This window comes from Chiloscyllium punctatum, unplaced genomic scaffold (assembly GCF_047496795.1).
Source record: "Chiloscyllium punctatum isolate Juve2018m unplaced genomic scaffold, sChiPun1.3 scaffold_465, whole genome shotgun sequence".
Taxonomy (NCBI): Eukaryota; Metazoa; Chordata; class Chondrichthyes; order Orectolobiformes; family Hemiscylliidae; genus Chiloscyllium; species Chiloscyllium punctatum.
The window spans coordinates 1-136,966 of record NW_027310199.1 but is presented as its reverse complement, the minus strand read 5'-3'; the positions used below and the strand labels follow the sequence as shown (position 1 = coordinate 136,966).

Below are 136,966 nucleotides of genomic sequence, written 5' to 3'. Positions count from 1 at the left end.
ATCGCTTCTCGGCCTTTTGGCTCGGAATATGTGTAGTTTCTGTTCTTATCAGTTTAATCGCTGATACCTCCCGAAGGTGGGAGTGTTTGTATTAAATGGATTTTTGGAGCAGGGAGATGGCTGAAGGGCTTGCTCTGTCCTCTCCGTGTATCAGCCTGGTATTGCAGTGTTTCCAGGAACGGTGCAGCCTACCAGCCAAGTTCAAAAGCAGGTGAATGGAATGTGAATCTCTTGCCTTTGCTAGTTTGCCGTGTCGATCGCAGCGATCGTTCCATCGATTGTCTTTTCAGTTGCATGAAACTATCATCTTTTGTTGCCAGTTTTCCGTCTTGTGATCCTGCTCTGCAGTTACCCGATGAAGGCGCGGCACGCTGAAAGCCAGGACAGGGTAACCCCGCCCCGGTATCCGCGGCCCAAACGTGCTACAGGGAACATTCTGGAACCAGGGGGCTGCCAGGAAGGTAACTTTGCAATTTAAATGAATGGGTTTGCCCCTATCCGCCGTTTCGGGCTTCTGCGGTCGGTCTTGGAACGTATCCCACCGATGGTACGGAGGTGGGGCGGGGGGGTGACTGCTGTACTTCCAAATAACCCCGTTGGGCTGTAACCTGGTGTTGTGGGATTTTTCACACTGTCAAATCAGGTTGTGGGATCCCATAACTCAGCCAATGTCAAATGGCTATCAGATCAGCCCCCACAACCCCTTCCCCACCCATCCCCCATCCCACCCCCCCCCCCCACACCGACGCATCAAATTTATCCGAATATTTTCTTGAACAAGAAAGAAGTGTCTTTGGTCTGTTTCCTGAATAGAGTGAAACCCCCCAGCTCTGTTTGTTTCTTCGCAAACTACTGTACGGAAGCAACCTGCTTTAGCGGCTACGTCTGTACGTAAAGATTATTCACACAGACCATCGCCCGAGGCTGGAACTCACTTCAGCTCCCTGGGGCCACGAGGCAGCCGTACTGAACGATGAGCCACTGTGCCACCCGTACGATTTGGAATGGTTTGTAATCATTTGCGGTGCAAGTAGCAAAATAGTCGTCAGTTTGTCAACTGGATCGGCTTAAAATGTTCTCAGCGATCTGCGGTAACGTGAACGGAGATGTCAAATCGAGCTGCTTGTGGCGATGAGGTGCGCTTGCAGCGTGACGTGTTTACGTCGGGAGATCAGCTCCCTCCCCATTCTACACAGAGAGTCGGATACAAGTGGAGAGGAGATTGAAAGTGGACGATAAAGAAAGGGTGCACGGACGTAATTCACTTTTCACGACGTTTCAGATTGATGTGGAATGCCAAGGAGCGAATCCTGTACGTGTGGGAAACAATGATTCGCGTTGATGGGCAAGCTACACGAACGCAAGGGGAGGAAATGAATAGGATCTTTCTGTCAAGGCCAACATTTCTTCTTGCCCATCCCGAGATCACCTTGGCGGTGAGCTGCTCTCTCGAACCGCTGCAGTCCACGTGCTGTCGGTAGCCCCGCGATGCTGTTTGGGCGGGGATTCCAGATTTTGACCCAGTGACACCGGAGGAACAACGATATATTTGCAATTCAGGACAGCGCGTGCCTCGGGGGAGAACTTGCGAACGGTGGTGTTCCCGTGGATCTGCTGCCGTCATCCTTCAAGGCTGTGTCGGCCATGAGTTTGGAAGGTGCTGCCTGTGGAATTCTGGTCAACCTTGTAGACGCCGGGGGAACCACCCTGCCGCTGTCCCCGATCGCCGGGAGAAACCTCTCTGCAGTCGACCTGACGTGCGCTCCCATGGCGGCTCCGGCCCGTGCCATCCGATTGGTCGTCAGCGCCATCTACGCGGCTACGTAACAGATGGACGGAAAACCACGGGGAAAGCACAGCGACGGCTGCAAAGCGATCTTCCGATCTGGTTGGAAATCTCGGAAGGTACGCGGTAAGGGAATAAACGAACTTTGAATATCGTCAAACTGACGGAAAGGATAGTCGGCAAAGGTGACCCCCACCGTTAGAGTATCGATGTGCTATCGCTTCTCGGCCTTTTGGCTCGGAATATGTGTAGTTTCTGTTCTTATCAGTTTAATCGCTGATACCTCCCGAAGGTGGGAGTGTTTGTATTAAATGGATTTTTGGAGCAGGGAGATGGCTGAAGGGCTTGCTCTGTCCTCTCCGTGTATCAGCCTGGTATTGCAGTGTTTCCAGGAACGGTGCAGCCTACCAGCCAAGTTCAAAAGCAGGTGAATGGAATGTGAATCTCTTGCCTTTGCTAGTTTGCCGTGTCGATCGCAGCGATCGTTCCATCGATTGTCTTTTCAGTTGCATGAAACTATCATCTTTTGTTGCCAGTTTTCCGTCTTGTGATCCTGCTCTGCAGTTACCCGATGAAGGCGCGGCACGCTGAAAGCCAGGACAGGGTAACCCCGCCCCGGTATCCGCGGCCCAAACGTGCTACAGGGAACATTCTGGAACCAGGGGGCTGCCAGGAAGGTAACTTTGCAATTTAAATGAATGGGTTTGCCCCTATCCGCCGTTTCGGGCTTCTGCGGTCGGTCTTGGAACGTATCCCACCGATGGTACGGAGGTGGGGCGGGGGGGTGACTGCTGTACTTCCAAATAACCCCGTTGGGCTGTAACCTGGTGTTGTGGGATTTTTCACACTGTCAAATCAGGTTGTGGGATCCCATAACTCAGCCAATGTCAAATGGCTATCAGATCAGCCCCCACAACCCCTTCCCCACCCATCCCCCATCCCACCCCCCCCCCCCACACCGACGCATCAAATTTATCCGAATATTTTCTTGAACAAGAAAGAAGTGTCTTTGGTCTGTTTCCTGAATAGAGTGAAACCCCCCAGCTCTGTTTGTTTCTTCGCAAACTACTGTACGGAAGCAACCTGCTTTAGCGGCTACGTCTGTACGTAAAGATTATTCACACAGACCATCGCCCGAGGCTGGAACTCACTTCAGCTCCCTGGGGCCACGAGGCAGCCGTACTGAACGATGAGCCACTGTGCCACCCGTACGATTTGGAATGGTTTGTAATCATTTGCGGTGCAAGTAGCAAAATAGTCGTCAGTTTGTCAACTGGATCGGCTTAAAATGTTCTCAGCGATCTGCGGTAACGTGAACGGAGATGTCAAATCGAGCTGCTTGTGGCGATGAGGTGCGCTTGCAGCGTGACGTGTTTACGTCGGGAGATCAGCTCCCTCCCCATTCTACACGGAGAGTCGGATACAAGTGGAGAGGAGATTGAAAGTGGACGATAAAGAAAGGGTGCACGGACGTAATTCACTTTTCACGACGTTTCAGATTGATGTGGAATGCCAAGGAGCGAATCCTGTACGTGTGGGAAACAATGATTCGCGTTGATGGGCAAGCTACACGAACGCAAGGGGAGGAAATGAATAGGATCTTTCTGTCAAGGCCAACATTTCTTCTTGCCCATCCCGAGATCACCTTGGCGGTGAGCTGCTCTCTCGAACCGCTGCAGTCCACGTGCTGTCGGTAGCCCCGCGATGCTGTTTGGGCGGGGATTCCAGATTTTGACCCAGTGACACCGGAGGAACAACGATATATTTGCAATTCAGGACAGCGCGTGCCTCGGGGGAGAACTTGCGAACGGTGGTGTTCCCGTGGATCTGCTGCCGTCATCCTTCAAGGCTGTGTCGGCCATGAGTTTGGAAGGTGCTGCCTGTGGAATTCTGGTCAACCTTGTAGACGCCGGGGGAACCACCCTGCCGCTGTCCCCGATCGCCGGGAGAAACCTCTCTGCAGTCGACCTGACGTGCGCTCCCATGGCGGCTCCGGCCCGTGCCATCCGATTGGTCGTCAGCGCCATCTACGCGGCTACGTAACAGATGGACGGAAAACCACGGGGAAAGCACAGCGACGGCTGCAAAGCGATCTTCCGATCTGGTTGGAAATCTCGGAAGGTACGCGGTAAGGGAATAAACGAACTTTGAATATCGTCAAACTGACGGAAAGGATAGTCGGCAAAGGTGACCCCCACCGTTAGAGTATCGATGTGCTATCGCTTCTCGGCCTTTTGGCTCGGAATATGTGTAGTTTCTGTTCTTATCAGTTTAATCGCTGATACCTCCCGAAGGTGGGAGTGTTTGTATTAAATGGATTTTTGGAGCAGGGAGATGGCTGAAGGGCTTGCTCTGTCCTCTCCGTGTATCAGCCTGGTATTGCAGTGTTTCCAGGAACGGTGCAGCCTACCAGCCAAGTTCAAAAGCAGGTGAATGGAATGTGAATCTCTTGCCTTTGCTAGTTTGCCGTGTCGATCGCAGCGATCGTTCCATCGATTGTCTTTTCAGTTGCATGAAACTATCATCTTTTGTTGCCAGTTTTCCGTCTTGTGATCCTGCTCTGCAGTTACCCGATGAAGGCGCGGCACGCTGAAAGCCAGGACAGGGTAACCCCGCCCCGGTATCCGCGGCCCAAACGTGCTACAGGGAACATTCTGGAACCAGGGGGCTGCCAGGAAGGTAACTTTGCAATTTAAATGAATGGGTTTGCCCCTATCCGCCGTTTCGGGCTTCTGCGGTCGGTCTTGGAACGTATCCCACCGATGGTACGGAGGTGGGGCGGGGGGGGTGACTGCTGTACTTCCAAATAACCCCGTTGGGCTGTAACCTGGTGTTGTGGGATTTTTCACACTGTCAAATCAGGTTGTGGGATCCCATAACTCAGCCAATGTCAAATGGCTATCAGATCAGCCCCCACAACCCCTTCCCCACCCATCCCCCATCCCCCCCCCACCCCCACACCGACGCATCAAATTTATCCGAATATTTTCTTGAACAAGAAAGAAGTGTCTTTGGTCTGTTTCCTGAATAGAGTGAAACCCCCCAGCTCTGTTTGTTTCTTCGCAAACTACTGTACGGAAGCAACCTGCTTTAGCGGCTACGTCTGTACGTAAAGATTATTCACACAGACCATCGCCCGAGGCAGGAACTCACTTCAGCTCCCTGGGGCCACGAGGCAGCCGTACTGAATGATGAGCCACTGTGCCACCCGTACGATTTGGAATGGTTTGTAATCATTTGCGGTGCAAGTAGCAAAATAGTCGTCAGTTTGTCAACTGGATCGGCTTAAAATGTTCTCAGCGATCTGCGGTAACGTGAACGGAGATGTCAAATCGAGCTGCTTGTGGCGATGAGGTGCGCTTGCAGCGTGACGTGTTTACGTCGGGAGATCAGCTCCCTCCCCATTCTACACAGAGAGTCGGATACAAGTGGAGAGGAGATTGAAAGTGGACGATAAAGAAAGGGTGCACGGACGTAATTCACTTTTCACGACGTTTCAGATTGATGTGGAATGCCAAGGAGCGAATCCTGTACGTGTGGGAAACAATGATTCGCGTTGATGGGCAAGCTACACGAACGCAAGGGGAGGAAATGAATAGGATCTTTCTGTCAAGGCCAACATTTCTTCTTGCCCATCCCGAGATCACCTTGGCGGTGAGCTGCTCTCTCGAACCGCTGCAGTCCACGTGCTGTCGGTAGCCCCGCGATGCTGTTTGGGCGGGGATTCCAGATTTTGACCCAGTGACACCGGAGGAACAACGATATATTTGCAATTCAGGACAGCGCGTGCCTCGGGGAAGAACTTGCGAACGGTGGTGTTCCCGTGGATCTGCTGCCGTCATCCTTCAAGGCTGTGTCGGCCATGAGTTTGGAAGGTGCTGCCTGTGGAATTCTGGTCAACCTTGTAGACGCCGGGGGAACCACCCTGCCGCTGTCCCCGATCGCCGGGAGAAACCTCTCTGCAGTCGACCTGACGTGCGCTCCCATGGCGGCTCCGGCCCGTGCCATCCGATTGGTCGTCAGCGCCATCTACGCGGCTACGTAACAGATGGACGGAAAACCACGGGGAAAGCACAGCGACGGCTGCAAAGCGATCTTCCGATCTGGTTGGAAATCTCGGAAGGTACGCGGTAAGGGAATAAACGAACTTTGAATATCGTCAAACTGACGGAAAGGATAGTCGGCAAAGGTGACCCCCACCGTTAGAGTATCAATGTGCTATCGCTTCTCGGCCTTTTGGCTCGGAAGCTACACGACGTCTTCAGCGCCCCTGCAGACGGAGCGCAGCGTAGATACACCTGGTCACGGGCAGACGGGTCTATCCGCTCAAGGATAGATTACCTGTTTGTGTCCCGAACGCTCTCGGTCAGATCCACCGACGTCAAGCCGGTGTTCTTCTCTGACCACTGCCTCCTGCTGGCCGACTGTCACCTACAGGACGAACAGCGGGCGGGCAAGGGAACGTGGAAACTGAACACTAAGCTGTTGACCCCGGGAAACATCGAAGAGCTCAAGAGGGATTACGCAGGTTGGAGAACCGTGAAGCCCCTCTTTGAGTCTCCAGCGGACTGGTGGGAAACGGTAAAAGGGAACATCAAGAGGTTCTTTATCCTCAAAGGTGTCCAGGAGGCGAGAGAGAGGCGGGGAAAACTGTCCCAGCTCCAGGAAAGTATGCAGAACCTGCTCCTGCTGCAGACGATGGGTGTGGATGTCACGGAGGACCTCAAGGAGGTGAAGGGCCAGCAAGCCTCGCTCTTTGCCTCGGAGGCCTCCAGGATAATCTTCCGGTCCAGGGTCCGCTCGGTGGAGCAGGACGAGACGTGCTCACGTTTCTTCTTCCAGAAGGTGCACAAAGAGAGCTCCGTGCTCAGCAGCCTGAAGAAAGAAGATGGCTCGGTAACGTCATCTCAGGCTGACGTCATGAGGATCAGCAAATCCTTCTACGCCAGCCTGTATGACTCGAAGCCGACCGACAGCGCGGCCTCCCAGTCGTTCCTGTCCTCTATCACGGAGGTCCTAGATGACGGAACACGAGAGAGGCTGGACCAGCCGCTATCTCTGGATGAACTGACCAAGGCCCTCGAGTCCTTCGAAAAGAATAAAACTCCCGGAAGCGACGGCTTACCGGTCGAGGTTTATTCCGCTCTTTGGGACTTGATCGGCCAGGACCTGCTGGAGGTGTATGTCAGTATGCTCCGGGCAGGTACCATGAGTGAATCCATGAGGAAAGGCATCATCACCCTCGTCTACAAGCGGAAGGGGGAGAGGGAGGAAATTAGAAATTGGAGACCGATCTCACTGTTAAATGCAGACTACAAAATCCTGTCAAAGGTCATCGCCAACCGGGTCAGGTCTGCTCTGGGATCGGTGATCCACCCGGACCAAACCTGTGCTGTACCGGGCAGGAAGATCTCTGAGAGTCTCGCACTCCTCAGGGATACGATCGCCTACGTGCAGGACAGGGGGGTGGACACCTGCCTCATCAGCCTGGACCAGGAGAAAGCCTTTGACAGGATATCGCATACATATATGAGGGATGTCCTCTCCAAAATGGGCTTTGGGGAGGGAATCGGAAATTGGATCAGACTGCTCTACACCAACATTGTCAGTGCAGTCTCAATCAATGGGTGGGAATCAGATAGCTTCCCTGTAAGATCTGGAGTCAGGCAGGGATGCCCCCTCTCACCCGCCTTGTTTGTGTGTTGCATAGAGCCATTTGCCGAATCCATCAGGAAGGATGCGAGCCTGAGAGGGGTGACTATTCCTGGCAGCGGGGGCCTGCAGGTTAAGGCCTCCCTGTACATGGATGACGTCGCTGTTTTCTGCTCGGATCCGCTGTCCGTGCACAGACTCGTGTGCATCTGCGACCAGTTCGAACGGGCCTCGGGGGCCAAGGTAAACCGAGGCAAGAGCGAGGCCATGCTCTTCGGGAACTGGGCCGACCAATCCTCTATCCCCTTCACCGTCAGGACTGACCACCTGAAGGTGCTGGGTATTTGGTTCGGGGGGGCTGGGGCGTGCGCCAAGACCTGGGAGGAGCGGATCAGAAAGATGAGACAGAAACTAGGCAGATGGGGGCAACGGTCGCTCTCCATCGCGGGAAAAAACCTGGTCATCAGGTGTGAGGTCCTCTCAGTATTGCTATATGTGGCACAGGTCTGGCCTATCCCCAGGACCTGTGCCGCCGCAGTCACCCGGGCCATCTTCCAATTCATTTGGAGATCAAAGATGGACCGGGTCCGAAGAGACTCAATGTACAAAGACCGGTGCAATGGGGGAAAAAACACGCCCAATGCCACCCTCACCCTGATGGCCACCTTTGTGTGTGGCTGCATCAAGCTGTGCGTGGATCCCCGGTACGCAAACACCAAGTGTCACTACGTACTGAGGTTCTACCTGTCCCCGGTGTTGCGAAGGATGGGCCTGGCCTCGCTGCCGCGGAACGCTCCGAGTAGTTGGACCGTTCCGTATCACCTGTCCTTCGTGGAGAAATTTATGAGGAAAAACACCTTTGACCACAAGTCCATCAGGAAGTGGTCAGCACGTAGCGTCCTTGAGACCCTTCGGGAAAAGGAGAGGGCGGATCCTGTCGAGCGGTTCCCTGAGCAGACTGTCAAAGCCATTTGGCAGAATGCCTCATCGCCAGAACTTTCCAACAAGCACCAAGACGTGGCTTGGCTGGTGGTGAGAAGGGCTCTGCCTGTGAGATCCTTTATGCACGCCCGGACTCTCTGCCGCACCGCACGCTGCCCTCGAAGTGGCTGCGGGGGGGACGAGACTGTCACACACCTCCTTCTGGAATGTGCCTATGCAGAGGAAGTCTGGAGAGGAATGCAGTGGTGCTTGTCGAGGTTCGTCCCGAGCAGCGCCGTGACGCGGGACTCCGTGCTCTACGGCCTGTTCCCCGGGACTCACACCGAGACGAACATTAACTGCGCCTGGAGGATCATCAACTCGGTGAAGGACGCTCTCTGGGCGGTCCGAAACCTGTTGATCTTCCAGCTGAAGGAGTTGACCCCGACCGAGTGTTGCAGACTGGCACATTCCAAGGTCCAAGACTACGTGTTGAGGGACGCGCTGAAGCTTGGGGCAGCTGCCGCCAAGGCGCGGTGGGGAAAGACCACCGTGTAAGATCGGCCTGCCGAAAGAAGAACAGGGGGCCCATACAGACGTTTTTTTTTTTTTGGGCTCTGCTGATGCCTCAGCCAAATATATGTATATATACAAGATTGAAAAAATGCACAGGATTGTAAAGGACAAGAATAAAGTCGAATCTGTGTTTGTAAATATGGACATATGTATGGCATGATCCAATGTACAGACCATCAAATCATTTATGAATAAAGTATATTTTTGAAATAAAAAAAAAAAATTCTGTTCTTATCGGTTTAATCGCTGATACCTCCCGAAGGTGGGAGTGTTTGTATTAAATGGATTTTTGGAGCAGGGAGATGGCTGAAGGGCTTGCTCTGTCCTCTCCGTGTATCAGCCTGGTATTGCAGTGTTTCCAGGAACGGTGCAGCCTACCAGCCAAGTTCAAAAGCAGGTGAATGGAATGTGAATCTCTTGCCTTTGCTAGTTTGCCGTGTCGATCGCAGCGATCGTTCCATCGATTGTCTTTTCAGTTGCATGAAACTATCATCTTTTGTTGCCAGTTTTCCGTCTTGTGATCCTGCTCTGCAGTTACCCGATGAAGGCGCGGCACGCTGAAAGCCAGGACAGGGTAACCCCGCCCCGGTATCCGCGGCCCAAACGTGCTACAGGGAACATTCTGGAACCAGGGGGCTGCCAGGAAGGTAACTTTGCAATTTAAATGAATGGGTTTGCCCCTATCCGCCGTTTCGGGCTTCTGCGGTCGGTCTTGGAACGTATCCCACCGATGGTACGGAGGTGGGGCGGGGGGGGTGACTGCTGTACTTCCAAATAACCCCGTTGGGCTGTAACCTGGTGTTGTGGGATTTTTCACACTGTCAAATCAGGTTGTGGGATCCCATAACTCAGCCAATGTCAAATGGCTATCAGATCAGCCCCCACAACCCCTTCCCCACCCATCCCCCATCCCCCCCCCACCCCCACACCGACGCATCAAATTTATCCGAATATTTTCTTGAACAAGAAAGAAGTGTCTTTGGTCTGTTTCCTGAATAGAGTGAAACCCCCCAGCTCTGTTTGTTTCTTCGCAAACTACTGTACGGAAGCAACCTGCTTTAGCGGCTACGTCTGTACGTAAAGATTATTCACACAGACCATCGCCCGAGGCTGGAACTCACTTCAGCTCCCTGGGGCCACGAGGCAGCCGTACTGAACGATGAGCCACTGTGCCACCCGTACGATTTGGAATGGTTTGTAATCATTTGCGGTGCAAGTAGCAAAATAGTCGTCAGTTTGTCAACTGGATCGGCTTAAAATGTTCTCAGCGATCTGCGGTAACGTGAACGGAGATGTCAAATCGAGCTGCTTGTGGCGATGAGGTGCGCTTGCAGCGTGACGTGTTTACGTCGGGAGATCAGCTCCCTCCCCATTCTACACAGAGAGTCGGATACAAGTGGAGAGGAGATTGAAAGTGGACGATAAAGAAAGGGTGCACGGACGTAATTCACTTTTCACGACGTTTCAGATTGATGTGGAATGCCAAGGAGCGAATCCTGTACGTGTGGGAAACAATGATTCGCGTTTATGGGCAAGCTACACGAACGCAAGGGGAGGAAATGAATAGGATCTTTCTGTCAAGGCCAACATTTCTTCTTGCCCATCCCGAGATCACCTTGGCGGTGAGCTGCTCTCTCGAACCGCTGCAGTCCACGTGCTGTCGGTAGCCCCGCGATGCTGTTTGGGCGGGGATTCCAGATTTTGACCCAGTGACACCGGAGGAACAACGATATATTTGCAATTCAGGACAGCGCGTGCCTCGGGGGAGAACTTGCGAACGGTGGTGTTCCCGTGGATCTGCTGCCGTCATCCTTCAAGGCTGTGTCGGCCATGAGTTTGGAAGGTGCTGCCTGTGGAATTCTGGTCAACCTTGTAGACGCCGGGGGAACCACCCTGCCGCTGTCCCCGATCGCCGGGAGAAACCTCTCTGCAGTCGACCTGACGTGCGCTCCCATGGCGGCTCCGGCCCGTGCCATCCGATTGGTCGTCAGCGCCATCTACGCGGCTACGTAACAGATGGACGGAAAACCACGGGGAAAGCACAGCGACGGCTGCAAAGCGATCTTCCGATCTGGTTGGAAATCTCGGAAGGTACGCGGTAAGGGAATAAACGAACTTTGAATATCGTCAAACTGACGGAAAGGATAGTCGGCAAAGGTGACCCCCACCGTTAGAGTATCAATGTGCTATCGCTTCTCGGCCTTTTGGCTCGGAATATGTGTAGTTTCTGTTCTTATCGGTTTAATCGCTGATACCTCCCGAAGGTGGGAGTGTTTGTATTAAATGGATTTTTGGAGCAGGGAGATGGCTGAAGGGCTTGCTCTGTCCTCTCCGTGTATCAGCCTGGTATTGCAGTGTTTCCAGGAACGGTGCAGCCTACCAGCCAAGTTCAAAAGCAGGTGAATGGAATGTGAATCTCTTGCCTTTGCTAGTTTGCCGTGTCGATCGCAGCGATCGTTCCATCGATTGTCTTTTCAGTTGCATGAAACTATCATCTTTTGTTGCCAGTTTTCCGTCTTGTGATCCTGCTCTGCAGTTACCCGATGAAGGCGCGGCACGCTGAAAGCCAGGACAGGGTAACCCCGCCCCGGTATCCGCGGCCCAAACGTGCTACAGGGAACATTCTGGAACCAGGGGGCTGCCAGGAAGGTAACTTTGCAATTTAAATGAATGGGTTTGCCCCTATCCGCCGTTTCGGGCTTCTGCGGTCGGTCTTGGAACGTATCCCACCGATGGTACGGAGGTGGGGCGGGGGGGGTGACTGCTGTACTTCCAAATAACCCCGTTGGGCTGTAACCTGGTGTTGTGGGATTTTTCACACTGTCAAATCAGGTTGTGGGATCCCATAACTCAGCCAATGTCAAATGGCTATCAGATCAGCCCCCACAACCCCTTCCCCACCCATCCCCCATCCCCCCCCCACCCCCACACCGACGCATCAAATTTATCCGAATATTTTCTTGAACAAGAAAGAAGTGTCTTTGGTCTGTTTCCTGAATAGAGTGAAACCCCCCAGCTCTGTTTGTTTCTTCGCAAACTACTGTACGGAAGCAACCTGCTTTAGCGGCTACGTCTGTACGTAAAGATTATTCACACAGACCATCGCCCGAGGCTGGAACTCACTTCAGCTCCCTGGGGCCACGAGGCAGCCGTACTGAACGATGAGCCACTGTGCCACCCGTACGATTTGGAATGGTTTGTAATCATTTGCGGTGCAAGTAGCAAAATAGTCGTCAGTTTGTCAACTGGATCGGCTTAAAATGTTCTCAGCGATCTGCGGTAACGTGAACGGAGATGTCAAATCGAGCTGCTTGTGGCGATGAGGTGCGCTTGCAGCGTGACGTGTTTACGTCGGGAGATCAGCTCCCTCCCCATTCTACACAGAGAGTCGGATACAAGTGGAGAGGAGATTGAAAGTGGACGATAAAGAAAGGGTGCACGGACGTAATTCACTTTTCACGACGTTTCAGATTGATGTGGAATGCCAAGGAGCGAATCCTGTACGTGTGGGAAACAATGATTCGCGTTGATGGGCAAGCTACACGAACGCAAGGGGAGGAAATGAATAGGATCTTTCTGTCAAGGCCAACATTTCTTCTTGCCCATCCCGAGATCACCTTGGCGGTGAGCTGCTCTCTCGAACCGCTGCAGTCCACGTGCTGTCGGTAGCCCCGCGATGCTGTTTGGGCGGGGATTCCAGATTTTGACCCAGTGACACCGGAGGAACAACGATATATTTGCAATTCAGGACAGCGCGTGCCTCGGGGAAGAACTTGCGAACGGTGGTGTTCCCGTGGATCTGCTGCCGTCATCCTTCAAGGCTGTGTCGGCCATGAGTTTGGAAGGTGCTGCCTGTGGAATTCTGGTCAACCTTGTAGACGCCGGGGGAACCACCCTGCCGCTGTCCCCGATCGCCGGGAGAAACCTCTCTGCAGTCGACCTGACGTGCGCTCCCATGGCGGCTCCGGCCCGTGCCATCCGATTGGTCGTCAGCGCCATCTACGCGGCTACGTAACAGATGGACGGAAAACCACGGGGAAAGCACAGCGACGGCTGCAAAGCGATCTTCCGATCTGGTTGGAAATCTCGGAAGGTACGCGGTAAGGGAATAAACGAACTTTGAATATCGTCAAACTGACGGAAAGGATAGTCGGCAAAGGTGACCCCCACCGTTAGAGTATCAATGTGCTATCGCTTCTCGGCCTTTTGGCTCGGAATATGTGTTGTTCCTGAGGACCAGAGGAAGAGATTCTGCTCGAGTGTTGGAGGTTCGACGCAGCAGAAGCGTGCTGGCGGTGGAAGTACTGCGGGGGTCGTGTTGCGAGTCGTCGTAGCTGCTGGAGACCATCGCTGGATCGTGATTGGCCGTTGGAGGATCGTTTGGTTGTGCTGACCTGCTCTTGGTGGATCTTCATGCTGGCTTCGGCCTAACGCCAATTCAGGGACCAGCCAACCTCAGAGCTATGGCCTCAGCAGCCACTCGCCGCCCAGGCCAGGGCATTCGGAACACAGTCAGGGTGACTGTGAAGAAGGTGGAGGAGCACACACCGGTGGATCGGACGGTGTTTGTGAAGAAAGTTTTGCTGGAGTGTTGCGGCCTTGCAGCCGCAGACGTGTACTGCCTGCAGGATTTCCCTGGGGCAGGCTACTTCGATGTGACCTTCAGGAGCGTGAAGCAGTGCGAACAGCTCCTGAAGGTCTTCAAGGAGAAGGAAGGGGAGCCGCTGTTTTCCATCTTGTCGGCGACCCCATTGTGTGTGCTTCCTGCACAGAGGAACCGGGTTGTTACAATCCATATGTACAACCCCTACGTTCCAGCGGCTGATGTCCTGACCTTCCTGGGAAGGTACGTCCAAGTCGAGGGAGAAGCCACTGATGTGATCGACCCCTTTGGGATCTGGACCAGTAAGAGGCAGGTCAGGGTAACTCTGAGGGCCGATGACAGTGGGAACATCCTCCACCCACCCTCGAGCTTCGCAATCGGAGGGAGCAGAGGCTACCTGACATATGCAGGGCAGCCCAAAGTGTGCCGAACCTGCGGGAAGTCGGGACACGTGGCGGTGGATTGCAAAGTGACCATCTGCAGGAACTGCAAACAGGAGGGTCACTTGACAAAGGACTGTCGGGAGGAAAAGAGCTGCAACCTGTGCGGGGAGGCGGGCCACATGTACAAGGCCTGCCCAAGACGAGGAGCCGCCACCTACGCACAGATGGCCGGAGGTGGCAACACGAGCCGCGGACCGACAAAGTCCAACGAGGTACCGCGAATCAGCAAAGGAATGGTGCCTGGAGGCACCCAGAAGGAAGGGAAGGTTGTAGAGGAGCATGGGGCCGACAGCGGGGAGATGCAGCAGCCGACCCAAGCTCCTGCAGGACAGACGGAGGAAATGGAAGAGGAGGGATCAAAGGAGGCAGAGCAGTGGATTATCGTTAAAAACAGGAAAAGGAAACCTCTCGAGGGCCCCAAAGCCACCAAGCGAAGGGGGAAGAGACACCTCCAAGAGGAGGATACAGGCAGCTCCTCTGAGGGTGAGGACGGGCGCAAGAAGGGTCGCCTCCGGAGGAAGAGGCAGAGCGCCGTGGGGAGAAAGGAGGGCAACACCGCCCAAGAAAGGAAAGACGATCCCTCTGAGGGGGTGGGTGAAGGCCTCCCCCTACCCGGTGAGAACCAAGGGGTACCCACCGGCCCACAGCTCCAGGGAACTGGGAGCAGCGTCCCAGTGACAGCCCTGCTGTCAGATGGAGAACGGGGCGATGCGGACCCTGGGTCTGACATGATGACACCAGAGCGGGGAAATGACTCCAGCGTGGAGCCGGACAACTACCTCAGCCCCGGGAAGGTCCAGCAGTTTGCTGTCACCACGGGGATGCACGCAGCTACCCCACTGGAGCAAGACCAGAAGAAAATGGACACTGGTAACCCCGTAAACTGTTAAAATGGGGTTTAAAATTGCCAGCATAAATGTGCGTAGCATTAAAGCGGCTACGCGATGTGTTTCAACGCTGGCCTTCCTGGCCAACGTCAAAGCCGATATCCTGTTTCTGCAGGAGTGTGGGATACCGCACCTCAGCAGTTACAGGAGATGGTCGAGCTTGTGGGCCCACGGGCCGTCAGTGTGGTCGGGGGGCAACGATAGCCGCGCCTCCGGCCTGGGTATCCTGTTGCGGGGAGGCAACTTCACCATCTCCGAGGTTAAGGAGGTGGTGGGCGGGCGCCTCCTCGTCGCGGATGTTAAATACAGAAACGCTCCCGTGAGACTAATCAACGTGTACGCCCCAGTGGGTAAGAGTGAACGGTTGGCCGTCCTGCAACAGCTTCCACTGCTGCTGGCTACGTCCAGGCCGGTCATTCTGGCCGGAGACTTCAACTGCATCATTGATGCTGATGGACGATCCGGCGGGGGGGACAGTAAACCGGACGCTACGTCCAGGGCCCTGATGGAAACGGTCAAAGACGCCAAGCTACACGACGTCTTCAGCGCCCCTGCAGACGGAGCGCAGCGTAGATACACCTGGTCACGGGCAGACGGGTCTATCCGCTCAAGGATAGATTACCTGTTTGTGTCCCGAACGCTCTCGGTCAGATCCACCGACGTCAAGCCGGTGTTCTTCTCTGACCACTGCCTCCTGCTGGCCGACTGTCACCTACAGGACGAACAGCGGGCGGGCAAGGGAACGTGGAAACTGAACACTAAGCTGTTGACCCCGGGAAACATCGAAGAGCTCAAGAGGGATTACGCAGGTTGGAGAACCGTGAAGCCCCTCTTTGAGTCTCCAGCGGACTGGTGGGAAACGGTAAAAGGGAACATCAAGAGGTTCTTTATCCTCAAAGGTGTCCAGGAGGCGAGAGAGAGGCGGGGAAAACTGTCCCAGCTCCAGGAAAGTATGCAGAACCTGCTCCTGCTGCAGACGATGGGGGTGGATGTCACGGAGGACCTCAAGGAGGTGAAGGGCCAGCAAGCCTCGCTCTTTGCCTCGGAGGCCTCCAGGATAATCTTCCGGTCCAGGGTCCGCTCGGTGGAGCAGGACGAGACGTGCTCACGTTTCTTCTTCCAGAAGGTGCACAAAGAGAGCTCCGTGCTCAGCAGCCTGAAGAAAGAAGATGGCTCGGTAACGTCATCTCAGGCTGACGTCATGAGGATCAGCAAATCCTTCTACGCCAGCCTGTATGACTCGAAGCCGACCGACAGCGCGGCCTCCCAGTCGTTCCTGTCCTCTATCACGGAGGTCCTAGATGACGGAACACGAGAGAGGCTGGACCAGCCGCTATCTCTGGATGAACTGACCAAGGCCCTCGAGTCCTTCGAAAAGAATAAAACTCCCGGAAGCGACGGCTTACCGGTCGAGGTTTATTCCGCTCTTTGGGACTTGATCGGCCAGGACCTGCTGGAGGTGTATGTCAGTATGCTCCGGGCAGGTACCATGAGTGAATCCATGAGGAAAGGCATCATCACCCTCGTCTACAAGCGGAAGGGGGAGAGGGAGGAAATTAGAAATTGGAGACCGATCTCACTGTTAAATGCAGACTACAAAATCCTGTCAAAGGTCATCGCCAACCGGGTCAGGTCTGCTCTGGGATCGGTGATCCACCCGGACCAAACCTGTGCTGTACCGGGCAGGAAGATCTCTGAGAGTCTCGCACTCCTCAGGGATACGATCGCCTACGTGCAGGACAGGGGGGTGGACACCTGCCTCATCAGCCTGGACCAGGAGAAAGCCTTTGACAGGATATCGCATACATATATGAGGGATGTCCTCTCCAAAATGGGCTTTGGGGAGGGAATCGGAAATTGGATCAGACTGCTCTACACCAACATTGTCAGTGCAGTCTCAATCAATGGGTGGGAATCAGATAGCTTCCCTGTAAGATCTGGAGTCAGGCAGGGATGCCCCCTCTCACCCGCCTTGTTTGTGTGTTGCATAGAGCCATTTGCCGAATCCATCAGGAAGGATGCGAGCCTGAGAGGGGTGACTATTCCTGGCAGCGGGGGCCTGCAGGTTAAGGCCTCCCTGTACATGGATGACGTCGCTGTTTTCTGCTCGGATCCGCTGTCCGTGCACAGACTCGTGTGCATCTGCGACCAGTTCGAACGGGCCTCGGGGGCCAAGGTAAACCGAGGCAAGAGCGAGGCCATGCTCTTCGGGAACTGGGCCGACCAATCCTCTATCCCCTTCACCGTCAGGACTGACCACCTGAAGGTGCTGGGTATTTGGTTCGGGGGGGCTGGGGCGTGCGCCAAGACCTGGGAGGAGCGGATCAGAAAGATGAGACAGAAACTAGGCAGATGGGGGCAACGGTCGCTCTCCATCGCGGGAAAAAACCTGGTCATCAGGTGTGAGGTCCTCTCAGTATTGCTATATGTGGCACAGGTCTGGCCTATCCCCAGGACCTGTGCCGCCGCAGTCACCCGGGCCATCTTCCAATTCATTTGGAGATCAAAGATGGACCGGGTCCGAAGAGACTCAATGTACAAAGACCGGTGCAATGGGGGAAAAAACACGCCCAATGCCACCCTCACCCTGATGGCCACCTTTGTGTGTGGCTGCATCAAGCTGTGCGTGGATCCCCGGTACGCAAACACCAAGTGTCACTACGTACTGAGGTTCTACCTGTCCCCGGTGTTGCGAAGGATGGGCCTGGCCTCGCTGCCGCGGAACGCTCCGAGTAGTTGGACCGTTCCGTATCACCTGTCCTTCGTGGAGAAATTTATGAGGAAAAACACCTTTGACCACAAGTCCATCAGGAAGTGGTCAGCACGTAGCGTCCTTGAGACCCTTCGGGAAAAGGAGAGGGCGGATCCTGTCGAGCGGTTCCCTGAGCAGACTGTCAAAGCCATTTGGCAGAATGCCTCATCGCCAGAACTTTCCAACAAGCACCAAGACGTGGCTTGGCTGGTGATGAGAAGGGCTCTGCCTGTGAGATCCTTTATGCACGCCCGGACTCTCTGCCGCACCGCACGCTGCCCTCGAAGTGGCTGCGGGGGGGACGAGACTGTCACACACCTCCTTCTGGAATGTGCCTATGCAGAGGAAGTCTGGAGAGGAATGCAGTGGTGCTTGTCGAGGTTCGTCCCGAGCAGCGCCGTGACGCGGGACTCCGTGCTCTACGGCCTGTTCCCCGGGACTCACACCGAGACGAACATTAACTGCGCCTGGAGGATCATCAACTCGGTGAAGGACGCTCTCTGGGCGGTCCGAAACCTGTTGATCTTCCAGCTGAAGGAGTTGACCCCGACCGAGTGTTGCAGACTGGCACATTCCAAGGTCCAAGACTACGTGTTGAGGGACGCGCTGAAGCTTGGGGCAGCTGCCGCCAAGGCGCGGTGGGGAAAGACCACCGTGTAAGATCGGCCTGCCGAAAGAAGAACAGGGGGCCCATACAGACGTTTTTTTTTTTTTGGGCTCTGCTGATGCCTCAGCCAAATATATGTATATATACAAGATTGAAAAAATGCACAGGATTGTAAAGGACAAGAATAAAGTCGAATCTGTGTTTGTAAATATGGACATATGTATGGCATGATCCAATGTACAGACCATCAAATCATTTATGAATAAAGTATATTTTTGAAATAAAAAAAAAAAATTCTGTTCTTATCGGTTTAATCGCTGATACCTCCCGAAGGTGGGAGTGTTTGTATTAAATGGATTTTTGGAGCAGGGAGATGGCTGAAGGGCTTGCTCTGTCCTCTCCGTGTATCAGCCTGGTATTGCAGTGTTTCCAGGAACGGTGCAGCCTACCAGCCAAGTTCAAAAGCAGGTGAATGGAATGTGAATCTCTTGCCTTTGCTAGTTTGCCGTGTCGATCGCAGCGATCGTTCCATCGATTGTCTTTTCAGTTGCATGAAACTATCATCTTTTGTTGCCAGTTTTCCGTCTTGTGATCCTGCTCTGCAGTTACCCGATGAAGGCGCGGCACGCTGAAAGCCAGGACAGGGTAACCCCGCCCCGGTATCCGCGGCCCAAACGTGCTACAGGGAACATTCTGGAACCAGGGGGCTGCCAGGAAGGTAACTTTGCAATTTAAATGAATGGGTTTGCCCCTATCCGCCGTTTCGGGCTTCTGCGGTCGGTCTTGGAACGTATCCCACCGATGGTACGGAGGTGGGGCGGGGGGGGTGACTGCTGTACTTCCAAATAACCCCGTTGGGCTGTAACCTGGTGTTGTGGGATTTTTCACACTGTCAAATCAGGTTGTGGGATCCCATAACTCAGCCAATGTCAAATGGCTATCAGATCAGCCCCCACAACCCCTTCCCCACCCATCCCCCATCCCCCCCCCACCCCCACACCGACGCATCAAATTTATCCGAATATTTTCTTGAACAAGAAAGAAGTGTCTTTGGTCTGTTTCCTGAATAGAGTGAAACCCCCCAGCTCTGTTTGTTTCTTCGCAAACTACTGTACGGAAGCAACCTGCTTTAGCGGCTACGTCTGTACGTAAAGATTATTCACACAGACCATCGCCCGAGGCTGGAACTCACTTCAGCTCCCTGGGGCCACGAGGCAGCCGTACTGAACGATGAGCCACTGTGCCACCCGTACGATTTGGAATGGTTTGTAATCATTTGCGGTGCAAGTAGCAAAATAGTCGTCAGTTTGTCAACTGGATCGGCTTAAAATGTTCTCAGCGATCTGCGGTAACGTGAACGGAGATGTCAAATCGAGCTGCTTGTGGCGATGAGGTGCGCTTGCAGCGTGACGTGTTTACGTCGGGAGATCAGCTCCCTCCCCATTCTACACAGAGAGTCGGATACAAGTGGAGAGGAGATTGAAAGTGGACGATAAAGAAAGGGTGCACGGACGTAATTCACTTTTCACGACGTTTCAGATTGATGTGGAATGCCAAGGAGCGAATCCTGTACGTGTGGGAAACAATGATTCGCGTTGATGGGCAAGCTACACGAACGCAAGGGGAGGAAATGAATAGGATCTTTCTGTCAAGGCCAACATTTCTTCTTGCCCATCCCGAGATCACCTTGGCGGTGAGCTGCTCTCTCGAACCGCTGCAGTCCACGTGCTGTCGGTAGCCCCGCGATGCTGTTTGGGCGGGGATTCCAGATTTTGACCCAGTGACACCGGAGGAACAACGATATATTTGCAATTCAGGACAGCGCGTGCCTCGGGGGAGAACTTGCGAACGGTGGTGTTCCCGTGGATCTGCTGCCGTCATCCTTCAAGGCTGTGTCGGCCATGAGTTTGGAAGGTGCTGCCTGTGGAATTCTGGTCAACCTTGTAGACGCCGGGGGAACCACCCTGCCGCTGTCCCCGATCGCCGGGAGAAACCTCTCTGCAGTCGACCTGACGTGCGCTCCCATGGCGGCTCCGGCCCGTGCCATCCGATTGGTCGTCAGCGCCATCTACGCGGCTACGTAACAGATGGACGGAAAACCACGGGGAAAGCACAGCGACGGCTGCAAAGCGATCTTCCGATCTGGTTGGAAATCTCGGAAGGTACGCGGTAAGGGAATAAACGAACTTTGAATATCGTCAAACTGACGGAAAGGATAGTCGGCAAAGGTGACCCCCACCGTTAGAGTATCGATGTGCTATCGCTTCTCGGCCTTTTGGCTCGGAATATGTGTCGTTCCTGAGGACCAGAGGAAGAGATTCTGCTCGAGTGTTGGAGGTTCGACGCAGCAGAAGCGTGCTGGCGGTGGAAGTCCTGCGGGGGTCGTGTTGCGAGTCGTCGTAGCTGCTGGAGACCATCGCTGGATCGTGATTTGCCGTTGGAGGATCGTTTGGTTGTGCTGACCTGCTCTTGGTGGATCTTCATGCTGGCTTCGGCCTAACGCCAATTCAGGGACCAGCCAACCTCTGAGCTATGGCCTCAGCAGCCACTCGCCGCCCGGGCCAGGGCATTCGGAACACAGTCAGGGTGACTGTGAAGAAGGTGGAGGAGCACACACCGGTGGATCGGACGGTGTTTGTGAAGAAAGTTCTGCTGGAGTGTTGCGGCCTTGCAGCCGCAGACGTGTACTGCCTGCAGGATTTCCCTGGGGCAGGCTACTTCGATGTGACCTTCAGGAGCGTGAAGCAGTGCGAACAGCTCCTGAAGGTCTTCAAGGAGAAGGAAGGGGAGCCGCTGTTCTCCATCTTGTCGGCGACCCCATTGTGTGTGCTTCCTGCACAGAGGAACCGGGTTGTTACAATCCATATGTACAACCCCTACGTTCCAGCGGCTGATGTCCTGACCTTCCTGGGAAGGTACGTCCAAGTCGAGGGAGAAGCCACCGATGTGATCGACCCCTTTGGGATCTGGACCAGTAAGAGGCAGGTCAAGGTAACTCTGAGGGCCGATGACAGTGGGAACATCCTCCACCCACCCTCGAGCTTCGCAATCGGAGGGAGCAGAGGCTACCTGACATATGCAGGGCAGCCCAAAGTGTGCCGAACCTGCGGGAAGTCGGGACACGTGGCGGTGGATTGCAAAGTGACCATCTGCAGGAACTGCAAACAGGAGGGTCACTTGACAAAGGACTGTCGGGAGGAAAAGAGCTGCAACCTGTGCGGGGAGGCGGGCCACATGTACAAGGCCTGCCCAAGACGAGGAGCCGCCACCTACGCACAGATGGCCGGAGGTGGCAACACGAGCCGCGGACCGACAAAGTCGAACGAGGTACCGCGAATCAGCAAAGGAACGGTACCTGGAGGCACCCAGAAGGAAGGGAAAGTTGTAGAGGAGCAGGCAGCAGACGGCGGGGAGATGCAGCAGCCGACCCAAGCTCCTGCAAGACAGACGGAGGAAATGGAAGAGGAGGGATCAAAGGAGGCAGAGCAGTGGATTATCGTTAAAAACAGGAAAAGGAAACCTCTCGAGGGCCCCAAAGCCACCAAGCGAAGGGGGAAGAGACACCTCCAAGAGGAGGATACAGGCAGCTCCTCCGAGGGTGAGGACGGGCGCAAGAAGGGTCGCCTCCGGAGGAAGAGGCAGAGCGCCGTGGGGAGAAAGGAGGGCAACACCGCCCAAGGAGGAAAAGACGATCCCTCTGAGGGGATGGGTGAAGGCCTCCCCCTACCCGGTGAGAACCAAGGGGTACCCACCGGCCCACAGCTCCAGGGAACTGGGAGCAGCGTCCCAGTGACAGCCCTGCTGTCAGATGGAGAACGGGGCGATGAGGACCCTGGGTCCGACACGATGACACCAGAGCGGGGAAATGACTCCAGCGTGGAGCCGGACAACTACCTCAGCCCTGGGAAGGTCCAGCAGTTTGCTGTCACCACGGGGATGCACGCAGCTACCCCACTGGAGCAAGACCAGAAGAAAATGGACACTGGTAACCCCGCAAACTGTTAAAATGGGGTTTAAAATTGCCAGCGTAAATGTACGTAGCATTAAAGCGGCTACGCGATGTGTTTCAACGCTGGCCTTCCTGGCCAACGTCAAAGCCGATGTCCTGTTTCTGCAGGAGTGTGGGATACCGCACCTCAGCAGTTACAGGAGATGGTCGAGCTTGTGGGCCCACGGGCCGTCAGTGTGGTCGGGGGGCAACGATAGCCGCGCCTCCGGCCTGGGTATCCTGTTGCGGGGAGGCAACTTCACCATCTCCGAGGTTAAGGAGGTGGTGGGCGGGCGCCTCCTCGTCGCGGATGTTAAATACAGAAACGCTCCCGTGAGACTAATCAACGTGTACGCCCCAGTGGGTAAGAGTGAACGGTTGGCCGTCCTGCAACAGCTTCCACTGCTGCTGGCTACGTCCAGGCCGGTCATTCTGGCCGGAGACTTCAACTGCATCATTGATGCTGATGGACGATCCGGCGGGGGGGACAGTAAACCGGACGCTACGTCCAGGGCCCTGATGGAAACGGTCAAAGACGCCAAGCTGCACGACGTCTTCAGCGCCCCTGCAGACGGAGCGCAGCGTAGATACACCTGGTCACGGGCAGACGGGTCTATCCGCTCAAGGATAGATTACCTGTTTGTGTCCCGAACGCTCTCGGTCAGATCCACCGACGTCAAGCCGGTGTTCTTCTCTGACCACTGCCTCCTGCTGGCCGACTGTCACCTACAGGACGAACAGCGGGCGGGCAAGGGAACGTGGAAACTGAACACTAAGCTGTTGACCCCGGGAAACATCGAAGAGCTCAAGAGGGATTACGCAGGTTGGAGAACCGTGAAGCCCCTCTTTGAGTCTCCAGCGGACTGGTGGGAAACGGTAAAAGGGAACATCAAGAGGTTCTTTATCCTCAAAGGTGTCCAGGAGGCGAGAGAGAGGCGGGGAAAACTGTCCCAGCTCCAGGAAAGTATGCAGAACCTGCTCCTGCTGCAGACGATGGGGGTGGATGTCACGGAGGACCTCAAGGAGGTGAAGGGCCAGCAAGCCTCGCTCTTTGCCTCGGAGGCCTCCAGGATAATCTTCCGGTCCAGGGTCCGCTCGGTGGAGCAGGACGAGACGTGCTCACGTTTCTTCTTCCAGAAGGTGCACAAAGAGAGCTCCGTGCTCAGCAGCCTGAAGAAAGAAGATGGCTCGGTAACGTCATCTCAGGCTGACGTCATGAGGATCAGCAAATCCTTCTACGCCAGCCTGTATGACTCGAAGCCGACCGACAGCGCGGCCTCCCAGTCGTTCCTGTCCTCTATCACGGAGGTCCTAGATGACGGAACACGAGAGAGGCTGGACCAGCCGCTATCTCTGGATGAACTGACCAAGGCCCTCGAGTCCTTCGAAAAGAATAAAACTCCCGGAAGCGACGGCTTACCGGTCGAGGTTTATTCCGCTCTTTGGGACTTGATCGGCCAGGACCTGCTGGAGGTGTATGTCAGTATGCTCCGGGCAGGTACCATGAGTGAATCCATGAGGAAAGGCATCATCACCCTCGTCTACAAGCGGAAGGGGGAGAGGGAGGAAATTAGAAATTGGAGACCGATCTCACTGTTAAATGCAGACTACAAAATCCTGTCAAAGGTCATCGCCAACCGGGTCAGGTCTGCTCTGGGATCGGTGATCCACCCGGACCAAACCTGTGCTGTACCGGGCAGGAAGATCTCTGAGAGTCTCGCACTCCTCAGGGATACGATCGCCTACGTGCAGGACAGGGGGGTGGACACCTGCCTCATCAGCCTGGACCAGGAGAAAGCCTTTGACAGGATATCGCATACATATATGAGGGATGTCCTCTCCAAAATGGGCTTTGGGGAGGGAATCGGAAATTGGATCAGACTGCTCTACACCAACATTGTCAGTGCAGTCTCAATCAATGGGTGGGAATCAGATAGCTTCCCTGTAAGATCTGGAGTCAGGCAGGGATGCCCCCTCTCACCCGCCTTGTTTGTGTGTTGCATAGAGCCATTTGCCGAATCCATCAGGAAGGATGCGAGCCTGAGAGGGGTGACTATTCCTGGCAGCGGGGGCCTGCAGGTTAAGGCCTCCCTGTACATGGATGACGTCGCTGTTTTCTGCTCGGATCCGCTGTCCGTGCACAGACTCGTGTGCATCTGCGACCAGTTCGAACGGGCCTCGGGGGCCAAGGTAAACCGAGGCAAGAGCGAGGCCATGCTCTTCGGGAACTGGGCCGACCAATCCTCTATCCCCTTCACCGTCAGGACTGACCACCTGAAGGTGCTGGGTATTTGGTTCGGGGGGGCTGGGGCGTGCGCCAAGACCTGGGAGGAGCGGATCAGAAAGATGAGACAGAAACTAGGCAGATGGGGGCAACGGTCGCTCTCCATCGCGGGAAAAAACCTGGTCATCAGGTGTGAGGTCCTCTCAGTATTGCTATATGTGGCACAGGTCTGGCCTATCCCCAGGACCTGTGCCGCCGCAGTCACCCGGGCCATCTTCCAATTCATTTGGAGATCAAAGATGGACCGGGTCCGAAGAGACTCAATGTACAAAGACCGGTGCAATGGGGGAAAAAACACGCCCAATGCCACCCTCACCCTGATGGCCACCTTTGTGTGTGGCTGCATCAAGCTGTGCGTGGATCCCCGGTACGCAAACACCAAGTGTCACTACGTACTGAGGTTCTACCTGTCCCCGGTGTTGCGAAGGATGGGCCTGGCCTCGCTGCCGCGGAACGCTCCGAGTAGTTGGACCGTTCCGTATCACCTGTCCTTCGTGGAGAAATTTATGAGGAAAAACACCTTTGACCACAAGTCCATCAGGAAGTGGTCAGCACGTAGCGTCCTTGAGACCCTTCGGGAAAAGGAGAGGGCGGATCCTGTCGAGCGGTTCCCTGAGCAGACTGTCAAAGCCATTTGGCAGAATGCCTCATCGCCAGAACTTTCCAACAAGCACCAAGACGTGGCTTGGCTGGTGGTGAGAAGGGCTCTGCCTGTGAGATCCTTTATGCACGCCCGGACTCTCTGCCGCACCGCACGCTGCCCTCGAAGTGGCTGCGGGGGGGACGAGACTGTCACACACCTCCTTCTGGAATGTGCCTATGCAGAGGAAGTCTGGAGAGGAATGCAGTGGTGCTTGTCGAGGTTCGTCCCGAGCAGCGCCGTGACGCGGGACTCCGTGCTCTACGGCCTGTTCCCCGGGACTCACACCGAGACGAACATTAACTGCGCCTGGAGGATCATCAACTCGGTGAAGGACGCTCTCTGGGCGGTCCGAAACCTGTTGATCTTCCAGCTGAAGGAGTTGACCCCGACCGAGTGTTGCAGACTGGCACATTCCAAGGTCCAAGACTACGTGTTGAGGGACGCGCTGAAGCTTGGGGCAGCTGCCGCCAAGGCGCGGTGGGGAAAGACCACCGTGTAAGATCGGCCTGCCGAAAGAAGAACAGGGGGCCCATACAGACGTTTTTTTTTTTTTTGGGGCTCTGCTGATGCCTCAGCAAATATATGTATATATACAAGATTGAAAAAATGCACAGGATTGTAAAGGACAAGAATAAAGTCGAATCTGTGTTTGTAAATATGGACATATGTATGGCATGATCCAATGTACAGACCATCAAATCATTTATGAATAAAGTATATTTTTGAAATAAAAAAAAAATTCTGTTCTTATCGGTTTAATCGCTGATACCTCCCGAAGGTGGGAGTGTTTGTATTAAATGGATTTTTGGAGCAGGGAGATGGCTGAAGGGCTTGCTCTGTCCTCTCCGTGTATCAGCCTGGTATTGCAGTGTTTCCAGGAACGGTGCAGCCTACCAGCCAAGTTCAAAAGCAGGTGAATGGAATGTGAATCTCTTGCCTTTGCTAGTTTGCCGTGTCGATCGCAGCGATCGTTCCATCGATTGTCTTTTCAGTTGCATGAAACTATCATCTTTTGTTGCAGTTTTTCCGTCTTGTGATCCTGCTCTGCAGTTACCCGATGAAGGCGCGGCACGCTGAAAGCCAGGACAGGGTAACCCCGCCCCGGTATCCGCGGCCCAAACGTGCTACAGGGAACATTCTGGAACCAGGGGGCTGCCAGGAAGGTAACTTTGCAATTTAAATGAATGGGTTTGCCCCTATCCGCCGTTTCGGGCTTCTGCGGTCGGTCTTGGAACGTATCCCACCGATGGTACGGAGGTGGGAGGGGGTGGGGGGGGGGGGGGGGGGGGGTGGGGCGGGGCGGGGCGGGGCGGGGGGGGTGACTGCTGTACTTCCAAATAACCCCGTTGGGCTGTAACCTGGTGTTGTGGGATTTTTCACACTGTCAAATCAGGTTGTGGGATCCCATAACTCAGCCAATGTCAAATGGCTATCAGATCAGCCCCCACAACCCCTTCCCCACCCATCCCCCATCCCACCCCCCCCCCCCCCCCCCCCCCCCCCACACCGACGCATCAAATTTATCCGAATATTTTCTTGAACAAGAAAGAAGTGTCTTTGGTCTGTTTCCTGAATAGAGTGAAACCCCCCAGCTCTGTTTGTTTCTTCGCAAACTACTGTACGGAAGCAACCTGCTTTAGCGGCTACGTCTGTACGTAAAGATTATTCACACAGACCATCGCCCGAGGCTGGAACTCACTTCAGCTCCCTGGGGCCACGAGGCGGCCGTACTGAACGATGAGCCACTGTGCCACCCGTACGATTTGGAATGGTTTGTCATCATTTGCGGTGCAAGTAGCAAAATAGTTGTCAGTTTGTCAACTGGATCGGCTTAAAATGTTCTCAGCGATCTGCGGTAACGTGAACGGAGATGTCAAATCGAGCTGCTTGTGGGCGATGAGGTGCGCTTGCAGCGTGACGTGTTTACGTCGGGAGATCAGCTCCCTCCCCATTCTACACGGAGAGTCGGATACAAGTGGAGAGGAGATTGAAAGTGGACGATAAAGAAAGGGTGCACGGACGTAATTCACTTTTCACGACGTTTCAGATTGATGTGGAATGCCAAGGAGCGAATCCTGTACGTGTGGGAAACAATGATTCGCGTTTATGGGCAAGCTACACGAACACAAGGGGAGGAAATGAATAGGATCTTTCTGTCAAGGCCAACATTTCTTCTTGCCCATCCCGAGATCACCTTGGCGGTGAGCTGCTCTCTCGAACCGCTGCAGTCCACGTGCTGTCGGTAGCCCCGCGATGCTGTTTGGGCGGGGATTCCAGATTTTGACCCAGTGACACCGGAGGAACAACGATATATTTGCAATTCAGGACAGCGCGTGCCTCGGGGAAGAACTTGCGAACGGTGGTGTTCCCGTGGATCTGCTGCCTTCAAGGCTGTGTCGGCCATGAGTTTGGAAGGTGCTGCCTGCGGAATTCTGGTCAACCTTGTAGACGCCGGGGGAACCACCCTGCCGCTGTCCCCGATCGCCGGGAGAAACCTCTCTGCAGTCGACCTGACGTGCGCTCCCACGGCGGCTCCGGCCCGTGCCATCCGATTGGTCGTCAGCGCGATCTACGCGGCTACGTAACAGATGGACGGAAAACCACGGGGAAAGCACAGCGACGGCTGCAAAGCGATCTTCCGATCTGGTTGGGAATCTCGGAAGGTACGCGGTAAGGGAATAAACGAACTTTGAATATCGTCAAACTGACGGAAAGGATAGTCGGCAAAGGTGACCCCCACCGTTAGAGTATCAATGTGCTATCGCTTCTCGGCCTTTTGGCTCGGAATATGTGTAGTTTCTGTTCTTATCAGTTTAATCGCTGATACCTCCCGAAGGTGGGAGTGTTTGTATTAAATGGATTTTTGGAGCAGGGAGATGGCTGAAGGGCTTGCTCTGTCCTCTCCGTGTATCAGCCTGGTATTGCAGTGTTTCCAGGAACGGTGCAGCCTACCAGCCAAGTTCAAAAGCAGGTGAATGGAATGTGAATCTCTTGCCTTTGCTAGTTTGCCGTGTCGATCGCAGCGATCGTTCCATCGATTGTCTTTTCAGTTGCATGAAACTATCATCTTTTGTTGCCAGTTTTCCGTCTTGTGATCCTGCTCTGCAGTTACCCGATGAAGGCGCGGCACGCTGAAAGCCAGGACAGGGTAACCCCGCCCCGGTATCCGCGGCCCAAACGTGCTACAGGGAACATTCTGGAACCAGGGGGCTGCCAGGAAGGTAACTTTGCAATTTAAATGAATGGGTTTGCCCCTATCCGCCGTTTCGGGCTTCTGCGGTCGGTCTTGGAACGTATCCCACCGATGGTACGGCGGTGGGGGGTCGGTGGGGGGTGGGGGGGGGGGGGGGGGGGGGGGGGTGTGGGTGTGGGGCGGGGCGGGGCGGGGCGGGGGGGTGACTGCTGTACTTCCAAATAACCCCGTTGGGCTGTAACCTGGTGTTGTGGGATTTTTCACACTGTCAAATCAGGTTGTGGGATCCCACAGCCAATGTCAAATGGCTATCAGATCAGCCCCCACAACCCCTTCCCCACCCATCCCCCATCCCCTCCCCCCCCCACACCGACGCATCAAATTTATCCGAATATTTTCTTGAACAAGAAAGAAGTGTCTTTGGTCTGTTTCCTGAATAGAGTGAAACCCCCCAGCTCTGTTTGTTTCTTCGCAAACTACTGTACGGAAGCAACCTGCTTTAGCGGCTACGTCTGTACGTAAAGATTATTCACACAGACCATCGCCCGAGGCTGGAACTCACTTCAGCTCCCTGGGGCCACAAGGCGGCCGTACTGAACGATGAGCCACTGTGCCACCCGTACGATTTGGAATGGTTTGTCATCATTTGCGGTGCAAGTAGCAAAATAGTTGTCAGTTTGTCAACTGGATCGGCTTAAAATGTTCTCAGCGATCTGCGGTAACGTGAACGGAGATGTCAAATCGAGCTGCTTGTGGGCGATGAGGTGCGCTTGCAGCGTGACGTGTTTACGTCGGGAGATCAGCTCCCTCCCCATTCTACACGGAGAGTCGGATACAAGTGGAGAGGAGATTGAAAGTGGACGATAAAGAAAGGGTGCACGGACGTAATTCACTTTTCACGACGTTTCAGATTGATGTGGAATGCCAAGGAGCGAATCCTGTACGTGTGGGAAACAATGATTCGCGTTTATGGGCAAGCTACACGAACACAAGGGGAGGAAATGAATAGGATCTTTCTGTCAAGGCCAACATTTCTTCTTGCCCATCCCGAGATCACCTTGGCGGTGAGCTGCTCTCTCGAACCGCTGCAGTCCACGTGCTGTCGGTAGCCCCGCGATGCTGTTTGGGCGGGGATTCCAGATTTTGACCCAGTGACACCGGAGGAACAACGATATATTTGCAATTCAGGACAGCGCGTGCCTCGGGGAAGAACTTGCGAACGGTGGTGTTCCGTGGATCTGCTGCCTTCAAGGCTGTGTCGGCCATGAGTTTGGAAGGTGCTGCCTGCGGAATTCTGGTCAACCTTGTAGACGCCGGGGGAACCACCCTGCCGCTGTCCCCGATCGCCGGGAGAAACCTCTCTGCAGTCGACCTGACGTGCGCTCCCACGGCGGCTCCGGCCCGTGCCATCCGATTGGTCGTCAGCGCGATCTACGCGGCTACGTAACAGATGGACGGAAAACCACGGGGAAAGCACAGCGACGGCTGCAAAGCGATCTTCCGATCTGGTTGGGAATCTCGGAAGGTACGCGGTAAGGGAATAAACGAACTTTGAATATCGTCAAACTGACGGAAAGGATAGTCGGCAAAGGTGACCCCCACCGTTAGAGTATCAATGTGCTATCGCTTCTCGGCCTTTTGGCTCGGAATATGTGTAGTTTCTGTTCTTATCAGTTTAATCGCTGATACCTCCCGAAGGTGGGAGTGTTTGTATTAAATGGATTTTTGGAGCAGGGAGATGGCTGAAGGGCTTGCTCTGTCCTCTCCGTGTATCAGCCTGGTATTGCAGTGTTTCCAGGAACGGTGCAGCCTACCAGCCAAGTTCAAAAGCAGGTGAATGGAATGTGAATCTCTTGCCTTTGCTAGTTTGCCGTGTCGATCGCAGCGATCGTTCCATCGATTGTCTTTTCAGTTGCATGAAACTATCATCTTTTGTTGCCAGTTTTCCGTCTTGTGATCCTGCTCTGCAGTTACCCGATGAAGGCGCGGCACGCTGAAAGCCAGGACAGGGTAACCCCGCCCCGGTATCCGCGGCCCAAACGTGCTACAGGGAACATTCTGGAACCAGGGGGCTGCCAGGAAGGTAACTTTGCAATTTAAATGAATGGGTTTGCCCCTATCCGCCGTTTCGGGCTTCTGCGGTCGGTCTTGGAACGTATCCCACCGATGGTACGGCGGTGGGGGGTCGGTGGGGGGTGGGGGGGGGGGGGGGGGGGGTGTGGGGTGGGGCGGGGCGGGGCGGGGCGGGGGGGTGACTGCTGTACTTCCAAATAACCCCGTTGGGCTGTAACCTGGTGTTGTGGGATTTTTCACACTGTCAAATCAGGTTGTGGGATCCCATAACTCAGCCAATGTCAAATGGCTATCAGATCAGCCCCCACAACCCCTTCCCCACCCATCCCCCATCCCCTCCCCCCCCCACACCGACGCATCAAATTTATCCGAATATTTTCTTGAACAAGAAAGAAGTGTCTTTGGTCTGTTTCCTGAATAGAGTGAAACCCCCCAGCTCTGTTTGTTTCTTCGCAAACTACTGTACGGAAGCAACCTGCTTTAGCGGCTACGTCTGTACGTAAAGATTATTCACACAGACCATCGCCCGAGGCTGGAACTCACTTCAGCTCCCTGGGGCCACGAGGCGGCCGTACTGAACGATGAGCCACTGTGCCACCCGTACGATTTGGAATGGTTTGTCATCATTTGCGGTGCAAGTAGCAAAATAGTTGTCAGTTTGTCAACTGGATCGGCTTAAAATGTTCTCAGCGATCTGCGGTAACGTGAACGGAGATGTCAAATCGAGCTGCTTGTGGGCGATGAGGTGCGCTTGCAGCGTGACGTGTTTACGTCGGGAGATCAGCTCCCTCCCCATTCTACACGGAGAGTCGGATACAAGTGGAGAGGAGATTGAAAGTGGACGATAAAGAAAGGGTGCACGGACGTAATTCACTTTTCACGACGTTTCAGATTGATGTGGAATGCCAAGGAGCGAATCCTGTACGTGTGGGAAACAATGATTCGCGTTTATGGGCAAGCTACACGAACACAAGGGGAGGAAATGAATAGGATCTTTCTGTCAAGGCCAACATTTCTTCTTGCCCATCCCGAGATCACCTTGGCGGTGAGCTGCTCTCTCGAACCGCTGCAGTCCACGTGCTGTCGGTAGCCCCGCGATGCTGTTTGGGCGGGGATTCCAGATTTTGACCCAGTGACACCGGAGGAACAACGATATATTTGCAATTCAGGACAGCGCGTGCCTCGGGGAAGAACTTGCGAACGGTGGTGTTCCCGTGGATCTGCTGCCTTCAAGGCTGTGTCGGCCATGAGTTTGGAAGGTGCTGCCTGCGGAATTCTGGTCAACCTTGTAGACGCCGGGGGAACCACCCTGCCGCTGTCCCCGATCGCCGGGAGAAACCTCTCTGCAGTCGACCTGACGTGCGCTCCCACGGCGGCTCCGGCCGTGCCATCCGATTGGTCGTCAGCGCGATCTACGCGGCTACGTAACAGATGGACGGAAAACCACGGGGAAAGCACAGCGACGGCTGCAAAGCGATCTTCCGATCTGGTTGGGAATCTCGGAAGGTACGCGGTAAGGGAATAAACGAACTTTGAATATCGTCAAACTGACGGAAAGGATAGTCGGCAAAGGTGACCCCCACCGTTAGAGTATCAATGTGCTATCGCTTCTCGGCCTTTTGGCTCGGAATATGTGTAGTTTCTGTTCTTATCAGTTTAATCGCTGATACCTCCCGAAGGTGGGAGTGTTTGTATTAAATGGATTTTTGGAGCAGGGAGATGGCTGAAGGGCTTGCTCTGTCCTCTCCGTGTATCAGCCTGGTATTGCAGTGTTTCCAGGAACGGTGCAGCCTACCAGCCAAGTTCAAAAGCAGGTGAATGGAATGTGAATCTCTTGCCTTTGCTAGTTTGCCGTGTCGATCGCAGCGATCGTTCCATCGATTGTCTTTTCAGTTGCATGAAACTATCATCTTTTGTTGCCAGTTTTCCGTCTTGTGATCCTGCTCTGCAGTTACCCGATGAAGGCGCGGCACGCTGAAAGCCAGGACAGGGTAACCCCGCCCCGGTATCCGCGGCCCAAACGTGCTACAGGGAACATTCTGGAACCAGGGGGCTGCCAGGAAGGTAACTTTGCAATTTAAATGAATGGGTTTGCCCCTATCCGCCGTTTCGGGCTTCTGCGGTCGGTCTTGGAACGTATCCCACCGATGGTACGGAGGTGGGAGGGGGTGGGGGGGGGGGTGGGGCGGGGCGGGGCGGGGGCGGGGGGGGTGACTGCTGTACTTCCAAATAACCCCGTTGGGCTGTAACCTGGTGTTGTGGGATTTTTCACACTGTCAAATCAGGTTGTGGGATCCCATAACTCAGCCAATGTCAAATGGCTATCAGATCAGCCCCCACAACCCCTTCCCCACCCATCCCCCATCCCACCCCCCCCCACACCGACGCATCAAATTTATCCGAATATTTTCTTGAACAAGAAAGAAGTGTCTTTGGTCTGTTTCCTGAATAGAGTGAAACCCCCCAGCTCTGTTTGTTTCTTCGCAAACTACTGTACGGAAGCAACCTGCTTTAGCGGCTACGTCTGTACGTAAAGATTATTCACACAGACCATTGCCCGAGGCTGGAACTCACTTCAGCTCCCTGGGGCCACGAGGCAGCCGTACTGAACGATGAGCCACTGTGCCACCCGTACGATTTGGAATGGTTTGTCATCATTTGCGGTGCAAGTAGCAAAATAGTCGTCAGTTTGTCAACTGGATCGGCTTAAAATGTTCTCAGCGATCTGCGGTAACGTGAACGGAGATGTCAAATCGAGCTGCTTGTGGCGATGAGGTGCGCTTGCAGCGTGACGTGTTTACGTCGGGAGATCAGCTCCCTCCCCATTCTACACAGAGAGTCGGATACAAGTGGAGAGGAGATTGAAAGTGGACGATAAAGAAAGGGTGCACGGACGTAATTCACTTTTCACGACGTTTCAGATTGATGTGGAATGCCAAGGAGCGAATCCTGTACGTGTGGGAAACAATGATTCGCGTTTATGGGCAAGCTACACGAACGCAAGGGGAGGAAATGAATAGGATCTTTCTGTCAAGGCCAACATTTCTTCTTGCCCATCCCGAGATCACCTTGGCGGTGAGCTGCTCTCTCGAACCGCTGCAGTCCACGTGCTGTCGGTAGCCCCGCGATGCTGTTTGGGCGGGGATTCCAGATTTTGACCCAGTGACACCGGAGGAACAACGATATATTTGCAATTCAGGACAGCGCGTGCCTCGGGGAAGAACTTGCGAACGGTGGTGTTCCCGTGGATCTGCTGCCGTCATCCTTCAAGGCTGTGTCGGCCATGAGTTTGGAAGGTGCTGCCTGTGGAATTCTGGTCAACCTTGTAGACGCCGGGGGAACCACCCTGCCGCTGTCCCCGGTCACCGGGAGAAACCTCTCTGCAGTCGACCTGACGTGCGCTCCCACGGCGGCTCCGGCCCGTGCCATCCGATTGGTCGTCAGCGCGATCTACGCGGCTACGTAACAGATGGACGGAAAACCACGGGGAAAGCACAGCGACGGCTGCAAAGCGATCTTCCGATCTGGTTGGGAATCTCGGAAGGTACGCGGTAAGGGAATAAACGAACTTTGAATATCGTCAAACTGACGGAAAGGATAGTCGGCAAAGGTGACCCCCACCGTTAGAGTATCAATGTGCTATCGCTTCTCGGCCTTTTGGCTCGGAATATGTGTAGTTTCTGTTCTTATCAGTTTAATCGCTGATACCTCCCGAAGGTGGGAGTGTTTGTATTAAATGGATTTTTGGAGCAGGGAGATGGCTGAAGGGCTTGCTCTGTCCTCTCCGTGTATCAGCCTGGTATTGCAGTGTTTCCAGGAACGGTGCAGCCTACCAGCCAAGTTCAAAAGCAGGTGAATGGAATGTGAATCTCTTGCCTTTGCTAGTTTGCCGTGTCGATCGCAGCGATCGTTCCATCGATTGTCTTTTCAGTTGCATGAAACTATCATCTTTTGTTGCCAGTTTTCCGTCTTGTGATCCTGCTCTGCAGTTACCCGATGAAGGCGCGGCACGCTGAAAGCCAGGACAGGGTAACCCCGCCCCGGTATCCGCGGCCCAAACGTGCTACAGGGAACATTCTGGAACCAGGGGGCTGCCAGGAAGGTAACTTTGCAATTTAAATGAATGGGTTTGCCCCTATCCGCCGTTTCGGGCTTCTGCGGTCGGTCTTGGAACGTATCCCACCGATGGTACGGAGGTGGGGCGGGGGGGTGACTGCTGTACTTCCAAATAACCCCGTTGGGCTGTAACCTGGTGTTGTGGGATTTTTCACACTGTCAAATCAGGTTGTGGGATCCCATAACTCAGCCAATGTCAAATGGCTATCAGATCAGCCCCCACAACCCCTTCCCCACCCATCCCCCTTCCCCACCCATCCCCCATCCCACCCCCCCCCACCGACGCATCAAATTTATCCGAATATTTTCTTGAACAAGAAAGAAGTGTCTTTGGTCTGTTTCCTGAATAGAGTGAAACCCCCCAGCTCTGTTTGTTTCTTCGCAAACTACTGTACGGAAGCAACCTGCTTTAGCGGCTACGTCTGTACGTAAAGATTATTCACACAGACCATCGCCCGAGGCAGGAACTCACTTCAGCTCCCTGGGGCCACGAGGCAGCCGTACTGAACGATGAGCCACTGTGCCACCCGTACGATTTGGAATGGTTTGTAATCATTTGCGGTGCAAGTAGCAAAATAGTCGTCAGTTTGTCAACTGGATCGGCTTAAAATGTTCTCAGCGATCTGCGGTAACGTGAACGGAGATGTCAAATCGAGCTGCTTGTGGCGATGAGGTGCGCTTGCAGCGTGACGTGTTTACGTCGGGAGATCAGCTCCCTCCCCATTCTACACAGAGAGTCGGATACAAGTGGAGAGGAGATTGAAAGTGGACGATAAAGAAAGGGTGCACGGACGTAATTCACTTTTCACGACGTTTCAGATTGATGTGGAATGCCAAGGAGCGAATCCTGTACGTGTGGGAAACAATGATTCGCGTTGATGGGCAAGCTACACGAACGCAAGGGGAGGAAATGAATAGGATCTTTCTGTCAAGGCCAACATTTCTTCTTGCCCATCCCGAGATCACCTTGGCGGTGAGCTGCTCTCTCGAACCGCTGCAGTCCACGTGCTGTCGGTAGCCCCGCGATGCTGTTTGGGCGGGGATTCCAGATTTTGACCCAGTGACACCGGAGGAACAACGATATATTTGCAATTCAGGACAGCGCGTGCCTCGGGGGAGAACTTGCGAACGGTGGTGTTCCCGTGGATCTGCTGCCGTCATCCTTCAAGGCTGTGTCGGCCATGAGTTTGGAAGGTGCTGCCTGTGGAATTCTGGTCAACCTTGTAGACGCCGGGGGAACCACCCTGCCGCTGTCCCCGATCGCCGGGAGAAACCTCTCTGCAGTCGACCTGACGTGCGCTCCCATGGCGGCTCCGGCCCGTGCCATCCGATTGGTCGTCAGCGCCATCTACGCGGCTACGTAACAGATGGACGGAAAACCACGGGGAAAGCACAGCGACGGCTGCAAAGCGATCTTCCGATCTGGTTGGAAATCTCGGAAGGTACGCGGTAAGGGAATAAACGAACTTTGAATATCGTCAAACTGACGGAAAGGATAGTCGGCAAAGGTGACCCCCACCGTTAGAGTATCGATGTGCTATCGCTTCTCGGCCTTTTGGCTCGGAATATGTGTCGTTCCTGAGGACCAGAGGAAGAGATTCTGCTCGAGTGTTGGAGGTTCGACGCAGCAGAAGCGTGCTGGCGGTGGAAGTCCTGCGGGGGTCGTGTTGCGAGTCGTCGTAGCTGCTGGAGACCATCGCTGGATCGTGATTTGCCGTTGGAGGATCGTTTGGTTGTGCTGACCTGCTCTTGGTGGATCTTCATGCTGGCTTCGGCCTAACGCCAATTCAGGGACCAGCCAACCTCTGAGCTATGGCCTCAGCAGCCACTCGCCGCCCGGGCCAGGGCATTCGGAACACAGTCAGGGTGACTGTGAAGAAGGTGGAGGAGCACACACCGGTGGATCGGACGGTGTTTGTGAAGAAAGTTCTGCTGGAGTGTTGCGGCCTTGCAGCCGCAGACGTGTACTGCCTGCAGGATTTCCCTGGGGCAGGCTACTTCGATGTGACCTTCAGGAGCGTGAAGCAGTGCGAACAGCTCCTGAAGGTCTTCAAGGAGAAGGAAGGGGAGCCGCTGTTCTCCATCTTGTCGGCGACCCCATTGTGTGTGCTTCCTGCACAGAGGAACCGGGTTGTTACAATCCATATGTACAACCCCTACGTTCCAGCGGCTGATGTCCTGACCTTCCTGGGAAGGTACGTCCAAGTCGAGGGAGAAGCCACCGATGTGATCGACCCCTTTGGGATCTGGACCAGTAAGAGGCAGGTCAAGGTAACTCTGAGGGCCGATGACAGTGGGAACATCCTCCACCCACCCTCGAGCTTCGCAATCGGAGGGAGCAGAGGCTACCTGACATATGCAGGGCAGCCCAAAGTGTGCCGAACCTGCGGGAAGTCGGGACACGTGGCGGTGGATTGCAAAGTGACCATCTGCAGGAACTGCAAACAGGAGGGTCACTTGACAAAGGACTGTCGGGAGGAAAAGAGCTGCAACCTGTGCGGGGAGGCGGGCCACATGTACAAGGCCTGCCCAAGACGAGGAGCCGCCACCTACGCACAGATGGCCGGAGGTGGCAACACGAGCCGCGGACCGACAAAGTCGAACGAGGTACCGCGAATCAGCAAAGGAACGGTACCTGGAGGCACCCAGAAGGAAGGGAAAGTTGTAGAGGAGCAGGCAGCAGACGGCGGGGAGATGCAGCAGCCGACCCAAGCTCCTGCAAGACAGACGGAGGAAATGGAAGAGGAGGGATCAAAGGAGGCAGAGCAGTGGATTATCGTTAAAAACAGGAAAAGGAAACCTCTCGAGGGCCCCAAAGCCACCAAGCGAAGGGGGAAGAGACACCTCCAAGAGGAGGATACAGGCAGCTCCTCCGAGGGTGAGGACGGGCGCAAGAAGGGTCGCCTCCGGAGGAAGAGGCAGAGCGCCGTGGGGAGAAAGGAGGGCAACACCGCCCAAGGAGGAAAAGACGATCCCTCTGAGGGGATGGGTGAAGGCCTCCCCCTACCCGGTGAGAACCAAGGGGTACCCACCGGCCCACAGCTCCAGGGAACTGGGAGCAGCGTCCCAGTGACAGCCCTGCTGTCAGATGGAGAACGGGGCGATGAGGACCCTGGGTCCGACACGATGACACCAGAGCGGGGAAATGACTCCAGCGTGGAGCCGGACAACTACCTCAGCCCTGGGAAGGTCCAGCAGTTTGCTGTCACCACGGGGATGCACGCAGCTACCCCACTGGAGCAAGACCAGAAGAAAATGGACACTGGTAACCCCGCAAACTGTTAAAATGGGGTTTAAAATTGCCAGCGTAAATGTACGTAGCATTAAAGCGGCTACGCGATGTGTTTCAACGCTGGCCTTCCTGGCCAACGTCAAAGCCGATGTCCTGTTTCTGCAGGAGTGTGGGATACCGCACCTCAGCAGTTACAGGAGATGGTCGAGCTTGTGGGCCCACGGGCCGTCAGTGTGGTCGGGGGGCAACGATAGCCGCGCCTCCGGCCTGGGTATCCTGTTGCGGGGAGGCAACTTCACCATCTCCGAGGTTAAGGAGGTGGTGGGCGGGCGCCTCCTCGTCGCGGATGTTAAATACAGAAACGCTCCCGTGAGACTAATCAACGTGTACGCCCCAGTGGGTAAGAGTGAACGGTTGGCCGTCCTGCAACAGCTTCCACTGCTGCTGGCTACGTCCAGGCCGGTCATTCTGGCCGGAGACTTCAACTGCATCATTGATGCTGATGGACGATCCGGCGGGGGGGACAGTAAACCGGACGCTACGTCCAGGGCCCTGATGGAAACGGTCAAAGACGCCAAGCTACACGACGTCTTCAGCGCCCCTGCAGACGGAGCGCAGCGTAGATACACCTGGTCACGGGCAGACGGGTCTATCCGCTCAAGGATAGATTACCTGTTTGTGTCCCGAACGCTCTCGGTCAGATCCACCGACGTCAAGCCGGTGTTCTTCTCTGACCACTGCCTCCTGCTGGCCGACTGTCACCTACAGGACGAACAGCGGGCGGGCAAGGGAACGTGGAAACTGAACACTAAGCTGTTGACCCCGGGAAACATCGAAGAGCTCAAGAGGGATTACGCAGGTTGGAGAACCGTGAAGCCCCTCTTTGAGTCTCCAGCGGACTGGTGGGAAACGGTAAAAGGGAACATCAAGAGGTTCTTTATCCTCAAAGGTGTCCAGGAGGCGAGAGAGAGGCGGGGAAAACTGTCCCAGCTCCAGGAAAGTATGCAGAACCTGCTCCTGCTGCAGACGATGGGGGTGGATGTCACGGAGGACCTCAAGGAGGTGAAGGGCCAGCAAGCCTCGCTCTTTGCCTCGGAGGCCTCCAGGATAATCTTCCGGTCCAGGGTCCGCTCGGTGGAGCAGGACGAGACGTGCTCACGTTTCTTCTTCCAGAAGGTGCACAAAGAGAGCTCCGTGCTCAGCAGCCTGAAGAAAGAAGATGGCTCAGTAACGTCATCTCAGGCTGACGTCATGAGGATCAGCAAATCCTTCTACGCCAGCCTGTATGACTCGAAGCCGACCGACAGCGCGGCCTCCCAGTCGTTCCTGTCCTCTATCACGGAGGTCCTAGATGACGGAACACGAGAGAGGCTGGACCAGCCGCTATCTCTGGATGAACTGACCAAGGCCCTCGAGTCCTTCGAAAAGAATAAAACTCCCGGAAGCGACGGCTTACCGGTCGAGGTTTATTCCGCTCTTTGGGACTTGATCGGCCAGGACCTGCTGGAGGTGTATGTCAGTATGCTCCGGGCAGGTACCATGAGTGAATCCATGAGGAAAGGCATCATCACCCTCGTCTACAAGCGGAAGGGGGAGAGGGAGGAAATTAGAAATTGGAGACCGATCTCACTGTTAAATGCAGACTACAAAATCCTGTCAAAGGTCATCGCCAACCGGGTCAGGTCTGCTCTGGGATCGGTGATCCACCCGGACCAAACCTGTGCTGTACCGGGCAGGAAGATCTCTGAGAGTCTCGCACTCCTCAGGGATACGATCGCCTACGTGCAGGACAGGGGGGTGGACACCTGCCTCATCAGCCTGGACCAGGAGAAAGCCTTTGACAGGATATCGCATACATATATGAGGGATGTCCTCTCCAAAATGGGCTTTGGGGAGGGAATCGGAAATTGGATCAGACTGCTCTACACCAACATTGTCAGTGCAGTCTCAATCAATGGGTGGGAATCAGATAGCTTCCCTGTAAGATCTGGAGTCAGGCAGGGATGCCCCCTCTCACCCGCCTTGTTTGTGTGTTGCATAGAGCCATTTGCCGAATCCATCAGGAAGGATGCGAGCCTGAGAGGGGTGACTATTCCTGGCAGCGGGGGCCTGCAGGTTAAGGCCTCCCTGTACATGGATGACGTCGCTGTTTTCTGCTCGGATCCGCTGTCCGTGCACAGACTCGTGTGCATCTGCGACCAGTTCGAACGGGCCTCGGGGGCCAAGGTAAACCGAGGCAAGAGCGAGGCCATGCTCTTCGGGAACTGGGCCGACCAATCCTCTATCCCCTTCACCGTCAGGACTGACCACCTGAAGGTGCTGGGTATTTGGTTCGGGGGGGCTGGGGCGTGCGCCAAGACCTGGGAGGAGCGGATCAGAAAGATGAGACAGAAACTAGGCAGATGGGGGCAACGGTCGCTCTCCATCGCGGGAAAAAACCTGGTCATCAGGTGTGAGGTCCTCTCAGTATTGCTATATGTGGCACAGGTCTGGCCTATCCCCAGGACCTGTGCCGCCGCAGTCACCCGGGCCATCTTCCAATTCATTTGGAGATCAAAGATGGACCGGGTCCGAAGAGACTCAATGTACAAAGACCGGTGCAATGGGGGAAAAAACACGCCCAATGCCACCCTCACCCTGATGGCCACCTTTGTGTGTGGCTGCATCAAGCTGTGCGTGGATCCCCGGTACGCAAACACCAAGTGTCACTACGTACTGAGGTTCTACCTGTCCCCGGTGTTGCGAAGGATGGGCCTGGCCTCGCTGCCGCGGAACGCTCCGAGTAGTTGGACCGTTCCGTATCACCTGTCCTTCGTGGAGAAATTTATGAGGAAAAACACCTTTGACCACAAGTCCATCAGGAAGTGGTCAGCACGTAGCGTCCTTGAGACCCTTCGGGAAAAGGAGAGGGCGGATCCTGTCGAGCGGTTCCCTGAGCAGACTGTCAAAGCCATTTGGCAGAATGCCTCATCGCCAGAACTTTCCAACAAGCACCAAGACGTGGCTTGGCTGGTGGTGAGAAGGGCTCTGCCCGTGAGATCCTTTATGCACGCCCGGACTCTCTGCCGCACCGCACGCTGCCCTCGAAGTGGCTGCGGGGGGGACGAGACTGTCACACACCTCCTTCTGGAATGTGCCTATGCAGAGGAAGTCTGGAGAGGAATGCAGTGGTGCTTGTCGAGGTTCGTCCCGAGCAGCGCCGTGACGCGGGACTCCGTGCTCTACGGCCTGTTCCCCGGGACTCACACCGAGACGAACATTAACTGCGCCTGGAGGATCATCAACTCGGTGAAGGACGCTCTCTGGGCGGTCCGAAACCTGTTGATCTTCCAGCTGAAGGAGTTGACCCCGACCGAGTGTTGCAGACTGGCACATTCCAAGGTCCAAGACTACGTGTTGAGGGACGCGCTGAAGCTTGGGGCAGCTGCCGCCAAGGCGCGGTGGGGAAAGACCACCGTGTAAGATCGGCCTGCCGAAAGAAGAACAGGGGGCCCAGACAGACGTTTTTTTTTGGGCTCTGCTGATGCCTCAGCCAAATATATGTATATATACAAGATTGGAAAAATGCACAGGATTGTAAAGGACAAGAATAAAGTCGAATCTGTGTTTGTAAATATGGACATATGTATGGCATGATCCAATGTACAGACCATCAAATCATTTATGAATAAAGTATATTTTTGAAATAAAAAAAAAATTCTGTTCTTATCGGTTTAATCGCTGATACCTCCCGAAGGTGGGAGTGTTTGTATTAAATGGATTTTTGGAGCAGGGAGATGGCTGAAGGGCTTGCTCTGTCCTCTCCGTGTATCAGCCTGGTATTGCAGTGTTTCCAGGAACGGTGCAGCCTACCAGCCAAGTTCAAAAGCAGGTGAATGGAATGTGAATCTCTTGCCTTTGCTAGTTTGCCGTGTCGATCGCAGCGATCGTTCCATCGATTGTCTTTTCAGTTGCATGAAACTATCATCTTTTGTTGCCAGTTTTCCGTCTTGTGATCCTGCTCTGCAGTTACCCGATGAAGGCGCGGCACGCTGAAAGCCAGGACAGGGTAACCCCGCCCCGGTATCCGCGGCCCAAACGTGCTACAGGGAACATTCTGGAACCAGGGGGCTGCCAGGAAGGTAACTTTGCAATTTAAATGAATGGGTTTGCCCCTATCCGCCGTTTCGGGCTTCTGCGGTCGGTCTTGGAACGTATCCCACCGATGGTACGGAGGTGGGGCGGGGGGGTGACTGCTGTACTTCCAAATAACCCCGTTGGGCTGTAACCTGGTGTTGTGGGATTTTTCACACTGTCAAATCAGGTTGTGGGATCCCATAACTCAGCCAATGTCAAATGGCTATCAGATCAGCCCCCACAACCCCTTCCCCACCCATCCCCCTTCCCCACCCATCCCCCATCCCACCCCCCCCCACCGACGCATCAAATTTATCCGAATATTTTCTTGAACAAGAAAGAAGTGTCTTTGGTCTGTTTCCTGAATAGAGTGAAACCCCCCAGCTCTGTTTGTTTCTTCGCAAACTACTGTACGGAAGCAACCTGCTTTAGCGGCTACGTCTGTACGTAAAGATTATTCACACAGACCATCGCCCGAGGCAGGAACTCACTTCAGCTCCCTGGGGCCACGAGGCAGCCGTACTGAACGATGAGCCACTGTGCCACCCGTACGATTTGGAATGGTTTGTAATCATTTGCGGTGCAAGTAGCAAAATAGTCGTCAGTTTGTCAACTGGATCGGCTTAAAATGTTCTCAGCGATCTGCGGTAACGTGAACGGAGATGTCAAATCGAGCTGCTTGTGGCGATGAGGTGCGCTTGCAGCGTGACGTGTTTACGTCGGGAGATCAGCTCCCTCCCCATTCTACACAGAGAGTCGGATACAAGTGGAGAGGAGATTGAAAGTGGACGATAAAGAAAGGGTGCACGGACGTAATTCACTTTTCACGACGTTTCAGATTGATGTGGAATGCCAAGGAGCGAATCCTGTACGTGTGGGAAACAATGATTCGCGTTGATGGGCAAGCTACACGAACGCAAGGGGAGGAAATGAATAGGATCTTTCTGTCAAGGCCAACATTTCTTCTTGCCCATCCCGAGATCACCTTGGCGGTGAGCTGCTCTCTCGAACCGCTGCAGTCCACGTGCTGTCGGTAGCCCCGCGATGCTGTTTGGGCGGGGATTCCAGATTTTGACCCAGTGACACCGGAGGAACAACGATATATTTGCAATTCAGGACAGCGCGTGCCTCGGGGGAGAACTTGCGAACGGTGGTGTTCCCGTGGATCTGCTGCCGTCATCCTTCAAGGCTGTGTCGGCCATGAGTTTGGAAGGTGCTGCCTGTGGAATTCTGGTCAACCTTGTAGACGCCGGGGGAACCACCCTGCCGCTGTCCCCGATCGCCGGGAGAAACCTCTCTGCAGTCGACCTGACGTGCGCTCCCATGGCGGCTCCGGCCCGTGCCATCCGATTGGTCGTCAGCGCCATCTACGCGGCTACGTAACAGATGGACGGAAAACCACGGGGAAAGCACAGCGACGGCTGCAAAGCGATCTTCCGATCTGGTTGGAAATCTCGGAAGGTACGCGGTAAGGGAATAAACGAACTTTGAATATCGTCAAACTGACGGAAAGGATAGTCGGCAAAGGTGACCCCCACCGTTAGAGTATCGATGTGCTATCGCTTCTCGGCCTTTTGGCTCGGAATATGTGTCGTTCCTGAGGACCAGAGGAAGAGATTCTGCTCGAGTGTTGGAGGTTCGACGCAGCAGAAGCGTGCTGGCGGTGGAAGTCCTGCGGGGGTCGTGTTGCGAGTCGTCGTAGCTGCTGGAGACCATCGCTGGATCGTGATTTGCCGTTGGAGGATCGTTTGGTTGTGCTGACCTGCTCTTGGTGGATCTTCATGCTGGCTTCGGCCTAACGCCAATTCAGGGACCAGCCAACCTCTGAGCTATGGCCTCAGCAGCCACTCGCCGCCCGGGCCAGGGCATTCGGAACACAGTCAGGGTGACTGTGAAGAAGGTGGAGGAGCACACACCGGTGGATCGGACGGTGTTTGTGAAGAAAGTTCTGCTGGAGTGTTGCGGCCTTGCAGCCGCAGACGTGTACTGCCTGCAGGATTTCCCTGGGGCAGGCTACTTCGATGTGACCTTCAGGAGCGTGAAGCAGTGCGAACAGCTCCTGAAGGTCTTCAAGGAGAAGGAAGGGGAGCCGCTGTTCTCCATCTTGTCGGCGACCCCATTGTGTGTGCTTCCTGCACAGAGGAACCGGGTTGTTACAATCCATATGTACAACCCCTACGTTCCAGCGGCTGATGTCCTGACCTTCCTGGGAAGGTACGTCCAAGTCGAGGGAGAAGCCACCGATGTGATCGACCCCTTTGGGATCTGGACCAGTAAGAGGCAGGTCAAGGTAACTCTGAGGGCCGATGACAGTGGGAACATCCTCCACCCACCCTCGAGCTTCGCAATCGGAGGGAGCAGAGGCTACCTGACATATGCAGGGCAGCCCAAAGTGTGCCGAACCTGCGGGAAGTCGGGACACGTGGCGGTGGATTGCAAAGTGACCATCTGCAGGAACTGCAAACAGGAGGGTCACTTGACAAAGGACTGTCGGGAGGAAAAGAGCTGCAACCTGTGCGGGGAGGCGGGCCACATGTACAAGGCCTGCCCAAGACGAGGAGCCGCCACCTACGCACAGATGGCCGGAGGTGGCAACACGAGCCGCGGACCGACAAAGTCGAACGAGGTACCGCGAATCAGCAAAGGAACGGTACCTGGAGGCACCCAGAAGGAAGGGAAAGTTGTAGAGGAGCAGGCAGCAGACGGCGGGGAGATGCAGCAGCCGACCCAAGCTCCTGCAAGACAGACGGAGGAAATGGAAGAGGAGGGATCAAAGGAGGCAGAGCAGTGGATTATCGTTAAAAACAGGAAAAGGAAACCTCTCGAGGGCCCCAAAGCCACCAAGCGAAGGGGGAAGAGACACCTCCAAGAGGAGGATACAGGCAGCTCCTCCGAGGGTGAGGACGGGCGCAAGAAGGGTCGCCTCCGGAGGAAGAGGCAGAGCGCCGTGGGGAGAAAGGAGGGCAACACCGCCCAAGGAGGAAAAGACGATCCCTCTGAGGGGATGGGTGAAGGCCTCCCCCTACCCGGTGAGAACCAAGGGGTACCCACCGGCCCACAGCTCCAGGGAACTGGGAGCAGCGTCCCAGTGACAGCCCTGCTGTCAGATGGAGAACGGGGCGATGAGGACCCTGGGTCCGACACGATGACACCAGAGCGGGGAAATGACTCCAGCGTGGAGCCGGACAACTACCTCAGCCCTGGGAAGGTCCAGCAGTTTGCTGTCACCACGGGGATGCACGCAGCTACCCCACTGGAGCAAGACCAGAAGAAAATGGACACTGGTAACCCCGCAAACTGTTAAAATGGGGTTTAAAATTGCCAGCGTAAATGTACGTAGCATTAAAGCGGCTACGCGATGTGTTTCAACGCTGGCCTTCCTGGCCAACGTCAAAGCCGATGTCCTGTTTCTGCAGGAGTGTGGGATACCGCACCTCAGCAGTTACAGGAGATGGTCGAGCTTGTGGGCCCACGGGCCGTCAGTGTGGTCGGGGGGCAACGATAGCCGCGCCTCCGGCCTGGGTATCCTGTTGCGGGGAGGCAACTTCACCATCTCCGAGGTTAAGGAGGTGGTGGGCGGGCGCCTCCTCGTCGCGGATGTTAAATACAGAAACGCTCCCGTGAGACTAATCAACGTGTACGCCCCAGTGGGTAAGAGTGAACGGTTGGCCGTCCTGCAACAGCTTCCACTGCTGCTGGCTACGTCCAGGCCGGTCATTCTGGCCGGAGACTTCAACTGCATCATTGATGCTGATGGACGATCCGGCGGGGGGGACAGTAAACCGGACGCTACGTCCAGGGCCCTGATGGAAACGGTCAAAGACGCCAAGCTACACGACGTCTTCAGCGCCCCTGCAGACGGAGCGCAGCGTAGATACACCTGGTCACGGGCAGACGGGTCTATCCGCTCAAGGATAGATTACCTGTTTGTGTCCCGAACGCTCTCGGTCAGATCCACCGACGTCAAGCCGGTGTTCTTCTCTGACCACTGCCTCCTGCTGGCCGACTGTCACCTACAGGACGAACAGCGGGCGGGCAAGGGAACGTGGAAACTGAACACTAAGCTGTTGACCCCGGGAAACATCGAAGAGCTCAAGAGGGATTACGCAGGTTGGAGAACCGTGAAGCCCCTCTTTGAGTCTCCAGCGGACTGGTGGGAAACGGTAAAAGGGAACATCAAGAGGTTCTTTATCCTCAAAGGTGTCCAGGAGGCGAGAGAGAGGCGGGGAAAACTGTCCCAGCTCCAGGAAAGTATGCAGAACCTGCTCCTGCTGCAGACGATGGGGGTGGATGTCACGGAGGACCTCAAGGAGGTGAAGGGCCAGCAAGCCTCGCTCTTTGCCTCGGAGGCCTCCAGGATAATCTTCCGGTCCAGGGTCCGCTCGGTGGAGCAGGACGAGACGTGCTCACGTTTCTTCTTCCAGAAGGTGCACAAAGAGAGCTCCGTGCTCAGCAGCCTGAAGAAAGAAGATGGCTCAGTAACGTCATCTCAGGCTGACGTCATGAGGATCAGCAAATCCTTCTACGCCAGCCTGTATGACTCGAAGCCGACCGACAGCGCGGCCTCCCAGTCGTTCCTGTCCTCTATCACGGAGGTCCTAGATGACGGAACACGAGAGAGGCTGGACCAGCCGCTATCTCTGGATGAACTGACCAAGGCCCTCGAGTCCTTCGAAAAGAATAAAACTCCCGGAAGCGACGGCTTACCGGTCGAGGTTTATTCCGCTCTTTGGGACTTGATCGGCCAGGACCTGCTGGAGGTGTATGTCAGTATGCTCCGGGCAGGTACCATGAGTGAATCCATGAGGAAAGGCATCATCACCCTCGTCTACAAGCGGAAGGGGGAGAGGGAGGAAATTAGAAATTGGAGACCGATCTCACTGTTAAATGCAGACTACAAAATCCTGTCAAAGGTCATCGCCAACCGGGTCAGGTCTGCTCTGGGATCGGTGATCCACCCGGACCAAACCTGTGCTGTACCGGGCAGGAAGATCTCTGAGAGTCTCGCACTCCTCAGGGATACGATCGCCTACGTGCAGGACAGGGGGGTGGACACCTGCCTCATCAGCCTGGACCAGGAGAAAGCCTTTGACAGGATATCGCATACATATATGAGGGATGTCCTCTCCAAAATGGGCTTTGGGGAGGGAATCGGAAATTGGATCAGACTGCTCTACACCAACATTGTCAGTGCAGTCTCAATCAATGGGTGGGAATCAGATAGCTTCCCTGTAAGATCTGGAGTCAGGCAGGGATGCCCCCTCTCACCCGCCTTGTTTGTGTGTTGCATAGAGCCATTTGCCGAATCCATCAGGAAGGATGCGAGCCTGAGAGGGGTGACTATTCCTGGCAGCGGGGGCCTGCAGGTTAAGGCCTCCCTGTACATGGATGACGTCGCTGTTTTCTGCTCGGATCCGCTGTCCGTGCACAGACTCGTGTGCATCTGCGACCAGTTCGAACGGGCCTCGGGGGCCAAGGTAAACCGAGGCAAGAGCGAGGCCATGCTCTTCGGGAACTGGGCCGACCAATCCTCTATCCCCTTCACCGTCAGGACTGACCACCTGAAGGTGCTGGGTATTTGGTTCGGGGGGGGCTGGGGCGTGCGCCAAGACCTGGGAGGAGCGGATCAGAAAGATGAGACAGAAACTAGGCAGATGGGGGCAACGGTCGCTCTCCATCGCGGGAAAAAACCTGGTCATCAGGTGTGAGGTCCTCTCAGTATTGCTATATGTGGCACAGGTCTGGCCTATCCCCAGGACCTGTGCCGCCGCAGTCACCCGGGCCATCTTCCAATTCATTTGGAGATCAAAGATGGACCGGGTCCGAAGAGACTCAATGTACAAAGACCGGTGCAATGGGGGAAAAAACACGCCCAATGCCACCCTCACCCTGATGGCCACCTTTGTGTGTGGCTGCATCAAGCTGTGCGTGGATCCCCGGTACGCAAACACCAAGTGTCACTACGTACTGAGGTTCTACCTGTCCCCGGTGTTGCGAAGGATGGGCCTGGCCTCGCTGCCGCGGAACGCTCCGAGTAGTTGGACCGTTCCGTATCACCTGTCCTTCGTGGAGAAATTTATGAGGAAAAACACCTTTGACCACAAGTCCATCAGGAAGTGGTCAGCACGTAGCGTCCTTGAGACCCTTCGGGAAAAGGAGAGGGCGGATCCTGTCGAGCGGTTCCCTGAGCAGACTGTCAAAGCCATTTGGCAGAATGCCTCATCGCCAGAACTTTCCAACAAGCACCAAGACGTGGCTTGGCTGGTGGTGAGAAGGGCTCTGCCCGTGAGATCCTTTATGCACGCCCGGACTCTCTGCCGCACCGCACGCTGCCCTCGAAGTGGCTGCGGGGGGGACGAGACTGTCACACACCTCCTTCTGGAATGTGCCTATGCAGAGGAAGTCTGGAGAGGAATGCAGTGGTGCTTGTCGAGGTTCGTCCCGAGCAGCGCCGTGACGCGGGACTCCGTGCTCTACGGCCTGTTCCCCGGGACTCACACCGAGACGAACATTAACTGCGCCTGGAGGATCATCAACTCGGTGAAGGACGCTCTCTGGGCGGTCCGAAACCTGTTGATCTTCCAGCTGAAGGAGTTGACCCCGACCGAGTGTTGCAGACTGGCACATTCCAAGGTCCAAGACTACGTGTTGAGGGACGCGCTGAAGCTTGGGGCAGCTGCCGCCAAGGCGCGGTGGGGAAAGACCACCGTGTAAGATCGGCCTGCCGAAAGAAGAACAGGGGGCCCAGACAGACGTTTTTTTTTGGGCTCTGCTGATGCCTCAGCCAAATATATGTATATATACAAGATTGGAAAAATGCACAGGATTGTAAAGGACAAGAATAAAGTCGAATCTGTGTTTGTAAATATGGACATATGTATGGCATGATCCAATGTACAGACCATCAAATCATTTATGAATAAAGTATATTTTTGAAATAAAAAAAAAATTCTGTTCTTATCGGTTTAATCGCTGATACCTCCCGAAGGTGGGAGTGTTTGTATTAAATGGATTTTTGGAGCAGGGAGATGGCTGAAGGGCTTGCTCTGTCCTCTCCGTGTATCAGCCTGGTATTGCAGTGTTTCCAGGAACGGTGCAGCCTACCAGCCAAGTTCAAAAGCAGGTGAATGGAATGTGAATCTCTTGCCTTTGCTAGTTTGCCGTGTCGATCGCAGCGATCGTTCCATCGATTGTCTTTTCAGTTGCATGAAACTATCATCTTTTGTTGCCAGTTTTCCGTCTTGTGATCCTGCTCTGCAGTTACCCGATGAAGGCGCGGCACGCTGAAAGCCAGGACAGGGTAACCCCGCCCCGGTATCCGCGGCCCAAACGTGCTACAGGGAACATTCTGGAACCAGGGGGCTGCCAGGAAGGTAACTTTGCAATTTAAATGAATGGGTTTGCCCCTATCCGCCGTTTCGGGCTTCTGCGGTCGGTCTTGGAACGTATCCCACCGATGGTACGGAGGTGGGAGGGGGTGGGGGGGGGGGGGTGGGGCGGGGCGGGGCGGGGCGGGGGGGGGTGACTGCTGTACTTCCAAATAACCCCGTTGGGCTGTAACCTGGTGTTGTGGGATCCCATAACTCAGCCAATGTCAAATGGCTATCAGATCAGCCCCCACAACCCCTTCCCCACCCATCCCCCATCCCACCCCCCCCCCCCCCCCCCCCCCCCCCCACACCGACGCATCAAATTTATCCGAATATTTTCTTGAACAAGAAAGAAGTGTCTTTGGTCTGTTTCCTGAATAGAGTGAAACCCCCCAGCTCTGTTTGTTTCTTCGCAAACTACTGTACGGAAGCAACCTGCTTTAGCGGCTACGTCTGTACGTAAAGATTATTCACACAGACCATTGCCCGAGGCTGGAACTCACTTCAGCTCCCTGGGGCCACGAGGCAGCCGTACTGAACGATGAGCCACTGTGCCACCCGTACGATTTGGAATGGTTTGTCATCATTTGCGGTGCAAGTAGCAAAATAGTCGTCAGTTTGTCAACTGGATCGGCTTAAAATGTTCTCAGCGATCTGCGGTAACGTGAACGGAGATGTCAAATCGAGCTGCTTGTGGCGATGAGGTGCGCTTGCAGCGTGACGTGTTTACGTCGGGAGATCAGCTCCCTCCCCATTCTACACAGAGAGTCGGATACAAGTGGAGAGGAGATTGAAAGTGGACGATAAAGAAAGGGTGCACGGACGTAATTCACTTTTCACGACGTTTCAGATTGATGTGGAATGCCAAGGAGCGAATCCTGTACGTGTGGGAAACAATGATTCGCGTTTATGGGCAAGCTACACGAACGCAAGGGGAGGAAATGAATAGGATCTTTCTGTCAAGGCCAACATTTCTTCTTGCCCATCCCGAGATCACCTTGGCGGTGAGCTGCTCTCTCGAACCGCTGCAGTCCACGTGCTGTCGGTAGCCCCGCGATGCTGTTTGGGCGGGGATTCCAGATTTTGACCCAGTGACACCGGAGGAACAACGATATATTTGCAATTCAGGACAGCGCGTGCCTCGGGGGAGAACTTGCGAACGGTGGTGTTCCCGTGGATCTGCTGCCGTCATCCTTCAAGGCTGTGTCGGCCATGAGTTTGGAAGGTGCTGCCTGTGGAATTCTGGTCAACCTTGTAGACGCCGGGGGAACCACCCTGCCGCTGTCCCCGATCGCCGGGAGAAACCTCTCTGCAGTCGACCTGACGTGCGCTCCCACGGCGGCTCCGGCCCGTGCCATCCGATTGGTCGTCAGCGCCATCTACGCGGCTACGTAACAGATGGACGGAAAACCACGGGGAAAGCACAGCGACGGCTGCAAAGCGATCTTCCGATCTGGTTGGAAATCTCGGAAGGTACGCGGTAAGGGAATAAACGAACTTTGAATATCGTCAAACTGACGGAAAGGATAGTCGGCAAAGGTGACCCCCACCGTTAGAGTATCAATGTGCTATCGCTTCTCGGCCTTTTGGCTCGGAATATGTGTAGTTTCTGTTCTTATCAGTTTAATCGCTGATACCTCCCGAAGGTGGGAGTGTTTGTATTAAATGGATTTTTGGAGCAGGGAGATGGCTGAAGGGCTTGCTCTGTCCTCTCCGTGTATCAGCCTGGTATTGCAGTGTTTCCAGGAACGGTGCAGCCTACCAGCCAAGTTCAAAAGCAGGTGAATGGAATGTGAATCTCTTGCCTTTGCTAGTTTGCCGTGTCGATCGCAGCGATCGTTCCATCGATTGTCTTTTCAGTTGCATGAAACTATCATCTTTTGTTGCCAGTTTTCCGTCTTGTGATCCTGCTCTGCAGTTACCCGATGAAGGCGCGGCACGCTGAAAGCCAGGACAGGGTAACCCCGCCCCGGTATCCGCGGCCCAAACGTGCTACAGGGAACATTCTGGAACCAGGGGGCTGCCAGGAAGGTAACTTTGCAATTTAAATGAATGGGTTTGCCCCTATCCGCCGTTTCGGGCTTCTGCGGTCGGTCTTGGAACGTATCCCACCGATGGTACGGCGGTGGGGGGTCGGTGGGGGGTGGGGGGGGGGGGGGGGGGGGTGTGGGGTGGGGCGGGGCGGGGCGGGGCGGGGGGGTGACTGCTGTACTTCCAAATAACCCCGTTGGGCTGTAACCTGGTGTTGTGGGATTTTTCACACTGTCAAATCAGGTTGTGGGATCCCATAACTCAGCCAATGTCAAATGGCTATCAGATCAGCCCCCACAACCCCTTCCCCACCCATCCCCCATCCCCTCCCCCCCCCACACCGACGCATCAAATTTATCCGAATATTTTCTTGAACAAGAAAGAAGTGTCTTTGGTCTGTTTCCTGAATAGAGTGAAACCCCCCAGCTCTGTTTGTTTCTTCGCAAACTACTGTACGGAAGCAACCTGCTTTAGCGGCTACGTCTGTACGTAAAGATTATTCACACAGACCATCGCCCGAGGCTGGAACTCACTTCAGCTCCCTGGGGCCACGAGGCGGCCGTACTGAACGATGAGCCACTGTGCCACCCGTACGATTTGGAATGGTTTGTCATCATTTGCGGTGCAAGTAGCAAAATAGTTGTCAGTTTGTCAACTGGATCGGCTTAAAATGTTCTCAGCGATCTGCGGTAACGTGAACGGAGATGTCAAATCGAGCTGCTTGTGGGCGATGAGGTGCGCTTGCAGCGTGACGTGTTTACGTCGGGAGATCAGCTCCCTCCCCATTCTACACGGAGAGTCGGATACAAGTGGAGAGGAGATTGAAAGTGGACGATAAAGAAAGGGTGCACGGACGTAATTCACTTTTCACGACGTTTCAGATTGATGTGGAATGCCAAGGAGCGAATCCTGTACGTGTGGGAAACAATGATTCGCGTTTATGGGCAAGCTACACGAACACAAGGGGAGGAAATGAATAGGATCTTTCTGTCAAGGCCAACATTTCTTCTTGCCCATCCCGAGATCACCTTGGCGGTGAGCTGCTCTCTCGAACCGCTGCAGTCCACGTGCTGTCGGTAGCCCCGCGATGCTGTTTGGGCGGGGATTCCAGATTTTGACCCAGTGACACCGGAGGAACAACGATATATTTGCAATTCAGGACAGCGCGTGCCTCGGGGAAGAACTTGCGAACGGTGGTGTTCCCGTGGATCTGCTGCCTTCAAGGCTGTGTCGGCCATGAGTTTGGAAGGTGCTGCCTGCGGAATTCTGGTCAACCTTGTAGACGCCGGGGGAACCACCCTGCCGCTGTCCCCGATCGCCGGGAGAAACCTCTCTGCAGTCGACCTGACGTGCGCTCCCACGGCGGCTCCGGCCCGTGCCATCCGATTGGTCGTCAGCGCGATCTACGCGGCTACGTAACAGATGGACGGAAAACCACGGGGAAAGCACAGCGACGGCTGCAAAGCGATCTTCCGATCTGGTTGGGAATCTCGGAAGGTACGCGGTAAGGGAATAAACGAACTTTGAATATCGTCAAACTGACGGAAAGGATAGTCGGCAAAGGTGACCCCCACCGTTAGAGTATCAATGTGCTATCGCTTCTCGGCCTTTTGGCTCGGAATATGTGTAGTTTCTGTTCTTATCAGTTTAATCGCTGATACCTCCCGAAGGTGGGAGTGTTTGTATTAAATGGATTTTTGGAGCAGGGAGATGGCTGAAGGGCTTGCTCTGTCCTCTCCGTGTATCAGCCTGGTATTGCAGTGTTTCCAGGAACGGTGCAGCCTACCAGCCAAGTTCAAAAGCAGGTGAATGGAATGTGAATCTCTTGCCTTTGCTAGTTTGCCGTGTCGATCGCAGCGATCGTTCCATCGATTGTCTTTTCAGTTGCATGAAACTATCATCTTTTGTTGCCAGTTTTCCGTCTTGTGATCCTGCTCTGCAGTTACCCGATGAAGGCGCGGCACGCTGAAAGCCAGGACAGGGTAACCCCGCCCCGGTATCCGCGGCCCAAACGTGCTACAGGGAACATTCTGGAACCAGGGGGCTGCCAGGAAGGTAACTTTGCAATTTAAATGAATGGGTTTGCCCCTATCCGCCGTTTCGGGCTTCTGCGGTCGGTCTTGGAACGTATCCCACCGATGGTACGGAGGTGGGGCGGGGGGGTGACTGCTGTACTTCCAAATAACCCCGTTGGGCTGTAACCTGGTGTTGTGGGATTTTTCACACTGTCAAATCAGGTTGTGGGATCCCATAACTCAGCCAATGTCAAATGGCTATCAGATCAGCCCCCACAACCCCTTCCCCACCCATCCCCCTTCCCCACCCATCCCCCATCCCCCATCCCACCCCCCCCCACCGACGCATCAAATTTATCCGAATATTTTCTTGAACAAGAAAGAAGTGTCTTTGGTCTGTTTCCTGAATAGAGTGAAACCCCCCAGCTCTGTTTGTTTCTTCGCAAACTACTGTACGGAAGCAACCTGCTTTAGCGGCTACGTCTGTACGTAAAGATTATTCACACAGACCATCGCCCGAGGCAGGAACTCACTTCAGCTCCCTGGGGCCACGAGGCAGCCGTACTGAACGATGAGCCACTGTGCCACCCGTACGATTTGGAATGGTTTGTAATCATTTGCGGTGCAAGTAGCAAAATAGTCGTCAGTTTGTCAACTGGATCGGCTTAAAATGTTCTCAGCGATCTGCGGTAACGTGAACGGAGATGTCAAATCGAGCTGCTTGTGGCGATGAGGTGCGCTTGCAGCGTGACGTGTTTACGTCGGGAGATCAGCTCCCTCCCCATTCTACACAGAGAGTCGGATACAAGTGGAGAGGAGATTGAAAGTGGACGATAAAGAAAGGGTGCACGGACGTAATTCACTTTTCACGACGTTTCAGATTGATGTGGAATGCCAAGGAGCGAATCCTGTACGTGTGGGAAACAATGATTCGCGTTGATGGGCAAGCTACACGAACGCAAGGGGAGGAAATGAATAGGATCTTTCTGTCAAGGCCAACATTTCTTCTTGCCCATCCCGAGATCACCTTGGCGGTGAGCTGCTCTCTCGAACCGCTGCAGTCCACGTGCTGTCGGTAGCCCCGCGATGCTGTTTGGGCGGGGATTCCAGATTTTGACCCAGTGACACCGGAGGAACAACGATATATTTGCAATTCAGGACAGCGCGTGCCTCGGGGGAGAACTTGCGAACGGTGGTGTTCCCGTGGATCTGCTGCCGTCATCCTTCAAGGCTGTGTCGGCCATGAGTTTGGAAGGTGCTGCCTGTGGAATTCTGGTCAACCTTGTAGACGCCGGGGGAACCACCCTGCCGCTGTCCCCGATCGCCGGGAGAAACCTCTCTGCAGTCGACCTGACGTGCGCTCCCATGGCGGCTCCGGCCCGTGCCATCCGATTGGTCGTCAGCGCCATCTACGCGGCTACGTAACAGATGGACGGAAAACCACGGGGAAAGCACAGCGACGGCTGCAAAGCGATCTTCCGATCTGGTTGGAAATCTCGGAAGGTACGCGGTAAGGGAATAAACGAACTTTGAATATCGTCAAACTGACGGAAAGGATAGTCGGCAAAGGTGACCCCCACCGTTAGAGTATCGATGTGCTATCGCTTCTCGGCCTTTTGGCTCGGAATATGTGTCGTTCCTGAGGACCAGAGGAAGAGATTCTGCTCGAGTGTTGGAGGTTCGACGCAGCAGAAGCGTGCTGGCGGTGGAAGTCCTGCGGGGGTCGTGTTGCGAGTCGTCGTAGCTGCTGGAGACCATCGCTGGATCGTGATTTGCCGTTGGAGGATCGTTTGGTTGTGCTGACCTGCTCTTGGTGGATCTTCATGCTGGCTTCGGCCTAACGCCAATTCAGGGACCAGCCAACCTCTGAGCTATGGCCTCAGCAGCCACTCGCCGCCCGGGCCAGGGCATTCGGAACACAGTCAGGGTGACTGTGAAGAAGGTGGAGGAGCACACACCGGTGGATCGGACGGTGTTTGTGAAGAAAGTTCTGCTGGAGTGTTGCGGCCTTGCAGCCGCAGACGTGTACTGCCTGCAGGATTTCCCTGGGGCAGGCTACTTCGATGTGACCTTCAGGAGCGTGAAGCAGTGCGAACAGCTCCTGAAGGTCTTCAAGGAGAAGGAAGGGGAGCCGCTGTTCTCCATCTTGTCGGCGACCCCATTGTGTGTGCTTCCTGCACAGAGGAACCGGGTTGTTACAATCCATATGTACAACCCCTACGTTCCAGCGGCTGATGTCCTGACCTTCCTGGGAAGGTACGTCCAAGTCGAGGGAGAAGCCACCGATGTGATCGACCCCTTTGGGATCTGGACCAGTAAGAGGCAGGTCAAGGTAACTCTGAGGGCCGATGACAGTGGGAACATCCTCCACCCACCCTCGAGCTTCGCAATCGGAGGGAGCAGAGGCTACCTGACATATGCAGGGCAGCCCAAAGTGTGCCGAACCTGCGGGAAGTCGGGACACGTGGCGGTGGATTGCAAAGTGACCATCTGCAGGAACTGCAAACAGGAGGGTCACTTGACAAAGGACTGTCGGGAGGAAAAGAGCTGCAACCTGTGCGGGGAGGCGGGCCACATGTACAAGGCCTGCCCAAGACGAGGAGCCGCCACCTACGCACAGATGGCCGGAGGTGGCAACACGAGCCGCGGACCGACAAAGTCGAACGAGGTACCGCGAATCAGCAAAGGAACGGTACCTGGAGGCACCCAGAAGGAAGGGAAAGTTGTAGAGGAGCAGGCAGCAGACGGCGGGGAGATGCAGCAGCCGACCCAAGCTCCTGCAAGACAGACGGAGGAAATGGAAGAGGAGGGATCAAAGGAGGCAGAGCAGTGGATTATCGTTAAAAACAGGAAAAGGAAACCTCTCGAGGGCCCCAAAGCCACCAAGCGAAGGGGGAAGAGACACCTCCAAGAGGAGGATACAGGCAGCTCCTCCGAGGGTGAGGACGGGCGCAAGAAGGGTCGCCTCCGGAGGAAGAGGCAGAGCGCCGTGGGGAGAAAGGAGGGCAACACCGCCCAAGGAGGAAAAGACGATCCCTCTGAGGGGATGGGTGAAGGCCTCCCCCTACCCGGTGAGAACCAAGGGGTACCCACCGGCCCACAGCTCCAGGGAACTGGGAGCAGCGTCCCAGTGACAGCCCTGCTGTCAGATGGAGAACGGGGCGATGAGGACCCTGGGTCCGACACGATGACACCAGAGCGGGGAAATGACTCCAGCGTGGAGCCGGACAACTACCTCAGCCCTGGGAAGGTCCAGCAGTTTGCTGTCACCACGGGGATGCACGCAGCTACCCCACTGGAGCAAGACCAGAAGAAAATGGACACTGGTAACCCCGCAAACTGTTAAAATGGGGTTTAAAATTGCCAGCGTAAATGTACGTAGCATTAAAGCGGCTACGCGATGTGTTTCAACGCTGGCCTTCCTGGCCAACGTCAAAGCCGATGTCCTGTTTCTGCAGGAGTGTGGGATACCGCACCTCAGCAGTTACAGGAGATGGTCGAGCTTGTGGGCCCACGGGCCGTCAGTGTGGTCGGGGGGCAACGATAGCCGCGCCTCCGGCCTGGGTATCCTGTTGCGGGGAGGCAACTTCACCATCTCCGAGGTTAAGGAGGTGGTGGGCGGGCGCCTCCTCGTCGCGGATGTTAAATACAGAAACGCTCCCGTGAGACTAATCAACGTGTACGCCCCAGTGGGTAAGAGTGAACGGTTGGCCGTCCTGCAACAGCTTCCACTGCTGCTGGCTACGTCCAGGCCGGTCATTCTGGCCGGAGACTTCAACTGCATCATTGATGCTGATGGACGATCCGGCGGGGGGGACAGTAAACCGGACGCTACGTCCAGGGCCCTGATGGAAACGGTCAAAGACGCCAAGCTACACGACGTCTTCAGCGCCCCTGCAGACGGAGCGCAGCGTAGATACACCTGGTCACGGGCAGACGGGTCTATCCGCTCAAGGATAGATTACCTGTTTGTGTCCCGAACGCTCTCGGTCAGATCCACCGACGTCAAGCCGGTGTTCTTCTCTGACCACTGCCTCCTGCTGGCCGACTGTCACCTACAGGACGAACAGCGGGCGGGCAAGGGAACGTGGAAACTGAACACTAAGCTGTTGACCCCGGGAAACATCGAAGAGCTCAAGAGGGATTACGCAGGTTGGAGAACCGTGAAGCCCCTCTTTGAGTCTCCAGCGGACTGGTGGGAAACGGTAAAAGGGAACATCAAGAGGTTCTTTATCCTCAAAGGTGTCCAGGAGGCGAGAGAGAGGCGGGGAAAACTGTCCCAGCTCCAGGAAAGTATGCAGAACCTGCTCCTGCTGCAGACGATGGGGGTGGATGTCACGGAGGACCTCAAGGAGGTGAAGGGCCAGCAAGCCTCGCTCTTTGCCTCGGAGGCCTCCAGGATAATCTTCCGGTCCAGGGTCCGCTCGGTGGAGCAGGACGAGACGTGCTCACGTTTCTTCTTCCAGAAGGTGCACAAAGAGAGCTCCGTGCTCAGCAGCCTGAAGAAAGAAGATGGCTCAGTAACGTCATCTCAGGCTGACGTCATGAGGATCAGCAAATCCTTCTACGCCAGCCTGTATGACTCGAAGCCGACCGACAGCGCGGCCTCCCAGTCGTTCCTGTCCTCTATCACGGAGGTCCTAGATGACGGAACACGAGAGAGGCTGGACCAGCCGCTATCTCTGGATGAACTGACCAAGGCCCTCGAGTCCTTCGAAAAGAATAAAACTCCCGGAAGCGACGGCTTACCGGTCGAGGTTTATTCCGCTCTTTGGGACTTGATCGGCCAGGACCTGCTGGAGGTGTATGTCAGTATGCTCCGGGCAGGTACCATGAGTGAATCCATGAGGAAAGGCATCATCACCCTCGTCTACAAGCGGAAGGGGGAGAGGGAGGAAATTAGAAATTGGAGACCGATCTCACTGTTAAATGCAGACTACAAAATCCTGTCAAAGGTCATCGCCAACCGGGTCAGGTCTGCTCTGGGATCGGTGATCCACCCGGACCAAACCTGTGCTGTACCGGGCAGGAAGATCTCTGAGAGTCTCGCACTCCTCAGGGATACGATCGCCTACGTGCAGGACAGGGGGGTGGACACCTGCCTCATCAGCCTGGACCAGGAGAAAGCCTTTGACAGGATATCGCATACATATATGAGGGATGTCCTCTCCAAAATGGGCTTTGGGGAGGGAATCGGAAATTGGATCAGACTGCTCTACACCAACATTGTCAGTGCAGTCTCAATCAATGGGTGGGAATCAGATAGCTTCCCTGTAAGATCTGGAGTCAGGCAGGGATGCCCCCTCTCACCCGCCTTGTTTGTGTGTTGCATAGAGCCATTTGCCGAATCCATCAGGAAGGATGCGAGCCTGAGAGGGGTGACTATTCCTGGCAGCGGGGGCCTGCAGGTTAAGGCCTCCCTGTACATGGATGACGTCGCTGTTTTCTGCTCGGATCCGCTGTCCGTGCACAGACTCGTGTGCATCTGCGACCAGTTCGAACGGGCCTCGGGGGCCAAGGTAAACCGAGGCAAGAGCGAGGCCATGCTCTTCGGGAACTGGGCCGACCAATCCTCTATCCCCTTCACCGTCAGGACTGACCACCTGAAGGTGCTGGGTATTTGGTTCGGGGGGGCTGGGGCGTGCGCCAAGACCTGGGAGGAGCGGATCAGAAAGATGAGACAGAAACTAGGCAGATGGGGGCAACGGTCGCTCTCCATCGCGGGAAAAAACCTGGTCATCAGGTGTGAGGTCCTCTCAGTATTGCTATATGTGGCACAGGTCTGGCCTATCCCCAGGACCTGTGCCGCCGCAGTCACCCGGGCCATCTTCCAATTCATTTGGAGATCAAAGATGGACCGGGTCCGAAGAGACTCAATGTACAAAGACCGGTGCAATGGGGGAAAAAACACGCCCAATGCCACCCTCACCCTGATGGCCACCTTTGTGTGTGGCTGCATCAAGCTGTGCGTGGATCCCCGGTACGCAAACACCAAGTGTCACTACGTACTGAGGTTCTACCTGTCCCCGGTGTTGCGAAGGATGGGCCTGGCCTCGCTGCCGCGGAACGCTCCGAGTAGTTGGACCGTTCCGTATCACCTGTCCTTCGTGGAGAAATTTATGAGGAAAAACACCTTTGACCACAAGTCCATCAGGAAGTGGTCAGCACGTAGCGTCCTTGAGACCCTTCGGGAAAAGGAGAGGGCGGATCCTGTCGAGCGGTTCCCTGAGCAGACTGTCAAAGCCATTTGGCAGAATGCCTCATCGCCAGAACTTTCCAACAAGCACCAAGACGTGGCTTGGCTGGTGGTGAGAAGGGCTCTGCCCGTGAGATCCTTTATGCACGCCCGGACTCTCTGCCGCACCGCACGCTGCCCTCGAAGTGGCTGCGGGGGGGACGAGACTGTCACACACCTCCTTCTGGAATGTGCCTATGCAGAGGAAGTCTGGAGAGGAATGCAGTGGTGCTTGTCGAGGTTCGTCCCGAGCAGCGCCGTGACGCGGGACTCCGTGCTCTACGGCCTGTTCCCCGGGACTCACACCGAGACGAACATTAACTGCGCCTGGAGGATCATCAACTCGGTGAAGGACGCTCTCTGGGCGGTCCGAAACCTGTTGATCTTCCAGCTGAAGGAGTTGACCCCGACCGAGTGTTGCAGACTGGCACATTCCAAGGTCCAAGACTACGTGTTGAGGGACGCGCTGAAGCTTGGGGCAGCTGCCGCCAAGGCGCGGTGGGGAAAGACCACCGTGTAAGATCGGCCTGCCGAAAGAAGAACAGGGGGCCCATACAGACGTTTTTTTTTTTTTTGGGCTCTGCTGATGCCTCAGCCAAATATATGTATATATACAAGATTGAAAAAATGCACAGGATTGTAAAGGACAAGAATAAAGTCGAATCTGTGTTTGTAAATATGGACATATGTATGGCATGATCCAATGTACAGACCATCAAATCATTTATGAATAAAGTATATTTTTGAAATAAAAAAAAAATTCTGTTCTTATCGGTTTAATCGCTGATACCTCCCGAAGGTGGGAGTGTTTGTATTAAATGGATTTTTGGAGCAGGGAGATGGCTGAAGGGCTTGCTCTGTCCTCTCCGTGTATCAGCCTGGTATTGCAGTGTTTCCAGGAACGGTGCAGCCTACCAGCCAAGTTCAAAAGCAGGTGAATGGAATGTGAATCTCTTGCCTTTGCTAGTTTGCCGTGTCGATCGCAGCGATCGTTCCATCGATTGTCTTTTCAGTTGCATGAAACTATCATCTTTTGTTGCCAGTTTTCCGTCTTGTGATCCTGCTCTGCAGTTACCCGATGAAGGCGCGGCACGCTGAAAGCCAGGACAGGGTAACCCCGCCCCGGTATCCGCGGCCCAAACGTGCTACAGGGAACATTCTGGAACCAGGGGGCTGCCAGGAAGGTAACTTTGCAATTTAAATGAATGGGTTTGCCCCTATCCGCCGTTTCGGGCTTCTGCGGTCGGTCTTGGAACGTATCCCACCGATGGTACGGAGGTGGGGCGGGGGGGGTGACTGCTGTACTTCCAAATAACCCCGTTGGGCTGTAACCTGGTGTTGTGGGATTTTTCACACTGTCAAATCAGGTTGTGGGATCCCATAACTCAGCCAATGTCAAATGGCTATCAGATCAGCCCCCACAACCCCTTCCCCACCCATCCCCCATCCCACCCCCCCCCCCCCCCCCACACCGACGCATCAAATTTATCCGAATATTTTCTTGAACAAGAAAGAAGTGTCTTTGGTCTGTTTCCTGAATAGAGTGAAACCCCCCAGCTCTGTTTGTTTCTTCGCAAACTACTGTACGGAAGCAACCTGCTTTAGCGGCTACGTCTGTACGTAAAGATTATTCACACAGACCATCGCCCGAGGCTGGAACTCACTTCAGCTCCCTGGGGCCACGAGGCAGCCGTACTGAACGATGAGCCACTGTGCCACCCGTACGATTTGGAATGGTTTGTAATCATTTGCGGTGCAAGTAGCAAAATAGTCGTCAGTTTGTCAACTGGATCGGCTTAAAATGTTCTCAGCGATCTGCGGTAACGTGAACGGAGATGTCAAATCGAGCTGCTTGTGGCGATGAGGTGCGCTTGCAGCGTGACGTGTTTACGTCGGGAGATCAGCTCCCTCCCCATTCTACACAGAGAGTCGGATACAAGTGGAGAGGAGATTGAAAGTGGACGATAAAGAAAGGGTGCACGGACGTAATTCACTTTTCACGACGTTTCAGATTGATGTGGAATGCCAAGGAGCGAATCCTGTACGTGTGGGAAACAATGATTCGCGTTGATGGGCAAGCTACACGAACGCAAGGGGAGGAAATGAATAGGATCTTTCTGTCAAGGCCAACATTTCTTCTTGCCCATCCCGAGATCACCTTGGCGGTGAGCTGCTCTCTCGAACCGCTGCAGTCCACGTGCTGTCGGTAGCCCCGCGATGCTGTTTGGGCGGGGATTCCAGATTTTGACCCAGTGACACCGGAGGAACAACGATATATTTGCAATTCAGGACAGCGCGTGCCTCGGGGGAGAACTTGCGAACGGTGGTGTTCCCGTGGATCTGCTGCCGTCATCCTTCAAGGCTGTGTCGGCCATGAGTTTGGAAGGTGCTGCCTGTGGAATTCTGGTCAACCTTGTAGACGCCGGGGGAACCACCCTGCCGCTGTCCCCGATCGCCGGGAGAAACCTCTCTGCAGTCGACCTGACGTGCGCTCCCATGGCGGCTCCGGCCCGTGCCATCCGATTGGTCGTCAGCGCCATCTACGCGGCTACGTAACAGATGGACGGAAAACCACGGGGAAAGCACAGCGACGGCTGCAAAGCGATCTTCCGATCTGGTTGGAAATCTCGGAAGGTACGCGGTAAGGGAATAAACGAACTTTGAATATCGTCAAACTGACGGAAAGGATAGTCGGCAAAGGTGACCCCCACCGTTAGAGTATCAATGTGCTATCGCTTCTCGGCCTTTTGGCTCGGAATATGTGTAGTTTCTGTTCTTATCAGTTTAATCGCTGATACCTCCCGAAGGTGGGAGTGTTTGTATTAAATGGATTTTTGGAGCAGGGAGATGGCTGAAGGGCTTGCTCTGTCCTCTCCGTGTATCAGCCTGGTATTGCAGTGTTTCCAGGAACGGTGCAGCCTACCAGCCAAGTTCAAAAGCAGGTGAATGGAATGTGAATCTCTTGCCTTTGCTAGTTTGCCGTGTCGATCGCAGCGATCGTTCCATCGATTGTCTTTTCAGTTGCATGAAACTATCATCTTTTGTTGCCAGTTTTCCGTCTTGTGATCCTGCTCTGCAGTTACCCGATGAAGGCGCGGCACGCTGAAAGCCAGGACAGGGTAACCCCGCCCCGGTATCCGCGGCCCAAACGTGCTACAGGGAACATTCTGGAACCAGGGGGCTGCCAGGAAGGTAACTTTGCAATTTAAATGAATGGGTTTGCCCCTATCCGCCGTTTCGGGCTTCTGCGGTCGGTCTTGGAACGTATCCCACCGATGGTACGGAGGTGGGGCGGGGGGGTGACTGCTGTACTTCCAAATAACCCCGTTGGGCTGTAACCTGGTGTTGTGGGATTTTTCACACTGTCAAATCAGGTTGTGGGATCCCATAACTCAGCCAATGTCAAATGGCTATCAGATCAGCCCCCACAACCCCTTCCCCACCCATCCCCTCCCCCCCACCGACGCATCAAATTTATCCGAATATTTTCTTGAACAAGAAAGAAGTGTCTTTGGTCTGTTTCCTGAATAGAGTGAAACCCCCCAGCTCTGTTTGTTTCTTCGCAAACTACTGTACGGAAGCAACCTGCTTTAGCGGCTACGTCTGTACGTAAAGATTATTCACACAGACCATCGCCCGAGGCTGGAACTCACTTCAGCTCCCTGGGGCCACGAGGCAGCCGTACTGAACGATGAGCCACTGTGCCACCCGTACGATTTGGAATGGTTTGTCATCATTTGCGGTGCAAGTAGCAAAATAGTCGTCAGTTTGTCAACTGGATCGGCTTAAAATGTTCTCAGCGATCTGCGGTAACGTGAACGGAGATGTCAAATCGAGCTGCTTGTGGCGATGAGGTGCGCTTGCAGCGTGACGTGTTTACGTCGGGAGATCAGCTCCCTCCCCATTCTACACAGAGAGTCGGATACAAGTGGAGAGGAGATTGAAAGTGGACGATAAAGAAAGGGTGCACGGACGTAATTCACTTTTCACAACGTTTCAGATTGATGTGGAATGCCAAGGAGCGAATCCTGTACGTGTGGGAAACAATGATTCGCGTTTATGGGCAAGCTACACGAACGCAAGGGGAGGAAATGAATAGGATCTTTCTGTCAAGGCCAACATTTCTTCTTGCCCATCCCGAGATCACCTTGGCGGTGAGCTGCTCTCTCGAACCGCTGCAGTCCACGTGCTGTCGGTAGCCCCGCGATGCTGTTTGGGCGGGGATTCCAGATTTTGACCCAGTGACACCGGAGGAACAACGATATATTTGCAATTCAGGACAGCGCGTGCCTCGGGGGAGAACTTGCGAACGGTGGTGTTCCCGTGGATCTGCTGCCGTCATCCTTCAAGGCTGTGTCGGCCATGAGTTTGGAAGGTGCTGCCTGTGGAATTCTGGTCAACCTTGTAGACGCCGGGGGAACCACCCTGCCGCTGTCCCCGATCGCCGGGAGAAACCTCTCTGCAGTCGACCTGACGTGCGCTCCCACGGCGGCTCCGGCCCGTGCCATCCGATTGGTCGTCAGCGCCATCTACGCGGCTACGTAACAGATGGACGGAAAACCACGGGGAAAGCACAGCGACGGCTGCAAAGCGATCTTCCGATCTGGTTGGGAATCTCGGAAGGTACGCGGTAAGGGAATAAACGAACTTTGAATATCGTCAAACTGACGGAAAGGATAGTCGGCAAAGGTGACCCCCACCGTTAGAGTATCGATGTGCTATCGCTTCTCGGCCTTTTGGCTCGGAATATGTGTAGTTTCTGTTCTTATCAGTTTAATCGCTGATACCTCCCGAAGGTGGGAGTGTTTGTATTAAATGGATTTTTGGAGCAGGGAGATGGCTGAAGGGCTTGCTCTGTCCTCTCTGTGTATCAGCCTGGTATTGCAGTGTTTCCAGGAACGGTGCAGCCTACCAGCCAAGTTCAAAAGCAGGTGAATGGAATGTGAATCTCTTGCCTTTGCTAGTTTGCCGTGTCGATCGCAGCGATCGTTCCATCGATTGTCTTTTCAGTTGCATGAAACTATCATCTTTTGTTGCCAGTTTTCCGTCTTGTGATCCTGCTCTGCAGTTACCCGATGAAGGCGCGGCACGCTGAAAGCCAGGACAGGGTAACCCCGCCCCGGTATCCGCGGCCCAAACGTGCTACAGGGAACATTCTGGAACCAGGGGGCTGCCAGGAAGGTAACTTTGCAATTTAAATGAATGGGTTTGCCCCTATCCGCCGTTTCGGGCTTCTGCGGTCGGTCTTGGAACGTATCCCACCGATGGTACGGAGGTGGGGCGGGGGGGTGACTGCTGTACTTCCAAATAACCCCGTTGGGCTGTAACCTGGTGTTGTGGGATTTTTCACACTGTCAAATCAGGTTGTGGGATCCCATAACTCAGCCAATGTCAAATGGCTATCAGATCAGCCCCCACAACCCCTTCCCCACCCATCCCCTCCCCCCCACCGACGCATCAAATTTATCCGAATATTTTCTTGAACAAGAAAGAAGTGTCTTTGGTCTGTTTCCTGAATAGAGTGAAACCCCCCAGCTCTGTTTGTTTCTTCGCAAACTACTGTACGGAAGCAACCTGCTTTAGCGGCTACGTCTGTACGTAAAGATTATTCACACAGACCATCGCCCGAGGCTGGAACTCACTTCAGCTCCCTGGGGCCACGAGGCAGCCGTACTGAACGATGAGCCACTGTGCCACCCGTACGATTTGGAATGGTTTGTCATCATTTGCGGTGCAAGTAGCAAAATAGTCGTCAGTTTGTCAACTGGATCGGCTTAAAATGTTCTCAGCGATCTGCGGTAACGTGAACGGAGATGTCAAATCGAGCTGCTTGTGGCGATGAGGTGCGCTTGCAGCGTGACGTGTTTACGTCGGGAGATCAGCTCCCTCCCCATTCTACACAGAGAGTCGGATACAAGTGGAGAGGAGATTGAAAGTGGACGATAAAGAAAGGGTGCACGGACGTAATTCACTTTTCACGACGTTTCAGATTGATGTGGAATGCCAAGGAGCGAATCCTGTACGTGTGGGAAACAATGATTCGCGTTGATGGGCAAGCTACACGAACGCAAGGGGAGGAAATGAATAGGATCTTTCTGTCAAGGCCAACATTTCTTCTTGCCCATCCCGAGATCACCTTGGCGGTGAGCTGCTCTCTCGAACCGCTGCAGTCCACGTGCTGTCGGTAGCCCCGCGATGCTGTTTGGGCGGGGATTCCAGATTTTGACCCAGTGACACCGGAGGAACAACGATATATTTGCAATTCAGGACAGCGCGTGCCTCGGGGAAGAACTTGCGAACGGTGGTGTTCCCGTGGATCTGCTGCCGTCATCCTTCAAGGCTGTGTCGGCCATGAGTTTGGAAGGTGCTGCCTGTGGAATTCTGGTCAACCTTGTAGACGCCGGGGGAACCACCCTGCCGCTGTCCCCGATCGCCGGGAGAAACCTCTCTGCAGTCGACCTGACGTGCGCTCCCATGGCGGCTCCGGCCCGTGCCATCCGATTGGTCGTCAGCGCCATCTACGCGGCTACGTAACAGATGGACGGAAAACCACGGGGAAAGCACAGCGACGGCTGCAAAGCGATCTTCCGATCTGGTTGGAAATCTCGGAAGGTACGCGGTAAGGGAATAAACGAACTTTGAATATCGTCAAACTGACGGAAAGGATAGTCGGCAAAGGTGACCCCCACCGTTAGAGTATCAATGTGCTATCGCTTCTCGGCCTTTTGGCTCGGAATATGTGTAGTTTCTGTTCTTATCAGTTTAATCGCTGATACCTCCCGAAGGTGGGAGTGTTTGTATTAAATGGATTTTTGGAGCAGGGAGATGGCTGAAGGGCTTGCTCTGTCCTCTCCGTGTATCAGCCTGGTATTGCAGTGTTTCCAGGAACGGTGCAGCCTACCAGCCAAGTTCAAAAGCAGGTGAATGGAATGTGAATCTCTTGCCTTTGCTAGTTTGCCGTGTCGATCGCAGCGATCGTTCCATCGATTGTCTTTTCAGTTGCATGAAACTATCATCTTTTGTTGCCAGTTTTCCGTCTTGTGATCCTGCTCTGCAGTTACCCGATGAAGGCGCGGCACGCTGAAAGCCAGGACAGGGTAACCCCGCCCCGGTATCCGCGGCCCAAACGTGCTACAGGGAACATTCTGGAACCAGGGGGCTGCCAGGAAGGTAACTTTGCAATTTAAATGAATGGGTTTGCCCCTATCCGCCGTTTCGGGCTTCTGCGGTCGGTCTTGGAACGTATCCCACCGATGGTACGGAGGTGGGGCGGGGGGGGGTGACTGCTGTACTTCCAAATAACCCCGTTGGGCTGTAACCTGGTGTTGTGGGATTTTTCACACTGTCAAATCAGGTTGTGGGATCCCATAACTCAGCCAATGTCAAATGGCTATCAGATCAGCCCCCACAACCCCTTCCCCACCCATCCCCCATCCCCCCCCCACCCCCACACCGACGCATCAAATTTATCCGAATATTTTCTTGAACAAGAAAGAAGTGTCTTTGGTCTGTTTCCTGAATAGAGTGAAACCCCCCAGCTCTGTTTGTTTCTTCGCAAACTACTGTACGGAAGCAACCTGCTTTAGCGGCTACGTCTGTACGTAAAGATTATTCACACAGACCATCGCCCGAGGCAGGAACTCACTTCAGCTCCCTGGGGCCACGAGGCAGCCGTACTGAACGATGAGCCACTGTGCCACCCGTACGATTTGGAATGGTTTGTAATCATTTGCGGTGCAAGTAGCAAAATAGTCGTCAGTTTGTCAACTGGATCGGCTTAAAATGTTCTCAGCGATCTGCGGTAACGTGAACGGAGATGTCAAATCGAGCTGCTTGTGGCGATGAGGTGCGCTTGCAGCGTGACGTGTTTACGTCGGGAGATCAGCTCCCTCCCCATTCTACACAGAGAGTCGGATACAAGTGGAGAGGAGATTGAAAGTGGACGATAAAGAAAGGGTGCACGGACGTAATTCACTTTTCACGACGTTTCAGATTGATGTGGAATGCCAAGGAGCGAATCCTGTACGTGTGGGAAACAATGATTCGCGTTGATGGGCAAGCTACACGAACGCAAGGGGAGGAAATGAATAGGATCTTTCTGTCAAGGCCAACATTTCTTCTTGCCCATCCCGAGATCACCTTGGCGGTGAGCTGCTCTCTCGAACCGCTGCAGTCCACGTGCTGTCGGTAGCCCCGCGATGCTGTTTGGGCGGGGATTCCAGATTTTGACCCAGTGACACCGGAGGAACAACGATATATTTGCAATTCAGGACAGCGCGTGCCTCGGGGGAGAACTTGCGAACGGTGGTGTTCCCGTGGATCTGCTGCCGTCATCCTTCAAGGCTGTGTCGGCCATGAGTTTGGAAGGTGCTGCCTGTGGAATTCTGGTCAACCTTGTAGACGCCGGGGGAACCACCCTGCCGCTGTCCCCGATCGCCGGGAGAAACCTCTCTGCAGTCGACCTGACGTGCGCTCCCATGGCGGCTCCGGCCCGTGCCATCCGATTGGTCGTCAGCGCCATCTACGCGGCTACGTAACAGATGGACGGAAAACCACGGGGAAAGCACAGCGACGGCTGCAAAGCGATCTTCCGATCTGGTTGGAAATCTCGGAAGGTACGCGGTAAGGGAATAAACGAACTTTGAATATCGTCAAACTGACGGAAAGGATAGTCGGCAAAGGTGACCCCCACCGTTAGAGTATCAATGTGCTATCGCTTCTCGGCCTTTTGGCTCGGAATATGTGTAGTTTCTGTTCTTATCAGTTTAATCGCTGATACCTCCCGAAGGTGGGAGTGTTTGTATTAAATGGATTTTTGGAGCAGGGAGATGGCTGAAGGGCTTGCTCTGTCCTCTCCGTGTATCAGCCTGGTATTGCAGTGTTTCCAGGAACGGTGCAGCCTACCAGCCAAGTTCAAAAGCAGGTGAATGGAATGTGAATCTCTTGCCTTTGCTAGTTTGCCGTGTCGATCGCAGCGATCGTTCCATCGATTGTCTTTTCAGTTGCATGAAACTATCATCTTTTGTTGCCAGTTTTCCGTCTTGTGATCCTGCTCTGCAGTTACCCGATGAAGGCGCGGCACGCTGAAAGCCAGGACAGGGTAACCCCGCCCCGGTATCCGCGGCCCAAACGTGCTACAGGGAACATTCTGGAACCAGGGGGCTGCCAGGAAGGTAACTTTGCAATTTAAATGAATGGGTTTGCCCCTATCCGCCGTTTCGGGCTTCTGCGGTCGGTCTTGGAACGTATCCCACCGATGGTACGGAGGTGGGGCGGGGGGGGTGACTGCTGTACTTCCAAATAACCCCGTTGGGCTGTAACCTGGTGTTGTGGGATTTTTCACACTGTCAAATCAGGTTGTGGGATCCCATAACTCAGCCAATGTCAAATGGCTATCAGATCAGCCCCCACAACCCCTTCCCCACCCATCCCCCATCCCACCCCCCCCCCCCACACCGACGCATCAAATTTATCCGAATATTTTCTTGAACAAGAAAGAAGTGTCTTTGGTCTGTTTCCTGAATAGAGTGAAACCCCCCAGCTCTGTTTGTTTCTTCGCAAACTACTGTACGGAAGCAACCTGCTTTAGCGGCTACGTCTGTACGTAAAGATTATTCACACAGACCATCGCCCGAGGCTGGAACTCACTTCAGCTCCCTGGGGCCACGAGGCAGCCGTACTGAACGATGAGCCACTGTGCCACCCGTACGATTTGGAATGGTTTGTAATCATTTGCGGTGCAAGTAGCAAAATAGTCGTCAGTTTGTCAACTGGATCGGCTTAAAATGTTCTCAGCGATCTGCGGTAACGTGAACGGAGATGTCAAATCGAGCTGCTTGTGGCGATGAGGTGCGCTTGCAGCGTGACGTGTTTACGTCGGGAGATCAGCTCCCTCCCCATTCTACACAGAGAGTCGGATACAAGTGGAGAGGAGATTGAAAGTGGACGATAAAGAAAGGGTGCACGGACGTAATTCACTTTTCACGACGTTTCAGATTGATGTGGAATGCCAAGGAGCGAATCCTGTACGTGTGGGAAACAATGATTCGCGTTGATGGGCAAGCTACACGAACGCAAGGGGAGGAAATGAATAGGATCTTTCTGTCAAGGCCAACATTTCTTCTTGCCCATCCCGAGATCACCTTGGCGGTGAGCTGCTCTCTCGAACCGCTGCAGTCCACGTGCTGTCGGTAGCCCCGCGATGCTGTTTGGGCGGGGATTCCAGATTTTGACCCAGTGACACCGGAGGAACAACGATATATTTGCAATTCAGGACAGCGCGTGCCTCGGGGAAGAACTTGCGAACGGTGGTGTTCCCGTGGATCTGCTGCCGTCATCCTTCAAGGCTGTGTCGGCCATGAGTTTGGAAGGTGCTGCCTGTGGAATTCTGGTCAACCTTGTAGACGCCGGGGGAACCACCCTGCCGCTGTCCCCGATCGCCGGGAGAAACCTCTCTGCAGTCGACCTGACGTGCGCTCCCATGGCGGCTCCGGCCCGTGCCATCCGATTGGTCGTCAGCGCCATCTACGCGGCTACGTAACAGATGGACGGAAAACCACGGGGAAAGCACAGCGACGGCTGCAAAGCGATCTTCCGATCTGGTTGGAAATCTCGGAAGGTACGCGGTAAGGGAATAAACGAACTTTGAATATCGTCAAACTGACGGAAAGGATAGTCGGCAAAGGTGACCCCCACCGTTAGAGTATCAATGTGCTATCGCTTCTCGGCCTTTTGGCTCGGAATATGTGTAGTTTCTGTTCTTATCAGTTTAATCGCTGATACCTCCCGAAGGTGGGAGTGTTTGTATTAAATGGATTTTTGGAGCAGGGAGATGGCTGAAGGGCTTGCTCTGTCCTCTCCGTGTATCAGCCTGGTATTGCAGTGTTTCCAGGAACGGTGCAGCCTACCAGCCAAGTTCAAAAGCAGGTGAATGGAATGTGAATCTCTTGCCTTTGCTAGTTTGCCGTGTCGATCGCAGCGATCGTTCCATCGATTGTCTTTTCAGTTGCATGAAACTATCATCTTTTGTTGCCAGTTTTCCGTCTTGTGATCCTGCTCTGCAGTTACCCGATGAAGGCGCGGCACGCTGAAAGCCAGGACAGGGTAACCCCGCCCCGGTATCCGCGGCCCAAACGTGCTACAGGGAACATTCTGGAACCAGGGGGCTGCCAGGAAGGTAACTTTGCAATTTAAATGAATGGGTTTGCCCCTATCCGCCGTTTCGGGCTTCTGCGGTCGGTCTTGGAACGTATCCCACCGATGGTACGGAGGTGGGGCGGGGGGGGTGACTGCTGTACTTCCAAATAACCCCGTTGGGCTGTAACCTGGTGTTGTGGGATTTTTCACACTGTCAAATCAGGTTGTGGGATCCCATAACTCAGCCAATGTCAAATGGCTATCAGATCAGCCCCCACAACCCCTTCCCCACCCATCCCCCATCCCACCCCCCCCCCCCACACCGACGCATCAAATTTATCCGAATATTTTCTTGAACAAGAAAGAAGTGTCTTTGGTCTGTTTCCTGAATAGAGTGAAACCCCCCAGCTCTGTTTGTTTCTTCGCAAACTACTGTACGGAAGCAACCTGCTTTAGCGGCTACGTCTGTACGTAAAGATTATTCACACAGACCATCGCCCGAGGCTGGAACTCACTTCAGCTCCCTGGGGCCACGAGGCAGCCGTACTGAACGATGAGCCACTGTGCCACCCGTACGATTTGGAATGGTTTGTAATCATTTGCGGTGCAAGTAGCAAAATAGTCGTCAGTTTGTCAACTGGATCGGCTTAAAATGTTCTCAGCGATCTGCGGTAACGTGAACGGAGATGTCAAATCGAGCTGCTTGTGGCGATGAGGTGCGCTTGCAGCGTGACGTGTTTACGTCGGGAGATCAGCTCCCTCCCCATTCTACACAGAGAGTCGGATACAAGTGGAGAGGAGATTGAAAGTGGACGATAAAGAAAGGGTGCACGGACGTAATTCACTTTTCACGACGTTTCAGATTGATGTGGAATGCCAAGGAGCGAATCCTGTACGTGTGGGAAACAATGATTCGCGTTGATGGGCAAGCTACACGAACGCAAGGGGAGGAAATGAATAGGATCTTTCTGTCAAGGCCAACATTTCTTCTTGCCCATCCCGAGATCACCTTGGCGGTGAGCTGCTCTCTCGAACCGCTGCAGTCCACGTGCTGTCGGTAGCCCCGCGATGCTGTTTGGGCGGGGATTCCAGATTTTGACCCAGTGACACCGGAGGAACAACGATATATTTGCAATTCAGGACAGCGCGTGCCTCGGGGAAGAACTTGCGAACGGTGGTGTTCCCGTGGATCTGCTGCCGTCATCCTTCAAGGCTGTGTCGGCCATGAGTTTGGAAGGTGCTGCCTGTGGAATTCTGGTCAACCTTGTAGACGCCGGGGGAACCACCCTGCCGCTGTCCCCGATCGCCGGGAGAAACCTCTCTGCAGTCGACCTGACGTGCGCTCCCATGGCGGCTCCGGCCCGTGCCATCCGATTGGTCGTCAGCGCCATCTACGCGGCTACGTAACAGATGGACGGAAAACCACGGGGAAAGCACAGCGACGGCTGCAAAGCGATCTTCCGATCTGGTTGGAAATCTCGGAAGGTACGCGGTAAGGGAATAAACGAACTTTGAATATCGTCAAACTGACGGAAAGGATAGTCGGCAAAGGTGACCCCCACCGTTAGAGTATCAATGTGCTATCGCTTCTCGGCCTTTTGGCTCGGAATATGTGTAGTTTCTGTTCTTATCAGTTTAATCGCTGATACCTCCCGAAGGTGGGAGTGTTTGTATTAAATGGATTTTTGGAGCAGGGAGATGGCTGAAGGGCTTGCTCTGTCCTCTCCGTGTATCAGCCTGGTATTGCAGTGTTTCCAGGAACGGTGCAGCCTACCAGCCAAGTTCAAAAGCAGGTGAATGGAATGTGAATCTCTTGCCTTTGCTAGTTTGCCGTGTCGATCGCAGCGATCGTTCCATCGATTGTCTTTTCAGTTGCATGAAACTATCATCTTTTGTTGCCAGTTTTCCGTCTTGTGATCCTGCTCTGCAGTTACCCGATGAAGGCGCGGCACGCTGAAAGCCAGGACAGGGTAACCCCGCCCCGGTATCCGCGGCCCAAACGTGCTACAGGGAACATTCTGGAACCAGGGGGCTGCCAGGAAGGTAACTTTGCAATTTAAATGAATGGGTTTGCCCCTATCCGCCGTTTCGGGCTTCTGCGGTCGGTCTTGGAACGTATCCCACCGATGGTACGGAGGTGGGGCGGGGGGGGTGACTGCTGTACTTCCAAATAACCCCGTTGGGCTGTAACCTGGTGTTGTGGGATTTTTCACACTGTCAAATCAGGTTGTGGGATCCCATAACTCAGCCAATGTCAAATGGCTATCAGATCAGCCCCCACAACCCCTTCCCCACCCATCCCCCATCCCACCCCCCCCCCCCACACCGACGCATCAAATTTATCCGAATATTTTCTTGAACAAGAAAGAAGTGTCTTTGGTCTGTTTCCTGAATAGAGTGAAACCCCCCAGCTCTGTTTGTTTCTTCGCAAACTACTGTACGGAAGCAACCTGCTTTAGCGGCTACGTCTGTACGTAAAGATTATTCACACAGACCATCGCCCGAGGCTGGAACTCACTTCAGCTCCCTGGGGCCACGAGGCAGCCGTACTGAACGATGAGCCACTGTGCCACCCGTACGATTTGGAATGGTTTGTAATCATTTGCGGTGCAAGTAGCAAAATAGTCGTCAGTTTGTCAACTGGATCGGCTTAAAATGTTCTCAGCGATCTGCGGTAACGTGAACGGAGATGTCAAATCGAGCTGCTTGTGGCGATGAGGTGCGCTTGCAGCGTGACGTGTTTACGTCGGGAGATCAGCTCCCTCCCCATTCTACACAGAGAGTCGGATACAAGTGGAGAGGAGATTGAAAGTGGACGATAAAGAAAGGGTGCACGGACGTAATTCACTTTTCACGACGTTTCAGATTGATGTGGAATGCCAAGGAGCGAATCCTGTACGTGTGGGAAACAATGATTCGCGTTGATGGGCAAGCTACACGAACGCAAGGGGAGGAAATGAATAGGATCTTTCTGTCAAGGCCAACATTTCTTCTTGCCCATCCCGAGATCACCTTGGCGGTGAGCTGCTCTCTCGAACCGCTGCAGTCCACGTGCTGTCGGTAGCCCCGCGATGCTGTTTGGGCGGGGATTCCAGATTTTGACCCAGTGACACCGGAGGAACAACGATATATTTGCAATTCAGGACAGCGCGTGCCTCGGGGAAGAACTTGCGAACGGTGGTGTTCCCGTGGATCTGCTGCCGTCATCCTTCAAGGCTGTGTCGGCCATGAGTTTGGAAGGTGCTGCCTGTGGAATTCTGGTCAACCTTGTAGACGCCGGGGGAACCACCCTGCCGCTGTCCCCGATCGCCGGGAGAAACCTCTCTGCAGTCGACCTGACGTGCGCTCCCATGGCGGCTCCGGCCCGTGCCATCCGATTGGTCGTCAGCGCCATCTACGCGGCTACGTAACAGATGGACGGAAAACCACGGGGAAAGCACAGCGACGGCTGCAAAGCGATCTTCCGATCTGGTTGGAAATCTCGGAAGGTACGCGGTAAGGGAATAAACGAACTTTGAATATCGTCAAACTGACGGAAAGGATAGTCGGCAAAGGTGACCCCCACCGTTAGAGTATCAATGTGCTATCGCTTCTCGGCCTTTTGGCTCGGAATATGTGTAGTTTCTGTTCTTATCAGTTTAATCGCTGATACCTCCCGAAGGTGGGAGTGTTTGTATTAAATGGATTTTTGGAGCAGGGAGATGGCTGAAGGGCTTGCTCTGTCCTCTCCGTGTATCAGCCTGGTATTGCAGTGTTTCCAGGAACGGTGCAGCCTACCAGCCAAGTTCAAAAGCAGGTGAATGGAATGTGAATCTCTTGCCTTTGCTAGTTTGCCGTGTCGATCGCAGCGATCGTTCCATCGATTGTCTTTTCAGTTGCATGAAACTATCATCTTTTGTTGCCAGTTTTCCGTCTTGTGATCCTGCTCTGCAGTTACCCGATGAAGGCGCGGCACGCTGAAAGCCAGGACAGGGTAACCCCGCCCCGGTATCCGCGGCCCAAACGTGCTACAGGGAACATTCTGGAACCAGGGGGCTGCCAGGAAGGTAACTTTGCAATTTAAATGAATGGGTTTGCCCCTATCCGCCGTTTCGGGCTTCTGCGGTCGGTCTTGGAACGTATCCCACCGATGGTACGGAGGTGGGGCGGGGGGGGTGACTGCTGTACTTCCAAATAACCCCGTTGGGCTGTAACCTGGTGTTGTGGGATTTTTCACACTGTCAAATCAGGTTGTGGGATCCCATAACTCAGCCAATGTCAAATGGCTATCAGATCAGCCCCCACAACCCCTTCCCCACCCATCCCCCATCCCCCCCCCACCCCCACACCGACGCATCAAATTTATCCGAATATTTTCTTGAACAAGAAAGAAGTGTCTTTGGTCTGTTTCCTGAATAGAGTGAAACCCCCCAGCTCTGTTTGTTTCTTCGCAAACTACTGTACGGAAGCAACCTGCTTTAGCGGCTACGTCTGTACGTAAAGATTATTCACACAGACCATCGCCCGAGGCAGGAACTCACTTCAGCTCCCTGGGGCCACGAGGCAGCCGTACTGAATGATGAGCCACTGTGCCACCCGTACGATTTGGAATGGTTTGTAATCATTTGCGGTGCAAGTAGCAAAATAGTCGTCAGTTTGTCAACTGGATCGGCTTAAAATGTTCTCAGCGATCTGCGGTAACGTGAACGGAGATGTCAAATCGAGCTGCTTGTGGCGATGAGGTGCGCTTGCAGCGTGACGTGTTTACGTCGGGAGATCAGCTCCCTCCCCATTCTACACAGAGAGTCGGATACAAGTGGAGAGGAGATTGAAAGTGGACGATAAAGAAAGGGTGCACGGACGTAATTCACTTTTCACGACGTTTCAGATTGATGTGGAATGCCAAGGAGCGAATCCTGTACGTGTGGGAAACAATGATTCGCGTTGATGGGCAAGCTACACGAACGCAAGGGGAGGAAATGAATAGGATCTTTCTGTCAAGGCCAACATTTCTTCTTGCCCATCCCGAGATCACCTTGGCGGTGAGCTGCTCTCTCGAACCGCTGCAGTCCACGTGCTGTCGGTAGCCCCGCGATGCTGTTTGGGCGGGGATTCCAGATTTTGACCCAGTGACACCGGAGGAACAACGATATATTTGCAATTCAGGACAGCGCGTGCCTCGGGGAAGAACTTGCGAACGGTGGTGTTCCCGTGGATCTGCTGCCGTCATCCTTCAAGGCTGTGTCGGCCATGAGTTTGGAAGGTGCTGCCTGTGGAATTCTGGTCAACCTTGTAGACGCCGGGGGAACCACCCTGCCGCTGTCCCCGATCGCCGGGAGAAACCTCTCTGCAGTCGACCTGACGTGCGCTCCCATGGCGGCTCCGGCCCGTGCCATCCGATTGGTCGTCAGCGCCATCTACGCGGCTACGTAACAGATGGACGGAAAACCACGGGGAAAGCACAGCGACGGCTGCAAAGCGATCTTCCGATCTGGTTGGAAATCTCGGAAGGTACGCGGTAAGGGAATAAACGAACTTTGAATATCGTCAAACTGACGGAAAGGATAGTCGGCAAAGGTGACCCCCACCGTTAGAGTATCAATGTGCTATCGCTTCTCGGCCTTTTGGCTCGGAATATGTGTAGTTTCTGTTCTTATCAGTTTAATCGCTGATACCTCCCGAAGGTGGGAGTGTTTGTATTAAATGGATTTTTGGAGCAGGGAGATGGCTGAAGGGCTTGCTCTGTCCTCTCCGTGTATCAGCCTGGTATTGCAGTGTTTCCAGGAACGGTGCAGCCTACCAGCCAAGTTCAAAAGCAGGTGAATGGAATGTGAATCTCTTGCCTTTGCTAGTTTGCCGTGTCGATCGCAGCGATCGTTCCATCGATTGTCTTTTCAGTTGCATGAAACTATCATCTTTTGTTGCCAGTTTTCCGTCTTGTGATCCTGCTCTGCAGTTACCCGATGAAGGCGCGGCACGCTGAAAGCCAGGACAGGGTAACCCCGCCCCGGTATCCGCGGCCCAAACGTGCTACAGGGAACATTCTGGAACCAGGGGGCTGCCAGGAAGGTAACTTTGCAATTTAAATGAATGGGTTTGCCCCTATCCGCCGTTTCGGGCTTCTGCGGTCGGTCTTGGAACGTATCCCACCGATGGTACGGAGGTGGGGCGGGGGGGTGACTGCTGTACTTCCAAATAACCCCGTTGGGCTGTAACCTGGTGTTGTGGGATTTTTCACACTGTCAAATCAGGTTGTGGGATCCCATAACTCAGCCAATGTCAAATGGCTATCAGATCAGCCCCCACAACCCCTTCCCCACCCATCCCCCATCCCACCCCCCCCCCCACACCGACGCATCAAATTTATCCGAATATTTTCTTGAACAAGAAAGAAGTGTCTTTGGTCTGTTTCCTGAATAGAGTGAAACCCCCCAGCTCTGTTTGTTTCTTCGCAAACTACTGTACGGAAGCAACCTGCTTTAGCGGCTACGTCTGTACGTAAAGATTATTCACACAGACCATCGCCCGAGGCTGGAACTCACTTCAGCTCCCTGGGGCCACGAGGCAGCCGTACTGAACGATGAGCCACTGTGCCACCCGTACGATTTGGAATGGTTTGTAATCATTTGCGGTGCAAGTAGCAAAATAGTCGTCAGTTTGTCAACTGGATCGGCTTAAAATGTTCTCAGCGATCTGCGGTAACGTGAACGGAGATGTCAAATCGAGCTGCTTGTGGCGATGAGGTGCGCTTGCAGCGTGACGTGTTTACGTCGGGAGATCAGCTCCCTCCCCATTCTACACAGAGAGTCGGATACAAGTGGAGAGGAGATTGAAAGTGGACGATAAAGAAAGGGTGCACGGACGTAATTCACTTTTCACGACGTTTCAGATTGATGTGGAATGCCAAGGAGCGAATCCTGTACGTGTGGGAAACAATGATTCGCGTTGATGGGCAAGCTACACGAACGCAAGGGGAAGAAATGAATAGGATCTTTCTGTCAAGGCCAACATTTCTTCTTGCCCATCCCGAGATCACCTTGGCGGTGAGCTGCTCTCTCGAACCGCTGCAGTCCACGTGCTGTCGGTAGCCCCGCGATGCTGTTTGGGCGGGGATTCCAGATTTTGACCCAGTGACACCGGAGGAACAACGATATATTTGCAATTCAGGACAGCGCGTGCCTCGGGGGAGAACTTGCGAACGGTGGTGTTCCCGTGGATCTGCTGCCGTCATCCTTCAAGGCTGTGTCGGCCATGAGTTTGGAAGGTGCTGCCTGTGGAATTCTGGTCAACCTTGTAGACGCCGGGGGAACCACCCTGCCGCTGTCCCCGATCGCCGGGAGAAACCTCTCTGCAGTCGACCTGACGTGCGCTCCCATGGCGGCTCCGGCCCGTGCCATCCGATTGGTCGTCAGCGCCATCTACGCGGCTACGTAACAGATGGACGGAAAACCACGGGGAAAGCACAGCGACGGCTGCAAAGCGATCTTCCGATCTGGTTGGAAATCTCGGAAGGTACGCGGTAAGGGAATAAACGAACTTTGAATATCGTCAAACTGACGGAAAGGATAGTCGGCAAAGGTGACCCCCACCGTTAGAGTATCAATGTGCTATCGCTTCTCGGCCTTTTGGCTCGGAATATGTGTAGTTTCTGTTCTTATCAGTTTAATCGCTGATACCTCCCGAAGGTGGGAGTGTTTGTATTAAATGGATTTTTGGAGCAGGGAGATGGCTGAAGGGCTTGCTCTGTCCTCTCCGTGTATCAGCCTGGTATTGCAGTGTTTCCAGGAACGGTGCAGCCTACCAGCCAAGTTCAAAAGCAGGTGAATGGAATGTGAATCTCTTGCCTTTGCTAGTTTGCCGTGTCGATCGCAGCGATCGTTCCATCGATTGTCTTTTCAGTTGCATGAAACTATCATCTTTTGTTGCCAGTTTTCCGTCTTGTGATCCTGCTCTGCAGTTACCCGATGAAGGCGCGGCACGCTGAAAGCCAGGACAGGGTAACCCCGCCCCGGTATCCGCGGCCCAAACGTGCTACAGGGAACATTCTGGAACCAGGGGGCTGCCAGGAAGGTAACTTTGCAATTTAAATGAATGGGTTTGCCCCTATCCGCCGTTTCGGGCTTCTGCGGTCGGTCTTGGAACGTATCCCACCGATGGTACGGAGGTGGGGCGGGGGGGGTGACTGCTGTACTTCCAAATAACCCCGTTGGGCTGTAACCTGGTGTTGTGGGATTTTTCACACTGTCAAATCAGGTTGTGGGATCCCATAACTCAGCCAATGTCAAATGGCTATCAGATCAGCCCCCACAACCCCTTCCCCACCCATCCCCCATCCCACCCCCCCCCCCCACACCGACGCATCAAATTTATCCGAATATTTTCTTGAACAAGAAAGAAGTGTCTTTGGTCTGTTTCCTGAATAGAGTGAAACCCCCCAGCTCTGTTTGTTTCTTCGCAAACTACTGTACGGAAGCAACCTGCTTTAGCGGCTACGTCTGTACGTAAAGATTATTCACACAGACCATCGCCCGAGGCTGGAACTCACTTCAGCTCCCTGGGGCCACGAGGCAGCCGTACTGAACGATGAGCCACTGTGCCACCCGTACGATTTGGAATGGTTTGTAATCATTTGCGGTGCAAGTAGCAAAATAGTCGTCAGTTTGTCAACTGGATCGGCTTAAAATGTTCTCAGCGATCTGCGGTAACGTGAACGGAGATGTCAAATCGAGCTGCTTGTGGCGATGAGGTGCGCTTGCAGCGTGACGTGTTTACGTCGGGAGATCAGCTCCCTCCCCATTCTACACAGAGAGTCGGATACAAGTGGAGAGGAGATTGAAAGTGGACGATAAAGAAAGGGTGCACGGACGTAATTCACTTTTCACGACGTTTCAGATTGATGTGGAATGCCAAGGAGCGAATCCTGTACGTGTGGGAAACAATGATTCGCGTTTATGGGCAAGCTACACGAACGCAAGGGGAGGAAATGAATAGGATCTTTCTGTCAAGGCCAACATTTCTTCTTGCCCATCCCGAGATCACCTTGGCGGTGAGCTGCTCTCTCGAACCGCTGCAGTCCACGTGCTGTCGGTAGCCCCGCGATGCTGTTTGGGCGGGGATTCCAGATTTTGACCCAGTGACACCGGAGGAACAACGATATATTTGCAATTCAGGACAGCGCGTGCCTCGGGGGAGAACTTGCGAACGGTGGTGTTCCCGTGGATCTGCTGCCGTCATCCTTCAAGGCTGTGTCGGCCATGAGTTTGGAAGGTGCTGCCTGTGGAATTCTGGTCAACCTTGTAGACGCCGGGGGAACCACCCTGCCGCTGTCCCCGATCGCCGGGAGAAACCTCTCTGCAGTCGACCTGACGTGCGCTCCCATGGCGGCTCCGGCCCGTGCCATCCGATTGGTCGTCAGCGCCATCTACGCGGCTACGTAACAGATGGACGGAAAACCACGGGGAAAGCACAGCGACGGCTGCAAAGCGATCTTCCGATCTGGTTGGAAATCTCGGAAGGTACGCGGTAAGGGAATAAACGAACTTTGAATATCGTCAAACTGACGGAAAGGATAGTCGGCAAAGGTGACCCCCACCGTTAGAGTATCAATGTGCTATCGCTTCTCGGCCTTTTGGCTCGGAATATGTGTAGTTTCTGTTCTTATCAGTTTAATCGCTGATACCTCCCGAAGGTGGGAGTGTTTGTATTAAATGGATTTTTGGAGCAGGGAGATGGCTGAAGGGCTTGCTCTGTCCTCTCCGTGTATCAGCCTGGTATTGCAGTGTTTCCAGGAACGGTGCAGCCTACCAGCCAAGTTCAAAAGCAGGTGAATGGAATGTGAATCTCTTGCCTTTGCTAGTTTGCCGTGTCGATCGCAGCGATCGTTCCATCGATTGTCTTTTCAGTTGCATGAAACTATCATCTTTTGTTGCCAGTTTTCCGTCTTGTGATCCTGCTCTGCAGTTACCCGATGAAGGCGCGGCACGCTGAAAGCCAGGACAGGGTAACCCCGCCCCGGTATCCGCGGCCCAAACGTGCTACAGGGAACATTCTGGAACCAGGGGGCTGCCAGGAAGGTAACTTTGCAATTTAAATGAATGGGTTTGCCCCTATCCGCCGTTTCGGGCTTCTGCGGTCGGTCTTGGAACGTATCCCACCGATGGTACGGAGGTGGGGCGGGGGGGGTGACTGCTGTACTTCCAAATAACCCCGTTGGGCTGTAACCTGGTGTTGTGGGATTTTTCACACTGTCAAATCAGGTTGTGGGATCCCATAACTCAGCCAATGTCAAATGGCTATCAGATCAGCCCCCACAACCCCTTCCCCACCCATCCCCCATCCCACCCCCCCCCCCCCACACCGACGCATCAAATTTATCCGAATATTTTCTTGAACAAGAAAGAAGTGTCTTTGGTCTGTTTCCTGAATAGAGTGAAACCCCCCAGCTCTGTTTGTTTCTTCGCAAACTACTGTACGGAAGCAACCTGCTTTAGCGGCTACGTCTGTACGTAAAGATTATTCACACAGACCATCGCCCGAGGCTGGAACTCACTTCAGCTCCCTGGGGCCACGAGGCAGCCGTACTGAACGATGAGCCACTGTGCCACCCGTACGATTTGGAATGGTTTGTAATCATTTGCGGTGCAAGTAGCAAAATAGTCGTCAGTTTGTCAACTGGATCGGCTTAAAATGTTCTCAGCGATCTGCGGTAACGTGAACGGAGATGTCAAATCGAGCTGCTTGTGGCGATGAGGTGCGCTTGCAGCGTGACGTGTTTACGTCGGGAGATCAGCTCCCTCCCCATTCTACACAGAGAGTCGGATACAAGTGGAGAGGAGATTGAAAGTGGACGATAAAGAAAGGGTGCACGGACGTAATTCACTTTTCACGACGTTTCAGATTGATGTGGAATGCCAAGGAGCGAATCCTGTACGTGTGGGAAACAATGATTCGCGTTTATGGGCAAGCTACACGAACGCAAGGGGAGGAAATGAATAGGATCTTTCTGTCAAGGCCAACATTTCTTCTTGCCCATCCCGAGATCACCTTGGCGGTGAGCTGCTCTCTCGAACCGCTGCAGTCCACGTGCTGTCGGTAGCCCCGCGATGCTGTTTGGGCGGGGATTCCAGATTTTGACCCAGTGACACCGGAGGAACAACGATATATTTGCAATTCAGGACAGCGCGTGCCTCGGGGGAGAACTTGCGAACGGTGGTGTTCCCGTGGATCTGCTGCCGTCATCCTTCAAGGCTGTGTCGGCCATGAGTTTGGAAGGTGCTGCCTGTGGAATTCTGGTCAACCTTGTAGACGCCGGGGGAACCACCCTGCCGCTGTCCCCGATCGCCGGGAGAAACCTCTCTGCAGTCGACCTGACGTGCGCTCCCATGGCGGCTCCGGCCCGTGCCATCCGATTGGTCGTCAGCGCCATCTACGCGGCTACGTAACAGATGGACGGAAAACCACGGGGAAAGCACAGCGACGGCTGCAAAGCGATCTTCCGATCTGGTTGGAAATCTCGGAAGGTACGCGGTAAGGGAATAAACGAACTTTGAATATCGTCAAACTGACGGAAAGGATAGTCGGCAAAGGTGACCCCCACCGTTAGAGTATCAATGTGCTATCGCTTCTCGGCCTTTTGGCTCGGAATATGTGTAGTTTCTGTTCTTATCAGTTTAATCGCTGATACCTCCCGAAGGTGGGAGTGTTTGTATTAAATGGATTTTTGGAGCAGGGAGATGGCTGAAGGGCTTGCTCTGTCCTCTCCGTGTATCAGCCTGGTATTGCAGTGTTTCCAGGAACGGTGCAGCCTACCAGCCAAGTTCAAAAGCAGGTGAATGGAATGTGAATCTCTTGCCTTTGCTAGTTTGCCGTGTCGATCGCAGCGATCGTTCCATCGATTGTCTTTTCAGTTGCATGAAACTATCATCTTTTGTTGCCAGTTTTCCGTCTTGTGATCCTGCTCTGCAGTTACCCGATGAAGGCGCGGCACGCTGAAAGCCAGGACAGGGTAACCCCGCCCCGGTATCCGCGGCCCAAACGTGCTACAGGGAACATTCTGGAACCAGGGGGCTGCCAGGAAGGTAACTTTGCAATTTAAATGAATGGGTTTGCCCCTATCCGCCGTTTCGGGCTTCTGCGGTCGGTCTTGGAACGTATCCCACCGATGGTACGGAGGTGGGGCGGGGGGGGTGACTGCTGTACTTCCAAATAACCCCGTTGGGCTGTAACCTGGTGTTGTGGGATTTTTCACACTGTCAAATCAGGTTGTGGGATCCCATAACTCAGCCAATGTCAAATGGCTATCAGATCAGCCCCCACAACCCCTTCCCCACCCATCCCCCATCCCCCCCCCACCCCCACACCGACGCATCAAATTTATCCGAATATTTTCTTGAACAAGAAAGAAGTGTCTTTGGTCTGTTTCCTGAATAGAGTGAAACCCCCCAGCTCTGTTTGTTTCTTCGCAAACTACTGTACGGAAGCAACCTGCTTTAGCGGCTACGTCTGTACGTAAAGATTATTCACACAGACCATCGCCCGAGGCAGGAACTCACTTCAGCTCCCTGGGGCCACGAGGCAGCCGTACTGAACGATGAGCCACTGTGCCACCCGTACGATTTGGAATGGTTTGTAATCATTTGCGGTGCAAGTAGCAAAATAGTCGTCAGTTTGTCAACTGGATCGGCTTAAAATGTTCTCAGCGATCTGCGGTAACGTGAACGGAGATGTCAAATCGAGCTGCTTGTGGCGATGAGGTGCGCTTGCAGCGTGACGTGTTTACGTCGGGAGATCAGCTCCCTCCCCATTCTACACAGAGAGTCGGATACAAGTGGAGAGGAGATTGAAAGTGGACGATAAAGAAAGGGTGCACGGACGTAATTCACTTTTCACGACGTTTCAGATTGATGTGGAATGCCAAGGAGCGAATCCTGTACGTGTGGGAAACAATGATTCGCGTTGATGGGCAAGCTACACGAACGCAAGGGGAGGAAATGAATAGGATCTTTCTGTCAAGGCCAACATTTCTTCTTGCCCATCCCGAGATCACCTTGGCGGTGAGCTGCTCTCTCGAACCGCTGCAGTCCACGTGCTGTCGGTAGCCCCGCGATGCTGTTTGGGCGGGGATTCCAGATTTTGACCCAGTGACACCGGAGGAACAACGATATATTTGCAATTCAGGACAGCGCGTGCCTCGGGGAAGAACTTGCGAACGGTGGTGTTCCCGTGGATCTGCTGCCGTCATCCTTCAAGGCTGTGTCGGCCATGAGTTTGGAAGGTGCTGCCTGTGGAATTCTGGTCAACCTTGTAGACGCCGGGGGAACCACCCTGCCGCTGTCCCCGATCGCCGGGAGAAACCTCTCTGCAGTCGACCTGACGTGCGCTCCCATGGCGGCTCCGGCCCGTGCCATCCGATTGGTCGTCAGCGCCATCTACGCGGCTACGTAACAGATGGACGGAAAACCACGGGGAAAGCACAGCGACGGCTGCAAAGCGATCTTCCGATCTGGTTGGAAATCTCGGAAGGTACGCGGTAAGGGAATAAACGAACTTTGAATATCGTCAAACTGACGGAAAGGATAGTCGGCAAAGGTGACCCCCACCGTTAGAGTATCAATGTGCTATCGCTTCTCGGCCTTTTGGCTCGGAATATGTGTAGTTTCTGTTCTTATCAGTTTAATCGCTGATACCTCCCGAAGGTGGGAGTGTTTGTATTAAATGGATTTTTGGAGCAGGGAGATGGCTGAAGGGCTTGCTCTGTCCTCTCCGTGTATCAGCCTGGTATTGCAGTGTTTCCAGGAACGGTGCAGCCTACCAGCCAAGTTCAAAAGCAGGTGAATGGAATGTGAATCTCTTGCCTTTGCTAGTTTGCCGTGTCGATCGCAGCGATCGTTCCATCGATTGTCTTTTCAGTTGCATGAAACTATCATCTTTTGTTGCCAGTTTTCCGTCTTGTGATCCTGCTCTGCAGTTACCCGATGAAGGCGCGGCACGCTGAAAGCCAGGACAGGGTAACCCCGCCCCGGTATCCGCGGCCCAAACGTGCTACAGGGAACATTCTGGAACCAGGGGGCTGCCAGGAAGGTAACTTTGCAATTTAAATGAATGGGTTTGCCCCTATCCGCCGTTTCGGGCTTCTGCGGTCGGTCTTGGAACGTATCCCACCGATGGTACGGAGGTGGGGCGGGGGGGGTGACTGCTGTACTTCCAAATAACCCCGTTGGGCTGTAACCTGGTGTTGTGGGATTTTTCACACTGTCAAATCAGGTTGTGGGATCCCATAACTCAGCCAATGTCAAATGGCTATCAGATCAGCCCCCACAACCCCTTCCCCACCCATCCCCCATCCCACCCCCCCCCCCCACACCGACGCATCAAATTTATCCGAATATTTTCTTGAACAAGAAAGAAGTGTCTTTGGTCTGTTTCCTGAATAGAGTGAAACCCCCCAGCTCTGTTTGTTTCTTCGCAAACTACTGTACGGAAGCAACCTGCTTTAGCGGCTACGTCTGTACGTAAAGATTATTCACACAGACCATCGCCCGAGGCTGGAACTCACTTCAGCTCCCTGGGGCCACGAGGCAGCCGTACTGAACGATGAGCCACTGTGCCACCCGTACGATTTGGAATGGTTTGTAATCATTTGCGGTGCAAGTAGCAAAATAGTCGTCAGTTTGTCAACTGGATCGGCTTAAAATGTTCTCAGCGATCTGCGGTAACGTGAACGGAGATGTCAAATCGAGCTGCTTGTGGCGATGAGGTGCGCTTGCAGCGTGACGTGTTTACGTCGGGAGATCAGCTCCCTCCCCATTCTACACAGAGAGTCGGATACAAGTGGAGAGGAGATTGAAAGTGGACGATAAAGAAAGGGTGCACGGACGTAATTCACTTTTCACGACGTTTCAGATTGATGTGGAATGCCAAGGAGCGAATCCTGTACGTGTGGGAAACAATGATTCGCGTTTATGGGCAAGCTACACGAACGCAAGGGGAGGAAATGAATAGGATCTTTCTGTCAAGGCCAACATTTCTTCTTGCCCATCCCGAGATCACCTTGGCGGTGAGCTGCTCTCTCGAACCGCTGCAGTCCACGTGCTGTCGGTAGCCCCGCGATGCTGTTTGGGCGGGGATTCCAGATTTTGACCCAGTGACACCGGAGGAACAACGATATATTTGCAATTCAGGACAGCGCGTGCCTCGGGGGAGAACTTGCGAACGGTGGTGTTCCCGTGGATCTGCTGCCGTCATCCTTCAAGGCTGTGTCGGCCATGAGTTTGGAAGGTGCTGCCTGTGGAATTCTGGTCAACCTTGTAGACGCCGGGGGAACCACCCTGCCGCTGTCCCCGATCGCCGGGAGAAACCTCTCTGCAGTCGACCTGACGTGCGCTCCCATGGCGGCTCCGGCCCGTGCCATCCGATTGGTCGTCAGCGCCATCTACGCGGCTACGTAACAGATGGACGGAAAACCACGGGGAAAGCACAGCGACGGCTGCAAAGCGATCTTCCGATCTGGTTGGAAATCTCGGAAGGTACGCGGTAAGGGAATAAACGAACTTTGAATATCGTCAAACTGACGGAAAGGATAGTCGGCAAAGGTGACCCCCACCGTTAGAGTATCAATGTGCTATCGCTTCTCGGCCTTTTGGCTCGGAATATGTGTAGTTTCTGTTCTTATCAGTTTAATCGCTGATACCTCCCGAAGGTGGGAGTGTTTGTATTAAATGGATTTTTGGAGCAGGGAGATGGCTGAAGGGCTTGCTCTGTCCTCTCCGTGTATCAGCCTGGTATTGCAGTGTTTCCAGGAACGGTGCAGCCTACCAGCCAAGTTCAAAAGCAGGTGAATGGAATGTGAATCTCTTGCCTTTGCTAGTTTGCCGTGTCGATCGCAGCGATCGTTCCATCGATTGTCTTTTCAGTTGCATGAAACTATCATCTTTTGTTGCCAGTTTTCCGTCTTGTGATCCTGCTCTGCAGTTACCCGATGAAGGCGCGGCACGCTGAAAGCCAGGACAGGGTAACCCCGCCCCGGTATCCGCGGCCCAAACGTGCTACAGGGAACATTCTGGAACCAGGGGGCTGCCAGGAAGGTAACTTTGCAATTTAAATGAATGGGTTTGCCCCTATCCGCCGTTTCGGGCTTCTGCGGTCGGTCTTGGAACGTATCCCACCGATGGTACGGAGGTGGGGCGGGGGGGGTGACTGCTGTACTTCCAAATAACCCCGTTGGGCTGTAACCTGGTGTTGTGGGATTTTTCACACTGTCAAATCAGGTTGTGGGATCCCATAACTCAGCCAATGTCAAATGGCTATCAGATCAGCCCCCACAACCCCTTCCCCACCCATCCCCCATCCCACCCCCCACCCCCACACCGACGCATCAAATTTATCCGAATATTTTCTTGAACAAGAAAGAAGTGTCTTTGGTCTGTTTCCTGAATAGAGTGAAACCCCCCAGCTCTGTTTGTTTCTTCGCAAACTACTGTACGGAAGCAACCTGCTTTAGCGGCTACGTCTGTACGTAAAGATTATTCACACAGACCATCGCCCGAGGCTGGAACTCACTTCAGCTCCCTGGGGCCACGAGGCAGCCGTACTGAACGATGAGCCACTGTGCCACCCGTACGATTTGGAATGGTTTGTAATCATTTGCGGTGCAAGTAGCAAAATAGTCGTCAGTTTGTCAACTGGATCGGCTTAAAATGTTCTCAGCGATCTGCGGTAACGTGAACGGAGATGTCAAATCGAGCTGCTTGTGGCGATGAGGTGCGCTTGCAGCGTGACGTGTTTACGTCGGGAGATCAGCTCCCTCCCCATTCTACACAGAGAGTCGGATACAAGTGGAGAGGAGATTGAAAGTGGACGATAAAGAAAGGGTGCACGGACGTAATTCACTTTTCACGACGTTTCAGATTGATGTGGAATGCCAAGGAGCGAATCCTGTACGTGTGGGAAACAATGATTCGCGTTTATGGGCAAGCTACACGAACGCAAGGGGAGGAAATGAATAGGATCTTTCTGTCAAGGCCAACATTTCTTCTTGCCCATCCCGAGATCACCTTGGCGGTGAGCTGCTCTCTCGAACCGCTGCAGTCCACGTGCTGTCGGTAGCCCCGCGATGCTGTTTGGGCGGGGATTCCAGATTTTGACCCAGTGACACCGGAGGAACAACGATATATTTGCAATTCAGGACAGCGCGTGCCTCGGGGGAGAACTTGCGAACGGTGGTGTTCCCGTGGATCTGCTGCCGTCATCCTTCAAGGCTGTGTCGGCCATGAGTTTGGAAGGTGCTGCCTGTGGAATTCTGGTCAACCTTGTAGACGCCGGGGGAACCACCCTGCCGCTGTCCCCGATCGCCGGGAGAAACCTCTCTGCAGTCGACCTGACGTGCGCTCCCATGGCGGCTCCGGCCCGTGCCATCCGATTGGTCGTCAGCGCCATCTACGCGGCTACGTAACAGATGGACGGAAAACCACGGGGAAAGCACAGCGACGGCTGCAAAGCGATCTTCCGATCTGGTTGGAAATCTCGGAAGGTACGCGGTAAGGGAATAAACGAACTTTGAATATCGTCAAACTGACGGAAAGGATAGTCGGCAAAGGTGACCCCCACCGTTAGAGTATCAATGTGCTATCGCTTCTCGGCCTTTTGGCTCGGAATATGTGTAGTTTCTGTTCTTATCAGTTTAATCGCTGATACCTCCCGAAGGTGGGAGTGTTTGTATTAAATGGATTTTTGGAGCAGGGAGATGGCTGAAGGGCTTGCTCTGTCCTCTCCGTGTATCAGCCTGGTATTGCAGTGTTTCCAGGAACGGTGCAGCCTACCAGCCAAGTTCAAAAGCAGGTGAATGGAATGTGAATCTCTTGCCTTTGCTAGTTTGCCGTGTCGATCGCAGCGATCGTTCCATCGATTGTCTTTTCAGTTGCATGAAACTATCATCTTTTGTTGCCAGTTTTCCGTCTTGTGATCCTGCTCTGCAGTTACCCGATGAAGGCGCGGCACGCTGAAAGCCAGGACAGGGTAACCCCGCCCCGGTATCCGCGGCCCAAACGTGCTACAGGGAACATTCTGGAACCAGGGGGCTGCCAGGAAGGTAACTTTGCAATTTAAATGAATGGGTTTGCCCCTATCCGCCGTTTCGGGCTTCTGCGGTCGGTCTTGGAACGTATCCCACCGATGGTACGGAGGTGGGGCGGGGGGGGTGACTGCTGTACTTCCAAATAACCCCGTTGGGCTGTAACCTGGTGTTGTGGGATTTTTCACACTGTCAAATCAGGTTGTGGGATCCCATAACTCAGCCAATGTCAAATGGCTATCAGATCAGCCCCCACAACCCCTTCCCCACCCATCCCCCATCCCCCCCCCACCCCCACACCGACGCATCAAATTTATCCGAATATTTTCTTGAACAAGAAAGAAGTGTCTTTGGTCTGTTTCCTGAATAGAGTGAAACCCCCCAGCTCTGTTTGTTTCTTCGCAAACTACTGTACGGAAGCAACCTGCTTTAGCGGCTACGTCTGTACGTAAAGATTATTCACACAGACCATCGCCCGAGGCAGGAACTCACTTCAGCTCCCTGGGGCCACGAGGCAGCCGTACTGAACGATGAGCCACTGTGCCACCCGTACGATTTGGAATGGTTTGTAATCATTTGCGGTGCAAGTAGCAAAATAGTCGTCAGTTTGTCAACTGGATCGGCTTAAAATGTTCTCAGCGATCTGCGGTAACGTGAACGGAGATGTCAAATCGAGCTGCTTGTGGCGATGAGGTGCGCTTGCAGCGTGACGTGTTTACGTCGGGAGATCAGCTCCCTCCCCATTCTACACAGAGAGTCGGATACAAGTGGAGAGGAGATTGAAAGTGGACGATAAAGAAAGGGTGCACGGACGTAATTCACTTTTCACGACGTTTCAGATTGATGTGGAATGCCAAGGAGCGAATCCTGTACGTGTGGGAAACAATGATTCGCGTTGATGGGCAAGCTACACGAACGCAAGGGGAGGAAATGAATAGGATCTTTCTGTCAAGGCCAACATTTCTTCTTGCCCATCCCGAGATCACCTTGGCGGTGAGCTGCTCTCTCGAACCGCTGCAGTCCACGTGCTGTCGGTAGCCCCGCGATGCTGTTTGGGCGGGGATTCCAGATTTTGACCCAGTGACACCGGAGGAACAACGATATATTTGCAATTCAGGACAGCGCGTGCCTCGGGGAAGAACTTGCGAACGGTGGTGTTCCCGTGGATCTGCTGCCGTCATCCTTCAAGGCTGTGTCGGCCATGAGTTTGGAAGGTGCTGCCTGTGGAATTCTGGTCAACCTTGTAGACGCCGGGGGAACCACCCTGCCGCTGTCCCCGATCGCCGGGAGAAACCTCTCTGCAGTCGACCTGACGTGCGCTCCCATGGCGGCTCCGGCCCGTGCCATCCGATTGGTCGTCAGCGCCATCTACGCGGCTACGTAACAGATGGACGGAAAACCACGGGGAAAGCACAGCGACGGCTGCAAAGCGATCTTCCGATCTGGTTGGAAATCTCGGAAGGTACGCGGTAAGGGAATAAACGAACTTTGAATATCGTCAAACTGACGGAAAGGATAGTCGGCAAAGGTGACCCCCACCGTTAGAGTATCAATGTGCTATCGCTTCTCGGCCTTTTGGCTCGGAATATGTGTAGTTTCTGTTCTTATCAGTTTAATCGCTGATACCTCCCGAAGGTGGGAGTGTTTGTATTAAATGGATTTTTGGAGCAGGGAGATGGCTGAAGGGCTTGCTCTGTCCTCTCCGTGTATCAGCCTGGTATTGCAGTGTTTCCAGGAACGGTGCAGCCTACCAGCCAAGTTCAAAAGCAGGTGAATGGAATGTGAATCTCTTGCCTTTGCTAGTTTGCCGTGTCGATCGCAGCGATCGTTCCATCGATTGTCTTTTCAGTTGCATGAAACTATCATCTTTTGTTGCCAGTTTTCCGTCTTGTGATCCTGCTCTGCAGTTACCCGATGAAGGCGCGGCACGCTGAAAGCCAGGACAGGGTAACCCCGCCCCGGTATCCGCGGCCCAAACGTGCTACAGGGAACATTCTGGAACCAGGGGGCTGCCAGGAAGGTAACTTTGCAATTTAAATGAATGGGTTTGCCCCTATCCGCCGTTTCGGGCTTCTGCGGTCGGTCTTGGAACGTATCCCACCGATGGTACGGAGGTGGGGCGGGGGGGGTGACTGCTGTACTTCCAAATAACCCCGTTGGGCTGTAACCTGGTGTTGTGGGATTTTTCACACTGTCAAATCAGGTTGTGGGATCCCATAACTCAGCCAATGTCAAATGGCTATCAGATCAGCCCCCACAACCCCTTCCCCACCCATCCCCCATCCCACCCCCCCCCCCCACACCGACGCATCAAATTTATCCGAATATTTTCTTGAACAAGAAAGAAGTGTCTTTGGTCTGTTTCCTGAATAGAGTGAAACCCCCCAGCTCTGTTTGTTTCTTCGCAAACTACTGTACGGAAGCAACCTGCTTTAGCGGCTACGTCTGTACGTAAAGATTATTCACACAGACCATCGCCCGAGGCTGGAACTCACTTCAGCTCCCTGGGGCCACGAGGCAGCCGTACTGAACGATGAGCCACTGTGCCACCCGTACGATTTGGAATGGTTTGTAATCATTTGCGGTGCAAGTAGCAAAATAGTCGTCAGTTTGTCAACTGGATCGGCTTAAAATGTTCTCAGCGATCTGCGGTAACGTGAACGGAGATGTCAAATCGAGCTGCTTGTGGCGATGAGGTGCGCTTGCAGCGTGACGTGTTTACGTCGGGAGATCAGCTCCCTCCCCATTCTACACAGAGAGTCGGATACAAGTGGAGAGGAGATTGAAAGTGGACGATAAAGAAAGGGTGCACGGACGTAATTCACTTTTCACGACGTTTCAGATTGATGTGGAATGCCAAGGAGCGAATCCTGTACGTGTGGGAAACAATGATTCGCGTTGATGGGCAAGCTACACGAACGCAAGGGGAGGAAATGAATAGGATCTTTCTGTCAAGGCCAACATTTCTTCTTGCCCATCCCGAGATCACCTTGGCGGTGAGCTGCTCTCTCGAACCGCTGCAGTCCACGTGCTGTCGGTAGCCCCGCGATGCTGTTTGGGCGGGGATTCCAGATTTTGACCCAGTGACACCGGAGGAACAACGATATATTTGCAATTCAGGACAGCGCGTGCCTCGGGGAAGAACTTGCGAACGGTGGTGTTCCCGTGGATCTGCTGCCGTCATCCTTCAAGGCTGTGTCGGCCATGAGTTTGGAAGGTGCTGCCTGTGGAATTCTGGTCAACCTTGTAGACGCCGGGGGAACCACCCTGCCGCTGTCCCCGATCGCCGGGAGAAACCTCTCTGCAGTCGACCTGACGTGCGCTCCCATGGCGGCTCCGGCCCGTGCCATCCGATTGGTCGTCAGCGCCATCTACGCGGCTACGTAACAGATGGACGGAAAACCACGGGGAAAGCACAGCGACGGCTGCAAAGCGATCTTCCGATCTGGTTGGAAATCTCGGAAGGTACGCGGTAAGGGAATAAACGAACTTTGAATATCGTCAAACTGACGGAAAGGATAGTCGGCAAAGGTGACCCCCACCGTTAGAGTATCAATGTGCTATCGCTTCTCGGCCTTTTGGCTCGGAATATGTGTAGTTTCTGTTCTTATCAGTTTAATCGCTGATACCTCCCGAAGGTGGGAGTGTTTGTATTAAATGGATTTTTGGAGCAGGGAGATGGCTGAAGGGCTTGCTCTGTCCTCTCCGTGTATCAGCCTGGTATTGCAGTGTTTCCAGGAACGGTGCAGCCTACCAGCCAAGTTCAAAAGCAGGTGAATGGAATGTGAATCTCTTGCCTTTGCTAGTTTGCCGTGTCGATCGCAGCGATCGTTCCATCGATTGTCTTTTCAGTTGCATGAAACTATCATCTTTTGTTGCCAGTTTTCCGTCTTGTGATCCTGCTCTGCAGTTACCCGATGAAGGCGCGGCACGCTGAAAGCCAGGACAGGGTAACCCCGCCCCGGTATCCGCGGCCCAAACGTGCTACAGGGAACATTCTGGAACCAGGGGGCTGCCAGGAAGGTAACTTTGCAATTTAAATGAATGGGTTTGCCCCTATCCGCCGTTTCGGGCTTCTGCGGTCGGTCTTGGAACGTATCCCACCGATGGTACGGAGGTGGGGCGGGGGGGGTGACTGCTGTACTTCCAAATAACCCCGTTGGGCTGTAACCTGGTGTTGTGGGATTTTTCACACTGTCAAATCAGGTTGTGGGATCCCATAACTCAGCCAATGTCAAATGGCTATCAGATCAGCCCCCACAACCCCTTCCCCACCCATCCCCCATCCCCCCCCCACCCCCACACCGACGCATCAAATTTATCCGAATATTTTCTTGAACAAGAAAGAAGTGTCTTTGGTCTGTTTCCTGAATAGAGTGAAACCCCCCAGCTCTGTTTGTTTCTTCGCAAACTACTGTACGGAAGCAACCTGCTTTAGCGGCTACGTCTGTACGTAAAGATTATTCACACAGACCATCGCCCGAGGCAGGAACTCACTTCAGCTCCCTGGGGCCACGAGGCAGCCGTACTGAATGATGAGCCACTGTGCCACCCGTACGATTTGGAATGGTTTGTAATCATTTGCGGTGCAAGTAGCAAAATAGTCGTCAGTTTGTCAACTGGATCGGCTTAAAATGTTCTCAGCGATCTGCGGTAACGTGAACGGAGATGTCAAATCGAGCTGCTTGTGGCGATGAGGTGCGCTTGCAGCGTGACGTGTTTACGTCGGGAGATCAGCTCCCTCCCCATTCTACACAGAGAGTCGGATACAAGTGGAGAGGAGATTGAAAGTGGACGATAAAGAAAGGGTGCACGGACGTAATTCACTTTTCACAACGTTTCAGATTGATGTGGAATGCCAAGGAGCGAATCCTGTACGTGTGGGAAACAATGATTCGCGTTGATGGGCAAGCTACACGAACGCAAGGGGAGGAAATGAATAGGATCTTTCTGTCAAGGCCAACATTTCTTCTTGCCCATCCCGAGATCACCTTGGCGGTGAGCTGCTCTCTCGAACCGCTGCAGTCCACGTGCTGTCGGTAGCCCCGCGATGCTGTTTGGGCGGGGATTCCAGATTTTGACCCAGTGACACCGGAGGAACAACGATATATTTGCAATTCAGGACAGCGCGTGCCTCGGGGAAGAACTTGCGAACGGTGGTGTTCCCGTGGATCTGCTGCCGTCATCCTTCAAGGCTGTGTCGGCCATGAGTTTGGAAGGTGCTGCCTGTGGAATTCTGGTCAACCTTGTAGACGCCGGGGGAACCACCCTGCCGCTGTCCCCGATCGCCGGGAGAAACCTCTCTGCAGTCGACCTGACGTGCGCTCCCATGGCGGCTCCGGCCCGTGCCATCCGATTGGTCGTCAGCGCCATCTACGCGGCTACGTAACAGATGGACGGAAAACCACGGGGAAAGCACAGCGACGGCTGCAAAGCGATCTTCCGATCTGGTTGGAAATCTCGGAAGGTACGCGGTAAGGGAATAAACGAACTTTGAATATCGTCAAACTGACGGAAAGGATAGTCGGCAAAGGTGACCCCCACCGTTAGAGTATCAATGTGCTATCGCTTCTCGGCCTTTTGGCTCGGAATATGTGTCGTTCCTGAGGACCAGAGGAAGAGATTCTGCTCGAGTGTTGGAGGTTCGACGCAGCAGAAGCGTGCTGGCGGTGGAAGTCCTGCGGGGGTCGTGTTGCGAGTCGTCGTAGCTGCTGGAGACCATCGCTGGATCGTGATTTGCCGTTGGAGGATCGTTTGGTTGTGCTGACCTGCTCTTGGTGGATCTTCATGCTGGCTTCGGCCTAACGCCAATTCAGGGACCAGCCAACCTCTGAGCTATGGCCTCAGCAGCCACTCGCCGCCCGGGCCAGGGCATTCGGAACACAGTCAGGGTGACTGTGAAGAAGGTGGAGGAGCACACACCGGTGGATCGGACGGTGTTTGTGAAGAAAGTTCTGCTGGAGTGTTGCGGCCTTGCAGCCGCAGACGTGTACTGCCTGCAGGATTTCCCTGGGGCAGGCTACTTCGATGTGACCTTCAGGAGCGTGAAGCAGTGCGAACAGCTCCTGAAGGTCTTCAAGGAGAAGGAAGGGGAGCCGCTGTTCTCCATCTTGTCGGCGACCCCATTGTGTGTGCTTCCTGCACAGAGGAACCGGGTTGTTACAATCCATATGTACAACCCCTACGTTCCAGCGGCTGATGTCCTGACCTTCCTGGGAAGGTACGTCCAAGTCGAGGGAGAAGCCACCGATGTGATCGACCCCTTTGGGATCTGGACCAGTAAGAGGCAGGTCAAGGTAACTCTGAGGGCCGATGACAGTGGGAACATCCTCCACCCACCCTCGAGCTTCGCAATCGGAGGGAGCAGAGGCTACCTGACATATGCAGGGCAGCCCAAAGTGTGCCGAACCTGCGGGAAGTCGGGACACGTGGCGGTGGATTGCAAAGTGACCATCTGCAGGAACTGCAAACAGGAGGGTCACTTGACAAAGGACTGTCGGGAGGAAAAGAGCTGCAACCTGTGCGGGGAGGCGGGCCACATGTACAAGGCCTGCCCAAGACGAGGAGCCGCCACCTACGCACAGATGGCCGGAGGTGGCAACACGAGCCGCGGACCGACAAAGTCGAACGAGGTACCGCGAATCAGCAAAGGAACGGTACCTGGAGGCACCCAGAAGGAAGGGAAAGTTGTAGAGGAGCAGGCAGCAGACGGCGGGGAGATGCAGCAGCCGACCCAAGCTCCTGCAAGACAGACGGAGGAAATGGAAGAGGAGGGATCAAAGGAGGCAGAGCAGTGGATTATCGTTAAAAACAGGAAAAGGAAACCTCTCGAGGGCCCCAAAGCCACCAAGCGAAGGGGGAAGAGACACCTCCAAGAGGAGGATACAGGCAGCTCCTCCGAGGGTGAGGACGGGCGCAAGAAGGGTCGCCTCCGGAGGAAGAGGCAGAGCGCCGTGGGGAGAAAGGAGGGCAACACCGCCCAAGGAGGAAAAGACGATCCCTCTGAGGGGATGGGTGAAGGCCTCCCCCTACCCGGTGAGAACCAAGGGGTACCCACCGGCCCACAGCTCCAGGGAACTGGGAGCAGCGTCCCAGTGACAGCCCTGCTGTCAGATGGAGAACGGGGCGATGAGGACCCTGGGTCCGACACGATGACACCAGAGCGGGGAAATGACTCCAGCGTGGAGCCGGACAACTACCTCAGCCCTGGGAAGGTCCAGCAGTTTGCTGTCACCACGGGGATGCACGCAGCTACCCCACTGGAGCAAGACCAGAAGAAAATGGACACTGGTAACCCCGCAAACTGTTAAAATGGGGTTTAAAATTGCCAGCGTAAATGTACGTAGCATTAAAGCGGCTACGCGATGTGTTTCAACGCTGGCCTTCCTGGCCAACGTCAAAGCCGATGTCCTGTTTCTGCAGGAGTGTGGGATACCGCACCTCAGCAGTTACAGGAGATGGTCGAGCTTGTGGGCCCACGGGCCGTCAGTGTGGTCGGGGGGCAACGATAGCCGCGCCTCCGGCCTGGGTATCCTGTTGCGGGGAGGCAACTTCACCATCTCCGAGGTTAAGGAGGTGGTGGGCGGGCGCCTCCTCGTCGCGGATGTTAAATACAGAAACGCTCCCGTGAGACTAATCAACGTGTACGCCCCAGTGGGTAAGAGTGAACGGTTGGCCGTCCTGCAACAGCTTCCACTGCTGCTGGCTACGTCCAGGCCGGTCATTCTGGCCGGAGACTTCAACTGCATCATTGATGCTGATGGACGATCCGGCGGGGGGGACAGTAAACCGGACGCTACGTCCAGGGCCCTGATGGAAACGGTCAAAGACGCCAAGCTACACGACGTCTTCAGCGCCCCTGCAGACGGAGCGCAGCGTAGATACACCTGGTCACGGGCAGACGGGTCTATCCGCTCAAGGATAGATTACCTGTTTGTGTCCCGAACGCTCTCGGTCAGATCCACCGACGTCAAGCCGGTGTTCTTCTCTGACCACTGCCTCCTGCTGGCCGACTGTCACCTACAGGACGAACAGCGGGCGGGCAAGGGAACGTGGAAACTGAACACTAAGCTGTTGACCCCGGGAAACATCGAAGAGCTCAAGAGGGATTACGCAGGTTGGAGAACCGTGAAGCCCCTCTTTGAGTCTCCAGCGGACTGGTGGGAAACGGTAAAAGGGAACATCAAGAGGTTCTTTATCCTCAAAGGTGTCCAGGAGGCGAGAGAGAGGCGGGGAAAACTGTCCCAGCTCCAGGAAAGTATGCAGAACCTGCTCCTGCTGCAGACGATGGGGGTGGATGTCACGGAGGACCTCAAGGAGGTGAAGGGCCAGCAAGCCTCGCTCTTTGCCTCGGAGGCCTCCAGGATAATCTTCCGGTCCAGGGTCCGCTCGGTGGAGCAGGACGAGACGTGCTCACGTTTCTTCTTCCAGAAGGTGCACAAAGAGAGCTCCGTGCTCAGCAGCCTGAAGAAAGAAGATGGCTCAGTAACGTCATCTCAGGCTGACGTCATGAGGATCAGCAAATCCTTCTACGCCAGCCTGTATGACTCGAAGCCGACCGACAGCGCGGCCTCCCAGTCGTTCCTGTCCTCTATCACGGAGGTCCTAGATGACGGAACACGAGAGAGGCTGGACCAGCCGCTATCTCTGGATGAACTGACCAAGGCCCTCGAGTCCTTCGAAAAGAATAAAACTCCCGGAAGCGACGGCTTACCGGTCGAGGTTTATTCCGCTCTTTGGGACTTGATCGGCCAGGACCTGCTGGAGGTGTATGTCAGTATGCTCCGGGCAGGTACCATGAGTGAATCCATGAGGAAAGGCATCATCACCCTCGTCTACAAGCGGAAGGGGGAGAGGGAGGAAATTAGAAATTGGAGACCGATCTCACTGTTAAATGCAGACTACAAAATCCTGTCAAAGGTCATCGCCAACCGGGTCAGGTCTGCTCTGGGATCGGTGATCCACCCGGACCAAACCTGTGCTGTACCGGGCAGGAAGATCTCTGAGAGTCTCGCACTCCTCAGGGATACGATCGCCTACGTGCAGGACAGGGGGGTGGACACCTGCCTCATCAGCCTGGACCAGGAGAAAGCCTTTGACAGGATATCGCATACATATATGAGGGATGTCCTCTCCAAAATGGGCTTTGGGGAGGGAATCGGAAATTGGATCAGACTGCTCTACACCAACATTGTCAGTGCAGTCTCAATCAATGGGTGGGAATCAGATAGCTTCCCTGTAAGATCTGGAGTCAGGCAGGGATGCCCCCTCTCACCCGCCTTGTTTGTGTGTTGCATAGAGCCATTTGCCGAATCCATCAGGAAGGATGCGAGCCTGAGAGGGGTGACTATTCCTGGCAGCGGGGGCCTGCAGGTTAAGGCCTCCCTGTACATGGATGACGTCGCTGTTTTCTGCTCGGATCCGCTGTCCGTGCACAGACTCGTGTGCATCTGCGACCAGTTCGAACGGGCCTCGGGGGCCAAGGTAAACCGAGGCAAGAGCGAGGCCATGCTCTTCGGGAACTGGGCCGACCAATCCTCTATCCCCTTCACCGTCAGGACTGACCACCTGAAGGTGCTGGGTATTTGGTTCGGGGGGGCTGGGGCGTGCGCCAAGACCTGGGAGGAGCGGATCAGAAAGATGAGACAGAAACTAGGCAGATGGGGGCAACGGTCGCTCTCCATCGCGGGAAAAAACCTGGTCATCAGGTGTGAGGTCCTCTCAGTATTGCTATATGTGGCACAGGTCTGGCCTATCCCCAGGACCTGTGCCGCCGCAGTCACCCGGGCCATCTTCCAATTCATTTGGAGATCAAAGATGGACCGGGTCCGAAGAGACTCAATGTACAAAGACCGGTGCAATGGGGGAAAAAACACGCCCAATGCCACCCTCACCCTGATGGCCACCTTTGTGTGTGGCTGCATCAAGCTGTGCGTGGATCCCCGGTACGCAAACACCAAGTGTCACTACGTACTGAGGTTCTACCTGTCCCCGGTGTTGCGAAGGATGGGCCTGGCCTCGCTGCCGCGGAACGCTCCGAGTAGTTGGACCGTTCCGTATCACCTGTCCTTCGTGGAGAAATTTATGAGGAAAAACACCTTTGACCACAAGTCCATCAGGAAGTGGTCAGCACGTAGCGTCCTTGAGACCCTTCGGGAAAAGGAGAGGGCGGATCCTGTCGAGCGGTTCCCTGAGCAGACTGTCAAAGCCATTTGGCAGAATGCCTCATCGCCAGAACTTTCCAACAAGCACCAAGACGTGGCTTGGCTGGTGGTGAGAAGGGCTCTGCCTGTGAGATCCTTTATGCACGCCCGGACTCTCTGCCGCACCGCACGCTGCCCTCGAAGTGGCTGCGGGGGGGACGAGACTGTCACACACCTCCTTCTGGAATGTGCCTATGCAGAGGAAGTCTGGAGAGGAATGCAGTGGTGCTTGTCGAGGTTCGTCCCGAGCAGCGCCGTGACGCGGGACTCCGTGCTCTACGGCCTGTTCCCCGGGACTCACACCGAGACGAACATTAACTGCGCCTGGAGGATCATCAACTCGGTGAAGGACGCTCTCTGGGCGGTCCGAAACCTGTTGATCTTCCAGCTGAAGGAGTTGACCCCGACCGAGTGTTGCAGACTGGCACATTCCAAGGTCCAAGACTACGTGTTGAGGGACGCGCTGAAGCTTGGGGCAGCTGCCGCCAAGGCGCGGTGGGGAAAGACCACCGTGTAAGATCGGCCTGCCGAAAGAAGAACAGGGGGCCCATACAGACGTTTTTTTTTTTTTTTGGGCTCTGCTGATGCCTCAGCCAAATATATGTATATATACAAGATTGAAAAAATGCACAGGATTGTAAAGGACAAGAATAAAGTCGAATCTGTGTTTGTAAATATGGACATATGTATGGCATGATCCAATGTACAGACCATCAAATCATTTATGAATAAAGTATATTTTTGAAATAAAAAAAAAAAATTCTGTTCTTATCAGTTTAATCGCTGATACCTCCCGAAGGTGGGAGTGTTTGTATTAAATGGATTTTTGGAGCAGGGAGATGGCTGAAGGGCTTGCTCTGTCCTCTCCGTGTATCAGCCTGGTATTGCAGTGTTTCCAGGAACGGTGCAGCCTACCAGCCAAGTTCAAAAGCAGGTGAATGGAATGTGAATCTCTTGCCTTTGCTAGTTTGCCGTGTCGATCGCAGCGATCGTTCCATCGATTGTCTTTTCAGTTGCATGAAACTATCATCTTTTGTTGCCAGTTTTCCGTCTTGTGATCCTGCTCTGCAGTTACCCGATGAAGGCGCGGCACGCTGAAAGCCAGGACAGGGTAACCCCGCCCCGGTATCCGCGGCCCAAACGTGCTACAGGGAACATTCTGGAACCAGGGGGCTGCCAGGAAGGTAACTTTGCAATTTAAATGAATGGGTTTGCCCCTATCCGCCGTTTCGGGCTTCTGCGGTCGGTCTTGGAACGTATCCCACCGATGGTACGGAGGTGGGGCGGGGGGGTGACTGCTGTACTTCCAAATAACCCCGTTGGGCTGTAACCTGGTGTTGTGGGATTTTTCACACTGTCAAATCAGGTTGTGGGATCCCATAACTCAGCCAATGTCAAATGGCTATCAGATCAGCCCCCACAACCCCTTCCCCACCCATCCCCCATCCCACCCCCCCCCCCCACACCGACGCATCAAATTTATCCGAATATTTTCTTGAACAAGAAAGAAGTGTCTTTGGTCTGTTTCCTGAATAGAGTGAAACCCCCCAGCTCTGTTTGTTTCTTCGCAAACTACTGTACGGAAGCAACCTGCTTTAGCGGCTACGTCTGTACGTAAAGATTATTCACACAGACCATCGCCCGAGGCTGGAACTCACTTCAGCTCCCTGGGGCCACGAGGCAGCCGTACTGAACGATGAGCCACTGTGCCACCCGTACGATTTGGAATGGTTTGTAATCATTTGCGGTGCAAGTAGCAAAATAGTCGTCAGTTTGTCAACTGGATCGGCTTAAAATGTTCTCAGCGATCTGCGGTAACGTGAACGGAGATGTCAAATCGAGCTGCTTGTGGCGATGAGGTGCGCTTGCAGCGTGACGTGTTTACGTCGGGAGATCAGCTCCCTCCCCATTCTACACAGAGAGTCGGATACAAGTGGAGAGGAGATTGAAAGTGGACGATAAAGAAAGGGTGCACGGACGTAATTCACTTTTCACGACGTTTCAGATTGATGTGGAATGCCAAGGAGCGAATCCTGTACGTGTGGGAAACAATGATTCGCGTTGATGGGCAAGCTACACGAACGCAAGGGGAAGAAATGAATAGGATCTTTCTGTCAAGGCCAACATTTCTTCTTGCCCATCCCGAGATCACCTTGGCGGTGAGCTGCTCTCTCGAACCGCTGCAGTCCACGTGCTGTCGGTAGCCCCGCGATGCTGTTTGGGCGGGGATTCCAGATTTTGACCCAGTGACACCGGAGGAACAACGATATATTTGCAATTCAGGACAGCGCGTGCCTCGGGGGAGAACTTGCGAACGGTGGTGTTCCCGTGGATCTGCTGCCGTCATCCTTCAAGGCTGTGTCGGCCATGAGTTTGGAAGGTGCTGCCTGTGGAATTCTGGTCAACCTTGTAGACGCCGGGGGAACCACCCTGCCGCTGTCCCCGATCGCCGGGAGAAACCTCTCTGCAGTCGACCTGACGTGCGCTCCCATGGCGGCTCCGGCCCGTGCCATCCGATTGGTCGTCAGCGCCATCTACGCGGCTACGTAACAGATGGACGGAAAACCACGGGGAAAGCACAGCGACGGCTGCAAAGCGATCTTCCGATCTGGTTGGAAATCTCGGAAGGTACGCGGTAAGGGAATAAACGAACTTTGAATATCGTCAAACTGACGGAAAGGATAGTCGGCAAAGGTGACCCCCACCGTTAGAGTATCAATGTGCTATCGCTTCTCGGCCTTTTGGCTCGGAATATGTGTAGTTTCTGTTCTTATCAGTTTAATCGCTGATACCTCCCGAAGGTGGGAGTGTTTGTATTAAATGGATTTTTGGAGCAGGGAGATGGCTGAAGGGCTTGCTCTGTCCTCTCCGTGTATCAGCCTGGTATTGCAGTGTTTCCAGGAACGGTGCAGCCTACCAGCCAAGTTCAAAAGCAGGTGAATGGAATGTGAATCTCTTGCCTTTGCTAGTTTGCCGTGTCGATCGCAGCGATCGTTCCATCGATTGTCTTTTCAGTTGCATGAAACTATCATCTTTTGTTGCCAGTTTTCCGTCTTGTGATCCTGCTCTGCAGTTACCCGATGAAGGCGCGGCACGCTGAAAGCCAGGACAGGGTAACCCCGCCCCGGTATCCGCGGCCCAAACGTGCTACAGGGAACATTCTGGAACCAGGGGGCTGCCAGGAAGGTAACTTTGCAATTTAAATGAATGGGTTTGCCCCTATCCGCCGTTTCGGGCTTCTGCGGTCGGTCTTGGAACGTATCCCACCGATGGTACGGAGGTGGGGCGGGGGGGGTGACTGCTGTACTTCCAAATAACCCCGTTGGGCTGTAACCTGGTGTTGTGGGATTTTTCACACTGTCAAATCAGGTTGTGGGATCCCATAACTCAGCCAATGTCAAATGGCTATCAGATCAGCCCCCACAACCCCTTCCCCACCCATCCCCCATCCCACCCCCCCCCCCCCACACCGACGCATCAAATTTATCCGAATATTTTCTTGAACAAGAAAGAAGTGTCTTTGGTCTGTTTCCTGAATAGAGTGAAACCCCCCAGCTCTGTTTGTTTCTTCGCAAACTACTGTACGGAAGCAACCTGCTTTAGCGGCTACGTCTGTACGTAAAGATTATTCACACAGACCATCGCCCGAGGCTGGAACTCACTTCAGCTCCCTGGGGCCACGAGGCAGCCGTACTGAACGATGAGCCACTGTGCCACCCGTACGATTTGGAATGGTTTGTAATCATTTGCGGTGCAAGTAGCAAAATAGTCGTCAGTTTGTCAACTGGATCGGCTTAAAATGTTCTCAGCGATCTGCGGTAACGTGAACGGAGATGTCAAATCGAGCTGCTTGTGGCGATGAGGTGCGCTTGCAGCGTGACGTGTTTACGTCGGGAGATCAGCTCCCTCCCCATTCTACACAGAGAGTCGGATACAAGTGGAGAGGAGATTGAAAGTGGACGATAAAGAAAGGGTGCACGGACGTAATTCACTTTTCACGACGTTTCAGATTGATGTGGAATGCCAAGGAGCGAATCCTGTACGTGTGGGAAACAATGATTCGCGTTGATGGGCAAGCTACACGAACGCAAGGGGAGGAAATGAATAGGATCTTTCTGTCAAGGCCAACATTTCTTCTTGCCCATCCCGAGATCACCTTGGCGGTGAGCTGCTCTCTCGAACCGCTGCAGTCCACGTGCTGTCGGTAGCCCCGCGATGCTGTTTGGGCGGGGATTCCAGATTTTGACCCAGTGACACCGGAGGAACAACGATATATTTGCAATTCAGGACAGCGCGTGCCTCGGGGAAGAACTTGCGAACGGTGGTGTTCCCGTGGATCTGCTGCCGTCATCCTTCAAGGCTGTGTCGGCCATGAGTTTGGAAGGTGCTGCCTGTGGAATTCTGGTCAACCTTGTAGACGCCGGGGGAACCACCCTGCCGCTGTCCCCGATCGCCGGGAGAAACCTCTCTGCAGTCGACCTGACGTGCGCTCCCATGGCGGCTCCGGCCCGTGCCATCCGATTGGTCGTCAGCGCCATCTACGCGGCTACGTAACAGATGGACGGAAAACCACGGGGAAAGCACAGCGACGGCTGCAAAGCGATCTTCCGATCTGGTTGGAAATCTCGGAAGGTACGCGGTAAGGGAATAAACGAACTTTGAATATCGTCAAACTGACGGAAAGGATAGTCGGCAAAGGTGACCCCCACCGTTAGAGTATCAATGTGCTATCGCTTCTCGGCCTTTTGGCTCGGAATATGTGTAGTTTCTGTTCTTATCAGTTTAATCGCTGATACCTCCCGAAGGTGGGAGTGTTTGTATTAAATGGATTTTTGGAGCAGGGAGATGGCTGAAGGGCTTGCTCTGTCCTCTCCGTGTATCAGCCTGGTATTGCAGTGTTTCCAGGAACGGTGCAGCCTACCAGCCAAGTTCAAAAGCAGGTGAATGGAATGTGAATCTCTTGCCTTTGCTAGTTTGCCGTGTCGATCGCAGCGATCGTTCCATCGATTGTCTTTTCAGTTGCATGAAACTATCATCTTTTGTTGCCAGTTTTCCGTCTTGTGATCCTGCTCTGCAGTTACCCGATGAAGGCGCGGCACGCTGAAAGCCAGGACAGGGTAACCCCGCCCCGGTATCCGCGGCCCAAACGTGCTACAGGGAACATTCTGGAACCAGGGGGCTGCCAGGAAGGTAACTTTGCAATTTAAATGAATGGGTTTGCCCCTATCCGCCGTTTCGGGCTTCTGCGGTCGGTCTTGGAACGTATCCCACCGATGGTACGGAGGTGGGGCGGGGGGGGTGACTGCTGTACTTCCAAATAACCCCGTTGGGCTGTAACCTGGTGTTGTGGGATTTTTCACACTGTCAAATCAGGTTGTGGGATCCCATAACTCAGCCAATGTCAAATGGCTATCAGATCAGCCCCCACAACCCCTTCCCCACCCATCCCCCATCCCACCCCCCCCCCCCACACCGACGCATCAAATTTATCCGAATATTTTCTTGAACAAGAAAGAAGTGTCTTTGGTCTGTTTCCTGAATAGAGTGAAACCCCCCAGCTCTGTTTGTTTCTTCGCAAACTACTGTACGGAAGCAACCTGCTTTAGCGGCTACGTCTGTACGTAAAGATTATTCACACAGACCATCGCCCGAGGCTGGAACTCACTTCAGCTCCCTGGGGCCACGAGGCAGCCGTACTGAACGATGAGCCACTGTGCCACCCGTACGATTTGGAATGGTTTGTAATCATTTGCGGTGCAAGTAGCAAAATAGTCGTCAGTTTGTCAACTGGATCGGCTTAAAATGTTCTCAGCGATCTGCGGTAACGTGAACGGAGATGTCAAATCGAGCTGCTTGTGGCGATGAGGTGCGCTTGCAGCGTGACGTGTTTACGTCGGGAGATCAGCTCCCTCCCCATTCTACACAGAGAGTCGGATACAAGTGGAGAGGAGATTGAAAGTGGACGATAAAGAAAGGGTGCACGGACGTAATTCACTTTTCACGACGTTTCAGATTGATGTGGAATGCCAAGGAGCGAATCCTGTACGTGTGGGAAACAATGATTCGCGTTTATGGGCAAGCTACACGAACGCAAGGGGAGGAAATGAATAGGATCTTTCTGTCAAGGCCAACATTTCTTCTTGCCCATCCCGAGATCACCTTGGCGGTGAGCTGCTCTCTCGAACCGCTGCAGTCCACGTGCTGTCGGTAGCCCCGCGATGCTGTTTGGGCGGGGATTCCAGATTTTGACCCAGTGACACCGGAGGAACAACGATATATTTGCAATTCAGGACAGCGCGTGCCTCGGGGGAGAACTTGCGAACGGTGGTGTTCCCGTGGATCTGCTGCCGTCATCCTTCAAGGCTGTGTCGGCCATGAGTTTGGAAGGTGCTGCCTGTGGAATTCTGGTCAACCTTGTAGACGCCGGGGGAACCACCCTGCCGCTGTCCCCGATCGCCGGGAGAAACCTCTCTGCAGTCGACCTGACGTGCGCTCCCATGGCGGCTCCGGCCCGTGCCATCCGATTGGTCGTCAGCGCCATCTACGCGGCTACGTAACAGATGGACGGAAAACCACGGGGAAAGCACAGCGACGGCTGCAAAGCGATCTTCCGATCTGGTTGGAAATCTCGGAAGGTACGCGGTAAGGGAATAAACGAACTTTGAATATCGTCAAACTGACGGAAAGGATAGTCGGCAAAGGTGACCCCCACCGTTAGAGTATCAATGTGCTATCGCTTCTCGGCCTTTTGGCTCGGAATATGTGTAGTTTCTGTTCTTATCAGTTTAATCGCTGATACCTCCCGAAGGTGGGAGTGTTTGTATTAAATGGATTTTTGGAGCAGGGAGATGGCTGAAGGGCTTGCTCTGTCCTCTCCGTGTATCAGCCTGGTATTGCAGTGTTTCCAGGAACGGTGCAGCCTACCAGCCAAGTTCAAAAGCAGGTGAATGGAATGTGAATCTCTTGCCTTTGCTAGTTTGCCGTGTCGATCGCAGCGATCGTTCCATCGATTGTCTTTTCAGTTGCATGAAACTATCATCTTTTGTTGCCAGTTTTCCGTCTTGTGATCCTGCTCTGCAGTTACCCGATGAAGGCGCGGCACGCTGAAAGCCAGGACAGGGTAACCCCGCCCCGGTATCCGCGGCCCAAACGTGCTACAGGGAACATTCTGGAACCAGGGGGCTGCCAGGAAGGTAACTTTGCAATTTAAATGAATGGGTTTGCCCCTATCCGCCGTTTCGGGCTTCTGCGGTCGGTCTTGGAACGTATCCCACCGATGGTACGGAGGTGGGGCGGGGGGGGGTGACTGCTGTACTTCCAAATAACCCCGTTGGGCTGTAACCTGGTGTTGTGGGATTTTTCACACTGTCAAATCAGGTTGTGGGATCCCATAACTCAGCCAATGTCAAATGGCTATCAGATCAGCCCCCACAACCCCTTCCCCACCCATCCCCCATCCCACCCCCCCCCCCCCACACCGACGCATCAAATTTATCCGAATATTTTCTTGAACAAGAAAGAAGTGTCTTTGGTCTGTTTCCTGAATAGAGTGAAACCCCCCAGCTCTGTTTGTTTCTTCGCAAACTACTGTACGGAAGCAACCTGCTTTAGCGGCTACGTCTGTACGTAAAGATTATTCACACAGACCATCGCCCGAGGCAGGAACTCACTTCAGCTCCCTGGGGCCACGAGGCAGCCGTACTGAACGATGAGCCACTGTGCCACCCGTACGATTTGGAATGGTTTGTAATCATTTGCGGTGCAAGTAGCAAAATAGTCGTCAGTTTGTCAACTGGATCGGCTTAAAATGTTCTCAGCGATCTGCGGTAACGTGAACGGAGATGTCAAATCGAGCTGCTTGTGGCGATGAGGTGCGCTTGCAGCGTGACGTGTTTACGTCGGGAGATCAGCTCCCTCCCCATTCTACACAGAGAGTCGGATACAAGTGGAGAGGAGATTGAAAGTGGACGATAAAGAAAGGGTGCACGGACGTAATTCACTTTTCACGACGTTTCAGATTGATGTGGAATGCCAAGGAGCGAATCCTGTACGTGTGGGAAACAATGATTCGCGTTGATGGGCAAGCTACACGAACGCAAGGGGAGGAAATGAATAGGATCTTTCTGTCAAGGCCAACATTTCTTCTTGCCCATCCCGAGATCACCTTGGCGGTGAGCTGCTCTCTCGAACCGCTGCAGTCCACGTGCTGTCGGTAGCCCCGCGATGCTGTTTGGGCGGGGATTCCAGATTTTGACCCAGTGACACCGGAGGAACAACGATATATTTGCAATTCAGGACAGCGCGTGCCTCGGGGGAGAACTTGCGAACGGTGGTGTTCCCGTGGATCTGCTGCCGTCATCCTTCAAGGCTGTGTCGGCCATGAGTTTGGAAGGTGCTGCCTGTGGAATTCTGGTCAACCTTGTAGACGCCGGGGGAACCACCCTGCCGCTGTCCCCGATCGCCGGGAGAAACCTCTCTGCAGTCGACCTGACGTGCGCTCCCATGGCGGCTCCGGCCCGTGCCATCCGATTGGTCGTCAGCGCCATCTACGCGGCTACGTAACAGATGGACGGAAAACCACGGGGAAAGCACAGCGACGGCTGCAAAGCGATCTTCCGATCTGGTTGGAAATCTCGGAAGGTACGCGGTAAGGGAATAAACGAACTTTGAATATCGTCAAACTGACGGAAAGGATAGTCGGCAAAGGTGACCCCCACCGTTAGAGTATCAATGTGCTATCGCTTCTCGGCCTTTTGGCTCGGAATATGTGTAGTTTCTGTTCTTATCAGTTTAATCGCTGATACCTCCCGAAGGTGGGAGTGTTTGTATTAAATGGATTTTTGGAGCAGGGAGATGGCTGAAGGGCTTGCTCTGTCCTCTCCGTGTATCAGCCTGGTATTGCAGTGTTTCCAGGAACGGTGCAGCCTACCAGCCAAGTTCAAAAGCAGGTGAATGGAATGTGAATCTCTTGCCTTTGCTAGTTTGCCGTGTCGATCGCAGCGATCGTTCCATCGATTGTCTTTTCAGTTGCATGAAACTATCATCTTTTGTTGCCAGTTTTCCGTCTTGTGATCCTGCTCTGCAGTTACCCGATGAAGGCGCGGCACGCTGAAAGCCAGGACAGGGTAACCCCGCCCCGGTATCCGCGGCCCAAACGTGCTACAGGGAACATTCTGGAACCAGGGGGCTGCCAGGAAGGTAACTTTGCAATTTAAATGAATGGGTTTGCCCCTATCCGCCGTTTCGGGCTTCTGCGGTCGGTCTTGGAACGTATCCCACCGATGGTACGGAGGTGGGGCGGGGGGGGGTGACTGCTGTACTTCCAAATAACCCCGTTGGGCTGTAACCTGGTGTTGTGGGATTTTTCACACTGTCAAATCAGGTTGTGGGATCCCATAACTCAGCCAATGTCAAATGGCTATCAGATCAGCCCCCACAACCCCTTCCCCACCCATCCCCCATCCCACCCCCCCCCCCCCACACCGACGCATCAAATTTATCCGAATATTTTCTTGAACAAGAAAGAAGTGTCTTTGGTCTGTTTCCTGAATAGAGTGAAACCCCCCAGCTCTGTTTGTTTCTTCGCAAACTACTGTACGGAAGCAACCTGCTTTAGCGGCTACGTCTGTACGTAAAGATTATTCACACAGACCATCGCCCGAGGCAGGAACTCACTTCAGCTCCCTGGGGCCACGAGGCAGCCGTACTGAATGATGAGCCACTGTGCCACCCGTACGATTTGGAATGGTTTGTAATCATTTGCGGTGCAAGTAGCAAAATAGTCGTCAGTTTGTCAACTGGATCGGCTTAAAATGTTCTCAGCGATCTGCGGTAACGTGAACGGAGATGTCAAATCGAGCTGCTTGTGGCGATGAGGTGCGCTTGCAGCGTGACGTGTTTACGTCGGGAGATCAGCTCCCTCCCCATTCTACACAGAGAGTCGGATACAAGTGGAGAGGAGATTGAAAGTGGACGATAAAGAAAGGGTGCACGGACGTAATTCACTTTTCACGACGTTTCAGATTGATGTGGAATGCCAAGGAGCGAATCCTGTACGTGTGGGAAACAATGATTCGCGTTGATGGGCAAGCTACACGAACGCAAGGGGAGGAAATGAATAGGATCTTTCTGTCAAGGCCAACATTTCTTCTTGCCCATCCCGAGATCACCTTGGCGGTGAGCTGCTCTCTCGAACCGCTGCAGTCCACGTGCTGTCGGTAGCCCCGCGATGCTGTTTGGGCGGGGATTCCAGATTTTGACCCAGTGACACCGGAGGAACAACGATATATTTGCAATTCAGGACAGCGCGTGCCTCGGGGAAGAACTTGCGAACGGTGGTGTTCCCGTGGATCTGCTGCCGTCATCCTTCAAGGCTGTGTCGGCCATGAGTTTGGAAGGTGCTGCCTGTGGAATTCTGGTCAACCTTGTAGACGCCGGGGGAACCACCCTGCCGCTGTCCCCGATCGCCGGGAGAAACCTCTCTGCAGTCGACCTGACGTGCGCTCCCATGGCGGCTCCGGCCCGTGCCATCCGATTGGTCGTCAGCGCCATCTACGCGGCTACGTAACAGATGGACGGAAAACCACGGGGAAAGCACAGCGACGGCTGCAAAGCGATCTTCCGATCTGGTTGGAAATCTCGGAAGGTACGCGGTAAGGGAATAAACGAACTTTGAATATCGTCAAACTGACGGAAAGGATAGTCGGCAAAGGTGACCCCCACCGTTAGAGTATCAATGTGCTATCGCTTCTCGGCCTTTTGGCTCGGAATATGTGTAGTTTCTGTTCTTATCAGTTTAATCGCTGATACCTCCCGAAGGTGGGAGTGTTTGTATTAAATGGATTTTTGGAGCAGGGAGATGGCTGAAGGGCTTGCTCTGTCCTCTCCGTGTATCAGCCTGGTATTGCAGTGTTTCCAGGAACGGTGCAGCCTACCAGCCAAGTTCAAAAGCAGGTGAATGGAATGTGAATCTCTTGCCTTTGCTAGTTTGCCGTGTCGATCGCAGCGATCGTTCCATCGATTGTCTTTTCAGTTGCATGAAACTATCATCTTTTGTTGCCAGTTTTCCGTCTTGTGATCCTGCTCTGCAGTTACCCGATGAAGGCGCGGCACGCTGAAAGCCAGGACAGGGTAACCCCGCCCCGGTATCCGCGGCCCAAACGTGCTACAGGGAACATTCTGGAACCAGGGGGCTGCCAGGAAGGTAACTTTGCAATTTAAATGAATGGGTTTGCCCCTATCCGCCGTTTCGGGCTTCTGCGGTCGGTCTTGGAACGTATCCCACCGATGGTACGGAGGTGGGGCGGGGGGGGTGACTGCTGTACTTCCAAATAACCCCGTTGGGCTGTAACCTGGTGTTGTGGGATTTTTCACACTGTCAAATCAGGTTGTGGGATCCCATAACTCAGCCAATGTCAAATGGCTATCAGATCAGCCCCCACAACCCCTTCCCCACCCATCCCCCATCCCACCCCCCCCCCCCCACACCGACGCATCAAATTTATCCGAATATTTTCTTGAACAAGAAAGAAGTGTCTTTGGTCTGTTTCCTGAATAGAGTGAAACCCCCCAGCTCTGTTTGTTTCTTCGCAAACTACTGTACGGAAGCAACCTGCTTTAGCGGCTACGTCTGTACGTAAAGATTATTCACACAGACCATCGCCCGAGGCTGGAACTCACTTCAGCTCCCTGGGGCCACGAGGCAGCCGTACTGAACGATGAGCCACTGTGCCACCCGTACGATTTGGAATGGTTTGTAATCATTTGCGGTGCAAGTAGCAAAATAGTCGTCAGTTTGTCAACTGGATCGGCTTAAAATGTTCTCAGCGATCTGCGGTAACGTGAACGGAGATGTCAAATCGAGCTGCTTGTGGCGATGAGGTGCGCTTGCAGCGTGACGTGTTTACGTCGGGAGATCAGCTCCCTCCCCATTCTACACAGAGAGTCGGATACAAGTGGAGAGGAGATTGAAAGTGGACGATAAAGAAAGGGTGCACGGACGTAATTCACTTTTCACGACGTTTCAGATTGATGTGGAATGCCAAGGAGCGAATCCTGTACGTGTGGGAAACAATGATTCGCGTTTATGGGCAAGCTACACGAACGCAAGGGGAGGAAATGAATAGGATCTTTCTGTCAAGGCCAACATTTCTTCTTGCCCATCCCGAGATCACCTTGGCGGTGAGCTGCTCTCTCGAACCGCTGCAGTCCACGTGCTGTCGGTAGCCCCGCGATGCTGTTTGGGCGGGGATTCCAGATTTTGACCCAGTGACACCGGAGGAACAACGATATATTTGCAATTCAGGACAGCGCGTGCCTCGGGGGAGAACTTGCGAACGGTGGTGTTCCCGTGGATCTGCTGCCGTCATCCTTCAAGGCTGTGTCGGCCATGAGTTTGGAAGGTGCTGCCTGTGGAATTCTGGTCAACCTTGTAGACGCCGGGGGAACCACCCTGCCGCTGTCCCCGATCGCCGGGAGAAACCTCTCTGCAGTCGACCTGACGTGCGCTCCCATGGCGGCTCCGGCCCGTGCCATCCGATTGGTCGTCAGCGCCATCTACGCGGCTACGTAACAGATGGACGGAAAACCACGGGGAAAGCACAGCGACGGCTGCAAAGCGATCTTCCGATCTGGTTGGAAATCTCGGAAGGTACGCGGTAAGGGAATAAACGAACTTTGAATATCGTCAAACTGACGGAAAGGATAGTCGGCAAAGGTGACCCCCACCGTTAGAGTATCAATGTGCTATCGCTTCTCGGCCTTTTGGCTCGGAATATGTGTAGTTTCTGTTCTTATCAGTTTAATCGCTGATACCTCCCGAAGGTGGGAGTGTTTGTATTAAATGGATTTTTGGAGCAGGGAGATGGCTGAAGGGCTTGCTCTGTCCTCTCCGTGTATCAGCCTGGTATTGCAGTGTTTCCAGGAACGGTGCAGCCTACCAGCCAAGTTCAAAAGCAGGTGAATGGAATGTGAATCTCTTGCCTTTGCTAGTTTGCCGTGTCGATCGCAGCGATCGTTCCATCGATTGTCTTTTCAGTTGCATGAAACTATCATCTTTTGTTGCCAGTTTTCCGTCTTGTGATCCTGCTCTGCAGTTACCCGATGAAGGCGCGGCACGCTGAAAGCCAGGACAGGGTAACCCCGCCCCGGTATCCGCGGCCCAAACGTGCTACAGGGAACATTCTGGAACCAGGGGGCTGCCAGGAAGGTAACTTTGCAATTTAAATGAATGGGTTTGCCCCTATCCGCCGTTTCGGGCTTCTGCGGTCGGTCTTGGAACGTATCCCACCGATGGTACGGAGGTGGGGCGGGGGGGGGTGACTGCTGTACTTCCAAATAACCCCGTTGGGCTGTAACCTGGTGTTGTGGGATTTTTCACACTGTCAAATCAGGTTGTGGGATCCCATAACTCAGCCAATGTCAAATGGCTATCAGATCAGCCCCCACAACCCCTTCCCCACCCATCCCCCATCCCACCCCCCCCCCCCCACACCGACGCATCAAATTTATCCGAATATTTTCTTGAACAAGAAAGAAGTGTCTTTGGTCTGTTTCCTGAATAGAGTGAAACCCCCCAGCTCTGTTTGTTTCTTCGCAAACTACTGTACGGAAGCAACCTGCTTTAGCGGCTACGTCTGTACGTAAAGATTATTCACACAGACCATCGCCCGAGGCAGGAACTCACTTCAGCTCCCTGGGGCCACGAGGCAGCCGTACTGAATGATGAGCCACTGTGCCACCCGTACGATTTGGAATGGTTTGTAATCATTTGCGGTGCAAGTAGCAAAATAGTCGTCAGTTTGTCAACTGGATCGGCTTAAAATGTTCTCAGCGATCTGCGGTAACGTGAACGGAGATGTCAAATCGAGCTGCTTGTGGCGATGAGGTGCGCTTGCAGCGTGACGTGTTTACGTCGGGAGATCAGCTCCCTCCCCATTCTACACAGAGAGTCGGATACAAGTGGAGAGGAGATTGAAAGTGGACGATAAAGAAAGGGTGCACGGACGTAATTCACTTTTCACGACGTTTCAGATTGATGTGGAATGCCAAGGAGCGAATCCTGTACGTGTGGGAAACAATGATTCGCGTTGATGGGCAAGCTACACGAACGCAAGGGGAGGAAATGAATAGGATCTTTCTGTCAAGGCCAACATTTCTTCTTGCCCATCCCGAGATCACCTTGGCGGTGAGCTGCTCTCTCGAACCGCTGCAGTCCACGTGCTGTCGGTAGCCCCGCGATGCTGTTTGGGCGGGGATTCCAGATTTTGACCCAGTGACACCGGAGGAACAACGATATATTTGCAATTCAGGACAGCGCGTGCCTCGGGGGAGAACTTGCGAACGGTGGTGTTCCCGTGGATCTGCTGCCGTCATCCTTCAAGGCTGTGTCGGCCATGAGTTTGGAAGGTGCTGCCTGTGGAATTCTGGTCAACCTTGTAGACGCCGGGGGAACCACCCTGCCGCTGTCCCCGATCGCCGGGAGAAACCTCTCTGCAGTCGACCTGACGTGCGCTCCCATGGCGGCTCCGGCCCGTGCCATCCGATTGGTCGTCAGCGCCATCTACGCGGCTACGTAACAGATGGACGGAAAACCACGGGGAAAGCACAGCGACGGCTGCAAAGCGATCTTCCGATCTGGTTGGAAATCTCGGAAGGTACGCGGTAAGGGAATAAACGAACTTTGAATATCGTCAAACTGACGGAAAGGATAGTCGGCAAAGGTGACCCCCACCGTTAGAGTATCAATGTGCTATCGCTTCTCGGCCTTTTGGCTCGGAATATGTGTAGTTTCTGTTCTTATCAGTTTAATCGCTGATACCTCCCGAAGGTGGGAGTGTTTGTATTAAATGGATTTTTGGAGCAGGGAGATGGCTGAAGGGCTTGCTCTGTCCTCTCCGTGTATCAGCCTGGTATTGCAGTGTTTCCAGGAACGGTGCAGCCTACCAGCCAAGTTCAAAAGCAGGTGAATGGAATGTGAATCTCTTGCCTTTGCTAGTTTGCCGTGTCGATCGCAGCGATCGTTCCATCGATTGTCTTTTCAGTTGCATGAAACTATCATCTTTTGTTGCCAGTTTTCCGTCTTGTGATCCTGCTCTGCAGTTACCCGATGAAGGCGCGGCACGCTGAAAGCCAGGACAGGGTAACCCCGCCCCGGTATCCGCGGCCCAAACGTGCTACAGGGAACATTCTGGAACCAGGGGGCTGCCAGGAAGGTAACTTTGCAATTTAAATGAATGGGTTTGCCCCTATCCGCCGTTTCGGGCTTCTGCGGTCGGTCTTGGAACGTATCCCACCGATGGTACGGAGGTGGGGCGGGGGGGGTGACTGCTGTACTTCCAAATAACCCCGTTGGGCTGTAACCTGGTGTTGTGGGATTTTTCACACTGTCAAATCAGGTTGTGGGATCCCATAACTCAGCCAATGTCAAATGGCTATCAGATCAGCCCCCACAACCCCTTCCCCACCCATCCCCCATCCCACCCCCCCCCCCCCACACCGACGCATCAAATTTATCCGAATATTTTCTTGAACAAGAAAGAAGTGTCTTTGGTCTGTTTCCTGAATAGAGTGAAACCCCCCAGCTCTGTTTGTTTCTTCGCAAACTACTGTACGGAAGCAACCTGCTTTAGCGGCTACGTCTGTACGTAAAGATTATTCACACAGACCATCGCCCGAGGCTGGAACTCACTTCAGCTCCCTGGGGCCACGAGGCAGCCGTACTGAACGATGAGCCACTGTGCCACCCGTACGATTTGGAATGGTTTGTAATCATTTGCGGTGCAAGTAGCAAAATAGTCGTCAGTTTGTCAACTGGATCGGCTTAAAATGTTCTCAGCGATCTGCGGTAACGTGAACGGAGATGTCAAATCGAGCTGCTTGTGGCGATGAGGTGCGCTTGCAGCGTGACGTGTTTACGTCGGGAGATCAGCTCCCTCCCCATTCTACACAGAGAGTCGGATACAAGTGGAGAGGAGATTGAAAGTGGACGATAAAGAAAGGGTGCACGGACGTAATTCACTTTTCACGACGTTTCAGATTGATGTGGAATGCCAAGGAGCGAATCCTGTACGTGTGGGAAACAATGATTCGCGTTTATGGGCAAGCTACACGAACGCAAGGGGAGGAAATGAATAGGATCTTTCTGTCAAGGCCAACATTTCTTCTTGCCCATCCCGAGATCACCTTGGCGGTGAGCTGCTCTCTCGAACCGCTGCAGTCCACGTGCTGTCGGTAGCCCCGCGATGCTGTTTGGGCGGGGATTCCAGATTTTGACCCAGTGACACCGGAGGAACAACGATATATTTGCAATTCAGGACAGCGCGTGCCTCGGGGGAGAACTTGCGAACGGTGGTGTTCCCGTGGATCTGCTGCCGTCATCCTTCAAGGCTGTGTCGGCCATGAGTTTGGAAGGTGCTGCCTGTGGAATTCTGGTCAACCTTGTAGACGCCGGGGGAACCACCCTGCCGCTGTCCCCGATCGCCGGGAGAAACCTCTCTGCAGTCGACCTGACGTGCGCTCCCATGGCGGCTCCGGCCCGTGCCATCCGATTGGTCGTCAGCGCCATCTACGCGGCTACGTAACAGATGGACGGAAAACCACGGGGAAAGCACAGCGACGGCTGCAAAGCGATCTTCCGATCTGGTTGGAAATCTCGGAAGGTACGCGGTAAGGGAATAAACGAACTTTGAATATCGTCAAACTGACGGAAAGGATAGTCGGCAAAGGTGACCCCCACCGTTAGAGTATCAATGTGCTATCGCTTCTCGGCCTTTTGGCTCGGAATATGTGTAGTTTCTGTTCTTATCAGTTTAATCGCTGATACCTCCCGAAGGTGGGAGTGTTTGTATTAAATGGATTTTTGGAGCAGGGAGATGGCTGAAGGGCTTGCTCTGTCCTCTCCGTGTATCAGCCTGGTATTGCAGTGTTTCCAGGAACGGTGCAGCCTACCAGCCAAGTTCAAAAGCAGGTGAATGGAATGTGAATCTCTTGCCTTTGCTAGTTTGCCGTGTCGATCGCAGCGATCGTTCCATCGATTGTCTTTTCAGTTGCATGAAACTATCATCTTTTGTTGCCAGTTTTCCGTCTTGTGATCCTGCTCTGCAGTTACCCGATGAAGGCGCGGCACGCTGAAAGCCAGGACAGGGTAACCCCGCCCCGGTATCCGCGGCCCAAACGTGCTACAGGGAACATTCTGGAACCAGGGGGCTGCCAGGAAGGTAACTTTGCAATTTAAATGAATGGGTTTGCCCCTATCCGCCGTTTCGGGCTTCTGCGGTCGGTCTTGGAACGTATCCCACCGATGGTACGGAGGTGGGGCGGGGGGGGTGACTGCTGTACTTCCAAATAACCCCGTTGGGCTGTAACCTGGTGTTGTGGGATTTTTCACACTGTCAAATCAGGTTGTGGGATCCCATAACTCAGCCAATGTCAAATGGCTATCAGATCAGCCCCCACAACCCCTTCCCCACCCATCCCCCATCCCCCCCCCACCCCCACACCGACGCATCAAATTTATCCGAATATTTTCTTGAACAAGAAAGAAGTGTCTTTGGTCTGTTTCCTGAATAGAGTGAAACCCCCCAGCTCTGTTTGTTTCTTCGCAAACTACTGTACGGAAGCAACCTGCTTTAGCGGCTACGTCTGTACGTAAAGATTATTCACACAGACCATCGCCCGAGGCAGGAACTCACTTCAGCTCCCTGGGGCCACGAGGCAGCCGTACTGAACGATGAGCCACTGTGCCACCCGTACGATTTGGAATGGTTTGTAATCATTTGCGGTGCAAGTAGCAAAATAGTCGTCAGTTTGTCAACTGGATCGGCTTAAAATGTTCTCAGCGATCTGCGGTAACGTGAACGGAGATGTCAAATCGAGCTGCTTGTGGCGATGAGGTGCGCTTGCAGCGTGACGTGTTTACGTCGGGAGATCAGCTCCCTCCCCATTCTACACAGAGAGTCGGATACAAGTGGAGAGGAGATTGAAAGTGGACGATAAAGAAAGGGTGCACGGACGTAATTCACTTTTCACGACGTTTCAGATTGATGTGGAATGCCAAGGAGCGAATCCTGTACGTGTGGGAAACAATGATTCGCGTTGATGGGCAAGCTACACGAACGCAAGGGGAGGAAATGAATAGGATCTTTCTGTCAAGGCCAACATTTCTTCTTGCCCATCCCGAGATCACCTTGGCGGTGAGCTGCTCTCTCGAACCGCTGCAGTCCACGTGCTGTCGGTAGCCCCGCGATGCTGTTTGGGCGGGGATTCCAGATTTTGACCCAGTGACACCGGAGGAACAACGATATATTTGCAATTCAGGACAGCGCGTGCCTCGGGGAAGAACTTGCGAACGGTGGTGTTCCCGTGGATCTGCTGCCGTCATCCTTCAAGGCTGTGTCGGCCATGAGTTTGGAAGGTGCTGCCTGTGGAATTCTGGTCAACCTTGTAGACGCCGGGGGAACCACCCTGCCGCTGTCCCCGATCGCCGGGAGAAACCTCTCTGCAGTCGACCTGACGTGCGCTCCCATGGCGGCTCCGGCCCGTGCCATCCGATTGGTCGTCAGCGCCATCTACGCGGCTACGTAACAGATGGACGGAAAACCACGGGGAAAGCACAGCGACGGCTGCAAAGCGATCTTCCGATCTGGTTGGAAATCTCGGAAGGTACGCGGTAAGGGAATAAACGAACTTTGAATATCGTCAAACTGACGGAAAGGATAGTCGGCAAAGGTGACCCCCACCGTTAGAGTATCAATGTGCTATCGCTTCTCGGCCTTTTGGCTCGGAATATGTGTAGTTTCTGTTCTTATCAGTTTAATCGCTGATACCTCCCGAAGGTGGGAGTGTTTGTATTAAATGGATTTTTGGAGCAGGGAGATGGCTGAAGGGCTTGCTCTGTCCTCTCCGTGTATCAGCCTGGTATTGCAGTGTTTCCAGGAACGGTGCAGCCTACCAGCCAAGTTCAAAAGCAGGTGAATGGAATGTGAATCTCTTGCCTTTGCTAGTTTGCCGTGTCGATCGCAGCGATCGTTCCATCGATTGTCTTTTCAGTTGCATGAAACTATCATCTTTTGTTGCCAGTTTTCCGTCTTGTGATCCTGCTCTGCAGTTACCCGATGAAGGCGCGGCACGCTGAAAGCCAGGACAGGGTAACCCCGCCCCGGTATCCGCGGCCCAAACGTGCTACAGGGAACATTCTGGAACCAGGGGGCTGCCAGGAAGGTAACTTTGCAATTTAAATGAATGGGTTTGCCCCTATCCGCCGTTTCGGGCTTCTGCGGTCGGTCTTGGAACGTATCCCACCGATGGTACGGAGGTGGGGCGGGGGGGGTGACTGCTGTACTTCCAAATAACCCCGTTGGGCTGTAACCTGGTGTTGTGGGATTTTTCACACTGTCAAATCAGGTTGTGGGATCCCATAACTCAGCCAATGTCAAATGGCTATCAGATCAGCCCCCACAACCCCTTCCCCACCCATCCCCCATCCCACCCCCCCCCCCCCACACCGACGCATCAAATTTATCCGAATATTTTCTTGAACAAGAAAGAAGTGTCTTTGGTCTGTTTCCTGAATAGAGTGAAACCCCCCAGCTCTGTTTGTTTCTTCGCAAACTACTATACGGAAGCAACCTGCTTTAGCGGCTACGTCTGTACGTAAAGATTATTCACACAGACCATCGCCCGAGGCTGGAACTCACTTCAGCTCCCTGGGGCCACGAGGCAGCCGTACTGAACGATGAGCCACTGTGCCACCCGTACGATTTGGAATGGTTTGTAATCATTTGCGGTGCAAGTAGCAAAATAGTCGTCAGTTTGTCAACTGGATCGGCTTAAAATGTTCTCAGCGATCTGCGGTAACGTGAACGGAGATGTCAAATCGAGCTGCTTGTGGCGATGAGGTGCGCTTGCAGCGTGACGTGTTTACGTCGGGAGATCAGCTCCCTCCCCATTCTACACAGAGAGTCGGATACAAGTGGAGAGGAGATTGAAAGTGGACGATAAAGAAAGGGTGCACGGACGTAATTCACTTTTCACGACGTTTCAGATTGATGTGGAATGCCAAGGAGCGAATCCTGTACGTGTGGGAAACAATGATTCGCGTTTATGGGCAAGCTACACGAACGCAAGGGGAGGAAATGAATAGGATCTTTCTGTCAAGGCCAACATTTCTTCTTGCCCATCCCGAGATCACCTTGGCGGTGAGCTGCTCTCTCGAACCGCTGCAGTCCACGTGCTGTCGGTAGCCCCGCGATGCTGTTTGGGCGGGGATTCCAGATTTTGACCCAGTGACACCGGAGGAACAACGATATATTTGCAATTCAGGACAGCGCGTGCCTCGGGGGAGAACTTGCGAACGGTGGTGTTCCCGTGGATCTGCTGCCGTCATCCTTCAAGGCTGTGTCGGCCATGAGTTTGGAAGGTGCTGCCTGTGGAATTCTGGTCAACCTTGTAGACGCCGGGGGAACCACCCTGCCGCTGTCCCCGATCGCCGGGAGAAACCTCTCTGCAGTCGACCTGACGTGCGCTCCCATGGCGGCTCCGGCCCGTGCCATCCGATTGGTCGTCAGCGCCATCTACGCGGCTACGTAACAGATGGACGGAAAACCACGGGGAAAGCACAGCGACGGCTGCAAAGCGATCTTCCGATCTGGTTGGAAATCTCGGAAGGTACGCGGTAAGGGAATAAACGAACTTTGAATATCGTCAAACTGACGGAAAGGATAGTCGGCAAAGGTGACCCCCACCGTTAGAGTATCAATGTGCTATCGCTTCTCGGCCTTTTGGCTCGGAATATGTGTAGTTTCTGTTCTTATCGGTTTAATCGCTGATACCTCCCGAAGGTGGGAGTGTTTGTATTAAATGGATTTTTGGAGCAGGGAGATGGCTGAAGGGCTTGCTCTGTCCTCTCCGTGTATCAGCCTGGTATTGCAGTGTTTCCAGGAACGGTGCAGCCTACCAGCCAAGTTCAAAAGCAGGTGAATGGAATGTGAATCTCTTGCCTTTGCTAGTTTGCCGTGTCGATCGCAGCGATCGTTCCATCGATTGTCTTTTCAGTTGCATGAAACTATCATCTTTTGTTGCCAGTTTTCCGTCTTGTGATCCTGCTCTGCAGTTACCCGATGAAGGCGCGGCACGCTGAAAGCCAGGACAGGGTAACCCCGCCCCGGTATCCGCGGCCCAAACGTGCTACAGGGAACATTCTGGAACCAGGGGGCTGCCAGGAAGGTAACTTTGCAATTTAAATGAATGGGTTTGCCCCTATCCGCCGTTTCGGGCTTCTGCGGTCGGTCTTGGAACGTATCCCACCGATGGTACGGAGGTGGGGCGGGGGGGGGTGACTGCTGTACTTCCAAATAACCCCGTTGGGCTGTAACCTGGTGTTGTGGGATTTTTCACACTGTCAAATCAGGTTGTGGGATCCCATAACTCAGCCAATGTCAAATGGCTATCAGATCAGCCCCCACAACCCCTTCCCCACCCATCCCCCATCCCACCCCCCCCCCCCCACACCGACGCATCAAATTTATCCGAATATTTTCTTGAACAAGAAAGAAGTGTCTTTGGTCTGTTTCCTGAATAGAGTGAAACCCCCCAGCTCTGTTTGTTTCTTCGCAAACTACTGTACGGAAGCAACCTGCTTTAGCGGCTACGTCTGTACGTAAAGATTATTCACACAGACCATCGCCCGAGGCAGGAACTCACTTCAGCTCCCTGGGGCCACGAGGCAGCCGTACTGAATGATGAGCCACTGTGCCACCCGTACGATTTGGAATGGTTTGTAATCATTTGCGGTGCAAGTAGCAAAATAGTCGTCAGTTTGTCAACTGGATCGGCTTAAAATGTTCTCAGCGATCTGCGGTAACGTGAACGGAGATGTCAAATCGAGCTGCTTGTGGCGATGAGGTGCGCTTGCAGCGTGACGTGTTTACGTCGGGAGATCAGCTCCCTCCCCATTCTACACAGAGAGTCGGATACAAGTGGAGAGGAGATTGAAAGTGGACGATAAAGAAAGGGTGCACGGACGTAATTCACTTTTCACGACGTTTCAGATTGATGTGGAATGCCAAGGAGCGAATCCTGTACGTGTGGGAAACAATGATTCGCGTTTATGGGCAAGCTACACGAACGCAAGGGGAGGAAATGAATAGGATCTTTCTGTCAAGGCCAACATTTCTTCTTGCCCATCCCGAGATCACCTTGGCGGTGAGCTGCTCTCTCGAACCGCTGCAGTCCACGTGCTGTCGGTAGCCCCGCGATGCTGTTTGGGCGGGGATTCCAGATTTTGACCCAGTGACACCGGAGGAACAACGATATATTTGCAATTCAGGACAGCGCGTGCCTCGGGGGAGAACTTGCGAACGGTGGTGTTCCCGTGGATCTGCTGCCGTCATCCTTCAAGGCTGTGTCGGCCATGAGTTTGGAAGGTGCTGCCTGTGGAATTCTGGTCAACCTTGTAGACGCCGGGGGAACCACCCTGCCGCTGTCCCCGATCGCCGGGAGAAACCTCTCTGCAGTCGACCTGACGTGCGCTCCCATGGCGGCTCCGGCCCGTGCCATCCGATTGGTCGTCAGCGCCATCTACGCGGCTACGTAACAGATGGACGGAAAACCACGGGGAAAGCACAGCGACGGCTGCAAAGCGATCTTCCGATCTGGTTGGAAATCTCGGAAGGTACGCGGTAAGGGAATAAACGAACTTTGAATATCGTCAAACTGACGGAAAGGATAGTCGGCAAAGGTGACCCCCACCGTTAGAGTATCAATGTGCTATCGCTTCTCGGCCTTTTGGCTCGGAATATGTGTAGTTTCTGTTCTTATCGGTTTAATCGCTGATACCTCCCGAAGGTGGGAGTGTTTGTATTAAATGGATTTTTGGAGCAGGGAGATGGCTGAAGGGCTTGCTCTGTCCTCTCCGTGTATCAGCCTGGTATTGCAGTGTTTCCAGGAACGGTGCAGCCTACCAGCCAAGTTCAAAAGCAGGTGAATGGAATGTGAATCTCTTGCCTTTGCTAGTTTGCCGTGTCGATCGCAGCGATCGTTCCATCGATTGTCTTTTCAGTTGCATGAAACTATCATCTTTTGTTGCCAGTTTTCCGTCTTGTGATCCTGCTCTGCAGTTACCCGATGAAGGCGCGGCACGCTGAAAGCCAGGACAGGGTAACCCCGCCCCGGTATCCGCGGCCCAAACGTGCTACAGGGAACATTCTGGAACCAGGGGGCTGCCAGGAAGGTAACTTTGCAATTTAAATGAATGGGTTTGCCCCTATCCGCCGTTTCGGGCTTCTGCGGTCGGTCTTGGAACGTATCCCACCGATGGTACGGAGGTGGGGCGGGGGGGGGTGACTGCTGTACTTCCAAATAACCCCGTTGGGCTGTAACCTGGTGTTGTGGGATTTTTCACACTGTCAAATCAGGTTGTGGGATCCCATAACTCAGCCAATGTCAAATGGCTATCAGATCAGCCCCCACAACCCCTTCCCCACCCATCCCCCATCCCACCCCCCCCCCCCCACACCGACGCATCAAATTTATCCGAATATTTTCTTGAACAAGAAAGAAGTGTCTTTGGTCTGTTTCCTGAATAGAGTGAAACCCCCCAGCTCTGTTTGTTTCTTCGCAAACTACTGTACGGAAGCAACCTGCTTTAGCGGCTACGTCTGTACGTAAAGATTATTCACACAGACCATCGCCCGAGGCAGGAACTCACTTCAGCTCCCTGGGGCCACGAGGCAGCCGTACTGAATGATGAGCCACTGTGCCACCCGTACGATTTGGAATGGTTTGTAATCATTTGCGGTGCAAGTAGCAAAATAGTCGTCAGTTTGTCAACTGGATCGGCTTAAAATGTTCTCAGCGATCTGCGGTAACGTGAACGGAGATGTCAAATCGAGCTGCTTGTGGCGATGAGGTGCGCTTGCAGCGTGACGTGTTTACGTCGGGAGATCAGCTCCCTCCCCATTCTACACAGAGAGTCGGATACAAGTGGAGAGGAGATTGAAAGTGGACGATAAAGAAAGGGTGCACGGACGTAATTCACTTTTCACGACGTTTCAGATTGATGTGGAATGCCAAGGAGCGAATCCTGTACGTGTGGGAAACAATGATTCGCGTTGATGGGCAAGCTACACGAACGCAAGGGGAGGAAATGAATAGGATCTTTCTGTCAAGGCCAACATTTCTTCTTGCCCATCCCGAGATCACCTTGGCGGTGAGCTGCTCTCTCGAACCGCTGCAGTCCACGTGCTGTCGGTAGCCCCGCGATGCTGTTTGGGCGGGGATTCCAGATTTTGACCCAGTGACACCGGAGGAACAACGATATATTTGCAATTCAGGACAGCGCGTGCCTCGGGGAAGAACTTGCGAACGGTGGTGTTCCCGTGGATCTGCTGCCGTCATCCTTCAAGGCTGTGTCGGCCATGAGTTTGGAAGGTGCTGCCTGTGGAATTCTGGTCAACCTTGTAGACGCCGGGGGAACCACCCTGCCGCTGTCCCCGATCGCCGGGAGAAACCTCTCTGCAGTCGACCTGACGTGCGCTCCCATGGCGGCTCCGGCCCGTGCCATCCGATTGGTCGTCAGCGCCATCTACGCGGCTACGTAACAGATGGACGGAAAACCACGGGGAAAGCACAGCGACGGCTGCAAAGCGATCTTCCGATCTGGTTGGAAATCTCGGAAGGTACGCGGTAAGGGAATAAACGAACTTTGAATATCGTCAAACTGACGGAAAGGATAGTCGGCAAAGGTGACCCCCACCGTTAGAGTATCAATGTGCTATCGCTTCTCGGCCTTTTGGCTCGGAATATGTGTAGTTTCTGTTCTTATCAGTTTAATCGCTGATACCTCCCGAAGGTGGGAGTGTTTGTATTAAATGGATTTTTGGAGCAGGGAGATGGCTGAAGGGCTTGCTCTGTCCTCTCCGTGTATCAGCCTGGTATTGCAGTGTTTCCAGGAACGGTGCAGCCTACCAGCCAAGTTCAAAAGCAGGTGAATGGAATGTGAATCTCTTGCCTTTGCTAGTTTGCCGTGTCGATCGCAGCGATCGTTCCATCGATTGTCTTTTCAGTTGCATGAAACTATCATCTTTTGTTGCCAGTTTTCCGTCTTGTGATCCTGCTCTGCAGTTACCCGATGAAGGCGCGGCACGCTGAAAGCCAGGACAGGGTAACCCCGCCCCGGTATCCGCGGCCCAAACGTGCTACAGGGAACATTCTGGAACCAGGGGGCTGCCAGGAAGGTAACTTTGCAATTTAAATGAATGGGTTTGCCCCTATCCGCCGTTTCGGGCTTCTGCGGTCGGTCTTGGAACGTATCCCACCGATGGTACGGAGGTGGGGCGGGGGGGTGACTGCTGTACTTCCAAATAACCCCGTTGGGCTGTAACCTGGTGTTGTGGGATTTTTCACACTGTCAAATCAGGTTGTGGGATCCCATAACTCAGCCAATGTCAAATGGCTATCAGATCAGCCCCCACAACCCCTTCCCCACCCATCCCCCATCCCACCCCCCCCCCCCACACCGACGCATCAAATTTATCCGAATATTTTCTTGAACAAGAAAGAAGTGTCTTTGGTCTGTTTCCTGAATAGAGTGAAACCCCCCAGCTCTGTTTGTTTCTTCGCAAACTACTGTACGGAAGCAACCTGCTTTAGCGGCTACGTCTGTACGTAAAGATTATTCACACAGACCATCGCCCGAGGCTGGAACTCACTTCAGCTCCCTGGGGCCACGAGGCAGCCGTACTGAACGATGAGCCACTGTGCCACCCGTACGATTTGGAATGGTTTGTAATCATTTGCGGTGCAAGTAGCAAAATAGTCGTCAGTTTGTCAACTGGATCGGCTTAAAATGTTCTCAGCGATCTGCGGTAACGTGAACGGAGATGTCAAATCGAGCTGCTTGTGGCGATGAGGTGCGCTTGCAGCGTGACGTGTTTACGTCGGGAGATCAGCTCCCTCCCCATTCTACACAGAGAGTCGGATACAAGTGGAGAGGAGATTGAAAGTGGACGATAAAGAAAGGGTGCACGGACGTAATTCACTTTTCACGACGTTTCAGATTGATGTGGAATGCCAAGGAGCGAATCCTGTACGTGTGGGAAACAATGATTCGCGTTGATGGGCAAGCTACACGAACGCAAGGGGAGGAAATGAATAGGATCTTTCTGTCAAGGCCAACATTTCTTCTTGCCCATCCCGAGATCACCTTGGCGGTGAGCTGCTCTCTCGAACCGCTGCAGTCCACGTGCTGTCGGTAGCCCCGCGATGCTGTTTGGGCGGGGATTCCAGATTTTGACCCAGTGACACCGGAGGAACAACGATATATTTGCAATTCAGGACAGCGCGTGCCTCGGGGGAGAACTTGCGAACGGTGGTGTTCCCGTGGATCTGCTGCCGTCATCCTTCAAGGCTGTGTCGGCCATGAGTTTGGAAGGTGCTGCCTGTGGAATTCTGGTCAACCTTGTAGACGCCGGGGGAACCACCCTGCCGCTGTCCCCGATCGCCGGGAGAAACCTCTCTGCAGTCGACCTGACGTGCGCTCCCATGGCGGCTCCGGCCCGTGCCATCCGATTGGTCGTCAGCGCCATCTACGCGGCTACGTAACAGATGGACGGAAAACCACGGGGAAAGCACAGCGACGGCTGCAAAGCGATCTTCCGATCTGGTTGGAAATCTCGGAAGGTACGCGGTAAGGGAATAAACGAACTTTGAATATCGTCAAACTGACGGAAAGGATAGTCGGCAAAGGTGACCCCCACCGTTAGAGTATCAATGTGCTATCGCTTCTCGGCCTTTTGGCTCGGAATATGTGTAGTTTCTGTTCTTATCAGTTTAATCGCTGATACCTCCCGAAGGTGGGAGTGTTTGTATTAAATGGATTTTTGGAGCAGGGAGATGGCTGAAGGGCTTGCTCTGTCCTCTCCGTGTATCAGCCTGGTATTGCAGTGTTTCCAGGAACGGTGCAGCCTACCAGCCAAGTTCAAAAGCAGGTGAATGGAATGTGAATCTCTTGCCTTTGCTAGTTTGCCGTGTCGATCGCAGCGATCGTTCCATCGATTGTCTTTTCAGTTGCATGAAACTATCATCTTTTGTTGCCAGTTTTCCGTCTTGTGATCCTGCTCTGCAGTTACCCGATGAAGGCGCGGCACGCTGAAAGCCAGGACAGGGTAACCCCGCCCCGGTATCCGCGGCCCAAACGTGCTACAGGGAACATTCTGGAACCAGGGGGCTGCCAGGAAGGTAACTTTGCAATTTAAATGAATGGGTTTGCCCCTATCCGCCGTTTCGGGCTTCTGCGGTCGGTCTTGGAACGTATCCCACCGATGGTACGGAGGTGGGGCGGGGGGGGTGACTGCTGTACTTCCAAATAACCCCGTTGGGCTGTAACCTGGTGTTGTGGGATTTTTCACACTGTCAAATCAGGTTGTGGGATCCCATAACTCAGCCAATGTCAAATGGCTATCAGATCAGCCCCCACAACCCCTTCCCCACCCATCCCCCATCCCACCCCCCCCCCCCCACACCGACGCATCAAATTTATCCGAATATTTTCTTGAACAAGAAAGAAGTGTCTTTGGTCTGTTTCCTGAATAGAGTGAAACCCCCCAGCTCTGTTTGTTTCTTCGCAAACTACTGTACGGAAGCAACCTGCTTTAGCGGCTACGTCTGTACGTAAAGATTATTCACACAGACCATCGCCCGAGGCTGGAACTCACTTCAGCTCCCTGGGGCCACGAGGCAGCCGTACTGAACGATGAGCCACTGTGCCACCCGTACGATTTGGAATGGTTTGTAATCATTTGCGGTGCAAGTAGCAAAATAGTCGTCAGTTTGTCAACTGGATCGGCTTAAAATGTTCTCAGCGATCTGCGGTAACGTGAACGGAGATGTCAAATCGAGCTGCTTGTGGCGATGAGGTGCGCTTGCAGCGTGACGTGTTTACGTCGGGAGATCAGCTCCCTCCCCATTCTACACAGAGAGTCGGATACAAGTGGAGAGGAGATTGAAAGTGGACGATAAAGAAAGGGTGCACGGACGTAATTCACTTTTCACGACGTTTCAGATTGATGTGGAATGCCAAGGAGCGAATCCTGTACGTGTGGGAAACAATGATTCGCGTTTATGGGCAAGCTACACGAACGCAAGGGGAGGAAATGAATAGGATCTTTCTGTCAAGGCCAACATTTCTTCTTGCCCATCCCGAGATCACCTTGGCGGTGAGCTGCTCTCTCGAACCGCTGCAGTCCACGTGCTGTCGGTAGCCCCGCGATGCTGTTTGGGCGGGGATTCCAGATTTTGACCCAGTGACACCGGAGGAACAACGATATATTTGCAATTCAGGACAGCGCGTGCCTCGGGGGAGAACTTGCGAACGGTGGTGTTCCCGTGGATCTGCTGCCGTCATCCTTCAAGGCTGTGTCGGCCATGAGTTTGGAAGGTGCTGCCTGTGGAATTCTGGTCAACCTTGTAGACGCCGGGGGAACCACCCTGCCGCTGTCCCCGATCGCCGGGAGAAACCTCTCTGCAGTCGACCTGACGTGCGCTCCCATGGCGGCTCCGGCCCGTGCCATCCGATTGGTCGTCAGCGCCATCTACGCGGCTACGTAACAGATGGACGGAAAACCACGGGGAAAGCACAGCGACGGCTGCAAAGCGATCTTCCGATCTGGTTGGAAATCTCGGAAGGTACGCGGTAAGGGAATAAACGAACTTTGAATATCGTCAAACTGACGGAAAGGATAGTCGGCAAAGGTGACCCCCACCGTTAGAGTATCAATGTGCTATCGCTTCTCGGCCTTTTGGCTCGGAATATGTGTAGTTTCTGTTCTTATCAGTTTAATCGCTGATACCTCCCGAAGGTGGGAGTGTTTGTATTAAATGGATTTTTGGAGCAGGGAGATGGCTGAAGGGCTTGCTCTGTCCTCTCCGTGTATCAGCCTGGTATTGCAGTGTTTCCAGGAACGGTGCAGCCTACCAGCCAAGTTCAAAAGCAGGTGAATGGAATGTGAATCTCTTGCCTTTGCTAGTTTGCCGTGTCGATCGCAGCGATCGTTCCATCGATTGTCTTTTCAGTTGCATGAAACTATCATCTTTTGTTGCCAGTTTTCCGTCTTGTGATCCTGCTCTGCAGTTACCCGATGAAGGCGCGGCACGCTGAAAGCCAGGACAGGGTAACCCCGCCCCGGTATCCGCGGCCCAAACGTGCTACAGGGAACATTCTGGAACCAGGGGGCTGCCAGGAAGGTAACTTTGCAATTTAAATGAATGGGTTTGCCCCTATCCGCCGTTTCGGGCTTCTGCGGTCGGTCTTGGAACGTATCCCACCGATGGTACGGAGGTGGGGCGGGGGGGGTGACTGCTGTACTTCCAAATAACCCCGTTGGGCTGTAACCTGGTGTTGTGGGATTTTTCACACTGTCAAATCAGGTTGTGGGATCCCATAACTCAGCCAATGTCAAATGGCTATCAGATCAGCCCCCACAACCCCTTCCCCACCCATCCCCCATCCCCCCCCCACCCCCACACCGACGCATCAAATTTATCCGAATATTTTCTTGAACAAGAAAGAAGTGTCTTTGGTCTGTTTCCTGAATAGAGTGAAACCCCCCAGCTCTGTTTGTTTCTTCGCAAACTACTGTACGGAAGCAACCTGCTTTAGCGGCTACGTCTGTACGTAAAGATTATTCACACAGACCATCGCCCGAGGCAGGAACTCACTTCAGCTCCCTGGGGCCACGAGGCAGCCGTACTGAATGATGAGCCACTGTGCCACCCGTACGATTTGGAATGGTTTGTAATCATTTGCGGTGCAAGTAGCAAAATAGTCGTCAGTTTGTCAACTGGATCGGCTTAAAATGTTCTCAGCGATCTGCGGTAACGTGAACGGAGATGTCAAATCGAGCTGCTTGTGGCGATGAGGTGCGCTTGCAGCGTGACGTGTTTACGTCGGGAGATCAGCTCCCTCCCCATTCTACACAGAGAGTCGGATACAAGTGGAGAGGAGATTGAAAGTGGACGATAAAGAAAGGGTGCACGGACGTAATTCACTTTTCACGACGTTTCAGATTGATGTGGAATGCCAAGGAGCGAATCCTGTACGTGTGGGAAACAATGATTCGCGTTGATGGGCAAGCTACACGAACGCAAGGGGAGGAAATGAATAGGATCTTTCTGTCAAGGCCAACATTTCTTCTTGCCCATCCCGAGATCACCTTGGCGGTGAGCTGCTCTCTCGAACCGCTGCAGTCCACGTGCTGTCGGTAGCCCCGCGATGCTGTTTGGGCGGGGATTCCAGATTTTGACCCAGTGACACCGGAGGAACAACGATATATTTGCAATTCAGGACAGCGCGTGCCTCGGGGAAGAACTTGCGAACGGTGGTGTTCCCGTGGATCTGCTGCCGTCATCCTTCAAGGCTGTGTCGGCCATGAGTTTGGAAGGTGCTGCCTGTGGAATTCTGGTCAACCTTGTAGACGCCGGGGGAACCACCCTGCCGCTGTCCCCGATCGCCGGGAGAAACCTCTCTGCAGTCGACCTGACGTGCGCTCCCATGGCGGCTCCGGCCCGTGCCATCCGATTGGTCGTCAGCGCCATCTACGCGGCTACGTAACAGATGGACGGAAAACCACGGGGAAAGCACAGCGACGGCTGCAAAGCGATCTTCCGATCTGGTTGGAAATCTCGGAAGGTACGCGGTAAGGGAATAAACGAACTTTGAATATCGTCAAACTGACGGAAAGGATAGTCGGCAAAGGTGACCCCCACCGTTAGAGTATCAATGTGCTATCGCTTCTCGGCCTTTTGGCTCGGAATATGTGTAGTTTCTGTTCTTATCAGTTTAATCGCTGATACCTCCCGAAGGTGGGAGTGTTTGTATTAAATGGATTTTTGGAGCAGGGAGATGGCTGAAGGGCTTGCTCTGTCCTCTCCGTGTATCAGCCTGGTATTGCAGTGTTTCCAGGAACGGTGCAGCCTACCAGCCAAGTTCAAAAGCAGGTGAATGGAATGTGAATCTCTTGCCTTTGCTAGTTTGCCGTGTCGATCGCAGCGATCGTTCCATCGATTGTCTTTTCAGTTGCATGAAACTATCATCTTTTGTTGCCAGTTTTCCGTCTTGTGATCCTGCTCTGCAGTTACCCGATGAAGGCGCGGCACGCTGAAAGCCAGGACAGGGTAACCCCGCCCCGGTATCCGCGGCCCAAACGTGCTACAGGGAACATTCTGGAACCAGGGGGCTGCCAGGAAGGTAACTTTGCAATTTAAATGAATGGGTTTGCCCCTATCCGCCGTTTCGGGCTTCTGCGGTCGGTCTTGGAACGTATCCCACCGATGGTACGGAGGTGGGGCGGGGGGGGTGACTGCTGTACTTCCAAATAACCCCGTTGGGCTGTAACCTGGTGTTGTGGGATTTTTCACACTGTCAAATCAGGTTGTGGGATCCCATAACTCAGCCAATGTCAAATGGCTATCAGATCAGCCCCCACAACCCCTTCCCCACCCATCCCCCATCCCCCCCCCACCCCCACACCGACGCATCAAATTTATCCGAATATTTTCTTGAACAAGAAAGAAGTGTCTTTGGTCTGTTTCCTGAATAGAGTGAAACCCCCCAGCTCTGTTTGTTTCTTCGCAAACTACTGTACGGAAGCAACCTGCTTTAGCGGCTACGTCTGTACGTAAAGATTATTCACACAGACCATCGCCCGAGGCAGGAACTCACTTCAGCTCCCTGGGGCCACGAGGCAGCCGTACTGAATGATGAGCCACTGTGCCACCCGTACGATTTGGAATGGTTTGTAATCATTTGCGGTGCAAGTAGCAAAATAGTCGTCAGTTTGTCAACTGGATCGGCTTAAAATGTTCTCAGCGATCTGCGGTAACGTGAACGGAGATGTCAAATCGAGCTGCTTGTGGCGATGAGGTGCGCTTGCAGCGTGACGTGTTTACGTCGGGAGATCAGCTCCCTCCCCATTCTACACAGAGAGTCGGATACAAGTGGAGAGGAGATTGAAAGTGGACGATAAAGAAAGGGTGCACGGACGTAATTCACTTTTCACGACGTTTCAGATTGATGTGGAATGCCAAGGAGCGAATCCTGTACGTGTGGGAAACAATGATTCGCGTTGATGGGCAAGCTACACGAACGCAAGGGGAGGAAATGAATAGGATCTTTCTGTCAAGGCCAACATTTCTTCTTGCCCATCCCGAGATCACCTTGGCGGTGAGCTGCTCTCTCGAACCGCTGCAGTCCACGTGCTGTCGGTAGCCCCGCGATGCTGTTTGGGCGGGGATTCCAGATTTTGACCCAGTGACACCGGAGGAACAACGATATATTTGCAATTCAGGACAGCGCGTGCCTCGGGGAAGAACTTGCGAACGGTGGTGTTCCCGTGGATCTGCTGCCGTCATCCTTCAAGGCTGTGTCGGCCATGAGTTTGGAAGGTGCTGCCTGTGGAATTCTGGTCAACCTTGTAGACGCCGGGGGAACCACCCTGCCGCTGTCCCCGATCGCCGGGAGAAACCTCTCTGCAGTCGACCTGACGTGCGCTCCCATGGCGGCTCCGGCCCGTGCCATCCGATTGGTCGTCAGCGCCATCTACGCGGCTACGTAACAGATGGACGGAAAACCACGGGGAAAGCACAGCGACGGCTGCAAAGCGATCTTCCGATCTGGTTGGAAATCTCGGAAGGTACGCGGTAAGGGAATAAACGAACTTTGAATATCGTCAAACTGACGGAAAGGATAGTCGGCAAAGGTGACCCCCACCGTTAGAGTATCAATGTGCTATCGCTTCTCGGCCTTTTGGCTCGGAAGCTACACGACGTCTTCAGCGCCCCTGCAGACGGAGCGCAGCGTAGATACACCTGGTCACGGGCAGACGGGTCTATCCGCTCAAGGATAGATTACCTGTTTGTGTCCCGAACGCTCTCGGTCAGATCCACCGACGTCAAGCCGGTGTTCTTCTCTGACCACTGCCTCCTGCTGGCCGACTGTCACCTACAGGACGAACAGCGGGCGGGCAAGGGAACGTGGAAACTGAACACTAAGCTGTTGACCCCGGGAAACATCGAAGAGCTCAAGAGGGATTACGCAGGTTGGAGAACCGTGAAGCCCCTCTTTGAGTCTCCAGCGGACTGGTGGGAAACGGTAAAAGGGAACATCAAGAGGTTCTTTATCCTCAAAGGTGTCCAGGAGGCGAGAGAGAGGCGGGGAAAACTGTCCCAGCTCCAGGAAAGTATGCAGAACCTGCTCCTGCTGCAGACGATGGGTGTGGATGTCACGGAGGACCTCAAGGAGGTGAAGGGCCAGCAAGCCTCGCTCTTTGCCTCGGAGGCCTCCAGGATAATCTTCCGGTCCAGGGTCCGCTCGGTGGAGCAGGACGAGACGTGCTCACGTTTCTTCTTCCAGAAGGTGCACAAAGAGAGCTCCGTGCTCAGCAGCCTGAAGAAAGAAGATGGCTCGGTAACGTCATCTCAGGCTGACGTCATGAGGATCAGCAAATCCTTCTACGCCAGCCTGTATGACTCGAAGCCGACCGACAGCGCGGCCTCCCAGTCGTTCCTGTCCTCTATCACGGAGGTCCTAGATGACGGAACACGAGAGAGGCTGGACCAGCCGCTATCTCTGGATGAACTGACCAAGGCCCTCGAGTCCTTCGAAAAGAATAAAACTCCCGGAAGCGACGGCTTACCGGTCGAGGTTTATTCCGCTCTTTGGGACTTGATCGGCCAGGACCTGCTGGAGGTGTATGTCAGTATGCTCCGGGCAGGTACCATGAGTGAATCCATGAGGAAAGGCATCATCACCCTCGTCTACAAGCGGAAGGGGGAGAGGGAGGAAATTAGAAATTGGAGACCGATCTCACTGTTAAATGCAGACTACAAAATCCTGTCAAAGGTCATCGCCAACCGGGTCAGGTCTGCTCTGGGATCGGTGATCCACCCGGACCAAACCTGTGCTGTACCGGGCAGGAAGATCTCTGAGAGTCTCGCACTCCTCAGGGATACGATCGCCTACGTGCAGGACAGGGGGGTGGACACCTGCCTCATCAGCCTGGACCAGGAGAAAGCCTTTGACAGGATATCGCATACATATATGAGGGATGTCCTCTCCAAAATGGGCTTTGGGGAGGGAATCGGAAATTGGATCAGACTGCTCTACACCAACATTGTCAGTGCAGTCTCAATCAATGGGTGGGAATCAGATAGCTTCCCTGTAAGATCTGGAGTCAGGCAGGGATGCCCCCTCTCACCCGCCTTGTTTGTGTGTTGCATAGAGCCATTTGCCGAATCCATCAGGAAGGATGCGAGCCTGAGAGGGGTGACTATTCCTGGCAGCGGGGGCCTGCAGGTTAAGGCCTCCCTGTACATGGATGACGTCGCTGTTTTCTGCTCGGATCCGCTGTCCGTGCACAGACTCGTGTGCATCTGCGACCAGTTCGAACGGGCCTCGGGGGCCAAGGTAAACCGAGGCAAGAGCGAGGCCATGCTCTTCGGGAACTGGGCCGACCAATCCTCTATCCCCTTCACCGTCAGGACTGACCACCTGAAGGTGCTGGGTATTTGGTTCGGGGGGGCTGGGGCGTGCGCCAAGACCTGGGAGGAGCGGATCAGAAAGATGAGACAGAAACTAGGCAGATGGGGGCAACGGTCGCTCTCCATCGCGGGAAAAAACCTGGTCATCAGGTGTGAGGTCCTCTCAGTATTGCTATATGTGGCACAGGTCTGGCCTATCCCCAGGACCTGTGCCGCCGCAGTCACCCGGGCCATCTTCCAATTCATTTGGAGATCAAAGATGGACCGGGTCCGAAGAGACTCAATGTACAAAGACCGGTGCAATGGGGGAAAAAACACGCCCAATGCCACCCTCACCCTGATGGCCACCTTTGTGTGTGGCTGCATCAAGCTGTGCGTGGATCCCCGGTACGCAAACACCAAGTGTCACTACGTACTGAGGTTCTACCTGTCCCCGGTGTTGCGAAGGATGGGCCTGGCCTCGCTGCCGCGGAACGCTCCGAGTAGTTGGACCGTTCCGTATCACCTGTCCTTCGTGGAGAAATTTATGAGGAAAAACACCTTTGACCACAAGTCCATCAGGAAGTGGTCAGCACGTAGCGTCCTTGAGACCCTTCGGGAAAAGGAGAGGGCGGATCCTGTCGAGCGGTTCCCTGAGCAGACTGTCAAAGCCATTTGGCAGAATGCCTCATCGCCAGAACTTTCCAACAAGCACCAAGACGTGGCTTGGCTGGTGGTGAGAAGGGCTCTGCCCGTGAGATCCTTTATGCACGCCCGGACTCTCTGCCGCACCGCACGCTGCCCTCGAAGTGGCTGCGGGGGGGACGAGACTGTCACACACCTCCTTCTGGAATGTGCCTATGCAGAGGAAGTCTGGAGAGGAATGCAGTGGTGCTTGTCGAGGTTCGTCCCGAGCAGCGCCGTGACGCGGGACTCCGTGCTCTACGGCCTGTTCCCCGGGACTCACACCGAGACGAACATTAACTGCGCCTGGAGGATCATCAACTCGGTGAAGGACGCTCTCTGGGCGGTCCGAAACCTGTTGATCTTCCAGCTGAAGGAGTTGACCCCGACCGAGTGTTGCAGACTGGCACATTCCAAGGTCCAAGACTACGTGTTGAGGGACGCGCTGAAGATTGGGGCAGCTGCCGCCAAGGCGCGGTGGGGAAAGACCACCGTGTAAGATCGGCCTGCCGAAAGAAGAACAGGGGGCCCATACAGACGTTTTTTTTTGGGCTCTGCTGATGCCTCAGCCAAATATATGTATATATACAAGATTGAAAAAATGCACAGGATTGTAAAGGACAAGAATAAAGTCGAATCTGTGTTTGTAAATATGGACATATGTATGGCATGATCCAATGTACAGACCATCAAATCATTTATGAATAAAGTATATTTTTGAAATATAAAAAAAAAATTCTGTTCTTATCAGTTTAATCGCTGATACCTCCCGAAGGTGGGAGTGTTTGTATTAAATGGATTTTTGGAGCAGGGAGATGGCTGAAGGGCTTGCTCTGTCCTCTCCGTGTATCAGCCTGGTATTGCAGTGTTTCCAGGAACGGTGCAGCCTACCAGCCAAGTTCAAAAGCAGGTGAATGGAATGTGAATCTCTTGCCTTTGCTAGTTTGCCGTGTCGATCGCAGCGATCGTTCCATCGATTGTCTTTTCAGTTGCATGAAACTATCATCTTTTGTTGCCAGTTTTCCGTCTTGTGATCCTGCTCTGCAGTTACCCGATGAAGGCGCGGCACGCTGAAAGCCAGGACAGGGTAACCCCGCCCCGGTATCCGCGGCCCAAACGTGCTACAGGGAACATTCTGGAACCAGGGGGCTGCCAGGAAGGTAACTTTGCAATTTAAATGAATGGGTTTGCCCCTATCCGCCGTTTCGGGCTTCTGCGGTCGGTCTTGGAACGTATCCCACCGATGGTACGGAGGTGGGGCGGGGGGGTGACTGCTGTACTTCCAAATAACCCCGTTGGGCTGTAACCTGGTGTTGTGGGATTTTTCACACTGTCAAATCAGGTTGTGGGATCCCATAACTCAGCCAATGTCAAATGGCTATCAGATCAGCCCCCACAACCCCTTCCCCACCCATCCCCCTTCCCCACCCATCCCCCATCCCACCCCCCCCCCCACACCGACGCATCAAATTTATCCGAATATTTTCTTGAACAAGAAAGAAGTGTCTTTGGTCTGTTTCCTGAATAGAGTGAAACCCCCCAGCTCTGTTTGTTTCTTCGCAAACTACTGTACGGAAGCAACCTGCTTTAGCGGCTACGTCTGTACGTAAAGATTATTCACACAGACCATCGCCCGAGGCTGGAACTCACTTCAGCTCCCTGGGGCCACGAGGCAGCCGTACTGAACGATGAGCCACTGTGCCACCCGTACGATTTGGAATGGTTTGTAATCATTTGCGGTGCAAGTAGCAAAATAGTCGTCAGTTTGTCAACTGGATCGGCTTAAAATGTTCTCAGCGATCTGCGGTAACGTGAACGGAGATGTCAAATCGAGCTGCTTGTGGCGATGAGGTGCGCTTGCAGCGTGACGTGTTTACGTCGGGAGATCAGCTCCCTCCCCATTCTACACAGAGAGTCGGATACAAGTGGAGAGGAGATTGAAAGTGGACGATAAAGAAAGGGTGCACGGACGTAATTCACTTTTCACGACGTTTCAGATTGATGTGGAATGCCAAGGAGCGAATCCTGTACGTGTGGGAAACAATGATTCGCGTTTATGGGCAAGCTACACGAACGCAAGGGGAGGAAATGAATAGGATCTTTCTGTCAAGGCCAACATTTCTTCTTGCCCATCCCGAGATCACCTTGGCGGTGAGCTGCTCTCTCGAACCGCTGCAGTCCACGTGCTGTCGGTAGCCCCGCGATGCTGTTTGGGCGGGGATTCCAGATTTTGACCCAGTGACACCGGAGGAACAACGATATATTTGCAATTCAGGACAGCGCGTGCCTCGGGGGAGAACTTGCGAACGGTGGTGTTCCCGTGGATCTGCTGCCGTCATCCTTCAAGGCTGTGTCGGCCATGAGTTTGGAAGGTGCTGCCTGTGGAATTCTGGTCAACCTTGTAGACGCCGGGGGAACCACCCTGCCGCTGTCCCCGATCGCCGGGAGAAACCTCTCTGCAGTCGACCTGACGTGCGCTCCCATGGCGGCTCCGGCCCGTGCCATCCGATTGGTCGTCAGCGCCATCTACGCGGCTACGTAACAGATGGACGGAAAACCACGGGGAAAGCACAGCGACGGCTGCAAAGCGATCTTCCGATCTGGTTGGAAATCTCGGAAGGTACGCGGTAAGGGAATAAACGAACTTTGAATATCGTCAAACTGACGGAAAGGATAGTCGGCAAAGGTGACCCCCACCGTTAGAGTATCAATGTGCTATCGCTTCTCGGCCTTTTGGCTCGGAAGCTACACGACGTCTTCAGCGCCCCTGCAGACGGAGCGCAGCGTAGATACACCTGGTCACGGGCAGACGGGTCTATCCGCTCAAGGATAGATTACCTGTTTGTGTCCCGAACGCTCTCGGTCA

The 136,966-nt window shown here is 54.0% G+C and overlaps 42 non-coding genes and 7 pseudogenes across 42 annotated transcripts; all 49 read left to right on the top strand.

Moving 5' to 3' along the window:
* On the top strand, positions 1-192 carry LOC140472884 (U2 spliceosomal RNA). Its single transcript, XR_011957924.1, has one exon. It is a non-coding gene; the product is annotated as a U2 spliceosomal RNA (small nuclear RNA).
* Positions 193-2,002: 1,810 nt separating this feature from the next.
* LOC140472883 (U2 spliceosomal RNA) lies at positions 2,003-2,194 on the top strand. Its single transcript, XR_011957923.1, has one exon. It is a non-coding gene; the product is annotated as a U2 spliceosomal RNA (small nuclear RNA).
* A 1,810-nt stretch (positions 2,195-4,004) lies between these two features.
* Positions 4,005-4,196, top strand: LOC140472880 (U2 spliceosomal RNA). Its single transcript, XR_011957921.1, has one exon. It is a non-coding gene; the product is annotated as a U2 spliceosomal RNA (small nuclear RNA).
* A 4,937-nt stretch (positions 4,197-9,133) lies between these two features.
* On the top strand, positions 9,134-9,313 carry LOC140472845 (U2 spliceosomal RNA; annotated as a pseudogene).
* Positions 9,314-11,123: 1,810 nt separating this feature from the next.
* LOC140472891 (U2 spliceosomal RNA) lies at positions 11,124-11,315 on the top strand. Its single transcript, XR_011957931.1, has one exon. It is a non-coding gene; the product is annotated as a U2 spliceosomal RNA (small nuclear RNA).
* A 7,181-nt stretch (positions 11,316-18,496) lies between these two features.
* On the top strand, positions 18,497-18,676 carry LOC140472844 (U2 spliceosomal RNA; annotated as a pseudogene).
* Positions 18,677-25,858: 7,182 nt separating this feature from the next.
* Positions 25,859-26,036, top strand: LOC140472843 (U2 spliceosomal RNA; annotated as a pseudogene).
* A 1,866-nt stretch (positions 26,037-27,902) lies between these two features.
* On the top strand, positions 27,903-28,094 carry LOC140472879 (U2 spliceosomal RNA). The gene has a single exon (XR_011957920.1). It is a non-coding gene; the product is annotated as a U2 spliceosomal RNA (small nuclear RNA).
* Positions 28,095-29,957: 1,863 nt separating this feature from the next.
* Positions 29,958-30,149, top strand: LOC140472878 (U2 spliceosomal RNA). Its single transcript, XR_011957919.1, has one exon. It is a non-coding gene; the product is annotated as a U2 spliceosomal RNA (small nuclear RNA).
* Positions 30,150-32,011: 1,862 nt separating this feature from the next.
* On the top strand, positions 32,012-32,203 carry LOC140472877 (U2 spliceosomal RNA). The gene has a single exon (XR_011957918.1). It is a non-coding gene; the product is annotated as a U2 spliceosomal RNA (small nuclear RNA).
* A 1,846-nt stretch (positions 32,204-34,049) lies between these two features.
* Positions 34,050-34,241, top strand: LOC140472876 (U2 spliceosomal RNA). The gene has a single exon (XR_011957917.1). It is a non-coding gene; the product is annotated as a U2 spliceosomal RNA (small nuclear RNA).
* Positions 34,242-41,430: 7,189 nt separating this feature from the next.
* Positions 41,431-41,608, top strand: LOC140472842 (U2 spliceosomal RNA; annotated as a pseudogene).
* Positions 41,609-48,798: 7,190 nt separating this feature from the next.
* On the top strand, positions 48,799-48,976 carry LOC140472841 (U2 spliceosomal RNA; annotated as a pseudogene).
* Positions 48,977-50,812: 1,836 nt separating this feature from the next.
* On the top strand, positions 50,813-51,004 carry LOC140472875 (U2 spliceosomal RNA). The gene has a single exon (XR_011957916.1). It is a non-coding gene; the product is annotated as a U2 spliceosomal RNA (small nuclear RNA).
* Positions 51,005-52,867: 1,863 nt separating this feature from the next.
* Positions 52,868-53,059, top strand: LOC140472874 (U2 spliceosomal RNA). The gene has a single exon (XR_011957915.1). It is a non-coding gene; the product is annotated as a U2 spliceosomal RNA (small nuclear RNA).
* A 7,201-nt stretch (positions 53,060-60,260) lies between these two features.
* LOC140472899 (U2 spliceosomal RNA) lies at positions 60,261-60,438 on the top strand (annotated as a pseudogene).
* A 1,816-nt stretch (positions 60,439-62,254) lies between these two features.
* Positions 62,255-62,446, top strand: LOC140472873 (U2 spliceosomal RNA). The gene has a single exon (XR_011957914.1). It is a non-coding gene; the product is annotated as a U2 spliceosomal RNA (small nuclear RNA).
* Positions 62,447-64,243: 1,797 nt separating this feature from the next.
* On the top strand, positions 64,244-64,435 carry LOC140472888 (U2 spliceosomal RNA). The gene has a single exon (XR_011957928.1). It is a non-coding gene; the product is annotated as a U2 spliceosomal RNA (small nuclear RNA).
* A 1,797-nt stretch (positions 64,436-66,232) lies between these two features.
* On the top strand, positions 66,233-66,424 carry LOC140472872 (U2 spliceosomal RNA). Its single transcript, XR_011957913.1, has one exon. It is a non-coding gene; the product is annotated as a U2 spliceosomal RNA (small nuclear RNA).
* A 1,811-nt stretch (positions 66,425-68,235) lies between these two features.
* Positions 68,236-68,427, top strand: LOC140472870 (U2 spliceosomal RNA). The gene has a single exon (XR_011957912.1). It is a non-coding gene; the product is annotated as a U2 spliceosomal RNA (small nuclear RNA).
* A 1,811-nt stretch (positions 68,428-70,238) lies between these two features.
* Positions 70,239-70,430, top strand: LOC140472868 (U2 spliceosomal RNA). Its single transcript, XR_011957910.1, has one exon. It is a non-coding gene; the product is annotated as a U2 spliceosomal RNA (small nuclear RNA).
* Positions 70,431-72,241: 1,811 nt separating this feature from the next.
* Positions 72,242-72,433, top strand: LOC140472867 (U2 spliceosomal RNA). Its single transcript, XR_011957909.1, has one exon. It is a non-coding gene; the product is annotated as a U2 spliceosomal RNA (small nuclear RNA).
* Positions 72,434-74,244: 1,811 nt separating this feature from the next.
* LOC140472866 (U2 spliceosomal RNA) lies at positions 74,245-74,436 on the top strand. Its single transcript, XR_011957908.1, has one exon. It is a non-coding gene; the product is annotated as a U2 spliceosomal RNA (small nuclear RNA).
* A 1,810-nt stretch (positions 74,437-76,246) lies between these two features.
* Positions 76,247-76,438, top strand: LOC140472865 (U2 spliceosomal RNA). Its single transcript, XR_011957907.1, has one exon. It is a non-coding gene; the product is annotated as a U2 spliceosomal RNA (small nuclear RNA).
* Positions 76,439-78,247: 1,809 nt separating this feature from the next.
* Positions 78,248-78,439, top strand: LOC140472864 (U2 spliceosomal RNA). Its single transcript, XR_011957906.1, has one exon. It is a non-coding gene; the product is annotated as a U2 spliceosomal RNA (small nuclear RNA).
* Positions 78,440-80,250: 1,811 nt separating this feature from the next.
* LOC140472863 (U2 spliceosomal RNA) lies at positions 80,251-80,442 on the top strand. Its single transcript, XR_011957905.1, has one exon. It is a non-coding gene; the product is annotated as a U2 spliceosomal RNA (small nuclear RNA).
* Positions 80,443-82,254: 1,812 nt separating this feature from the next.
* Positions 82,255-82,446, top strand: LOC140472862 (U2 spliceosomal RNA). The gene has a single exon (XR_011957904.1). It is a non-coding gene; the product is annotated as a U2 spliceosomal RNA (small nuclear RNA).
* Positions 82,447-84,256: 1,810 nt separating this feature from the next.
* Positions 84,257-84,448, top strand: LOC140472861 (U2 spliceosomal RNA). The gene has a single exon (XR_011957903.1). It is a non-coding gene; the product is annotated as a U2 spliceosomal RNA (small nuclear RNA).
* Positions 84,449-86,259: 1,811 nt separating this feature from the next.
* On the top strand, positions 86,260-86,451 carry LOC140472859 (U2 spliceosomal RNA). Its single transcript, XR_011957902.1, has one exon. It is a non-coding gene; the product is annotated as a U2 spliceosomal RNA (small nuclear RNA).
* Positions 86,452-88,262: 1,811 nt separating this feature from the next.
* LOC140472858 (U2 spliceosomal RNA) lies at positions 88,263-88,454 on the top strand. The gene has a single exon (XR_011957901.1). It is a non-coding gene; the product is annotated as a U2 spliceosomal RNA (small nuclear RNA).
* Positions 88,455-90,264: 1,810 nt separating this feature from the next.
* On the top strand, positions 90,265-90,456 carry LOC140472856 (U2 spliceosomal RNA). The gene has a single exon (XR_011957899.1). It is a non-coding gene; the product is annotated as a U2 spliceosomal RNA (small nuclear RNA).
* Positions 90,457-92,267: 1,811 nt separating this feature from the next.
* LOC140472855 (U2 spliceosomal RNA) lies at positions 92,268-92,459 on the top strand. Its single transcript, XR_011957898.1, has one exon. It is a non-coding gene; the product is annotated as a U2 spliceosomal RNA (small nuclear RNA).
* A 7,183-nt stretch (positions 92,460-99,642) lies between these two features.
* LOC140472897 (U2 spliceosomal RNA) lies at positions 99,643-99,822 on the top strand (annotated as a pseudogene).
* A 1,810-nt stretch (positions 99,823-101,632) lies between these two features.
* On the top strand, positions 101,633-101,824 carry LOC140472854 (U2 spliceosomal RNA). The gene has a single exon (XR_011957897.1). It is a non-coding gene; the product is annotated as a U2 spliceosomal RNA (small nuclear RNA).
* A 1,812-nt stretch (positions 101,825-103,636) lies between these two features.
* Positions 103,637-103,828, top strand: LOC140472853 (U2 spliceosomal RNA). Its single transcript, XR_011957895.1, has one exon. It is a non-coding gene; the product is annotated as a U2 spliceosomal RNA (small nuclear RNA).
* Positions 103,829-105,639: 1,811 nt separating this feature from the next.
* LOC140472852 (U2 spliceosomal RNA) lies at positions 105,640-105,831 on the top strand. Its single transcript, XR_011957894.1, has one exon. It is a non-coding gene; the product is annotated as a U2 spliceosomal RNA (small nuclear RNA).
* Positions 105,832-107,644: 1,813 nt separating this feature from the next.
* On the top strand, positions 107,645-107,836 carry LOC140472851 (U2 spliceosomal RNA). The gene has a single exon (XR_011957893.1). It is a non-coding gene; the product is annotated as a U2 spliceosomal RNA (small nuclear RNA).
* A 1,813-nt stretch (positions 107,837-109,649) lies between these two features.
* On the top strand, positions 109,650-109,841 carry LOC140472850 (U2 spliceosomal RNA). The gene has a single exon (XR_011957892.1). It is a non-coding gene; the product is annotated as a U2 spliceosomal RNA (small nuclear RNA).
* A 1,812-nt stretch (positions 109,842-111,653) lies between these two features.
* LOC140472848 (U2 spliceosomal RNA) lies at positions 111,654-111,845 on the top strand. Its single transcript, XR_011957891.1, has one exon. It is a non-coding gene; the product is annotated as a U2 spliceosomal RNA (small nuclear RNA).
* A 1,813-nt stretch (positions 111,846-113,658) lies between these two features.
* Positions 113,659-113,850, top strand: LOC140472847 (U2 spliceosomal RNA). Its single transcript, XR_011957890.1, has one exon. It is a non-coding gene; the product is annotated as a U2 spliceosomal RNA (small nuclear RNA).
* A 1,812-nt stretch (positions 113,851-115,662) lies between these two features.
* Positions 115,663-115,854, top strand: LOC140472846 (U2 spliceosomal RNA). Its single transcript, XR_011957889.1, has one exon. It is a non-coding gene; the product is annotated as a U2 spliceosomal RNA (small nuclear RNA).
* A 1,810-nt stretch (positions 115,855-117,664) lies between these two features.
* On the top strand, positions 117,665-117,856 carry LOC140472894 (U2 spliceosomal RNA). The gene has a single exon (XR_011957933.1). It is a non-coding gene; the product is annotated as a U2 spliceosomal RNA (small nuclear RNA).
* Positions 117,857-119,668: 1,812 nt separating this feature from the next.
* On the top strand, positions 119,669-119,860 carry LOC140472890 (U2 spliceosomal RNA). The gene has a single exon (XR_011957930.1). It is a non-coding gene; the product is annotated as a U2 spliceosomal RNA (small nuclear RNA).
* A 1,813-nt stretch (positions 119,861-121,673) lies between these two features.
* Positions 121,674-121,865, top strand: LOC140472889 (U2 spliceosomal RNA). The gene has a single exon (XR_011957929.1). It is a non-coding gene; the product is annotated as a U2 spliceosomal RNA (small nuclear RNA).
* A 1,813-nt stretch (positions 121,866-123,678) lies between these two features.
* Positions 123,679-123,870, top strand: LOC140472881 (U2 spliceosomal RNA). The gene has a single exon (XR_011957922.1). It is a non-coding gene; the product is annotated as a U2 spliceosomal RNA (small nuclear RNA).
* Positions 123,871-125,680: 1,810 nt separating this feature from the next.
* LOC140472869 (U2 spliceosomal RNA) lies at positions 125,681-125,872 on the top strand. The gene has a single exon (XR_011957911.1). It is a non-coding gene; the product is annotated as a U2 spliceosomal RNA (small nuclear RNA).
* Positions 125,873-127,684: 1,812 nt separating this feature from the next.
* On the top strand, positions 127,685-127,876 carry LOC140472857 (U2 spliceosomal RNA). The gene has a single exon (XR_011957900.1). It is a non-coding gene; the product is annotated as a U2 spliceosomal RNA (small nuclear RNA).
* A 1,810-nt stretch (positions 127,877-129,686) lies between these two features.
* On the top strand, positions 129,687-129,878 carry LOC140472840 (U2 spliceosomal RNA). Its single transcript, XR_011957888.1, has one exon. It is a non-coding gene; the product is annotated as a U2 spliceosomal RNA (small nuclear RNA).
* A 4,926-nt stretch (positions 129,879-134,804) lies between these two features.
* LOC140472892 (U2 spliceosomal RNA) lies at positions 134,805-134,991 on the top strand. The gene has a single exon (XR_011957932.1). It is a non-coding gene; the product is annotated as a U2 spliceosomal RNA (small nuclear RNA).
* The last annotated feature ends 1,975 nt before the right edge of the window (positions 134,992-136,966 follow it).